We start from the raw sequence: 144179 nt of genomic DNA, 5'->3' as shown, positions 1-144179 counted from the left end.
ATTTGAACATGGTGGCCCCACATCTCCTCCTCCAATATCCCAAACAAACACACCGACGGGGTCAAGGGGACAGGAATATGTACAAGGGAAGTCAACAACGAGGCCACCTCATTCCAATATGACATAATAATCGGACACTCCCATATCATGTGTATAAAATCCGCCCCCTCCATATGACATCTATTGCATTCTGAAGACCGGGACAACCCAATTTTAAATAGTCGCAATGGGGTTAGATATGATTGATGCAAAATATATAACTGTATCATTTTATTGTTAGCCGAGGGTGACACCTTGGTTGGGGACTCAAGGGCCATCTCCCAATCCTCACCCTGTAAGTCAGGTATCAGGACCCTCCATTTTTCCCTTATCGGCAACAAAGTAGCATCGGCACCCACGGACAACATATAAGTATACAATGCAGAGATAAGACCACGGGGTCCCTGTGACTTGAAAATCCCTATCAGTGGGAAAGAGGATATTACTTGTACCACCTCCACACTTCGAAGATGTGACTGAATCGCTGATCTGAGTTGAAGATATCGAAAGAACTGAGGTCTCGGTATATCATACTTATGCTGAATTTGTTCAAAGGACATTAGGGTTCCCTGTTCATAAAGATCATTAAGCAACAAAACACCATGTGACGTCCAGAATTGAGCAGAAGGGTGATTCAACAGGCTCGGGAAATATTCACTATCCCACAATGGCATTTCAGCTACAATACCATCAAAACGAATTACCTTTTTCACTTGCCGCCAAATTAACCTTGCCAACCGAAGCAACGGCAATAATCTAGGGACAGAGGGTTTGTTTATTTCCAAGAAACCCAACGGGCAGCTGATCTTGGCAGCATGAGCCAGGTGGTTTTCCGAATTCGGCAAATCTCCCCCAGGCATCCATTTTCCCAGAGCTCTAAGCTGTCCAGCTAAATAATATAAAAAGAAATCTGGTAACGCCGCCCCTCCCATTTGCTTAGATCTATGTAAGGTGGATAATTTGAGTTTGGGTCTAGCCCTTCCCCAAATAAAGGATGTAGTTAATGAGTTCAAGTTGGCAAAAAAGGATTTAGGAACCGGTACTGCACTATGTTGGAGGGAATAATTAAGCTTCGGGAGAAGTATCATTTTTATCAAATTTATGCGGCCCGAGACAGATAAAGGCAGTTTACTCCATATAGCAAACTTATGTTTAACAAACTCCAGCAGCGGGAGAATATTGAGTTGTAAATCAAGTCTACTGTCTTTTGGTATAATTATTCCTAAATATTTAAAGCTAGTGACAACCGGCAATAGGGATAAAGTATTAAGATGTGTTGCCGAGCCATGAAAGAGAGGCATCAAAGCCGATTTATCCCAGTTGATATATAGTCCCGAACGTCTACTGAATCCTTCTATAGTAGTGATCACATGTGGTAGGGTCTCCTCCACCTCATCAAGAAATACAACCATATCGTCCGCATATAGACCGATAGTGTCCACGCGGTCTGTTATCGTAATGCCCTTAATCAATGAGGAGGACCTTATACGAATCGCCAACGCCTCTATTGCAAGGGCGAACAAGGCCGGAGATAGAGGACATCCCTGGCGAGTTCCTCTCGCCCCTTCCCGACATTTGACGTACTATCCCGTCGAGGTGGGGTGGGCCCGTATGACTGCCGACGGGATAGTACGTCATAGCCGATCGGCCGCGCTCACGGGGGGAGCGCGGCCGATCGCGGCCGGGTGTCGGCTGCATATCGCAGCTGACATCCGGCACTATGTGCCAGGAGCGGTCACGGACCGCCCCCGGCACATTAACCCCCGGCACACCGCGATCAAACATGATCGCGATGTGCCGGCGATGCAGGGAAGCATCGCGCAGGGAGAGGGCTCCCTGCGGGCTTCCCTGAGCCCCCCGCAGCAACGCGATGTGATCGCGTTGCTGCGAGGGTCTTACCTCCCTCCCTGCCTGCTCCAGACCCGGATCCAAGATGGCCGCGGATCCGGGTCCTGCAGGGAGGGAGGTGGCTTCACAGACGCCTGCTCAGAGCAGGCACTGTGAAGCAGCCTGCACTTCAATCAGATCGGTGATCTGTCAGAGTGCTATGCAAACTGACAGATCACCGATCTGTATTGTCCCCCCCTGGGGCAAAGTAAAAAAGTAAAAAAAAAAAATTCCAAATGTGTAAAAAAAAATAAAAAAAAATATTCCAAAATAATGAAAAAAAAAAAAAAATATTATTCCCATAAATACATTTCTTTATCTAAATAAAAAAAAAAAAACAATAAAAGTACACATATTTAGTATCGCCACGTCCGTAACGACCCAACCTATAAAACTGCCACACTAGTTAACCCCTTCAGTAAACACCGTAAGAAAAAAAAAAAAAAAACGAGGCAAAAAACAACGCTTTATTACCATACCGCCGAACAAAAACACGCGATCAAAAAGACTGATATAAATATCCATGGTACCGCTGAAAACGTCATCTTGTCCCGCAAAAAACAAGCCGCCATACAGCATCATCAGCAAAAAAATAAAAAAGTTATAGTCCTGAGAATAAAGCGATACCAAAATAATTATTTTTTCTATAAAATAGTTTTTATCGTATAAAAGCGCCAAAACATAAAAAAAATGATATAAATGAGATATCGCTGTAATCGTACTGACCCGACGAATAAAACTGCTTTATCAATTTTACCAAACCCGGAACGGTATAAACGCCTCTCCCAAAAGAAATTCATGAATAGCAGGTTTTTGGTCATTCTGCCTCACAAAAATCGGAATAAAAAGCGATCAAAAACGGTCACGTGTCCGAAAATGTTACCAATAAAAACGTCAACTCGTCCCGCAAAAAACAAGACCTCACATGACTCTGTGGAGCAAATGTGGAAAAATTATAGCTCTCAAAATGTGGAGACGCAAAAACTTTTTTGCTATAAAAAGCGTCGCTGGTTTCACACTTCCGTTTTTGTCTGCAGCGTTTTTTGCACAAAAAAACGCATGCGTTTTTTCCCTATATTTAACATTGAAAACACATGCGGTTTTTTTGTACGCGTTTGGTCGCGTTTTCAAACGCATGCGGTTTTTTTCTGCATGCGTTCATTTTCAGAAATACAACCTGCAGTATTTTCTTGCGTTTTTAAGCACATGCGTTTGTTTCCGTTAAAAACGCATGCATTTTTATCGAAAAAAAACAGAAAACACACTGAAAAGCCACCCACCACCATCAAGGTGATAAAGGGATCCAAACCCTAACCCTAACTCTACCCCTAACCTCACCCCTAACCGTTTAATGAACATTTTCTGACAGTCATAGTGCCACGTATTTCAGTGCCACGTATTTCAGTGCCACGTATTTCAGTGCCACGTATTTCAGTGCCACGTATTTCAGTGCCATGTATTTCAGTGCCACGTATCACGTATTTCAGTGGCACGTGTTTCAGTGCCACGTATTTCAGTGCCACGTATCACGTATTTCAGTGCCACATATTTTAGTACCACGTATTTCAGTTGCACGTATTTCAGTGCCACGTATTTCAGTGCCACGTATTTCAGTGCCACGTATCACGTATTTCAGTGCCACGTGTTTCAGTGCCACGTATTTAAGTGCCACGTATCACATATTTCAGTGCCACGTATTTCAGTGCCACGTATTTCAGTGCCACGTATTTAAGTGCCACATATCACATATTTCAGTGCCACGTATTTCAGTGCCACGTATTTCAGTGCCACGTATTTCAGTGCCACGTGTTTCAGTGCCACGTATTTAAGTGCCACGTATCACGTATTTCAGTGCCACGTATTTCAGTGCCACGTATTTCAGTGCCACGTATTTCAGTGCCACGTATTTCAGTGCCACGTATTTCAGTGCCACGTATTTCAGTCACGTTTAGGGTTAGGGTTAGGGGTAGGGTTAGGGTTAGGGCTAGGGTTGGAGGTAAAGTTAGGGTTGGGGCTAAAGTTAGGGTTGGGGCTAAAGTTAGGGTTAGGGTTTGGATTACATTTACGTTTGGATTAGGGTTGGGATTAGAATTATGGGTGTGTCAGGGCTAGGGGTGTGGTTAGGGTTACCGTTGGGATTAGGGTTAGGGGTGTGTTTGGGTTAGGGTTTCAGGTAGAATTGGGGGGTTTCCACTGTCCAGGCACATCAGGGGCTCTCCAAGCGCGACATGGCGTCCAATCTCAATTCCAGCCAATTCTGCGTTGAAAAAGTAAAACAGTGCTCCTTCCCTTCCGAGCTCTCCCGTGCGCCCAAAAAGGGGTTTACCCCAACATATGTGTTATCAGCGTACTCGGGACAAATTGAACAACAACTTCTGGGGTCCAAGTTCTCTTGTTATCCTTAGGAAAATAAAAATTTGGGGGGCTAAAAATCATTTTTGTGGGAAAAAAAAGATGTTTTATTTTCACGGCTCTGCATTATAAACTGTAGTGAAACACTTGGGGGTTCAAAGTTCTCACAACACATCTAGATAAGTTCCTTGGGAGGTCTAGTTTCCAATATGGGGTCACTTGTGGGGGGTTTGTACTGTTTGGGTACATCAGGGGCTCTGCAAATGCAACGTGACGCCTGCAGACCAATCCATTTAAGGCTGCATTCCAAATGGCGCTCCTTCCCTTCCGAGCTCTGTCATGCGCCCAAACAGTGGTTCCCCCCGACATATGGGGTATCAGCGTACTCAGGACAAATTGGACAACAACTTTTGGGGTCTAATTTATCCTGTTACCCTTGTGAAAATACAAAACTGGGGGCTAAAAAATCATTTTTGTGAAAAAAAAAAAAGAATTTTTATTTTCACGGCTTTGCGCTATAAACTTTAGTGAAACACTTGGGGGTTCAAAGTTCTCAAAACACATCTAGATAAGTTCCTTGGGAGGTCTAGTTTCCAATATGGGGTCACTTGTGGGGGGTTTGTACTGTTTGGGTACATCAGGGGCTCTGCAAATGCAACGTGACGCCTGCAGACCAATCCATTTAAGGCTGCATTCCAAATGGCGCTCCTTCCCTTCCGAGCTCTGTCATGCGCCCAAACAGTGGTTCCCCCCGACATATGGGGTATCAGCGTACTCAGGACAAATTGGACAACAACTTTTGGGGTCTAATTTATCCTGTTACCCTTGTGAAAATACAAAACTGGGGGCTAAAAAATCATTTTTGTGAAAAAAAAAAAAGAATTTTTATTTTCACGGCTTTGCGCTATAAACTTTAGTGAAACACTTGGGGGTTCAAAGTTCTCAAAACACATCTAGATAAGTTCCTTGGGAGGTCTAGTTTCCAATATGGGGTCACTTGTGGGGGGTTTGTACTGTTTGGGTACATCAGGGGCTCTGCAAATGCAACGTGACGGCTGCTGACCAATCCATTTAAGTCTGCATTCCAAATGGCGCTCCTTCCCTTCCGAGCTCTGTCATGCGCCCAAACAGTGGTTCCCCCCCACATATGGGGTATCAGCGTACTCAGGACAAATTGGAAAACAAATTTTGGGGTCCAATTTATTCTGTTACCCTTGTAAAAATACAAAGCTGGGGGCTAAAAAATCATTTTTGAGAAAAAAAAAATAAATTATTTTCACGGCTCTGCGTTATAATCTGTAGTGAAACACTTGGGGGTTCAAAGCTCTCAAAACACATCTAGATAAGTTCCTTAGGGGGTCTACTTTCCAAAATGGTGTCACTTGTAGGGAGTTTCAATGTTTAGGCACATCAGGGGCTCTCCAAACGCAACATGGCGTCCCATCTCAATTCCAGTCAATTTTGCATTGAAAAGTCAAATGGCGCTCCTTCCCTTCCAAGCTCTGCCATGCGCCCAAACAATGGTTTACACCCACATATGGGGTATCAGCGTACTCAGGACAAATTGCACAACATTTTTTGGGGTCCAATTTCTTCTCTTACCCTTGGGAAAATAAAAAATTGGGGGCAAAAATATCATTTTTGTGAAAAAAATATGATTTTTTATTTTTACGGCTCTGCATTATAAACTTCTGTGAAGCACTTGGTGGGTCAAAGTGCTCACCACACATCTAGATAAGTTCCTTAGGGGGTCTACTTTCCAAAATGGTGTCACTTATAGGGAGTTTCAATGTTTAGGCACATCAGGGGCTCTCCAAACGCAACATGGCGTCCCATCTCAATTCCAGTCAATTTTGCATTGAAAAGTCAAATGGCGCTCCTTCCCTTCCAAGCTCTGCCATGCGCCCAAACAATGGTTTACACCCACATATGGGGTATCAGCGTACTCAGGACAAATTGCACAACATTTTTTGGGGTCCAATTTCTTCTCTTACCCTTGGGAAAATAAAAAATTGGGGGCGAAAAGATCATTTTTGTGAAAAAATATGATTTTTTATTTTTACGGCTCTGCATTATAAACTTCTGTGAAGCACTTGGTGGGTCAAAGTGCTCACCACACATCTAGATAAGTTCCTTAGGGGGTCTACTTTCCAAAATGGTGTCACTTGTAGGGAGTTTCAATGTTTAGGCACATCAGGGGCTCTCCAAACGCAACATGGCGTCCCATCTCAATTCCAGTCAATTTTGCATTGAAAAGTCAAATGGCGCTCCTTCCCTTCCAAGCTCTGCCATGCGCCCAAACAATGGTTTACACCCACATATGGGGTATCAGCGTACTCAGGACAAATTGCACAACATTTTTTGGGGTCCAATTTCTTCTCTTACCCTTGGGAAAATAAAAAATTGGGGGCAAAAATATCATTTTTGTGAAAAAAATATGATTTTTTATTTTTACGGCTCTGCATTATAAACTTCTGTGAAGCACTTGGTGGGTCAAAGTGCTCACCACACATCTAGATAAGTTCCTTAGGGGGTCTACTTTCCAAAATGGTGTCACTTGTAGGGAGTTTCAATGTTTAGGCACATCAGGGGCTCTCCAAACGCAACATGGCGTCCCATCTCAATTCCAGTCAATTTTGCATTGAAAAGTCAAATGGCGCTCCTTCCCTTCCAAGCTCTGCCATGCGCCCAAACAATGGTTTACACCCACATATGGGGTATCAGCGTACTCAGGACAAATTGCACAACATTTTTTGGGGTCCAATTTCTTCTCTTACCCTTGGGAAAATAAAAAATTGGGGGCGAAAAGATCATTTTTGTGAAAAAATATGATTTTTTATTTTTACGGCTCTGCATTATAAACTTCTGTGAAGCACTTGGTGGGTCAAAGTGCTCACCACACATCTAGATAAGTTCCTTAGGGGGTCTACTTTCCAAAATGGTGTCACTTGTAGGGAGTTTCAATGTTTAGGCACATCAGGGGCTCTCCAAACGCAACATGGCGTCCCATCTCAATTCCAGTCAATTTTGCATTGAAAAGTCAAATGGCGCTCCTTCCCTTCCAAGCTCTGCCATGCGCCTAAACAATGGTTTACACCCACATATGGGGTATCATCGTACTCAGGACAAATTGTACAACAACTTTGGGGGTCCATTTTCTCCTGTTACCCTTGGTAAAATAAAACAAATTGGAGCTGAAATAAATTTTGTGTGAAAAAAAGTTAAATGTTCATTTTTATTTAAACATTCCAAAAATTCCTGTGAAACACCTGAAGGGTTAATAAACTTCTTGAATGTGGTTTTGAGCACCTTGAGGGGTGCAGTTTTTAGAATGGTGTCACACTTGAGTATTTTCTATCATATAGACCCCTCAAAATGACTTCAAATGAGATGTGGTCCCTAAAAAAAAATGGTGTTGTAAAAATGAGAAATTGCTGGTCAACTTTTAACCCTTATAACTCCGTCACAAAAAAAATTTTGGTTCCAAAATTGTACTGATGTAAAGTAGACATGTGGGAAATGTTACTTATTAAGTATTTTGCGTGACATATGTCTGTGATTTAAGGGCACAAAAATTCAAAGTTGGAAAATTGCAAAATTTTCAAAATTTTCGCCAAATTTCCATTTTTTTCACAAATAAACGCAAGTTATATCGAATAAATTTTACCTTTAACATGAAGTACAATATGTCACGAGAAAACAATGTCAGAATCGCCAAGATCCGTCAAAGCGTTCCAGAGTTATAGCCTCATAAAGGGACAGTGGTCAGAATTGTAAAAATTGGCCCGGTCATTAACGTGCAAACCACCCTTGGGGGTGAAGGGGTTAAGTAAACACTGGCCTGTCTTAATGACTGAGCCATCACTAGCCTCTGCTTTGGGTGATTTCCCCTCAATGACCGCCAGAAGATCTCCTAATTTGGGCAACCTACTAGTTTGTAGCCATTACGTTCCACCAGTTGTTAATCCATTCAGCACTGTTGTGAACTCTATTTTTGGGCTCCCTCTAGTGGTCACAAGCGGTACTGTGTAGTGTTGTCTTTCTGCAGGTTGGCAGCATCAGCTGGTTCGTTATCCTTGGTTGGTTTCCTATTTAGCTCACCGGATACTCAGTTCCTTGCCTGCTCTCAATGTATTCAGTGCTCTTCAGATTCCTTGTGACTACCTTGCTCCCAGTCTCTCCAAGACAAGCTAAGTTTTTGTTTGTTTATTTTTTGATTATCAGCATTCATCATGTTTCTTGTCCAGCTTGCTAAAATGTGATTTTCTCGCTTGCTGGTTGCTCTAGGGGACTGAGTTTCTCCCCCCACACCGTTAGTTGGTGCGGGGGTTCTTGAAATCTCAGTGTGGATATTTTGTAAGGGTTTTTTACTGACCGCACAGACCCCTTTTCTATTTTCTGCTATCTAGTATTAGTGGGCCTCATTTGCTGAATCTGCTTTCACCCCTGTGTATGTGCCTTCCTCTTACCTCACCGTTATTATTTGTTGGGGGCTTCTATATCTTTGGGGATTATTTCTCTGGAGGCAAGTGAGGTCTTTCTTTCTCTCTAGGGGTAGTTAATTCCTCAGGCTGGCTCGAGACGTCTAGGATTTTAGACACGTTCACCGGCTACCTTTAGTGTGTTGGATAGGTTCAGATTTGCGGTCAGTCCAGTTTACCACCTCTCTAGAGCTTGTCCTATGTTTTGTTACTTAGCTGGAGTATTTTGTGATCCTCAGCCACTAAGGATCATAACAGTAGAGCAGGCCAAAAAGTGTTTAATGCATCGCAGAAGTGGGATAAAGAGAAGACCTGAGTACATTTTTTTTTTTTTTTTCCTCCCGCTTTTCCTTTGCTGCAGTCTGTTTAGCTTCTTTCATCCCCTTGAACTCTGGGTGGTTTTGAGCTCAGCTGCAGACATGAATGTTCAGACTCTGGCTTCTAGTGTGGATCATCTTGTTGCACGGGTGCAAAGTATTCAGGATTTTGTTATTCATAGCCCTATGTCTGAACCAAAAATACCCATCCCTGAGTTGTTTTCTGGAGATAGATCTAGGTTTCTAAATTTTAAGAATAATTGTAAGTTATTTCTATCTCTGAGACCTCGTTCCTCTGGTGATTCCGCTCAGCAAGTTAAAATTGTTATCTCCTTGTTACGTGGCGACCCTCAAGATTGGGCTTTCTCTCTGGCGCCAGGAGATCCTGCATTGCTTAATGTAGATGCATTTTTTCTGGCTCTTGGACTGCTTTATGAGGAGCCTAATCTTGAGAATCAGGCAGAAAAAGCGTTGCTGGCTATCTCTCAAGGTCAGGATGAAGCAGAGGTGTATTGTCAAAAATTTCGGAAATGGTCGGTGCTTACTCAATGGAATGAGTGTGCCCTGGCTGCAAATTTCAGAGAAGGTCTTTCTGAGGCCGTTAAGAATGTTATGGTGGGGTTTCCCACCCCTACAAGTCTGAGTGATTCTATGGCTTTAGCCATTCAGGTTGATCGGCGTTTGCGGGAGCGCAAATCTGCTCATCCTTTGGCGGTATTTTCTGAACAGAGACCTGAGTCTATGCAATGTGACCGAACTCTGACCAGAATTGAGCGACAAACTCATAGATGTCAAAATGGGTTGTGCTTTTACTGTGGTGATTCTACTCATGTTATCTCAGCATGCTCTAAACGCTTAAAAAAAATCGCTAAACCTGTCACCATTGGTACTATGCAGCCTAAATTTATTTTGTCGGTTACTTTGATTTGTTCTTTGTCGTCCTACCCGGTTATGGCTTTTGTGGATTCGGGTGCTGCCCTGAATCTGATGGATTTGTCGTTTGCCAGGCGCTGTGGTTTTGTCCTGGAGCCTTTGGAATTTCCCATTCCTCTGAGGGGAATTGATGCTACGCCATTGGCTGAGAATAAGCCTCAGTATTGGACGCAAATGACCATGTGCATGACTCCCGTACATCAGGAGGTGATTTGCTTTCTTGTTCTGCATAATTTGCATGATGTTGTCGTTTTGGGTCTGCCATGGCTGCAGGCTCATAATCCAGTTTTAGATTGGAAAGCCATGTCTGTGTCAAGTTGGGGTTGTCAGGGAATTCATGGCGATGCTCCGTTGGTGTCTATTGCTTCTTCCACTCCTTCTGAGGTCCCTGAGTTTTTGTCTGACTACCAGGATGTATTTGATGAGCCCAGGTCCAGTGCCCTGCCCCCTCATAGGGATTGTGACTGTGCTATAAATTTAATTCCTGGTAGTAAATTCCCTAAGGGATGACTTTTTAATCTGTCTATACCAGAGCATGCCGCGATGCAGAGTTATATAAAGGAGTCTTTGGAGAAGGGACATATTCGCCCATCCTCTTCCCCTCTTGGTGCAGGATTTTTTTTTGTGGCCAAGAAGGACGGTTCTTTGAGACCTTGTATAGATTATCGTCTTCTGAATAAAATCACAGTCAAATTTCAGTATCCTTTACCACTATTGTCTGATTTGTTTGCTCGGATTAAGGGTGCCAGTTGGTTCACCAAGATAGATCTCCGTGGTGCGTATAACCTTGTGCGCATTAAGCAGGGAGATGAATGGAAAACAGCATTTAATACGCCTGAAGGCCATTTTGAGTACTTGGTGATGCCTTTTGGACTCTCTAATGCTCCTTCTGTGTTTCAGTCCTTCATGCATGACATCTTCCGAGAATATCTGGATAAATTTATGATTGTTTATCTGGATGACATTTTGGTCTTTTCTGATGATTGGGAGTCCCATGTGAAGCAGGTCAGGATGGTGTTTCAGGTCCTGCGTGCTAATGCTTTATTTGTAAAGGGCTCAAAATGCCTCTTCGGAGTACAGAAGGTCTCCTTTTTGGGTTTTATTTTTTTCTCCTTCTACTGTGGAGATGGACCCAGTCAAGGTCCAGGCTATTCATGACTGGACTCAGCCCACGTCTGTTAAGAGTCTTCAGAAGTTCTTGGGTTTTGCTAATTTTTACCGTCGTTTCATCGCTAATTTTTCTAGCGTGGTTAAATCTTTGACGGATTTGACCAAGAAGGGTTCTGATGTTACTAATTGGTCTCCTGCGGCCGTGGAGGCCTTTCGGGAGCTGAAGCACCGGTTTTCTTCAGCTCCAGTCTTATGTCAGCCAGATGTCTCTCTCCCCTTCCAGGTCGAGGTTGATGCTTCTGAGATTGGAGCAGGGGCTGTTTTGTCGCAGAGAAGCTCTGATGGCTCTGTGATGAAGCCATGTGCTTTCTTTTCAAGAAAGTTTTCGCCTGCCGAGCGGAATTATGATGTTGGTAATCGGGAGTTGTTGGCTATGAAGTGGGCATTTGAGGAGTGGCGACATTGGCTTGAAGGAGCTAAACATCGCGTGGTGGTCTTGACTGATCACAAAAATCTGATTTACCTTGAATCTGCCAAGCGCCTGAATCCTAGACAGGCTCGTTGGTCGTTGTTTTTCTCCCGTTTCAACTTCGTGGTCTCATACCTGCCTGGTTCGAAGAACGTGAAAGCTGATGCACTTTCTAGGAGTTTTGTGCCTGACTCTCCGGGAGTTTCTGAGCCGGCTGGTATTCTCAGAGAGGGAGTGATTTTGTCTGCCATTTCCCCAGGTTTGCGACGAGTGCTGCAGAAATTTCAGGCGGATAGACCTGACCGTTGTCCACCAGAGAGACTGTTTGTCCCGGAGAGATGGACCAGCAGAGTTATTTCCGAGGTTCATTCTTCGGTGTTGGCGGGTCATCCTGGGATTTTTGGTACCAGAGATTTGGTGGCTAGGTCCTTCTGGTGGCCTTCCTTGTCGCGGGATGTGCGTTCCTTTGTGCAGTCTTGTGGGATTTGTGCTCGGGCTAAGCCTTGCTGTTCTCGTGCCAGCGGTTTGCTTTTGCCTTTGCCTATTCCGAAAAGGCCTTGGACGCACATTTCCATGGATTTTATTTCGGATCTTCCAGTATCTCAGAAAATGTCTGTCATCTGGGTGGTGTGTGATCGTTTTTCCAAGATGGTCCATTTGGTGCCCTTGCCTAAGTTGCCTTCTTCCTCCGATTTGGTTCCTCTATTTTTTCAGAATGTGGTTCGCTTGCACGGCATTCCTGAAAATATTGTGTCTGATAGAGGATCCCAGTTTGTGTCCAGGTTTTGGCGGACTTTTTATGCTAAGATGGGCATTGATTTGTCTTTTTCGTCCATCCTCAGACTAATGGCCAAACCGAGCTAACTAATCAGACGTTGGAAACTTATTTGAGATGTTTTGTTTCTGCTGATCAGGATGATTGGGTGACTTTTTTGCCATTGGCCGAGTTTGCCCTTAATAATCGGGCTAGTTCTGCTACTTTGGTTTCGCCTTTTTTCTGCAATTCTGGTTTCCATCCTCGTTTTTCCTCGGGTCAGGTTGAGCCTTCTGACTGTCCTGGGGTGGATTCTGTGGTGGATAGGTTGCAGCAGATTTGGAACCATGTGGTGGACAATTTGAGGTTGTCACAGGAGAAGGCTCAGCGCTTTGCCAACCGCCGCCGCGGTGTGGGTCCCCGACTTCGTGTTGGGGATTTGGTGTGGCTGTCTTCTCGGTATGTTCCTATGAAGGTCTCCTCTCCTAAATTCAAGCCTCGCTTCATCGGTCCTTATAAGATCTTGGAAATCCTTAACCCGGTGTCTTTTCGTTTGGATCTCCCAGCATCGTTTGCCATTCATAATGTGTTCCATAGGTCTTTGTTGCGGAGGTATGTGGTACCTGTGGTTCCTTCTGTTGAGCCTCCTGCTCCGGTGCTGGTCGAGGGCGAATTGGAGTACGTGGTGGAGAAGATTTTGGATTCTCATATCTCTAGACGGAGGCTTCAGTATTTGGTTAAGTGGAAGGGCTATGGTCAGGAGGATAATTCCTGGGTTGTCGCCTCTGATGTTCATGCGGCCGATTTGGTTCATGCCTTCCACGCGGCTCATCCTGATCGCCCTGGGGGTCTTGATGAGCGTTCGGTGACCCCTCCTCAAGGGGGGGGTACTGTTGTGAACTCTATTTTTGGGCTCCCTCTAGTGGTCACAAGCGGTACTGTGTAGTGTTGTCTCTCTGCAGGTTGGCAGCATCAGCTGGTTCGTTATCCTTGGTTGGTTTCCTATTTAGCTCACCTGGATACTCAGTTCCTTGCCTGCTCTCAATGTATTCAGTGCTCTTCAGATTCCTTGTGACTACCTTGCTCCCAGTCTCTCCAAGACAAGCTAAGTTTTTGTTTGTTTATTTTTTGATTATCAGCATTCATCATGTTTCTTGTCCAGCTTGCTAAAATGTGATTTTCTCGCTTGCTGGTTGCTCTAGGGGACTGAGTTTCTCCCCCCACACCGTTAGTTGGTGCGGGGGTTCTTGAAATCTCAGTGTGGATATTTTGTAAGGGTTTTTTACTGACCGCACAGACCCCTTTTCTATTTTCTGCTATCTAGTATTAGTGGGCCTCATTTGCTGAATCTGCTTTCACCCCTGTGTATGTGCCTTCCTCTTACCTCACCGTTATTATTTGTTGAGGGCTTCTATATCTTTGGGGATTATTTCTCTGGAAAATATATATGGTTGGAGAAACGACAAAATGGCACTTTTAAGTGTGGCAAATGTAAGTTCTGCAAGTATGTCTCTAGGAGCAGCACCTTTGTTAGCTCTGCCACAAAAAAGGTGTATGAAATTAGACATTTTGCCTGTTGTAAAACTGGGGGTTGTCTATCTTTTCCAATGTAGTTGCCCCATGGATTATGTGGGAAAAACTAAACGAGAGTTGCGTAGGAGAATGGGGGAACACATTGGGGATATTCTTAATGAAAGAGACACCCCAATCTCGAACCATGTAAGGAGGGTGCATGGGGGGGATTTGAGTTGTTGTAGTTTCTCTGTGATTGAGGTTATTAAACCATCAGTGAGAGGAGGTGACTGGGATAGGTGTATTCTTCAGAAGGAAGCAAAATGGATTTATAGAATGAAGAGCAGTAAACCAAGGGGTCTTAATGACCAGTTGCAGTTTGGTTGTTTTGTTTAATAGCCTTTTTCTCTACATAAAAATTCTGGATAGAACTAAAAAAAACCGTTGACCCATTGGTCCAAAATAGGAGGTGGTCATAATTTAATTAATTTATTATATCTTATTAAATAATTCTTAGTTATCAACACGACTTACTTTAGGATGTGATAACATATATTGTAGTAAGTGGCTAATTATTTTTAGTGAGGTACCATGCATAAAATTTGTATATATATCGATCCATAGTTCACATAAAATGAGCCTTAATGTTATCATTTATATATATTTTTTATACGTATGAACGTATAAATCGCTATGGTTTGGAGCGCATTTGCGTTCTTCTTCTGAATCCCACGCAGGTGCATAGATCAACAGATGGTGAATCTCACGCATGCGCATAGTATAATGTTCCACGCAGGCGCATAGTACAACAGATAATCTTAAGTGCGCACGCGCTGAATAATTTCTACTGCGCATGCGATAATTGGAACGCATATGCGTTCCACTCGAGTGATTGGTGCACATTAGTTTACCCGGAAGTTCTTTTGAACAGCGTGGGTCAATGGCCACATGGAGATATAAAGAGTATGGTAAGCGCACTTACTACAAGGCTGATACAGTCCTGCAGACTTTGGATGGACATTGTTCCCCACTGCACCTGAGGGAGGATTGCTCTAACAGATCATCCCCTGATAGCATACAGATAAGTTTTTAGACCATAATATAACATGAGTATGTCTCCTGATGAACATATATGGGGGAAACGCGTCGAGCTAAACATACTTATGGGCTGAACATGCTTGTTAATGTGAATTATCTACATATGAGAATTGTTACTGGGCATTTTTGTGTATTTATATAGCACTATTTTCTGCACTTTATCCTGCTGTATTGCTGCACTTTACTTTGTTGTATTATTGAGCTGATTATTTAGCTTTGTACCTTGATATATGGTAGAGGTTGGTTTAGGGACAGTCGACTGGAGCGGGGGCGCCATCTGCGCAGGTATTTAGGGCGCCAACCCCCGCAGATAGGCTGTTCATTTCTAGGTACAGTGCAGGGGTATAGGTTATTTAGCTGCAGAACGGGCCGGATTTAATGTGCAATTTTTTGAAGTGTTGAAATTTGGACACGATCAGCACAGGTCCCTGTTTTTTTGTATGGTGTACATATATATAAAAGTGGCATTTGATCTATTGATTGTACTATTCATAGGTACACCATACTACACCCTTTTTTTGCTCAGTTTCATTTGTTTTGCTGTCTTAAGTGTATGGACTGCTGTATGTTGTTGTTACTATCTTCTGCACGATAGGGCCTATTAGGGACAGATAGGGCAGCCTACGTTGAGCAGGGGCGCCATTGCGAAGGATTATTAGGGTGCCAACCTCTGCTGTGAGGTAGGGACTAGATAGTTAAGCCCTCTAGGGAGATTGAGCACCCTGTATCTTTGTTTGCAGCCATACATGTTTTTAGGTCGTGATTGGTGTTGGAATTTTATCTATATTAATTAAAGGTTAAGTTTTATTATTGGTTATTGATTATCTGAAAATATAGTGTCTCTTTTCGGTGAATAATTATTTATCTGGAGGCAAGTGAGGTCTTTCTTTCTTTCTCTCTAGGGGTAGTTAGTTCTTCAGGCTGGCTCGAGACGTCTAGGATTTGAGACACGTTCATCGGCTACCTTTAGTGTGTTGGATAGGTTCAGATTTGCGGTCAGTCCAGTTTACCACCTCTCTAGAGCTTGTCCTATGTTTTGTTACTTAGCTGGAGTATTTTGTGATCCTCAACCACTAAGGATGATAACACAGCACTAGGGGTCCGCTTCTGGGCTCCTTTAAATGTGGCCATTGCCTTGCGTGCACTAACATGTTACGGACCTCGTCATTTGTCATCAGATGGATCTAGGGAATATGACATTAGACAGCATATTTCATGCAATACCTCTAATGTCATATATTATGCTACGTGCGGCTGTTCTCTGATATACGTGGGACTCACATCCAGAGAACTTCGGGTGCGCGTCCGTGAACACGTCAGGGACATCCGCGCAGCATGTAATGTGATTGATGACTCTGACCTGAAGACACTTCCCCGACACTTTAAACAATACCACAGTTGCAATGTTAGGACTCTTCAGGTCAGGGGCATAGAATGTATCCATTTGGGAGTCAGGGGCGGCAACTATAAAAAAAAGTTTTGGAGCAACGCGAGGCCACCTGGATTGTGCGCCTCGATACTATGACTCCAAAAGGGCTCAATGAGTCCCTCAGCTTCTCCTTTTTATGAGTCTACCATTTATACATTCTTTCTTTAGACCTTGTAAACTATTTGTCCTATATATGGACAAAATATCTAATAACTCTGGTACCTGTTGCATCTCCAATTTGCTTGTTCCTGGCTTGTGAGTTCCTCATCCGGATTCTTTCTTGTTTTTAATTTGTTTTGTATTAATTATTAATTTTTCTTTATTGTTATTTTAGTTTTTTCATTCCCTTCCCCACCCTACTCTGGCGTTCTGGACATCATATGGGAGCGGATCATACTTTCAAATTTTCATATATATTGCATCTTCTTCAAGCAACCCCTTCACCAGCATATTATATATGGACTCTTATATTTCATCGTATAATGTATGGATATGTACGATGTATCTATGGAATTACATGCTGCAACCTGGGTGGCTATTGGATATTTGTATTTTCCAAGAATTAATTAATAGGTGCCATTTGCAGGTTGCAGACCCTGTATATCCCAAGTTTATTTATGTGTTTATCCATTCGTTTGTACCTCTCCATATGTTTGTGCCTTGCAATCTTGAAATAACCCCCGGTACAGCTGTGGTGCGCATGCGCTGCGTGTGGTTCTCTCTTGCTCCCCGTTGGAGTGGCGTCATTTCAGCCTTGCGCATGCGCTGTGGGTTGTTTTACCCATAGCGGCTGTGCGACGCTTGACGCCGTATCTGATGCGGAGCTAGGTGCCCCATGCGCGCATGCGCCGGTTACACGGCTCTTACTAGCTGGGATTTACCATGTGACACGTCACATGGTACACAATCCACCCTATTTGAAGGTCCTTGTTCAGCTCAGAGTCACTTCCCCTTGATAAAGCTGATCCTCGCGGTAGGCGAAACGCGCGTCGGGGATCTTTGGTTGGATCCGGTCCGGTGCACACTGCCTGGTTACAAGTTTATTGGTAAGCGCCGCATTGATTAGGATTTTATGTTGTGGGATATATTTAGCTCACAAGTTGACCTTTATTGTGCACTTATGGCTGCTTTCCCTTCTCTGACACTGTGTATGAGACGTATTTAGTGGCAGTTTGCACTGGTGGAGACTCATTTTCCCTTTTAACCATCCTGCATTTATTATGTACGATACGATACGATACACTTTATTGATCCCGTGGGAAATTATGGTATCGCAGCAGCACAACTTAAATCATAAAAATCATACATGAATTACTTAATTGACATGACAGTGGAGTTGACAGAAGAACATTATACATTAGAATAGGACATACACAACGAGTGAACTGAAATGTAGAGAAATAAAGTAGACATTCACCTTGATGATTTAACCCTAATGTTATTGTTGTACATTCCCATGGCAGTTGGCACAAACGATTTCCTATATTTTTCCTTCTTACACCTCAGAAGTATTAGCCGGATACTGAAGGTGCTCTTCTGTCTCATGAATAGCTCATATAATGGATGTGCATTATTGTTCATAATTGCCATACACTTTTTCAGAGTTCTTCTCTCCACTACCTCCTCAAAAGAGTCCAGATTGCAGCCCACAGCAGAACTTGCCTTCTTGATAATCTTATTCAGCTTATTAGCATCAGAGGCCCGCACACTACTACCCCAGCATATGATTGCGAAAAAGATGGCACTTGCCACTACAGACTGGTAGAACATTTCTAACATTTTGCTACACACATTAAAAGACCTCAGTTTCCTTAGGAAATACAATCTGCTCATCCCCTTCTTGTAGACAAACTCTGAGTGGCATCTCCATGTATTGACTTACTATGCACTTTATGCCTGTTAAATTAATAAAATTTGTCATTTTTTGCATTACCTTTATGCTCCGTTGGTACTCCTTTCTTTCAACCCTCAACCTATTGTCTCCGTCCCCATAATCCTGTAGAATATAAGCCCGCAAGGGCAGAGTCCTCTCCCCTCTGTATCAGTCTGTCATTGTTAGTTTACTGTAAGTGATATCTGTAATTTGTAAGTAACCCATTCTCATGTACAGCACCCTGGAATCAATGGTGCTATATAAATAAATAATAATATTCATACATATTTTTATTTAAAAATTCTTACCATACAGTCTGTTGTTCCTTGTCCCCTGCTACACATTTCATAAATGCTAATAGTTGATTTTAATTGTCATTATTTTTATTAATTTTAATAAATTATTTTGTATCATCAATTGTTTCCTGTATGTGTATATTATTATAAAAAAAAATATATTTTTTATTTTTCTGTGTAACTTTATTTTACTAATAAAAGTGAATTTATTATCTATTTTGTTTTTTTAATACTTTTTTTCGGGTAATATACTTAACATTAGATGGCTGATAGCCAAGCTATTTTTTTTCTGTTCCACAAATTCGGATTACGCTTCATAGGACAGCGATCTCCCCTGAGCCCCCCGTACACAGAGCACTCGCTCGGCTCTGACACGTTTGGATGTTCGCCCGCACGCGCTCCCTGCATAGTTCTGCAATTGTACAGTGGATTTATAGCTTTATTACGTTATTGCTTGGGCGCACTCCCTAGAATCGCTGGCTGCAGATGGAGCTGCGCACATTTATGAGCCGGGGCTGATAAAGCCCTGAGCTGCTTGTCTGTCAGTGATTGCAGGTGATTATGGCCCCTGTCTTTTTAGATGGAGGTGGCTGTTTTTGCTGCATTTGGGAGACATTTGTGCCTCCGATACAGGGAACGTTTATCACAGGATTGCGCTCTTAACTGTCTGGAGTTTTTAGACTTTGTGCACATGAAGGTTTTCTTTAAAGGGAACCTGTCACCCCCCCCCCCTCCCCCAGGCGTTTGAAACTAAAAGAGCCACCTTGTGCAGCAGTAATGCTGCATTCTGATAAGGTGGCTCTTTTAGTTATTGGTGCTGTAACTGCAGAAATAATCCGTTTTGTAATTTGTCCTAAATACCTTTCTTCAGTCCTGGAGGCAGGCCTTTCCCCCCCTGCTGCAGACGCCACACAGCTGTCAGTCAAATCTTTTTGGCGCCGGGTGCCGCCTCCTCATCGCTGTTTTGCCTGCGCTCTTTTCCCTTGCCTTGGGCAGGCGCAGTGAGCGCTGCCCGTCCTCATATGCAGTCTAGCTGACTGCGCCTGTGCGGCCGCCCTGCCTGTGAATCCCAGTCCCGCAGTGAGAATAAATCAGAAGACACTACGGGGCTGGGATTCACAGGCAGGGCGGCCGCACAGGCGCAGTCAGCTAGACTGCATATGAGGACAGACGGGCAGCGCTCACTGCGCCTGCTGTTGTGATCCGCTTTTTGGCTCCCCTGGTGGTGGCTGGTGGTACTGGAGACTTGTGTGTGCTTTTCTGCCTCAGCTCACCTGCTTCCATCAGTTTTGGGAGTTCCCTATTTAGCCTTGCTCTCCAGTCACTTCCTTGCCGGTCATCATTGTAACCTGAGAACCTGAGTCATTCAGTTGCATGTTCCTGCTACTAGTCTGCTGATCAGCTAAGTGGACTCTTGTCCTTATTGTTTTGTTTTTCTTGTCCAGTTTACAGTTTTGTCATTTCCTGTTACTGGAAGCTCTTGTGGACTGAAATTGCCACTCCTGTGTCATGAGTTGACACAGGAGTCTTAAAGTAATTTCAGGATGGGTTTTTGAAAGGGTTTTTCAGCTGACCGTGAAGTCCTCTTTTGTATCCTTCCTCTATCTAGTAAGTGGACCTCGCTTTGCTAAATCTACCTTCATTCTGTGTATGTCTTTTCCTCTGAACTCACCGTTAATATACGTGGGGGCTACTATCATCTTTGGGGAATTTCTCTAGAGGTAAGCCAGGTCTGTTCCTTCCTCTTCCAGGCGTAGTTAGTTCTCCGGCTGGCGCATGGCATCTAGGCAGCCGTAGGAATGCTTCCTGGCTACTGTTAGTTGTGTGGTAGATTTAGGTCACGGTCAGCTTGAGTTTCCATCACCCGAGAGCTAGTCTGTTATTTTTGTGTTTCTGATGTTCCCATGCCATTGGGGAATCATGACAGTATGACCGGCCACTGTTAAAGTAATTGGCAGACGAAAGGAGAGTAAAAGAAGTCTGTAGATTTTTTTTATTTTTTTTTCCCTCTCATGTTTGCTACTTAGTTGGCTCAGTTGTATTTCTGCTCTATTTACAGCCTTGCCTTTCTCTCCTTCTAATCCTTGAATGGCTCTGATCTCTCCGGTTTAAGGATGGACCCTCAGAGTTTGGCTGCAGGTTTAAATAATCTTGCTACGAAGGTTCAGAATTTACAAGATTATGTTATACGTACTCCTATTTCTGAACCTAAGATTCCTACACCAGAGGTATTTTCCGGAGATAGATCTCGGTTTCTGAATTTCAAATGTAATTGTAAATTATTCCTTTCTCTCAGACCTTACTCCTCTGGAGATCCTGTTCAGCAGGTTAAGATTGTGATTTCTTTGCTGCGAGGTGACCCTCAAAATTGGGCATTTTCATTGACACAAGGGGATCCTGCGTTGCTCAATGTGGATGCGTTTTTTCTGGCTTTAGGGTTGCTGTATGAGGAACCTAATTTGGAGATTCAAGCTGAAAAAGCCTTAATAGCCCTGTCTCAAGGGCAAGATGAAGCTGAGATATACTGCCAAAAATTTCGTAAATGGTCTGTGCTTACTCAGTGGAATGAGTGTGCCCTAGCGGCAAATTTCAGAGAGGGCCTTTCTGATGCCGTTAAGGATGTCATGGTGGGGTTTCCTACGCCCACAGGTCTGAATGAGTCCATGACAATGGCGATTCAGATTGATCGGCGTTTGCGGGAGCGCAAACCCGTGCACCATTTGGCGGTATCTTCTGAAGGGACGCCAGAGAAAATGCAATGTGACAGAATTCTGTCAAGAAGCGAGCGGCAGAATTATAGGCGCAAAAATGGCTTGTGCTTCTACTGTGGTGATTCCGTGCATGTTATATCAGCATGCTCTAAACGTACTAGGAAGGTTGACAAGTCTGTTTCTATTGGCACTTTACAGTCTAAATTTCTTCTGTCGGTAACTCTGATTTGTTCATTATCAGTTATTACCGTGGATGCCTATGTGGACTCTGGCGCCGCTCTGAGTCTCATGGATTGGTCCTTCGCCAGGCGCTGTGGGTTTGATTTGGAGCCTCTGGAAGTTCCTATACCTCTGAAGGGTATTGATTCTACACCTCTGGCTTGTAATAGACCACAGTTCTGGACGCAAGTGACTATGCGTATGACTCCAGACCATCAGGAGATGATTCGCTTCCTCGTGTTGTATAATTTACATGATGTTTTAGTGCTTGGATTACCATGGTTACAATCTCATAACCCAGTACTGGACTGGAAAACTATGTCTGTGTTAAGCTGGGGATGTCGGGGGGCTCATGGGGACATACCTTTGGTTCCTATCTCGTCATCTATTCCCTCTGAGATTCCTGCATTTTTGTCGGATTTTGGGGATATTTTTGAAGAGCCTAAAATTGGTTCTCTCCCTCCCCACAGAGAGTGTGATTGCGCCATAGATCTGATTTCAGGCAGTAAATTTCCAAAGGGTCGTTTGTTTAACCTATCTGTACCTGAGCATGCTGCCATGCGAGAATATGTTAAGGAGTCCCTGGAAAAGGGACATATTCGTCCTTCTTCATCACCTTTAGGAGCTGGGTTTTTCTTTGTCTCTAAAAAGGATGGCTCGCTGAGGCCTTGTATTGATTATCGACTCCTGAATAAAATTACTGTGAAATATCAGTATCCGTTGCCGCTGCTTACTGATTTGTTTGCTCGCATAAGGGGGGCTAAGTGGTTCTCCAAAATTGGTGCGAATTAAGCAAGGGGATGAGTGGAAAACCGCATTTAATACGCCTGAGGGCCACTTTGAGTATTTAGTAATGCCTTTCGGCCTTCAGTTTTTCAGTCCTTTATGCATGATATTTTCCGTGAATATCTGGATAAATTTATGATTGTGTATTTGGACGATATTTTGATTTTTTCTGAGGACTGGGAGTCTCATGTTCAGCAGGTCAGGAGGGTTTTTCAGGTCTTGCGGGAGAATTCTCTGTGTGTAAAGGGTTCTAAGTGTGTTTTTGGGGTTCAAAAGATTTCCTTATTGGGGTACATTTTTTCCCCTTCTTCTGTTGAGATGGACCCTGTCAAGGTTCGGGCTATTTGTGACTGGACGCAGCCTACTTCTCTAAAGGGTCTTCAGAAGTTCTTGGGCTTTGCTAATTTTTATCGTCGATTTATAACTGGTTTTTCTGGTGTTGCTAAGCCTCTTACGGATTTGACTAAGAAGGGTGCTGATGTTGCCAATTGGTCCTCTGCCGCTGTGGAGGCCTTTCGGGAACTTAAGCGCCGCTTTTCGTCTGCCCCTGTGTTGCGCCAGCCCGATGTCTCTCTCCCCTTTCAGGTTGAGGTCGATGCTTCCGAGATCGGAGCGGGGGCGGTTTTGTCGCAGAAAAGTTCCGATTGCTCAGTGATGAGACCTTGTGCGTTCTTTTCTCGAAAATTTTCTGCCGCCGAAAGAAATTATGATGTCGGTAATCGGGAGCTTTTGGCCATGAAGTGGGCATTTGAGGAGTGGCGTCATTGGCTTGAGGGTGCTAGACATCAGGTGGTGGTTTTGACTGATCACAAGAATCTGATTTATCTTGAGTCTGCCAGGCGCCTGAATCCTAGACAGGCGCGCTGGTCGTTGTTTTTCTCTCGGTTTAATTTTGTGGTCTCATATCTACCAGGTTCTAAGAATGTGAAGGCGGATGCCCTTTCTAGGAGTTTTGAGCCTGATTCCCCTGGTGATTCGGAACCTACAGGTATCCTTAAGGATGGGGTGATATTATCCGCTATTTCCCCAGATCTGCGACGTGCTTTGCAAGAGTTTCAGGCGGATAGACCTGATCGCTGTCCACCTGGTAGACTGTTTGTTCCTGATGATTGGACCAGTAGAGTCATCTCGGAGGTTCATTCTTCTACGCTGGCGGGTCATCCTGGAATTTTTGGTACCAGGGATTTGGTGGCTAGATCCTTCTGGTGGCCATCTCTGTCTCGTGATGTGCGTGTTTTTGTGCAGTCTTGTGATGTGTGTGCTCGGGCCAAGCCTTGTTGTTCTAGGGCTAGCGGGTTGTTGTTGCCCTTGCCTATTCCGAAGAGGCCTTGGACGCACATCTCGATGGACTTTATTTCTGATCTTCCTGTCTCTCAGAGGATGTCTGTTATCTGGGTGGTGTGTGACCGTTTTTCTAAGATGGTTCATTTGGTGCCATTGCCGAAGTTGCCTTCCTCGTCTGAGTTGGTTCCTTTGTTTTTTCAAAATGTGGTTCGCTTGCATGGTATTCCTGAAAATATCGTTTCTGATAGGGGTACCCAGTTCGTTTCTAGATTTTGGCGGGCATTCTGTGCCAGGTTGGGCATTGATTTGTCTTTTTCGTCTGCCTTCCATCCTCAGACTAATGGCCAGACGGAGCGAACTAATCAAACTTTGGAGACGTATTTGAGGTGTTTTGTGTCTGTGGATCAGGATGATTGGGTTGCCTTTTTGCCGTTGGCGGAGTTTGCTCTTAATAATCGGGCCAGTTCTGCCACTTTGGTTTCCCCTTTCTTTTGCAATTCGGGGTTTCATCCCCGTTTTTCTTCTGGTCAGGTGGAGTCTTCGGATTGTCCTGGAGTAGATGCTGTGGTGGATCGGTTGTATCGGATTTGGGAACAAGTGGTGGACAATTTGAATTTGTCCCAGGAGAGGACTCCGCGGTTTGCTAACCGCCAGCGTCGGGTTGGTCCTCGCCTTCGTGTTGGGGACTTGGTGTGGTTGTCTTCCCGTTTTGTCCCAATGAGGGTTTCTTCTCCTAAATTTAAGCCTCGGTTCATCGGTCCCTATAGGATTTTGGAGATTATTAACCCTGTTTCCTTTCGTTTGGACCTTCCGGCATCTTTCGCTATCCATAATGTGTTCCATCGGTCGTTGTTGCGGAGATACGAGGTGCCGGTGGTTCCTTCTGCTGGGCCTCCTGCTCCTGTGCTGGTTGAGGGTGAATTGGAGTACGTTATAGAGAAGATCTTGGACTCCCGTATTTCCAGGCGGAGACTCCAGTACCTGGTTAAATGGAAGGGCTATGGTCAGGAAGATAATTCTTGGGTAACTGCCTCTGATGTTCATGCCTCGGATTTGGTTCGTGCCTTTCATAAGGCTCATCCAGGTCGCCCTGGCGGTTCTTGTGAGGGTTCGGTGCCCCCTCCTTAAGGGGGGGTGTTATGACCCCAATGGCGAGGGTCTCAGAGATATCAGCAAGTCTGCGAAGTACAAAAATCCAGCTCATAGGACAGTGGTAACTGGATTGACCATATATCTACTCCTAACGCCAACACTAGAAGTAGCCGGGGAACATGCCTACGTTGGTCGCTAGATGTCTCGCGCCAGCCGGAGGACTAACTACCCCTAGAAGAGGAAAACAAAGACCTCTCTTGCCTCCAGAGAATAGACCCCAAAAGTTGGATACAAGCCCCCCACAAATAATAACGGTGAGGTAAGAGGAAATGACAAACACAGAGATGAACTAGGTTTAGCAAAGAGAGGCCCACTCACTAATAGCAGAATGTAGTAAGATAACTTATATGGTCAATAAAAACCCTAACAAAAATCCACACTGGAGATTCAAGAACCCCCGAACCGTCTAACGGCCCGGGGGGAGAACTCCAGCCTCCCTAGAGCTTCCAGCAAGGATAGGATACAGATTATGTACAAGCTGGACAAAAATGCAAAACAAAAACAATAGCAAAAAGCAAGAAAGCAGACTTAGCTAAATCAAGCAGGAACCAGGATCAGTAGACAAGAGCACTACAGATTAGCTCTGATATCAACGTTGCCAGGCATAGAACTGAAGGTCCAGGGAGCTAATATAGCAACACCCCTGACCTAACGACCCAGGTGAGCATACAAGGGATGATAGACATACCCAGAGTAAAAACACTAGTAGCCACTAGAGGGAGCCAAAAGGTAAATTCACAACAGGGGGGGTACTGTTGTGATCCGCTTTTTGGCTCCCCTGGTGGTGGCTGGTGGTACTGGAGACTTGTGTGTGCTTTTCTGCCTCAGCTCACCTGCTTCCATCAGTTTTGGGAGTTCCCTATTTAGCCTTGCTCTCCAGTCACTTCCTTGCCGGTCATCATTGTAACCTGAGTCATTCAGTTGCATGTTCCTGCTACTAGTCTGCTGATCAGCTAAGTGGACTCTTGTCCTTATTGTTTTGTTTTTCTTGTCCAGTTTACAGTTTTGTCATTTCCTGTTACTGGAAGCTCTTGTGGACTGAAATTGCCACTCCTGTGTCATGAGTTGACACAGGAGTCTTAAAGTAATTTCAGGATGGGTTTTTGAAAGGGTTTTTCAGCTGACCGTGAAGTCCTCTTTTGTATCCTTCCTCTATCTAGTAAGTGGACCTCGCTTTGCTAAATCTACCTTCATTCTGTGTATGTCTTTTCCTCTGAACTCACCGTTAATATACGTGGGGGCTACTATCATCTTTGGGGAATTTCTCTAGAGGTAAGCCAGGTCTGTTCCTTTCTCTTCCAGGCGTAGTTAGTTCTCCGGCTGGCGCATGGCATCTAGGCAGCCGTAGGAATGCTTCCTGGCTACTGTTAGTTGTGTGGTAGATTTAGGTCACGGTCAGCTTGAGTTTCCATCACCCGAGAGCTAGTCTGTTATTTTTGTGTTTCTGATGTTCCCATGCCATTGGGGAATCATGACAGCCTGCCCAAGGCAGGAGAAAAGAGCGCAGGCGCCGGCTCATTTCAAAATAGCGATGAGGAGGCGGCGCTCGGCGCCAACAAGACATGACTGACGGCTGTGTGGCGTCTGCAGCAGGGGGGGAAAGGCCTGCCTCCAAGACTGAAGAAAAGGTATTTTCTGACAAATTACAAAATGGATTATTTCTGCAGTTACAGCACCCAGAACTAAAAGTGCCACCTTGTCAGAGTGCAGCATTACTGCTGCACAAGGTGGCTCTTTTAGTTTCAAACGCCTGGGGGGGGGGGGGGGGGGGTTTGACAGGTTCCCTTTAAGCAGTCGCAAGTTACATGTTTCCTAGTGGAAAATTGAGATTCTTTGCTCGCCCTGTTGGCCTCGTTTTTTTACGTCCATTTTGCACAGAGTCCTTTCTGTGGTTTTCATGGATGACACTCGTACCTGTGATTGTCTGTGGGGCCGTTCATGTCCGTCACTTCTCACAGACTTATCAGTTCATGCAAAATCGCACAGACACATTCAATTGTGATCCAAGTGTCAGATCAGAATCTGCAGTGCAACTCTATGGGTCTGCGAAAAAGTCTGAGCACACTCGGAGAACATTTGAATACGGTCTGATTTTCACAGACTCAGATCAGAGAACACGAAGAAACTTTTTTTTTTGTCCACATATGAGAAAAATTGCTGATGCTCGGACCCCACTGATAAACTGATTGGCCCGTTTTTTTCTTATCTGTGAGATAATCTGACATCTAACTAAGGATTCAGGGAGTTTTGTAAGTTTTCCATTTCCTGAAGTGATGTTACAGCCTTCTGATTGGACATCCATGGAGGGGGTCACTCACAATGTGCGGAGGCTTCTGATCCATGGAGGGGGTCACTCACAATGTGTGGAGGCTTCTCATCCATGGAGGGGGTCACTCACAATGTGCGGGTGCTTCTCATCCATAGAGGGGATCACTCACAATGTATGGGGGCTTCTCATCCATGGAGGGGGTCACTCACAGTGTGCGGAGGCTTCTGATCCATGGAGGGGGTCACTCACAATGTGTGGAGGCTTCTCATCCATGGAGGGGGTCACTCAATATGCGGGGGCTTCTCATCATGGAGGGGATCGCTCACAATGTGTTGGGCCTTCTCATCCATGGAGGGGATCACTCACCATGTGTGGGGGGCTTCTCATCCAAAATTCAATATTAGTAAGTTTGATGAGGACATTCACTCCTTGATAAAACGTAAACAGAAACGTATCAGAATGAAGCTGCTGACCGAACATCATATAATGGACAATTTGGGACAAGTGCAATAACTGAGTGACATGCACATCAGGGGTGGGCATACAGCACGGACAGGGGTCCGTACCGTAGGAAAAGGAGTCACTGCCACCACTGCCGGCTCCCATCTGCGATGGTGTGATATGCTATGTGGGTATCATTTTTGTGTATATTTATATTTTACTTATTTTCATGGTGTTCTCTTGTAGGATGAGTTATTTGCCATCTGATATTCTCCCCACAGTTCTGTATTGTTATCTCTCCACAGGGTCAGTGAATAATGTTGTTTGCTAATATGCTAATGACATGTTGACCTGTCTTGTTGAAACAATAAGCCCCTGAGACCTTCCCCCTCCTGACCTGTGAATGAGGAGGGAGACTTGTAATTATCAGGGAGGTGAGGCACAGATCAGTCTGGTGTGGAATGATGTGAAGAGGATATCAGAGAGAAAGAAGAGTATATGGACTATGCTATCCTCTGCTGGATTGTTGGACTTTTATCCTGTTACTGAACTGCATTCGTGTTCTGGACTATTTTATTCTTTGTGTGGTAGATCGTATATGGACCTTTCGTGTTTTTGCCTAAATAAAGGTTCTGGAATTGTTCACTATTCTCTTGCTCTGTTGATTGTGTGGTACCGAAGTAGGACCCTGTGACACCATCCATTAGACTCAGCTAATACGATGACCAAAAATTACTAATTGATGGATGAAGAGTAGACACATAAGGGGGTTCTCTGCACTGAGTTGTGGGGCCCCCTTCTAATGATCAGACACATTTGTACAGACCACATGTGTGAAGAGACAGCAGTACAGAAAGTGACACATTGCATGACTGGAATAATGGCTACACGCTACATAATTGTTATGGTCCAGGAGCGGATACATTGTGGCATTTTCTGAGGGAGGACATGATATTCTGCAGCTCTATAAATGACTCCAGGCTGGTGCAGGAGAAGGGTGCGGCCAGTGCTTGTGGCGGCCATCACACTCCACCTCTGTCCTGCTGGCTCTTCCAAACATGATGCAGAAAAGCCAAGTTCACAAGTCACATATTGTGCTGTAAATCTAAGGGTATGTGCACACGGTGCAGATTTGCCTGTGCAATTTTCTACGCAGATTCTGCATCTCTTGGCAGAAAACGCAGGTAAAAATCCACGTGTTTTTGATGATTTTCATGCGGTTTTTTTCATGCAGATTTGTATGCGTTTTTGCAAGCTAAATAAAGATCTATTATTTAACAAAAAAAAAGAATTGTGGTGTCATTTCTTGTCAACCTCTTCATTTACATACTCCATTGAAAAATAATATTTACACACACGGATGGATAGATAGATGGATAGATAGAGGATAGATAGATGATAGATCTATCTATAGATCTATCTATCATCTATCTATCCCATATCTGTCTATATTTCTATATATCTAACATTAAGAAAAAGGAACAGCACAACTACTTATCTTTGGGTGCAAGGACCCCAGGCAAATTGTCCAATCATTGCCCCAAATACATACAAATTCAAAAATGAAGGCAGCACTCCATATCCACAGTGAAAAATGTGCAGGATTTATTGAACCCACATGTCTGGGAAACATTTTGGCGCTGTGAATGAGCCTTTCTCAAGCCTATATATATACACTCAAAAATGGTGAAAAATGCAGCCTGCCCTGCTAAAAACTGCAATAAGAAAAGAGAAAAATCAAGGGGTAGAGATGAAAGTCAAAACTTTAAAACACCAGTAATTTCAAGTGACTGTTCAGTATAAGGCCCCTTTCACACATCAGTTTTTTGCCATCAGTCGCAATCCGTCGAATTTTGAAAAAAAAAAAAACGATCCAGTGACTGATGCTGCCAGATCCGTTTTTTTTTCTCATAGACTTGTATTAGCGACGGATAACCTCATGTTTCATCCATCGAAAATTGATTGTCCAGCAGCCAGAGAAGCTCATTTCAGTAGAACAACATTTCAGATTTTACAATTTTTCAAGCTCATTTGATGGATCCGTCGTCGTCCGTCGTTTGCTAGAATGGAAGCCTATGGGCGCCGGATCCGTCAAATGAGCTTGAAAAATTTTAAAATCTGAAATGTCCTACTGAAATGTATGTTCAGTAAATGCACTCAGTACTTGGTCGCGGCTCCTTTTGCATCAATTACTGCATTAATGCGGCGGGGCATGGAGGTGATCAGCCTGTGGCACTGCTGAGGGGTTATGGAAGCCCAGGATGCTTTGATAGCAGCCTTCAGGTCGTCTGTATTGTTGGGTCTGGTGTCGCTCATCTTCCTCTTGACAATACTCCATAGATTCCTATGGGGTTAAGGTCAGGCGAGTTTGCTGTCAATCAAGTCCAGTGATACTGTTGTTTTTACACCAGGTATTGGTACTTTTGGCAGTGTGGACAGGGGCCAAGTCCTGCTGGAGAATGACATTTCCATCTCCAAAAAGCTTCTCAGCAGAGGAAGGCTTGAAGTGCTCTAAAATGTCCTGGTAGACGGCTGCGCTGACTTTGGTCTTGATAAAACACAGTGGACCTACACCAGCAGATGACATGGCTCCCCAAACGATCACTGATTGTGGAGACTTCACACTAGACCTCCAGCAGCTTGGATTGTGGCCTCTCCACTCTTCCTCCAGACTCTGGACCTTGGTTTCCAAATGAAATGCAAAATTTACTTTCATCTGAAAACAACACCTTGGACCACTGAGTAACAGTCCAGTTCTTTTTCTCCTTGGCCCAGGTAAGACGCTTCTGGCGTTGCCTATTGGTCATGAGTAGCCTGATACAAGGAATGTGTGACACTTGTAGCCCATGTCCTGGAGATGTCTGTGTGTGGTGGCTCTTGAAGCAATGACTCGAGCAGCAGTCCACTCCTTGTGAATCTCCCCCACATTTTTTAATGACCTTTTCATAACAATCCTTTCAAGGCTGCGGTTGCTTGTGGAGCGCCCCCAGACGCAGGGCCGCGGGGTACTCGGTACCGGGCCTCTCTGTCTCGGTCCTGGGGTTGTCACGGTGGCTAGACCCGGTCCATGACCCTGCTAAGGGGCATCCAATGAAAGGTGTGATGATGGTGCGTGGTGCAAGGTGCAATGAATAACGAGGACACAGGGTTGCAGTCTCTTTACTGAAGGCTTCAGGATCCGCAATCCAGAGCACTGCTAACAGGGCTGGCTGAGACCAACCGGTCCAAAGGCACATCCAGAGTTTCCTTTGCAGGTGGAAATCAGTGCCTACCTTCTAGCGCCTGTGTGTTGTAGTACCTCCCTGCTGAGCACCACGGGATAGTCCTCACAACTGTTGTGTCTGTTTCTGATGTTCTTTCTCACAACTCTCGTTTCTGTTCTGATGTTCTTCTCCGTCCCCCAGATGATTTGGCTAGGACGCACCCGTATGACGGGTAGGCCTGGAGTTCTTCCAGGACCCTAGAGTCGCCCCTCTCCCACAATTGCCTCCTATGTCTGCTTAGGTGATTTAGGTGAGACAGCCAACCTAAAGTCTACTGCCCTGCCGCTGTTTGAAGTAATGTTTGGAGCCCAATACTTCCTTGGCGTTCCAGCCACCGGCTACGCGCCTCAGTAGGATGATGCCACGATCTTAAGGCACGACTCCTACTGGTTCTATTCTCCTTTGTGCTGTGATCTCGTTTCTCACTTCTCCACAATAAACCTCGCTTCTTATCCTTTCTTAAGATACCGCCGCAATCAGGTGCAGGCGCGGTTCCGTAACGATCTGTCCTTTTCGCTAGGCCTCTGTCAGGATCCCACCCCTGACAGGGACCCCCCTGAATCCTCCCAAGCAACCCCTTCTCTCACTAGGTGTTGCCTGGGCAAAACCCAGTCAGCTTTCTCTCTAACTTCCTATCCAACCCCCAGTTTTACCAGATTGTGAGGAGTGGCCTAATACATAGAACCCTTTGCTCCCCCTGGAGGCCAGAGTGTGAAGTGTAATGTGTGACTGTGATACCTGGTCAGGTGAACTCCTTAAGTGCCATCAGAAGTACCATCACTCCCCTTAGCGGCGGAGCAACAGTACTGCAACGACCAGGACTCTGGGGCGCTGCACTCCCCCCCGGTTAAATCCAGTACTCCCGGACTGGGAAGAAGAACAACAATACATGTCAGTAAAAGACATACAAAATTTTGAAATGCAATGAACAAGTAAATTTAACAGTGCTTCCCTTTATGGGAGGTGAGGACACTTGAACGTTACAAACAGAAACATATTTAAAGTTTTTAAATAACACTTATTAAATGACTGACTATAAATAACCATCTTTACCCAGCCGGGTATTCTATCTACTAAGTGCAAATTCTGGAACAATAATTTAACTTTTCCTTTAAGGGCGTATAGGCTAAACCCACTAAAGGCTTACTATAAAACTCGAAAATATAAATTAACTTTGTCTTTATTTTTCTTTTCTAAATGCAATATTTTCTCTTAACTCTCTGATTTTGGAACATGCAGGACCGCCTGGCTACTCGTCCGGGCCTACTGCCCAGGGGCGGATTATAAGAGGGTCAATCTGGGCGGTAGCCCAGGGCCCAGTGGCGTGGGGGGGCCCTGGGCTACCGCACAGATTGCCCGCCGCCATCAGGGCATTACTGCCCGTGCCCTGACTGGCGTATCATTTATGGGCCCGGTGGGCAGAGAGAGGGGGCCCACATCGGGCCCGTCTCATCTGCTCACCGGGCCCATACCGGCGCTGCCTGCGGCGGTTTCCTATTGACGTGCGGGCGCGCGCCTGCACGTCAATAGTTAACAACAACCGCCAGCCAATTGGAGGCTGGCAGCTGAAGTCGGCCGCAGGCGCAGCTCACACGTCCCCGGCATCTGACGTCATTGTCAGTCGCCGGTGAGTGTGCGCTGCTGGAGGGAGCTCGCCGCTGGAGCGCACAGGTCAGGTGAGGAGAACTCTTTTTTTTTTGTTTGTTTGTTTGTTTTTTTGCGAACGGCAATATGCTGGACACACTGGGGCAATGCTGGACACACTGGGACACACTGGGAGCAATGCTGGAGGACACACTGGGGCAGATGATTGTTGGACACACTGGGGGCAATGCTGGACACACTGGGGGCAATGCTGGAGACACTGGGGCAGATGATTGCTGGAGACACTGGGGGAAATGCTGGAGGACACACTGGGGTAGATGATTGCTGGACACACTGGGGCAATGCTGGAGACACTGGGGCAGATTGCTGGACACACTGGGGCAATGCTGGAGACACTGGGGCAGATTGCTGGACACACTGGGGCAATGCTGGAGACACTGGGGCAGATTGCTGGACACACTGAGGCAAGATGATTGTTGGACACACTGGGGGCAATGCTGGACACACTGGGGGCAATGCTGGAGACACTGGGGGCAATGCTGGACACACTGGGGGCAATGCTGGACACACTGGGGGCAATGCTGGACACACTGGGGCAGATGATTGCTGGAGACACTGGGGGAAATGCTGGAGGACACACTGGGGTAGATGATTGCTGGACACACTGGGGCAATGCTGGAGACACTGGGGCAGATTGCTGGACACACTGGGGCAATGCTGGAGACACTGGGGCAGATTGCTGGACACACTGGGGCAATGCTGGACACTGGGGCAATGCTGGACACACTGGGGCAATGCTGGAGACACTGGGGGCAGATTGCTGGAGACACTGGGGCAATGCTGGAGACACTGGGGGCAATGCTGGAGACACTGGGGCAGATTGCTGGAGACACTGGGGGCAATGCTGGAGACACTGGGGGCAATGCTGGAGACACTGAGGGCAATGCTGGAGAAACTGGGGGCAATGCTGGAGAAACTGGGGGCAATGCTGGAGACACTGGGGCAGATTGCTGGAGACACTGGGGCAGATTGCTGGACACTGGGGGCAATGCTGGAGACACTGGGGAAGATTGCTGGAGACACTGGGGCAATGCTGGAGACACTGGGGGCAATGCTGGAGACACTGGGGGCAATGCTGGAGACACTGGGGCAGATTGCTGGAGATACTGGGGGCAATGCTGGAGACACTGGGGGCAATGCTGGAGACACTGGGGGCAATGCTGGAGACACTGGGGCAATGCTGGAGAAACTGGGGCAGATTGCTGGACACTGGGGGCAATGCTGGAGACACTGGGGCAGATTTCTGGACACTGGGGGCAATGCTGGAGACACTGGGGCAGATTGCTGGAGACACTGGGGCAGATTGCTGGAGACACTGGGGGCAATGCTGAAGACACTGGGGGCAATGCTGGAGACACTGGGGCAGATTGCTGGAGACACTGGGGGCAATGCTGGAGGACACACTGGGGCAGATGATTGCTGGAGACACTGGGGCAATGCTGGAGACACTGGGGGCAATGCTGGAGGACACACTGGGGCAGATGATTGCTGGAGACACTGGGGCAATGCTGGAGACACTGGGGCAATGCTGGAGACACTGGGGGCAATGCTGGAGACACTGGGGCAGATTGCTGGAGACACTGGGGGCAATGCTGGAGACACTGGGGGCAATGCTGGAGACACTGAGGGCAATGCTGGAGAAACTGGGGGCAATGCTGGAGAAACTGGGGGCAATGCTGGAGAAACTGGGGGCAATGCTGGAGACACTGGGGCAGATTGCTGGAGACACTGGGGCAGATTGCTGGACACTGGGGGCAATGCTGGAGACACTGGGGCAGATTGCTGGAGACACTGGGGCAATGCTGGAGACACTGGGGGCAATGCTGGAGACACTGGGGCAGATTGCTGGAGATACTGGGGGCAATGCTGGAGACACTGGGGGCAATGCTGGAGACACTGGGGGCAATGCTGGAGACACTGGGGCAGATTGCTGGAGATACTGGGGGCAATGCTGGAGACACTGGGGCAATGCTGGAGAAACTGGGGCAGATTGCTGGACACTGGGGGCAATGCTGGAGACACTGGGGCAGATTGCTGGACACTGGGGGCAATGCTGGAGACACTGGGGCAGATTGCTGGAGACACTGGGGAAGATTGCTGGAGACACTGGGGGCAATGCTGAAGACACTGGGGGCAATACTGGAGACACTGGGGCAGATTGCTGGAGACACTGGGGGCAATGCTGGAGGACACACTGGGGCAGATGATTGCTGGAGACACTGGGGCAATGCTGGAGACACTGGGGCAATGCTGGAGACACTGGGGCAATGCTGGACACACTGGGGGCAATGCTGGAGGACACACTGGGGCAGATGATTGCTGGACACACTGGGGCAATGCTGGAGATACTGGGGCAATGCTGGAGACACTGGGGCAGATTGCTGGACACACTGGGGGCAATGCTGGAGGACACACTGGGGCAGATGATTGCTGGAGACACTGGGGCAATGCTGGACATACTGGGGCAGATTGCTGGACACACTGGGGGCAATGCTGGAGGACACACTGGGGCAGATGATTGCTGGAGACACTGGGGCAATGTTGGAGACACTGGGGCAATGATGGACATACTGGGGCAGATTGCTGGACACACTGGGGGTAATATGCTGGACAAACTGGGGGTAATATGCTGGACACACTGGGGGTAATATGCTGGACACACTGGGGCAATGCTGGACACACTGGGGCAGATTGCTGGACACACTAGGACACACTGGGAGCAATGCTGGAGGACACACTGGGGCAGATGATTGTTGGACACACTGGGGGCAATGCTGGAGACACTGGGGCAATGCTGGAGACACTGGGGGCAATGCTGGAGACACTGGGGCAGATTGCTGGAGACACTGGGGGCAATGCTGGAGACACTGGGGGCAATGCTGGAGACACTGAGGGCAATGCTGGAGAAACTGGGGGCAATGCTGGAGAAACTGGGGGCAATGCTGGAGACACTGGGGCAGATTGCTGGAGACACTGGGGCAGATTGCTGGACACTGGGGGCAATGCTGGAGACACTGGGGCAGATTGCTGGAGACACTGGGGCAATGCTGGAGACACTGGGGGCAATGCTGGAGACACTGGGGCAGATTGCTGGAGATACTGGGGGCAATGCTGGAGACACTGGGGGCAATGCTGGAGACACTGGGGCAGATTGCTGGAGATACTGGGGGCAATGCTGGAGACACTGGGGGCAATGCTGGAGACACTGGGGCAATGCTGGAGAAACTGGGGCAGATTGCTGGACACTGGGGGCAATGCTGGAGAAACTGGGGCAGATTGCTGGACACTGGGGGCAATGCTGGAGACACTGGGGCAGATTGCTGGAGACACTGGGGCAGATTGCTGGAGACACTGGGGGCAATGCTGAAGACACTGGGGGCAATGCTGGAGACACTGGGGCAGATTGCTGGAGACACTGGGGGCAATGCTGGAGGACACACTGGGGCAGATGATTGCTGGAGACACTGGGGCAATGCTGGAGACACTGGGGCAATGCTGGAGACACTGGGGCAATGCTGGACACACTGGGGGCAATGCTGGAGGACACACTTGGGCAGATGATTGCTGGACACACTGGGGCAATGCTGGAGATACTGGGGCAATGCTGGAGACACTGGGGCAGATTGCTGGACACACTGGGGGCAATGCTGGAGGACACACTGGGGCAGATGATTGCTGGAGACACTGGGGCAATGCTGGACATACTGGGGCAGATTGCTGGACACACTGGGGGCAATGCTGGAGGACACACTGGGGCAGATGATTGCTGGAGACACTGGGGCAATGCTGGAGACACTGGGGCAATGCTGGACATACTGGGGCAGATTGCTGGACACACTGGGGGTAATATGCTGGACACACTGGGGGTAATATGCTGGACACACTGGGGGTAATATGCTGGACACACTGGGGCAATGCTGGACACACTGGGGCAGATTGCTGGACACACTAGGACACACTGGGAGCAATGCTGGAGGACACACTGGGGCAGATGATTGTTGGACACACTGGGGGCAATGCTGGAGACACTGGGGCAATGATGGAGACACTGGGGGCAGATTGCTGGAGACACTGGGGCAATGCTGGAGACACTGGGGCAGATTGCTGGAGACACTGGGACACACTGGGAGCAATGCTGGAGGACACACTGGGGCAGATGATTGTTGGACACACTGGGGGCAATGCTGGACACACTGGGGGCAATGCTGGAGACACTGGGGGCAATGCTGGACACACTGGGGGCAATGCTGGACACACTGGGGGCAATGCTGGACACACTGGGGCAGATGATTGCTGGAGACACTGGGGGCAATGCTGGAGACACTGGGGGAAATGCTGGAGGACACACTGGGGTAGATGATTGCTGGACACACTGGGGCAATGCTGGAGACACTGGGGCAGATTGCTGGACACACTGGGGCAATGCTGGAGACACTGGGGCAGATTGCTGGACACACTGGGGCAATGCTGGAGACACTGGGGCAGATTGCTGGACACACTGGGGCAATGCTGGACACTGGGGCAATGCTGGACACACTGGGGCAATGCTGGAGACACTGGGGGCAGATTGCTGGAGACACTGGGGCAATGCTGGAGACACTGGGGGCAATGCTGGAGACACTGGGGCAGATTGCTGGAGACACTGGGGGCAATGCTGGAGACACTGGGGGCAATGCTGGAGACACTGAGGGCAATGCTGGAGAAACTGGGGGCAATGCTGGAGAAACTGGGGGCAATGCTGGAGACACTGGGGCAGATTGCTGGAGACACTGGGGCAGATTTCTGGACACTGGGGGCAATGCTGGAGACACTGGGGCAATGCTGGAGACACTGGGGGCAATGCTGGAGACACTGGGGCAGATTGCTGGAGATTCTGGAGATTCTGCTACAGCTGCTTCAGCGGCAAGCTCCTCCCTCTCGGTTCTGGATACCGCCAGGACGGCTGTACAGCACTGCATATCCCGGGCCCACCAGCTTCTTCCCTTTAGATGCCGGCGGTACATCACCACATCTCCCGGCCTCAGGAGGGACTTGGCGCCGTCTCCACACAGGCAGGGTTCCACCTCGTCCCGGGTGATGCGGACTCTCACGGCCGCTCCGATTTCCTGGATGAAGCCTTTCCCTGTTGTGAATTCCGTCTGGGCTCCCTCTGGTGGCCTTTAGCGATACTGCGGGTCTGGAGATGGGCTCAGCTGCCTCATTTCCTGCTTTGCTGGTTCCTATTTAACTCCACCTGCACCTTTGTTTGTTGCCTGCTGTCGTATTCAGTACTGGTTCTGATCTCTCTGGACTTCCTTGTGACCTGTCTCCATCCGGAGAAGCTAAATCTTGCTAGTTCATGTTTGCTCATTTTTCTCTTGAAAATATGTTTCATTATATGATGAGTTCAGTCCAGCTTGCTTATATGTGATTTTTTGCTTGCTGGAAGTTCTGGGGTGCAGAGTGCGCCCCTCACATCGTGAGTCGGTGTGGGGGTTCTTGTATTTTCTGCGTGGATAGTTTTTGATAGTTTTTGTACTGACCGCACAGATCCCTTGCTATCTTCAGTCTATTTAGCTTTAGCGGGCCTCATTTGCTTAAACCTGTTTTTCATTACTACGTTTGTATTTTCCTCTTAACTCACCGTTATTATTTGTGGGGGCTGTCTAAACTTTGGGGTCATTTCTCTGAGGCAAGTGAGGCTTGGCTTTCTCTCTAGGGGTAGTTAGTTCCTCAGGCTGTGACGAGGCGTCTAGGTTTTTAGGTAACGCTCCACGGCTGCCTTTAGTGTGTATTGGATAGGTTCAGTGTTGCGGTCAGTATAGTTTCCACATCCCCAGAGCTCGTCCTAATATACTCGTTTACCTATCAGGTCAGTTTGGTGATCCTACCACCGGATCATAACAGTACAGCAGGCCAGTAAAGAGTTAATGCATCGCAAAAGAGGGATAAGAGAAATCCTGAGTTCATTTTTTTTTTTTTTTTTTTCTGCAGTGTGTCTTGCCTCTCTTCTTTCCTTAATCTCTGGGTGGTTCAGAATTCAGCTGCAGCTATGGACCTTCAGAGTCTGTCTTCTAGTGTGGATCATCTCACTGCTAGAGTACAAGACATTCAGGATTATGTAGTTCGCAGTCCTATGTCAGAGCCTAAGATACCTATTCCTGAGTTGTTCTCCGGAGACAGATCTAGGTTTTTGAACTTTAAAAATAATTGCAAATTATTTCTTTCTCTGAGACCTCGTTCCTCTGGTGATCCGGTTCAGCAAGTTAAAATTATTATTTCTTTGTTGCGTGGCGACCCTCAAGACTGGGCATTCGCCCTGGCGCCAGGAGATCCTGCATTGCGTAATGTAGATGCGTTTTTTCTGGCGCTGGGTTTGCTTTATGATGAACCTAATTCTGTGGATCAGGCAGAGAAAATCTTGCTGGCTTTGTGTCAGGGTCAGGATGAAGCAGAGGTTTACTGTCAGAAGTTTAGGAAATGGTCTGTGCTCACTCAATGGAATGAGTGTGCCCTGGCAGCGATTTTCAGAAAGGGTCTTTCTGAAGCCATTAAGGATGTTATGGTGGGGTTCCCCACGCCTGCGGGTCTGAGTGAGTCAATGTCTTTGGCCATTCAGATTGATCGGCGTTTGCGGGAGCGCAAACCAGTGCACCATCTGGCGGTATTTTCTGAGCAGAAGCCTGAGTCTATGCAATGTGACAGGATTCTGACCAGAATTGAATGGCTAAATCACAGACGTCAGAATGGGTTGTGCTTTTACTGTGGTGATTCTGCTCATGTTATCTCAGATTGTTCTAAGCGCACAAAAAACTTCGCTAGGTCTGTCACCATTGGTACTGTACAACCTAAATTCATTTTGTCTGTTACTTTAATTTGCTCTCTGTCATCCTACTCAGTTATGGCTTTTGTGGATTCAGGTGCCGCCCTGAATTTGATGGATTTGTCTTTTGTCAGGCGCTGTGGTCTTGTCTTGGAGCCTTTGCAATTCCCTATTCCACTAAAGGGAATTGATGCCACGCCATTGGCCAAAAATAAACCTCAGTACTGGGCTCAAGTGACTATGTGCATGACTCCTGCACATCAGGAGGTGATTCGCTTTCTTGTGTTACATAATTTGCATGATGTGGTCGTGTTGGGTCTGCCATGGCTGCAGGCTCATAATCCAGTCCTGGATTGGAAAGCAATGTCTGTGTCAAGTTGGGGTTGCCAGGGGATTCATGGCGATGCTCCTTTGGTGTCAATTGCTTCTTCTACTCCTTCTGAAGTCCCTGAATTTTTGTCGGACTACCAGGATGTATTTGATGAGCCCAAGTCCAGTGCCCTACCTCCTCATAGGGATTGTGATTGCGCCATAAATTTGATTCCTGGTAGTAAGTTCCCTAAGGGACGACTTTTTAATTTGTCTGTACCAGAACATGCCGCTATGCGGAGTTATATCAAGGAGTCTTTGGAGAAGGGGCATATTCGCCCGTCCTCGTCCCCTTTGGGTGCGGGGTTCTTTTTTGTGGCCAAGAAGGATGGTTCTCTAAGACCATGTATAGATTATCGCCTTCTAAATAACATCACGGTCAAATTTCAGTATCCTTTGCCACTGTTGTCCGATCTGTTTGCTCGGATTAGGGGGGCCAGTTGGTTCACCAAGATAGATCTTCGTGGAGCGTATAATCTTGTGCGTATAAAGCAGGGCGATGAATGGAAGACAGCATTTAATACGCCCGAAGGCCATTTTGAGTACTTGGTGATGCCTTTTGGGCTTTCTAATGCCCCTTCTGTGTTCCAGTCCTTCATGCACGACATCTTCCGAGAGTATCTGGATAGGTTTATGATTGTGTACCTGGATGATATTTTGGTCTTTTCTGATGATTGGGAATCTCATGTGAAGCAGGTCCGGATGGTATTTCGGGTCCTGCGAGCCAATGCCTTGTTTGTGAAGGGCTCTAAATGTCTCTTCGGAGTCCAGAAGGTTTCCTTTTTGGGCTTTATTTTTTCTCCTTCTACCATTGAGATGGATCCAGTCAAGGTCCAGGCTATTCATGACTGGACTCAACCTACATCGGTAAAAAGTCTTCAGAAGTTCTTGGGTTTTGCTAATTTTTACCGTCGCTTCATCACTAATTTTTCCAGTGTGGTTAAGCCTTTGATGGATTTGACTAAGAAGGGTTCTGATGTGACGAATTGGTCTCCTGCGGCCGTGGAGGCCTTTCAGGAGCTTAAACGTCGGTTCTCTTTAGCTCCTGTCTTGCGTCAGCCGGATGTCTCTCTACCATTCCAGGTCGAGGTTGATGCTTCTGTGATTGGAGCAGGGGCTGTCTTGTCACAGAGAAACTCTGATGGCTCTGTGATGAGGCCATGTGCTTTATTTTCACTAAATTTTTCGCCTGCCGAGCGGAATTATGATGTTGGTAATCGGGAGTTGTTGGCAATGAAGTGGGCATTTGAGGAGTGGCGACATTGGCTTGAGGGAGCCAAACATCGTGTGGTGGTCTTGACTGATCACAAGAATTTGACTTATCTCGAGTCCGCTAAATGGCTAAATCCTAGACAGGCTCGATGGTCGTTGTTTTTCTCCCGTTTCAATTTCGTGGTTTCATACCTTCCGGGTTCGAAGAACGTGAAGGCTGATGCTCTTTCTAGAAGCTTTGTGCCTGACTCTCCGGGAGTTTCTGAACCGGCTGGTGTCCTCAGAGAAGGGGTGATTTTGTCTGCCATCTCCCCTGATTTACGAAGGGTACTGCAGGAATTTCAGGCCAATAGACCTGATCGTTGTCCACCGGAGAGACTGTTTGTCCCGGATAGATGGACCAGTAGAGTCATTTCCGAGGTTCATTCTTCGGTGTTGGCAGGTCACCCTGGGATTTTTGGTACCAGGGATTTGGTGGCTAGGTCCTTTTGGTGGCCTTCCTTGTCGCGGGATGTGCGTTCCTTTGTGCAGTCCTGTGGGATTTGTGCTCGGGCCAAGCCTTGCTGTTCTCGTGCCAGTGGTTGGCTTTTGCCTTTGCCTGTCCCGAAGAGGCCCTGGACGCATATTTCCATGGATTTTATTTCGGATCTTCCAGTCTCTCAGAAGATGTCTGTTATCTGGGTGGTTTGTGATCGTTTTTCTAAAATGGTCCATTTGGTGCCCTTGCCTAAGCTGCCTTCCTCCTCTGATTTGGTTCCACTGTTTTTTCAGAATGTGGTTCGTTTGCATGGTATTCCTGAGAATATTGTGTCTGATAGAGGATCCCAGTTTGTGTCCAGATTTTGGCGGTCCTTTTGTGCTAAGATGGGCATTGAATTGTCTTTTTCATCGGCCTTCCATCCTCAGACAAATGGCCAAACCGAACGTACTAATCAGACCTTGGAGACTTATCTGAGATGTTTTGTTTCTGCTGATCAGGATGACTGGGTGACCTTTTTGCCATTGGCTGAGTTCGCCCTCAATAATCGGGCTAGTTCTGCTACTTTGGTTTCGCCTTTTTTTTGCAATTCTGGTTTTCATCCTCGTTTTTCCTCAGGTCAGGTTGAGCCTTCTGACTGTCCTGGGGTGGATTCTGTGGTGGATAGGTTGCAGCAGATTTGGAACCATGTGGTGGACAATTTGACGTTGTCACAAGAGAAGGCTCAGCGCTTTGCTAACCGCCGTCGCTGTGTGGGTCCCCGACTTCGTGTGGGGGATTTGGTGTGGTTGTCTTCTCGTTATGTTCCGATGAAGGTTTCCTCTCCTAAGTTCAAGCCTCGTTTCATCGGTCCTTATAAGATTTTGGAAATCCTCAACCCTGTGTCATTTCGTTTGGACCTCCCAACATCGTTTGCCATTCATAATGTGTTCCATAGGTCATTGTTGCGGAGATATGTGGTGCCTGTGGTTCCTTCTGTTGATCCTCCTGCTCCGGTCTTGGTCGAGGGAGAATTGGAGTATGTGGTGGAGAAGATCTTGGATTCTCGTGTTTCGAAACGAAGGCTTCAGTACTTAGTTAAATGGAAGGGCTATGGTCAGGAGGATAATTCCTGGGTTGTCACCACTGATGTCCATGCGGCCGATTTGGTTCGTGCCTTTCATTCGGCTCGTCCTGATCGGCCTGGGGGCTCTGGTGAGGGTTCGGTGACCCCTCCTCAAGGGGGGGTACTGTTGTGAATTCCGTCTGGGCTCCCTCTGGTGGCCTTTAGCGATACTGCGGGTCTGGAGATGGGCTCAGCTGCCTCATTTCCTGCTTTGCTGGTTCCTATTTAACTCCACCTGCACCTTTGTTTGTTGCCTGCTGTCGTAGTATTCAGTACTGGTTCTGATCTCTCTGGACTTCCTTGTGACCTGTCTCCATCCGGAGAAGCTAAGTCTTGCTAGTTCATGTTTGCTCATTTTTCTCTTGAAAATATGTTTCATTATATGATGAGTTCAGTCCAGCTTGCTTATATGTGATTTTTTGCTTGCTGGAAGTTCTGGGGTGCAGAGTGCGCCCCTCACATCGTGAGTCGGTGTGGGGGTTCTTGTATTTTCTGCGTGGATAGTTTTTGATAGTTTTTGTACTGACCGCACAGATCCCTTGCTATCTTCAGTCTATTTAGCTTTAGCGGGCCTCATTTGCTTAAACCTGTTTTTCATTACTACGTTTGTATTTTCCCCTTAACTCACCGTTATTATTTGTGGGGGCTGTCTAAACTTTGGGGTCATTTCTCTGAGGCAAGTGAGGCTTGGCTTTCTCTCTAGGGGTAGTTAGTTCCTCAGGCTGTGACGAGGCGTCTAGGTTTTTAGGTAACGCTCCATGGCTGCCTTTAGTGTGTATTGGATAGGTTCAGTGTTGCGGTCAGTATAGTTTCCACATCCCCAGAGCTCGTCCTAATATTCTCGTTTACCTATCAGGTCAGTTTGGTGATCCTACCACCGGATCATAACATTTCCCTTCCTGAGGCTGGTAAACAATCACAATGCCCCATTTCGGCAAGGAGCTGTCCAACAGCTCACCTCGCGCTTCCCATTCCACTTCTCGCTGGAACTCTGCGATTAGGTGGTTCCGATATTCTCCCCAAGGGAAGGGCCCGAGGTCGTGCCCCCCCAAGTAATTTGGGGACAGGCAGCGGGGCCACCGGGGCACCAGTGGTAACTGGGTCAGGTGCGGAGGTGAGGCGTCCTCCCCGGGAGTCGCGGCACTGAGTACCTTCGCTTGAGGTAACTCCTCCGGCGCCACTCCACTCTCCTGAGGGAGGCATACGGAATGGGGACCGTTCAGGCATGGGATGCCCCATCGGCAGCTCCCATGGGTCGAAATCCTCCAACGAGGGCATGTCGGAGTAATCCTCCGGTGACGGGGGTCGGTGCGGGGCCATTCTTTTCCACCGGCCTTCTCTGGTCTCCAGTCCCACCTCATCTGAGTCATAGTTTTGTTTCTTCGGTCTCCGCCCGCCACAGAAGATCAGGAGGCGGGTCTCAGCTGCTGACGGACACGTCCTCAGGACACAGAAATATTTAGACTGGGCGGCCATTGATCTTCGCGCTCTTCAGCTTGTTTACGCCCACTTTACGCCCTCCTTCTTCTTCTGCGCTCCTCTTAGCACTGTAATGGCGGCAGTTTTGGCGGGAATCGGCAATACACAGTCTTTGCAATAAATCACAGTTCAAGCACAATTCAGACACAGTTCCAAGGCACACATGACCTGATTCTTCAGGCTTAAGTAGATCCTGTTCGTGACGCCAAGTTGGAGCACCCCCAGACGCAGGGCCGCGGGGTACTCGGTACCGGGCCTCTCTGTCTCGGTCCTGGGGTTGTCACGGTGGCTAGACCCAGTCCGTGACCCTGCTAAGGGGCGTCCAATGAAAGGTGTGATGATGGTGCGTGGTGCAAGGTGCGATGAATAACGAGGACACAGGGTTGCAGTCTCTTTACCTCCCGCACAATTTTCCCTGCCAGAGTGGTAAAGCCAGTGACTGACGGCAGATATTAATAGCCAGGAGAGGGTCCATGGTTATTGGCCCCCCCCCCGTGGCTAAAAACATCTGCCCCCAGCCACCCCAGAAAAGGCACATCTGGAAGATGCACCTATTCTGGCACTTGGCCACTCTCTTCCCACTCCCGTGTAGCGGTGGGATATGGGGGTAATGAAGGGTTAATGCCACCTTGCTATTGTAAGGTGACATTAAGCCAGATTATTAATGGAGAGGCGTCAATTATGACACCTATCCATTATTAATCCAATTGTTTGAAAGGGTTAAAAAACACACACACACATGATTTAAAAGTATTTTAATTAAATAAACACAGCGGTTGTTTTAATATTTTATTGCTCTCTCAATCCATTTGCAAACCCTTGCTTGGCAAAACAATAAACCCACAATATACATACCTTCTGCTGACCCGTCACGTCCCACGAGGTAATCCATCTGAAGGGGTTAAAATAATTTACAAGCAGGAGCCCTGCAAATGCAGCTGTGCTCGTGCTTGTAATTCCCCGGCGAATGAAGGAAATGTAGGTCATTGACCTACATTTCCTTCAGTCGCGGTGATGCGCCCCCTGGTGGATGTCCTCATATGACCTGGAGCGTGGGAAAAAGTTCCCAGGCTGCAGTTCATGAGAACATCCAGCAGGGGCGCATCACCGCGACTGAAGGAAATGTATTTCCGTAAAATACGGACCGTATTGTCTTACGCCGAGTGTGACGCCGGCCTTACAGTGCGGTATAATCGGGCTAATATTACAGCAAGAAGGAAACTGATGGAGACTCTGATGCCGTGTGGGGCCCAAAGGGGCAGCATTACTGTACATTTGGCTTTGAGGGAGCAGCCGGGTGGGAACTTTTGTCTGGCGGCCATTTGTGGCTGGACGAAGTCATCATGGTGGACAAGCGGAAGATGTCACCATCCTGTCCTTGCATTAGTAGACGGCATGTCACACAGTGTCCTACCATGATGTATCCGATCTGTTAGGATGCCAGCAATGCCAGGACAGTATCCGGGCAGGAATGGCGCCATTCACCGTAGGAGCAGATAATGCAGCTGTGCGGGGTGGAGCTGCTATAGTCGGGTGTCATATTGCTGCAGACTGATAGCTCAGGTTCTGTGCCTTTAATACTGTATTAATCACCTGTCATAAAATACTTAAATGCGGTGAGATCAGGTTGCAGAGCGTCTCCTTGTACACGTCTGCACACTGCGGCCTTTGAGGTTTTATCTTGTTGATAGTTAAAAAGTAACGAAACTTTTATTTTTTTTATTTATTCATTTATCAAGTTGAAATGTCATTTGGATCCATTTTTATTACGGTTAATTACCCTGTTTTGCTGCCTTCGTGCAAAAAATAGATATAGGTGGAGTGTGAGAGCGGACACGTCACAGTGCACTCGCTCTTTCCATATAGCAGCCACAGTGAGGAGCGGAGTACAGGAGAAAACTCGCTACATTTAAACTTCTCACCAAGGACACATATTGTCTGTTCTCCAACCCTGCAGGACCCCGCTGCTACATGGCGCTCTCAAAAATCGCCCTAATATCCAAAACACGGAGGACCGTGAGGCAAACAGAAAACTATGTAGAGAGACAAAGGTCCTCCAAGAATTAATGGCAAAGCAACATGATTTTTGTTAAATCAAACAATTAAAAAAAAAAATCCATTGAAGGACAGTTGGAGATTAGAGCAGACCATGCAGAAATTGGAAACCGCAAAACACTGAACAAGATAAATTGATTACATAAATGTCCGAAAAATAAATGCAGAATAAATGACATCCAACATTGCACATATCTCTAAAGTAATTATACTATTAGAAGTATATAAAAAATAGACAGCACTAATTCTGCTAGATTAAGTGCAAAAACTATGCTATACAGGAGGATGCAGGACACATGGGTAAGGCCGGAGTCACACTAGAACGTAATACGCATAGCACTTGGACCAGAGGCATAGCTAGGGGTTTGGGTTGGGGAGGGGGGGGCGAAAATTCTGAGTGGGCCCTTAACCAGGTAACCTTGATTACAACTCGGGGACGCCCCCTAATACTGGAAGAGAATCTCAGCAGATGACCACGCTGTTACTGAAGATAATTTCTATATAAAGACCAATATGGATATTACCGCCATATGATCAGTGGTAGATACCAGTCCTACAGAACATATAACAGATCAAAGCACAGTTACAGATAATGTATTACCGCTGACGATCTTTCTGATGGAATCGTTCATTTTTCCTATCATTTCCATCTGGCCCAGACCGACATGACAACTTCTTCCAGCTACAACTCGTCTGCAGAGAAAACAACAAAGACACATTTCACTTCTCATATTCCAGCCCATCACCATCTATTCCCACTCTGCACAAAGTCCTCATTCTGCTGATACCCCAATACTGAGCCGCTGCTGCCGTATGTGACCCTATTACTGCCCCTGATACCCCAATACTGAGCCGCTGCTGCCGTATGTGTCCCTATTACTGCACCTGATACCCCAATATTGAGATGCTGCTGCCGTATGTGTCCCTATTACTGCCCCTGATACCCCAATACTGAGACGCTGCTGCCCTATGTGACCCTATTACTGCCTCTGATACCCCAATACTGAGACGCTGCTGCCCTATGTGACCCTATTACTGCCCCTGATACCCCAATACTGAGACGCTGCTGCCCTATGTGACCCTATTACTGAACCTGATACCCCAATACTGAGATGCTGCTGCTCTATGTGACTCTATTACTGCCCCTGATACCCCAATACTGAGACGCTGCTACCCTATGTGACCCTATTACTGCCCGATACCCCAATACTGAGACGCTGCTGCCCTATGTGACCCTATTACTACCCGATACCCCAATACTGAGACGATGCTGCCCTGTGTGACCCTATTACTGCCCCTGATACCCCAATACTGAGCCGCTGCTACCGTATGTGTCCCTATTACTGCTCCTGATATCCCAATACTGAGCCGCTGCTGCCGTATGTGTCCCTATTACTGCCCCTGATACCCCAATACTGAGCCGCTGCTGCCGTTTGTGTCCCTATTACTGCACCTGATGCCCCAATACTGAGCCTCTGCTGCTGTATGTGTCCCTATTACTGCTCCTGATTCCCGAATACTGAGCCACTGCTGCCGTATGTGTCCCTATTACTGCCCCTGATACCCCAGTACTGAGCCGCTGCTGCCGTTTGTGTCCCTATTACTGCACCTGATACCCCAATACTGAGCCACTGCTGCCGTATGTGACCCTATTACTGCACCTGATACCTCAATACTGAGCCGCTGCTGACGTATGTGTCCCTATTACTGCCCCTGATACCCCAATACTGAGCCGCTGCTACCGTATGTGTCCCTATTACTGTACCTGATACCCCAATACTGAGCCTCTGCTGCCGTATGTGTCCCTGTTACTGCACCTGATATCCCCAATACTGAGCCGCTGCCGTATGTGTCCCTATTACTGCACCTGATATCCCCAATACTGAGCCGCTGCTGCCGTATGTGTCCCTATTACTGCCCCTGATACCCCAATACTGAGCCACTGCTGCCGTATGTGTCTGTATTACTGCCCCTGATAGCCCAATACTAAGCCACTGCTGCCGTATGTGTCCCTATTACTGCACCTGATACCCCAATACTGAGCAGCTGCCGTATGTGTCCCTATGTAATAATTATAGGGGATAACTCAGGAGACTCTTTGCGTGGAACAAGACAACTACAGGACACAGTTTTATAAGTGGTAAAGTCTATATTATCACACGGTGATTCAAACAGGTGCAGAGGGAAACTCAAGTCCACAACATTTGGTGCAAATATCAAATGCAGCCCAGCAGTCTATAGGAAACTTCAGAGGAAAATGCAATCACGCAGAAAGTCTATGAAGCACAATAATTCTTGAGGATACTTGACACGAATAAGTCCTTGCTTAGTCCAAAACACAGATAGATATGCTTATAAGGCAGTTCAAATAATATCTTAGCTCAATCAGGGAGGTCTGGGTAATAGTCTCAGGTTCTTGCAGATCAGCAACAGCTTACATGTCCAGCAAATGCAGATGGAAGTAAACACGATGTAAGGAATCTCTGATAAAATAGGTGGACCCTCTGGAACGTGACGACGATCCCCTCACGGACGAGCTGACCAGGTAGACCGCCCCCTATACAGGGAGCGTTAGGGGCAGGAAGGTGAGGGACTATCGCCACGGAAGCAGGAGGACCAAAGAGCAAGAGAGAGAAAGAGGACTAGGGACCGGAGAAGCGTAAGAGAGCCTGAACTTGGCGGAAGAGGCAAGGACACAGGAAACACGGAATGCCACAGGGAACCAGAACGAAAGAGAACTATAGAGACACAGGGAAAAAACAGGAACACTAGGACTGCGACTTGCAGAGACACGGTACCAGAAGAGACACAAGGACAGCTGGAACACGGGGACTGCAGTAGAACTGGGACGGCAGGGACACGAAACCAGTAGAGACACAAGGACAGCTGGAACAAGAGGACTGCAGTGGAACAGGGATGGCAGGGACAGAGGGCGGAACTGACGCTGGCACTGCGGAGAAAAACAACAAAGAACCAGATCAGGGAACAAGAAGATATGCAAGGTATACGGGCGACCAGAAGCACTTGGAAAATACAAGTGATCATCAGGCACAGGAAGAGGAAACAGAGAGGAAGATATAGCAGTGCTACGACTTACTTCCGGGTGGAGAGAGTCCTCCAAGACCATAGAGAGGACAGTGCAGGAAGCGCTAGTAGGACCTAGAGGTGCGCACGCGCAGAACGAAACCCGGCGTGCGCGTGCACCCGACGATCAGCTGAGGCCGGGAGCGAGCGCTGGAGGGAAGACGTTGCAGCAGCAGAGCTGCGCCGGGACGCCGAGGACACGTAAGTATAGCAGGGTAAAGCGGGTGGCAGCAGCAGCGTGACACGAGCAGCAGATGAAGGAGGATTACTGGAACTGGTGTATGCAGCAGGAACTCAGAGCAGAGTAGCAGGATAACCCCACAGGTTCACAGGAGCAGGTATATAGCCAGGGAGTCACCAGAGGTCAGGAGCTGGATGCAAGGCAGAATACTCTAGCACAGACTGAAGGCTGGGGTGGAGTTTTATAGCAGCTTCCTGCACAGTGCACATGAGACCAAAGACGCCATCTTGGAAAAGGGCAGTAATGCACAAAAGGTAAAAAATGTTCAGAGTCCTGACATTACTCCCTCCTTAGAAGCGGCCTCAGGACGATCCTGGACCTGGTTTCTCAGGGAATCTCTGATGAAAACGAGAAATCTTCTGTTGGGCATTGATGTTTTCCACAGGTTCCCAAGAGTCTTCCTCAGGGGGATATCCCTGCCATCTTATCAGATATTGGAGCCGATTCCTGCGAATCCTGGAATCAACAATTTCCTCCACCACAAATTGTTCTTGCCCATCAATCACCACAGGCTGCGGAGGTGGCACAACACGTCCCTGGAAGGTATTAGGAGATACAGGCTTTAGTAAAGATACATGAAAAACTGGGTGTACCTTCATAGTCCTAGGCAGCTTCAGCCGGCAGGCCACAGAGCTCACAATACCGTTGATCTTGAAAGGGCCAATTAATTTCTGTCCAAGTTTTTGTGAAGGAACGTTTAACTTCAGATTCTTAGTTGCTAACCACACGGAATCTCCTACCTTGAACATGGGTGCAGGTTTACGGAATCTATCAGCCGATCTCTTATAACGTTCTTGAGCTGTGGTCAGGGATTCCTTCAGAACCTCCAGATTTTACCTCATCGCATTCAGCCTTTCCTCCACTGCCAGAACCGGAGAATTAATTGGAGACCTAGGTAAGATACACGGATGATAACCCAGATTGGCAAAGAAAGGTGTAAATTTAGTGGAGGCGCTCTGAGAATTGTTATATGAAAATTCGGCTAACGGCAGCAACTCCAACCAATCATCCTGGAGATGGCTGACATAACATCTTAGATATTGTTCCAGCGTCTGGTTGGTACGCTCAGTCTGACCATTTGTCTGGGGATGGTAAGCGGAAGAGAGACAGACATTAATATTGAGTGCAGAGCAAAACCCCTTCCAGAATCTTTAAGTGAACTGCACTCCACGGACAGAGATGATCTCATCCGGAACCCCATGCAACCGAAAGACATTCTGTATAACCAAGTTCACTGTATCTTTAGCTGAGGGGAGGCCGGTGCACGGAACAAAATGAGCAGCTTTAGTCAGGCGATCAACTACCACCATGATTGCATTCATGCCCCCCGATGTAGGCAGCTCCACAATAAAGTCCATTGATATAGACCCCCAAGGGCAGGACGGAACAGGTAATGGTTGTAGAAGACCCATAGGTGCCACATGAGGAGTCTTGTAATGAGCACATACCTGGCAAGAGAGAACATAGTCCTTGGTATCCTTCAGGCAAGTTGGCCACCAGAAGAATCGGCTCAGGAACTCTTGTGTCTTCTGTACCCCCCTGTGACCAGCCAATTTGGAGTCATGTACCAACTTGAGGATCTGCAGACGGACAACCTCAGGGACGTAGATACGTCGATCTCTGAACCACATGCCACCCTTAAAGACAAGATTAATATCCACAGGTGGGTTGGCCAGAAATACATCACCGTCATAGGCCTCCCTGCACTCCTTCCACAAGTCCTGATCGTTTACAGCTCTGATGAAATTGACATCAGATAGAATGGTCTTGGACGGGGCTCCAGGTACGGAATCCGCAGCATGGATTCGGGATAAAGCATCAGCCTTCCCAGTACAAGAACCTGGACAGTACGAGATAACAAAGTTAAATTGATTTAAAAATAAGTTCCAACGAGCCTGATGAGGAGAAAGACATCTAGCGGATCTAAGGAACTCTAAATTGCGATGGTCAGTTAGCACTATGATCTGTTGTGCAGCTCCTTGCAGATGATGCCTCCATTCTTTGAAAGCCGCAATAATAGCCAGCAATTCCTTGTCTCCCACGTCGTAATTCTTCTCTCCTGAGGTTAGTCTATGGGAAAGGAAAGCACAAGGATGTAGCAAACCCTTCTCTCCAGTTCTTTGGGAGAGAATAGCCCCCAAAGCATTATCAGAAGCGTCCACCTCCACAATGAAAGAAAGTGTTGGATCTGGGTGTATCAACAGCGGTGCTGATGTGAAACAGGTCTTAAGCCGATCAAAAGCTTCTTGAGCCTGTGATAACCACTTAAAGGGCTTTTCCTTCTTTGTCAAGGAAGTAATGGGACGGACAATATCAGAAAAATTTCGAATGAAGCGTCTGTAGAAATTTGCAAAACCAATAAAACGTTGGACCTCCTTAACGTTCTTGGGTACCGGCCAGTAAAGGATAGCCTGAATCTTACCAGATTCCATGTTCAGCCCCTGGGGAGAGATGATATAACCTAAGAACTGTATCTCAGAAAGATGGAACTCGCATTTCTCCGGCTTAATATACAGATGGTTCTCTTTCAGATGTCTTAAAACAGTTTTGACATGTTCTTCATGTTCCTGTAGAGAGTCAGAAAAGATTAGTATATCGTCCAAATAGATCACTACAAACTGGTCCAACAAATCTCTGAAAATGTCATTAGCAAGGTGTTGAAACGTTACAGGGGCGTTACAAAGCCCGAAGGGCATCACAAGAGATTCAAAGTGTCTATACCGGCATCTGAATGCTGTCTTCCACTCATCCCCTGGACGAATACGCACCAAATTATAAGCCCCACGAAGATCCAGTTTAGAGAACACCTTAGCATGGCGGACTCTTTCCAGTAATTCGGGAATCAGAGGCAAAGGGTAACGGTTTCGTACGGTTACCTTATTGAGTTCCCAATAGTCAACACAGGGTCTCAGGGTCCCATCCTTTTTCTTTACAAAAAAGATAGGTGCCCCTGCTGGTGAGGAAGAAGGACGTATGAAGCCTTTGGCCAGATTTTCATCAATATACTCCTTTACGGCTTGAAGCTCAGGTGCCGCCAAGGGGTATACGTTACCAAAAGGAATAGCTGCCCCAGGAAGCAACTCAATGGGACAGTCATAATGCCTGTGTGGAGGAAGCTGATCTGCATTCTTCTTGTCACAGATGTCAGAGAACTCTTTATATGCTGGAGGTAAAGAAAATACCTGTACATGTGGTTCCGTAGCCGTGGACTCAGGGACAGCTTCTGTTAACGCTGAGTTGCTCCTTGTTGGAAAGATAATCTCTTTGGTCTCCCAGTTGATAATTGGGTTCTGAGAACGCAACCAAGGAATGCCTAAAATCACAGGAAAATGAGAAGAAATTAGCAAGAAAGAAAGTTGCTCCTGATGATTAGGCTCCAACAAAATTTCAAGGGGTACAGTCTCCTGATCCACAGGCCCAGAGATTAAAGGTGACCCATCCACTGTTTCCATGGTAATTGGAGAGGCTGTTTGCTGAATTTCAATACCATGTTCCTTGGCAAATGCGATATCCATGAAATTGCCACCTGCACCAGAGTCAATCATAGCTGCACTGGAAATCCACTGTCCTGAACACAGGATCTTAATAGGGAGAGAACAGTGAGAGTTCTTTTCCTTAAGCTCCTTGGGGGGTGAAATCATAGAAAGTGAATGGAATACAGCGTTTAAAGGCAGGCTACATTCAGAGATGTCAGATTCATTATCACAGTTGTCATACTCCCCTACTGCTGCTAGCACCTTGTTAGGCCGTCTAGGACACTTAGGACAATTGATCAAGAAGTGGTCAGACTGGCCGCAGTAGAAACAGACTTTCACGAAGGCGATGCTCCCGGCGCTCATTGATCTCGCGCCTCTGAACGGAATCAATTTGAATGGGCCCCTCCTCCACCTCCCGAGATGTTTTACCTGCAGGCTCTTTGGAAGGAAGGGAAAAGTTAGAAATATGGTTATATGCAGCAAACTTCTCCTGCCTACGCTCAGTAAGGCGAATGTCAATGCGCACACAATGCTGTATAAATGTCTCTAGCTCTTGTGGTGACTCAGAGCGAGCTAGTACATATTTTACAATACTAGACAGACCCCTTTTAAAAATAGGTAATTGTGCATAACTGTCCCAATTGGTATCTACCGCTAATCTCCTGAATTCAGTAGCATACTCAATAACAGAATGTTTTGCCTGGCGTAAAGACAATAAAGCAGATTCAGCGGTTGCACAGCGATTAGGATCATCAAACATTAAGAAATCATCCAAGTTATTTAACCGTGGGTCACGAGACTCAATCATCGGATTCGCCCAGGCGAGCGCTCGTGCGGTCAGCAGCATTATTACACACAATACTTTGGATCTATCATTAGGAAAACGGTCAGCATGCACATCAAAATATAGCATACATTGATTCACAAAGCCACGAAATTTGTCGCGATCACCAGGGGTGTCAAACTGCATTCCTCGAGGGCCTCAAACCATGCGTGTTTTCAAGATTTCCTTCTCATTGCACAAGGTGCTGGAATCATTCTGTGCAGGTGATTAAATGATCACCTGTGCAATACAAGGAAATCCTGAAAACATGACTTGTTTGCAGCCCTTGAGGAATGCAGTTTGACACCCCTGGCGATCACCATTAAATCTGAATGAGGGCAACTTAGGTGGGCTAGCTGGTGGCGGTTGCCCAGAGGGAAAAGTCGCTTGTGCAGCTATTTGCGTGCTTATGTCCTGAAAAGCCTGTCCATACTGGGCCTCTATGCCAACAAGTTTGTTTTCCTGGGCTGCCATGCGGGTGCTTAAGTCCTGAAAAGTCTGTCCAAACACTTGTTGATTGTGTTCAAAGCTTCCAAACTTCTTTTGCAGACCTTCCATATCTTCCTGCAGTGATCTAATTATGGAAAACACCTGCTCTAGTCTGCTTTCTGCAGTCATTGTTCCAGCAGTCTCCTTTTTTTTTTTAGGCTAGAGTATCCTGTAATAATTATAGGGGATAACTCAGGAGACTCTTTGCGTGGAACAAGACAACTACAGGACACAGTTTTATAAGTGGTAAAGTCTATATTATCACACGGTGATTCAAACAGGTGCAGAGGGAAACTCAAGTCCACAACATTTGGTGCAAATATCAAATGCAGCCCAGCAGTCTATAGGAAACTTCAGAGGAAAATGCAATCACGCAGAAAGTCTATGAAGCACAATAATTCTTGAGGATACTTGACACGAATAAGTCCTTGCTTAGTCCAAAACACAGATAGATATGCTTATAAGGCAGTTCAAATAATATCTTAGCTCAACCAGGGAGGTCTGGGTAATAGTCTCAGGTTCTTGCAGATCAGCAACAGCTTACATGTCCAGCAATTGCAGATGGCAGTAAACACGAGCAGCAGATGAAGGAGGATTACTGGAACTGGTGTATGCAGCAGGAACTCAGAGCAGAGTAGCAGGATAACCCCACAGGTTCACAGGAGCAGGTATATAGCCAGGGAGTCACCAGAGGTCAGGAGCTGGATGCAAGGCAGAATACTCTAGCACAGACTGAAGGCCGGGGTGGAGTTTTATAGCAGGAAGACAGTGCACATGAGACCAAAGACGCCATCTTGGAAAAGGGCAGTAATGCACAAAAGGTAAAAAATGTTCAGAGTCCTGACACCCTATTACTGCACCTGATATCCCCAATACTGAGCCGCTGCTGCCGTATGTGTCCCTATTACTGCCCCTGATACCCCAATACTGAGCCACTGCTCCCGAATGTGTCCGTATTACTGCCCCTGATAGCCCAATACTGAGCCGCTGCTGCCATATGTGTCCCTATTACTGCACCTGATATCCCCAATACTAAGCCGCTGCCGTATGTGTCCCTATTACTGCACCTGATATCCCCAATACTGAGCCTCTGCTGCCGTATGTGTCCCTATTACTGCACCTGATATCCCCAATACTGAGCCTCTGCTGCCGTATGTGTCCCTATTACTGCACCTGATATCCCCAATACTGAGCCTCTGCTGCCGTATGTGTCCCTATTACTGCACCTGATATCCCAATACTAAGCCACTGCTGCCGTATGTGTCCCTATTACTGCCTCTGGTACCCCAATACTGAGCCACTGCTGCCGTATGTGTCCCTATTACTGCCCCTGATACCCTAATACTGAGCTGCTACTGCCGTATGTGTCCCTATTACTGCACCTCATATCCCAATACTAAGCCACTGCTGCCGTATGTGTCCCTATTACTGCCTCTGGTACCCCAATACTGAGCCACTGCTGCCGTATGTGTCCCTATTACTGCCCCTGATACCCTAATACTGAGCCGCTACTGCCGTATGTGTCCCTATTACTGCACCTGCTGTGTGGTTCTCTGTGCCCTCTAAATTTTAAAGCACCCTCCTATAATATAGTAATGCCGGGTGCAAGTGCCCATATTTTGCCCCTAGAAAGTAATAATGCCCTGTGTGCCCCTTGGACAGTCACAGTAACCTGAGTTCCCCTATAACAATAATTGCCCACTTTACATTTAATAAAGTCCTGAGTCTCCCCCTGTACACCTCCCTTTTACACAGCATGATGCTCTCTTATACACAGTATAATGCACCCACACAATATACTGACTCCTTAGTAGCCCCCAAACTGTTTGATGGCTCCAACAATGTATAATGACCCCCACACTGTAATCTCCATAATGTATGATGGCCCCCTAGATAACCTCCATATACAGTAGCATAATGCACCAAATAGTCCACAATATAGTATAATGCACTCCCCATAGGCAGACTCTATAGCATACGGCAGCCCCCATAGGCAGACACTGTAATAAGGCAGCACCCCCATATAGGCAGACCCTGTAATAAGGCAGTACCCCCATAGGCAGACTCTGTAGTATAAGGCAGCACCCCCATAGGGAGACTCTGTAGTATAAGGCGTTAAAGCAGTAACCCAAGGCGCACCACAAAAGTATAAAAAATGATATACAAACTATATATGATATCATATGGGGTGCAGAAGAGTGATAACCAACTATATGATTCAAGGAAAGAACAGGTATCACTCCAATTGTGCACAGCACATAAAGAAATAACAATGTAATATTGAAAAAAATAGAAACACAAGATTTTATTAACACGCAACATTAAAACATAATTAAAAACAACAACCAAAAAGCCCTGTCCATAGCAGTCAATCAATACTCAATACAGTAATATGTACAGCATATAACAAATGATATGACCCAAAATGCTACATGCCTGCCTGAAAACCTCCAAAAAACTGGATGTAGGCTATATGCAGCCAGCTAGAGAAAGAACACAAGCCGGACAAAAAGGATAAGCTCTATATGATCATGTAACTAGCAATGGGTACAAAACCCCAGAGGCTAGCTAGACGCAAAAATAATGCGATAACCTATATGGCTCATGGGACACTGGTGTACGCATAACCTGAACCAACTAAATAAAGAAAGATCTGAAGGTCACTATGTAAATAACAGAATAAAGCCCAGAAGCAGCCAAAGGGAATCCCAGCAATTGCTGCGATAATTATTACCCAGAGCAAAGTGGTAGCCACAACCGAGTCCGTAGGCAGGCAGGCAGGCAAGCAAACAGGACAAGGGCCAGTGCAGCCCCACGCGTATCGCCCTTGCTGATAGAGCTTCGTCAGGGGAAGTGATGGCGCGTATCCAAAAACTCGTATAAGTACATACCTAATGATTAAAGAAAGACGGCACACCTGTGGCTCAGTGGGAGAGCCGCTGACCGCGCAAGCGCAGAGGGTACAGGGAGTCAGTGAATGCACCGGGCAGAATGCAGCCGGAGCTGGGACAGCAAGAGAGGCAATGAGAGGCGCAAACAGGGCGGAGACAAGGAGGAGCCACCGTCGGTGTCAGCGAACGAGGTAAGACAGCATAACAACAAGGATCCAAGTGCGCAGGTGCAAAAAATGCCGGAGAAACCGGCCGTAAAATGCCCACTCCAAGAGAGATGTCTAAACCTAGAAATTACATCTGTATGGAGGCAGCAATAAACATATACACTCACCGGCCACTTTATTAGGTACACCTGTCCAACTTCTTGTTAACACTTAATTTCTAATCAGCCAATCACATGGCGGCAACTCAGTGCATTTAGGCATGTAGACATGGTCAAGACAATCTCCTGCAGTTCAAACCGAGCATCAGTATGGGGAAGAAAGGTGATTTGAGTGCCTTTGAACGTGGCATGGTTGTTGGTGCCAGAAGGGCTGGTCTGAGTATTTCAGAAACTGCTGATCTACTGGGATTTTCACGCACAACCATCTCTAGGGTTTACAGAGAATGGTCCGAAAAAGAAAAACAATCCAGTGAGCGGCAGTTCTGTGGGCGGAAATGCCTTGTTGATGCCAGAGGTCAGAGGAGAATGGGCAGACTGGTTCGAGCTGATAGAAAGGCAACAGTGACTCAAATCGCCACCCGTTACAACCAAGGTAGGCCTAAGAGCATCTCTGAACGCACAGTGCGTCGAACTTTGAGGCAGATGGGCTACAGCAGCAGAAGACCACACCGGGTACCACTCCTTTCAGCTAAGAACAGGAAACTGAGGCTACAATTTGTACAAGCTCATCGAAATTGGACAGTAGAAGATTGGAAAAACGTTGCTTGGTCTGATGAGTCTCGATTTCTGCTGCGACATTCGGATGGTAGGGTCAGAATTTGGCGTAAACAACATGAAAGCATGGATCCATCCTGCCTTGTATGGAGCATCTTTGGGATGTGCAGCCGACAAATCTGCGGCAACTGTGTGATGCCATCATGTCAATATGGACCAAAATCTCTGAGGAATGCTTCCAGCACCTTGTTGAATCTATGCCACGAAGAATTGAGGCAGTTCTGAAGGCAAAAGGGGGTCCAACCCGTTACTAGCATGGTGTACCTAATAAAGTGGCCGGTGAGTGTATAAGCGTGGAAATGTGGCCAATAGTCATAATAATAATAATAAAGCGGGGTAAAAAGAGGGCCCTCAGATGCCTGTAATAAGGCATCCCTCATAGTCAGACGCTGTAAAAAGGCAGTCCCCATAGGCAGCCCCTGTAATAAGGCAGCACCCCCATAGTCAAACCCTGTAATAAGGCAGCACCCCCATAGTCAGACCCTGTAATAAGGCAGCCCCCATAATCAGACCCTGTAATGAGGCAGCACCCCTATAGTCAGACCCTGTAATAAGGCAGCCCCCATAATCAGACCCTATAATAAGGCAGCCCCCATAGTCAGACCCTGTAATGAGGCAGCACCCCTATAGTCAGACCCTGTAATGAGGCAGCCCCCCATAGTCAGACCCTGTAATAAGGCAGCCCCCATAGTCAGACCCTGTAATAAGGTAGCACCCCCATAGTCAGACCCTGTAAAAAGACAGCCCCCATAGGCAGCCCCTGTAATAAGGCAGCACCCCTATAAGCAGACCCTGTAATAAGGCAGCAGCACCCATTAAAATAAATACTCACCTCTCTTCTTCCTAGTTCCTGCGCTGCTCCCGCTGATCTCCTGACAGCGGGCGCCGGTCAGTGACACTGACAGGGGGATGATGGGAGAAGGAGCGCAGCTCTCCTTCTCCCATCAATATGATCAGCTGTATTGGCTAAATGCCGGTACAGCTGATCTTCCGATGATGGCGGGGGGGGGGGCACTGCTGGCACCGGGCCCCCCTACCTGCTCAGGGGCCCCATAGCGGCCGGGCAGCAGAGCAGGGAGAACGATCCTCCCTGCTCTGCAGCAGAATGTAACTGTATCGGCGCGCTGCATGCGCCGATACAGTAGCGTAGCTCTGGGTGGGCCCCCTCAGAGCACCGGGCCGGGGCACCCTCTGCCCCCCGGTAGCTACGCTACTGACTTGGACCAATGTTAATCTATGGGGCAGCTCCTATCATCTGTTGCTTTCTCGGCCGTATTATACGTGTGAGGGAAATCACAGCATGCTGCGATTGTCCGCGTATCTCGGCCGAGAAACGCCAATGAAAGTCTATGGGGCCGAGAAAAAAAACGCACAACACACGGACCATCAGTGAGACTTGCGAGAAATACACACCTGTGTCTTATAGAAAAGCTGGCAATTCAGTGCGGTGTACAGTAAAATCACACTAACAGGTTAGAATAGAATAGATTAAATAAATGTCTACACATAGAATAGGTATATATATATGTCAGTGAGACCCATATATATTTATATTTAATGCAGAGCTAGGTAGCAGGTGCTTTCTCCTTACCAAACCCGACAGGATAGGAGACATGGTTTACATACAGTAAACCTTTGCATATCCCTTATTTTTTTACATATCCCTCACTAATAATGTTAGTAGTGAGTGTGTGTAAAATTTGGGAGCTGTGTTAAATTAAAGGGTTAATTAACGGAAAAAAACTGGCGTGGACTCCCGTTCAATTTTCTCCGCCAGAGAGGGAAAGCCAGTGACTGAGGGCAGATATTAGTAGCCTAGAGAGGGACCATGGTTATTGCCCCCCCCCCTCCCGGGCTAAAAACATCCACCCCCAGCCACCTCAGAAAAGGCACATCTGTAAGATGCCCCTATTCCGGCACTTAGCCTCTCTTCCCACTGCTCTGTGGCATTGGCATATGGGGTAATAAGGGGTTAATGTCACCTTGCTATTATAAGGTGACATTAAGCCTGGTTAATAATGGAGAAGTGTCAATAAGACACCTATCCATTATTAATCCAATAGTAGGAAACCAGTACGTCATGATCTCGCGAGACCGCAATGCACTCTTGGGACCGGAGCGTCACGAGGAGCATCGGTAAACGCCTCGGCTGGATCCGAGGGGCCGACGGAGGGTGAGTATATAGCTATTTTTTATTTTAATTTTTTTTTCAACAGGGATATGTTGCCCACATTGCTATATACTACGTGGGCTGTGTTAGATACTGCGTGGGCTGTGTTATATACTACATCTCTGTGCTATATACTATGTGGGTTGTGCTATATGCTACCTGGCTGTGGTATATATTACGTGGCTGGGCAATATACTATATCGCTGTGCTATATACTACGTGGCCTGTGTTATATATTGCATGGGCTGTGTTATATACTACGTCTCTGTGCTATATACTACGTGGCTGTGCTATATATTACGTGGCTGGGCAATATATTACGTGGCTGTCTGTGTCACGTGGGCTGTGCTATATACTATGTGGCTGCTATATACATACATACATACATATTCTAGAATACCCGATGCGTTAGAATCGGGCCACCATCTAGTGTGTGTGTATATATGTATATATATATATATATATACAGTGCCTACAAGTAGTATTCAACCCCCTGCAGATTTAGCAGGTTTACACATTTGGAATTAACTTGGCATTGTGACATTTGGACTGTAGATCAGCCTGGAAGTGTGAAATGCACTGCAGCAAAAAAGAATGTTATTTCTTTGTTTATTTTTTTTTTTAAATTGTGAAAAGTCTTTTCAGAGGGTCATTTATTATTCAACCCCTCAACCCACCAGAATTCTGTTTGGTTCCCCTAAAGTATTAAGAAGTAGTTCAGGCACAAAGAACAATGAGCTTCACATATTTGGATTAATTATCTCTTTTTCCAGCCTTTTCTGACTATTTAAGACCCTCCCCAAACTTGTGAACAGCACTCATACATGGTCAACATGGGAAAGACAAAGGAGCATTCCAAGGCCATCAGAGACAAGATCGTGGAGGGTCACAAGGCTGGCAAGGGGTACAAAACCCTTTCCAAGGAGTTGGGCCTACCTGTCTCCACTGTTGGGAGCATCATCCGGAAGTGGAAGGCTTATGGAACTACTGTTAGCCTTCCACGGCCTGGACAGCCTTTGAAAGTTTCCTCCCGTGCCGAGGCCAGGCTTGTCCGAAGAGTCAAGGCTAACCCAAGGACAACAAGGAAGGAGCTCTGGGAAGATCTCATGGCAGTGGGGACATTGGTTTCAGTCAATACCATAAGTAACGTACTCCACCGCAATGGTCTCCGTTCCAGACGAGCCCGTAAGGTACCTTTACTTTCAAAGCGTCATGTCAAGGCTTGTCTACAGTTTGCTCATGATCACTTGGAGGACTCTGAGACTGACTGGTTCAAGGTTCTCTGGTCTGATGAGACCAAGATCGAGATCTTTGGTGCCAACCACACACATGACGTTTGGAGACTGGATGGCACTGCATACGACCCCAAGAATACCATCCCTACAGTCAAGCATGGTGGTGGCAGCATCATGCTGTGGGGCTGTTTCTCAGCCAAGGGGCCTGGCCATCTGGTCCGCATCCATGGGAAGATGGATAGCACGGCCTACCTGGAGATTTTGGCCAAGAACCTCCGCTCCTCCATCAAGGATCTTAAGATGGGTCGTCATTTCATCTTCCAACAAGACAACGACCCAAAGCACACAGCCAAGAAAACCAAAGCCTGGTTCAAGAGGCAAAACATCAAGGTGTTGCAGTGGCCTAGTCAGTCTCCTGACCTTAACCCAATTGAAAACTTGTGGAAGGAGCTCAAGATTAAAGTCCACATGAGACACCCAAATAACCTAGATAACTTGGAGAAGATCTGCATGGAGGAGTGGGCCAAGATAACTCCAGAGACCTGTGCCGGCCTGATCAGGTCTTATAAAAGACGATTATTAGCTGTAATTGCAAACAAAGGTTATTCCACAAAATATTAAACCTAGGGGTTGAATAATAATTGACCCACACTTTTATGTTTAAAATTTATAAAAATTTAACTGAGCAACAAAACTTTTTGGTTTGTAAGATTTATGCATCTGTTAATAAATCCTGCTCTTGTTTGAAGTTTGAAGGCTCTAACTTATTTGCATCTTATTAAACCTGCTAAATCTGCAGGGGGTTGAATACTACTTGTAGGCACTGTATATATATATATATATAAGGAAAACAGCACACAAAAAAAATAGAAAAAAGTGGGCTTTTAATGCCTGAACGGCATATATACACTATATATATGTTTTCACAAATATTTCAGCCCATGAATCCATTATATGTCCATTTTGTAAGCCGGCGAGAAAATCTTGCAATACGGATGACACACGGATATTTTTTGGAGAAAAAAAAATCACATCTGCACACGGAACACTGTTCATGAAACATTTGTGTGATTCTCGTCCGTGAAAAACGGACCAATTTTTTTATACGTTGTGTGTGACTCCAGCCTAAATCATAGGACCGGACACTGCTGGGGTTTGTCTCTGATCGCCTCTACTGAAACAAGTAATCATAAATAAGATTTAAGTAGATTTATGTAAGCATAACTCAGAAGGGGGGATCAGAAACAAATAGTGCACACCACAGCTCAAGGTATATTTAAGCTCTATACAGAGAAATCACTGCAAAATGTATTGGTAGTGGGTATAATGACTAAACAACATTTGAGCTTCCACAATGTGGCCTTATGGCCAAAAAATGTTCATAAAATGCATAAGAGCATGTCAGCTTTACATAGTAATTCACAATGTGTTAGCTTGGCAGACCATAAGCATCATATAAAATAGACCTTAAACATCATGAAAGAAGGAAAATATGGGAAAGTTTAGTTACCAGATGCAAGTACCCAGTGACTACACCTGTGAGAGGTGGTTTCCAAAATGGGGTCACGTGTGTGGGGGTTTCCACTGTTTAGGCACATCAGGGGCTCTCCAAACGCAACATGGTGTCTGCTCTTGATTCCAGCAATTTTTGCGTTCAAAAAGTCAAACTGTGCTGGAGCTAAAGTAAAATATTTTTGAAAAAAAAAAAAAGAAAAAATTATTTTTTTTCCTTCCACATTCCATTAATTCCAGTGAAGCACCTGAAGGGGACACACGAGCCGGAAGGAGACACACGAGCTGGAAGGGGACACACGAGCCGGAAGGGGACACACAAGAAACTTTCAGCTTCTTATTGGCCACAAATATAATATTTTGCTTGACATTTCAGATTTGGCAGCTCGTTCTTTGGTGGTTTCTTATAATCTTGCAGGGTATTGTCAGGGAGAGACTAGGTGAGCGAGAGCTAATAACCCGGGCCCCTGCAGTTTCCCTCAGACTAGGGAAATCCTGACTGACCCTCTACCTGGAGTTTACACTGAAGGTGTGCATGTCCAGGCCTCGAACCTCACCCTGTCTCCTGAGCTCAGCCCTAGGCTGAAACCTCCGCCCACCACCCAGTGAAGATGTTGTTCCCCAAAACCCACAGTTAGCACAGACAAGGATAAAGGAAAATATACACCACACCGCAGTCACTCAGGAATACACTATAAATGTGCAGGGCAAAATAAATACAAATATAGGAAGGAGTAAATAAGACAAAGGAAAATACACCACCAGCAACGAATCTCCAACCACCAGCTCTCCTCACCAGACCGAGATAACAACGCACAAGACAGAAGCTATAATCGGCGACGCCCAAAGATCCGGAGAACTATTTAAAGGCAGTGGGCATGGCCCAGCTTCCAATCCAAGGATTAGGTAAATTAACCCCGGAACAGCTAGATAAAATCTAGCAGACGCCAATGAGCAAATAGTGGTCAAAAGCGGAATTACCGCTGTCTGTCGGACGACCTGGTCTGAACAGTGTCCGACATGACAGGTATTTCTTGAGTTTAGCCTTGGCTTCTGTGATGGTGGGATATGTTATGTGGGTATCATTTTGTGTATATTTATATTTTACTGATTATCATGGTGTTCTCTTGTAGGATGAGTTATTTGCCAATTGATGAATTGCTGTTATTTGCCATCTGATATCAGCCCCCACAGTCCTGTACTGTTATCTCTCCACAGGGTCAGTGAATAATGTTGTTTGCTAATATGCTAATGACATATTGAATTAGCTTGTTGAAACAAAGAGCCCCTGCGACCAACCCCCCTAACCTGTGAATGAGGAGAGGGACTTGTAAATATCAGGGAGGTGAGACACAAATCAGTCCTGTGTGGAATGATGTGTTCATAGCACCTCAGAGAGAAAGAAGCGTATATGGACTATGTTATCCTCTGTCTGCTGGATTGTTGGACTTTTATCCTGTTACTGAACTGCATTCGTGTTCTGGACTATTTTATCCTTTGTGTGGTGGATCGTATATGGACATTTCATATTTTTTTGCATAAATAAAGGTCTTGGGATTGTTCACTCTTCGCTGGCTCTGTTGATTGTGTGGTACCAGAGAAGGACCCTGTGACAGCCTCATTGACGACCATACCGCTTTGCCAATGGAGCCCACTAAATATCGGAGGACGGATCATGGTTCTTTGCAGGTTTCTTGAGGCTCCTTATAGGTGACGCTTACCTGTCGCCTACATTCTGTATGATTCTAACTACAAAAGTGTTGTCTGATGTCACCTGAGTGTGGGTTATGTGTACTTGGCCGGGGTTCACCTACTTCATGTTCCACATGAACAATTTCTGAATGTTTTTTCTTTTTTGAATTGCTCATGTGTTTTCGAGCTTTCCTTCTTCTGAAGATGAGACCTTAGATATGAAGTGTCTCATCATTCAATGTAAGGTTCTTTATAACAATGATAAATGTAAGGTTATACACATGGGAAGAAGGAATCAATATCACCATTACACACTGAACGGGAAACCACTGGGTAAATCTGACATCGAGAAGGACTTGGGGATCCTAGTTAATGATAAACTTACCTGGAGCAGCCAGTGCCAGGCAGCGGCTGCCAAGGCAAACAGGATCATGGGGTGCATTAAAAGAGGTCTGGATACACATGATGAGAGTATTATATTGCCTCTGTACAAATCCCTGGTTAGACCGCACATGGAGTACTGTGTACAGTTTTGGGCACCTGTGCTCAGGAAGCATATAATGGAACTAGAGCGAGTACAAAGGAGGGCAGCAAAATTAATAAAGGGGATGGGGGAACTGCAGTACCCAGAGAGCTTAGCAAAATTAGGATTATTTAGTCTAGAAAAAAGACGACTGAGGGGCGATCTAATAACCATGTATAAGTATATAAGGGTACAATATAAATATCTCTCCGAGGATCTGTGTATACCAAGGAAGGTGACGGTCACAGGGGGCATTCTCTGCGTCTGGAGGAGAGAAGGATTTTTCACGAACATAAAAGAGGATTCTTTACTGTTAGGGCAGTGAGAATCTCTAATTCCTTGCTTGAAAAGGTCGTGATGGCGAACTCAGTCGAGGGGTTCAAGAGAGGCCTGGATGTCTTCGTGGAGCATAACAATATTGTATCTTACATTTATTAGGTTCTTTAGAAGGACGTAGATCTGGGTATTTATTCTGATGGAATATAGGCTGAACTGGATGGACAAATGGCTTTTTTCAGCCTTGCTATCTATGTTACTATGTTCTTTATATTGGGAGCATCAATGTAGAAGAGGAATGTGTCCTGTCCTGCACCATAGCCACGAATACCAGGGACTACATGACTAATCTATGTACTGTATACATCGGTGTTACCTATGAAATATGCATACATTGTACTACAGCACAGCTCATCATCTATCACTACTATAATACTGCTCCTATGTACAAGAATATAACTACTATAATACTGCTCCTATGTACAAGAATATAACTAATACTGCTCCTATGTACAAGAATATAACTACTATGATGGGCTACGGCCGTTTCACGTGTTACACGCTTCAACGGGTCCACATGAAGCGTGTAACACACGAAACGGCCGTAGTCCATTAACCTATCCAGCTTGTTCCACAACTATCCTCCCCTCTGTACCCATGTCAACAGCACGTTGTTGAAATAAAGAACAAAGTTTTTTTTTATCGGAAGATTTGTGTGGTGCTACTTTCTCTCCTATTTGGATTTCCACATGTTTCTTCAAGCAAGCACGCCATATTCCGAGGATTACCGATTGGTGGGGTTGTTGACTCAGCTAAACCTACTGGACTCTGCTAAATCTGCTCAAACAGTGAGTACTCACCTGTTTCTTAGTGCCATTCAGCTTTTTTCTTGATTTCTATGGACTATAACTACTATAATACTGCTCCTATATAAAAGAATATAACTACTATAATACTGCTCCTATGTACAAGAATATAACTACTATAATACTGCTCCTATATACAAGAATATAACTACTATAATACTGCTCATATGTACAAGAATATAACTACTATAATACTGCCCTTATGTACAAGAATATAACTACTATAATACTGCTCTCTATGTACAAGAATATAACTACTATAATACTGCCCTCTATGTACAGGAATATAACTACTATAATATTGCTCCTATCTACAAGAATATAACTACTATAATACCTATAATACTGTTCCTATGTCCAAGAATATAACTACTATTATACTGCCTCTATGTACAAGAATATAACTACTATAATACTGCCCCTATGTACAGGAATATAACTACTATAATACTGCCCCTATGTACAAGAATATAACTACTATAATACTGCTCCTATGTACAAGAATATAACTACTATAATACTGCCCCTATCTACAAGAATATAACTACTATAATACTGCTCCTATGTACAAGAATATAACTACTATAATACTGCCCCTATCTACAAGAATATAACTACTATAATACTGCTCCTATGTACAAGAATATAACTACTATAATACTGCCCCTATGTACAAGAATATAACTACTATAATACTGCCCCTATGTACAAGAATATAACTACTATAATACTGCTCCTATGTACAAGAATATAACTGCTATAATACAGCCCCTATATACAAGAATATAATTACTATAATACTGCTCCTATGTACAAGAATATAACTACTATAATACTGCCTCTATGTACAAGAATATAACTACTATAATACTCCTCCTATGTACAAGAATATAACTACTATAATACTGCCCCTATGCACAAGAATATAACTACTATAATACTGCTCCTATGTACAAGAATATAACTACTATAATACTGCCCCTATCTACAAGAATATAACTACTATAATACTGCTCCTATGTACAAGAATATAACTACTATAATACTGTCCCTATGTACAAGAATATAACTACTATAATACTGCCCCTATGTACAAGAATATAACTACTATAATACTGCACCTATGTACAAGAATATAACTGCTATAATACTGCCCCTATATACAAGAATATAATTACTATAATACTGCTCCTATGTACAAGAATATAACTACTATAATACTGCCTCTATGTACAAGAATATAACTACTATAATACTGCCTCTATGTACAAGAATATAACTACTATAATACTGCTCCTATGTACAAGAATATAACTACTATAATACTGCCCCTATATACAATAATATAATTACTATAATACTGCCTCTATGTACAAGAATATAACTACTATAATACTGCCCCTATGTACAAGAATATAACTACTATAATACTGCCCAGTATATACAAGAATATAATTACTATAATACTGCCTCTATGTACAAGAATATAACTACTATAATACTGCTCCTATGTACAAGAATATAACTACTATAATACTGCCCCTATGTACAAGAATATAACTACTATAATACTGCTCCTATGTACAAGAATATAACTACTATAATACTGCTCCTATGTACAAGAGTATAACTACTATAATACTGCTTCCTATGTACATCTATAATATGCAATAATACTTCACTACAAATTACATATTTTGTGCAGGTCTCATTTACCACCTTTAACTTTGTATGACTCTCCTGTATTGCAATGATCATTCTGTGTCTCAGCTTTGCTTCTAGGTTGTAGTATAGTTATGGGAGGAGCAGAGTAGTCAGACAATAGAAACGCGCGTTAATGAGCAGAGAACTTGCTGTGTGGTTGGTGTTTCTGGAGACAAGAGGCAGCTTGTGACCGGAGGTAATTCCTGACATTATTGTTAGGGTGATAAGTAATCACTAATAATTATTGATATTGGCACAATATTGATTGACTGGGGTAGAGACCGATAATATCACAGGTGGTTACAATGTTTCTTCTTTCTATTCTTCTGGATTGCAGCAGATGGATAATGCAGGATCATCTTTTCACAATTAAGTTCTACATTGCTTCAGAAATTCTACAAATGGATCTTTCTGGGGATGGAGCTTGGGAGTTGTGCTGTTCTGAATCTTTGATAAGAGTTTACTAATAATAATCTAATCGATTGACTAGAAATGTAGTGAATGTGACTTTTATCAGAAGACGTTATTCTATAATGAAACATTGATGCACATGTTCCTGTTCCTCTATGGCTGGAGTGATTTTGCTGAGAAGTTTAAGCTCCTCAATCCATTTCGGTGGATATCACAGGGACTTCTTTATTTCATTGACTGATGAAGTCCAGTTGCTCCTGACACTGCGTGGAGCGAGAGATTCTTTTTGAATTGTTCAAATTTTTATTTGTTTTAATGTTTATTGGTTTATTTTAATATAAATACAAAGGATGCAAATATTCTCAGGTAACAAAGAACATTATAGTCAACAGACGTCACTGATACATTACTGTATAATGACATAACTCAGGAGAAAAGACACGCAAGACACGTGTCCAACAAGTTCATCCAGGACAATGTGGATCAAGAGGTCTGGGCAAATTTTAGAATGAACTTTGTGGCTGGTGTTGACATGTTGTCCATGATGGTGTCATAAAACCTGTTTGTCAAGTGGAAACTCCCAAGCAAATGTTACCTTGCAGTCCTATGTAACGCCATATATAACACAGTGATAACTGTCTAAGTACAGATAATGTAGTAGACAGTACTTGCCCCCTATGTACAATAATATAACTACTATAATACTGCTCCTATGTACAAGAATATAACTACTATAATACTGCCCCTATATACAAGAATATAACTACTATAATACTGCTCCCTATGTACAAGAATATAACTACTATAATACTGCCCCTATATACAAGAATATAACTACTATAATACTGCTCCCTATGTACAAGAATATAACTACTATAATACTGGTCCTATGTACAATAATATAACTACTATAATACTGCTCCTATGTACAAGAATATAACTACTATAACACTGCTCCTATGTGCAAGAATATAACTACTATAATACTGCTCCTATGTACAAGAATATAACTACTATAATACTGCTCCTATGTGCAAGAATATAACTATTATAATACTCCTCCTATGTACAAGAATATAGCTACTATAATACTTCCCCTATTTATTTACAAGAATATAACTACTATAATACTGCTCCTATGTACAAGAATATAACTACTATAATACTGCTCCTATGCACAAGAATATAACTACTATAACACTGCTCCTATGTACAAGAATATAGCTACTATAATACTTCCCCTATTTACAAGAATATAACTACTATAATACTGCTCCTATGTACAAGAATATAACTACTATAATACTGCTCCCTATGTTCAGGAATATAACTACTATAAGGTGCACACGCTGCGGATTTTGCTGCGCATCCGCAGCATTTCCGCAGCTGCGGATCCGCAGCGTTTTCCCATGCATTTACAGTACCATGTAATGCTATGGGAAATGAAATCCGCAGTGCACATGCTGCGGAAAAAAATGCGCGGAAATGCAGCGGTTTATTTTCCGCAGTATGTCAATTCTTTGTGCGGAATCCGCAGCGGTTTTTCACCTGCTCCAATAGGAAACTGCAGGTGAAAAACCACAGAGGAAACCGCAATAAAAACCGTGATAAATCCGCAGAAAAAAAACGCAGCGGTTTTGCACTGCGGATTTATCAAAACCGCTGCGGAAAATTCCGCAATGGAATCCGCAGCGTGTGCACATGGCCTTATACTGCTCCTATGTACAAGAATATAACTACTATAATACTGCTCCTATGTACAAGAATATAACTATTATAATACTGTCCCCTATGTACAAGAATATAACTACTATAATACTGTCCCCTATGTACAAGAATATAACTACTATAATACTGCCCCTATGTACAAGAATATAACTAGTCTAATATAGCCCCCTATGTACAAGAATATAACTACTATAATACTGCTCCTATATACAAGAATATAACTACTATAATACTGCCCCTATGTACAAGAATATAACTACTATAATACTGCCCCATGTACAAGAATATAACTACTATAATACTGCCCCTATGTACAAGAATATAACTACTATAATACTGCCCCTATATACAAGAATATAACTACTATAATACTGCCCCTATGTACAAGAATATAACTACTATAATACTGCTCCTATGTACAAGAATATAACTACTATAATACTGCCCCTATGTACAAGAATATAACTGCTATAATACTGCCCCTATGTACAAGAATATAACTACTATGAGGGTATGTGCACACGCTGCGGATTCCATTGCGGAATTTTCCGCAGCGGATTTGATAAATCCGCAGTGCAAACCCGCTGCGGTTTTTACTGCGAATTTATCGCGGTTTCCTCTGCGGGTTTTCACCTGCAGATTTCTATTGGAGCAGGTGTAAACCCGCAGCAGAATCCGCACAAAGAATTGACATGCTGCGGAATATAAACCGCTGCGTTACCGCACGTTTTTTTCCGCAGCATGTGCACTGCGGATTTCGTTTTCCATAGGTTTATATTGTACTGTAAACTCATGGGAAACCGCTGCGGACCCGCAGCTGCGGAAACACTGCGGTTCCGCAGCAAAATACGCAGCGTGTGCACATACCCTAATACTGCCCCCTATACACTGTGTTCCAAATTATTATGCAAATAATATTTCCTCATATTTTCTCTAAATTACCTATCCGAATTGCAGTCATTGTTATATTCCAGTCATCTACTATTCTAGTATAATTGCAATGTTTTGGAAAAAACTGCCTATGAAAACAGTATCTTTTAAAAAAAAAATAAACACTCAAAATGCATGTTCCAAATTATTATGCACAGCAGAGTTTTCAACCTTTTTTTTTTATTTTGAACAAAAAAATGGTCAATTGTGGTTATAAGCATTATCAGCTTATTACAAAATGAAATCAAACAGTTTTCAAGTGAAAACTTTATTCTAGGTGATGTTACATTTGCACATAGGACCCCTTGTTTGAAAGAAGCTTCTGAACTCTCTTGTCCATTGAATTTGTCAGTTTTTGGATGGCTTCTGCTTCAATTGTTTTGCATGTGGACAGAATACCCTCCCAGAGCTGTTGCTTAGATGTGAACTGCCTCCCGCCATCATAGACACTCCTTTTGATGATGCTCCAGAGGTTCTCAATGGGGTTGAGGTCAGGGGAAGATGGTGGCCACACCATAAGTTTGTCCTCTTTTATGCCCATAGCAGCCAGAGATGCAGATGTGTTTTTTGCAGCATGAGACGGTGCATTATCATGCATGAAAATTATCTTGCTGCGGAATGCACGGTTCTTCCTCTTGAACCATGGCAGGAAGTGTTGTTTTAGAAACTCCACATAGATTATGGAGTTCATCTTTGCCCCTTCAGGGATCATAAAGGGGCCGACAATCTCTCTCCCCATGATTCCAGCCCAAAACATTACTCCACCTCCTCCTTGTTGGCGCCTTAGCCGTGTTTTCATGGGGTGTCCATCAACCAGCCATCCTCCACTCCATCCATCTGGACCATTGAGCGTTGCACGGCACTCATCGGTGAACAAAACAGTTTGGAAGTCGGTCTTCATGTATCGTTTGGCCCACTGGAGCTGTTTCTCCTTGTTGCAGTGGATAGAGGTGGTCGACAGGATGGCTTACGCACAGCTGCAAACCTCTGAAGGACCCTGCATCTTGTTTTTCTGGGGACCTTGGAGGCACCAGCAGCTTCAAAAACTTGTCTGCTGCTATGACAAGGCATTTTTGTAGCTGCTCTTTTAACCTTACGCAATTGCCTGTTGGAAAGAGTCCTCAATTTTTCTTTATCAGCACACACACCTGTGTGCTGGGAATCAGCTACATACTTCTTGATTGTGCGATGATTATGATGAAGTGTCTTGGCAATGTTGATTGTAGTCATGCCTTGACCTAAATACTCCACCATTTGTTGCTTCTCAGCAGCCGACACATCCTTTTTCTTTCCCATTTTGGCAAAAAATGTAGGCTGCTTAATAATGTGGAACAGCCTTCTTAAGTAGTCTTGCCTTTATTTGGACACACCTGCCAAACTAATTTGCACAGGTATCTGCAATTGCTTTCAGTGATATAAAGAGCCCTGACACACATCAACATCAATGAGTTTAAATGACAAACAAAAAAATTCTAACCTTATCACTCCTAAACACTATGTGCATAATAATTTGGAACACAGTGTATACAAGAATATAACTACTATAATACTGCCCCTATGTACAAGAATATAACTACTATAATACTGCTCCTATGTACAAGAATATAACTACTATAATACTGCTCCTACGTACAAGAATATAACTACTATAATACTACCCCTATGTGCAAGAATATAACTACTATAATACTGCTCCTATGTACAAGAATATAACTACTATTATTATTATTATTATTTATTGTTATAGCGCCATTTATTCCATGGCGCTTTACATGTAAGGAGGGGTATACATAATAAAAACAAGTACAATAATCTTAAACAATACAAGTCATAACTGGTACAGGAGGAGAGAGGACCCTGCCCACGAGGGCTCACAATCTACAAGGGATGGGTGAGAATACAGTAGGCGAGGATAGAGCTGGTCATGCAGCGGTTTGGTCGATCGGTGGTTACTGCAGGTTGTAGGCTTGTCGGAAGAGGTGGGTCTTCAGGTTCTTTTTTAAAGGTTTCGATGGTAGGTGAGAGTCTGATGTGTTGTGGTAGAGGGTTCCAGAGTAGGGGTGATACGCGAGAGAAATCTAGTATGTGATTGTGGGAAGAGGAGATAAGAGGGAGTAGAGAAGGAGATCTTGTGAGGATCGGAGGTTGCGTGTAGGAAAGTACCGGGAGACGAGGTCACAGATGTAAGGAGAAGACAGGTTGTGGATGGCTTTGTATGTCATGGTTAGGGTTTTGTACTGGAGTCTCTGGGCAATGGGGAGCCAGTGAAGGGATTGACAGAGGGGAGAGGCCGGGGAATAGCGGGGAGACAGGTGGATTAGTCGGGCAGCAGAGTTTAGAATAGATTGGGTGCGAGAGTGCTAGAGGGGAGGCCACAGAGCAGGAGGTTGCAGTAGTCAAGGCGAGAGATGATGAGGGCATGGACTAGGGTTTTTGCAGATTCTTGGTTGAGGAATGTACGGATTCGTGAAATATTTTTGAGTTGAAGTCGGCAGGAAGTGGAAAGGGCTTGGATATGTGGTTTGAAGGAGAGATCAGCGTCAAGGATAACTCCGAGGCAGCGAGTTTGTGGGACTGGGGAGAGTGGGCAGCCAATTTCTGTAATGGATAGGTTCGTTGGGGGGGTCGCGTGAGATGGGGGAAAGATGATGAATTCTGTATTGTCCATGTTAAGTTTCAGAAATCTAGCGGAGAAGGATGAAATAGTGGACAGACATTGAGGGATTCTGGTTAGTAGGGAGGTGATATCTGGTCCAGAGATGTAGATCTGTGTGTCATCAGCATAGAGGTGATACTGAAAGCCATGAGATTCTATGAGCTGTCCCAGGCCAAAGGTGTAAATGGAGAAGAGCAGGGACCCTAGGACTGAACCTTGTGGGACTCTGACAGATAGGGGGCGAGGTGAGGAGGTGGTGTGTGTGTTGCTCTTAGCGGTTAAGAGGTCATTGGTGACCTTAGTTAGGGCAGTTTCAGTGGAATGTTGTGACCGGAAGCCAGATTGTAAGCTGTCAAAGAGGGAGCAAGAAGAGAGATGGGAGGACAGTTCAAGGCAGACGTGTTGTTCCAGTAGTTTGGAGGCATAGGGGAGAAGTGATATAGGGCGATAGCTAGATACAGAGGATGGGTCAAGAGAAGGCTTTTTGAGGATAGGTGTGATGGAGGCATGTTTAAAGCTTGAGGGGAAAACACCAGTTGTTAGTGATAGGTTGAAGAGATGGGTTAGGGTTGGGATGAAGACTGTGGTGAGGTTTGGGATGAAGTGGGATGGGAGCGGGTCAAGTGCACAGGTGGTGAGATGCGATCTTGACAGTAGAGTGGAGAGTTGATCTTCTGTAATGGTGGAGAAGTTGGTTTTTGAGGTGGAGGGCTGGGAAGTCGGGAGGAAGGGCTCTGGGGGTTGTTGACCAAAACTGTCTCTGATGTTATCAATCTTCTGCTTGAAAAATGAGGCAAAGTCTTCAGCTGAGATAAGTGGGGAGGGAGGAGGTGCTGGGGGACGAAGGAGAGAATTGAAGGTGTTGAATAACTGTTTAGGGTTGTATACTATAATACTGCTCCCTATGTACAAGAATATAACTACTATAATACTGCCCCCTATATACAAGAATATAACTAGTATAATACTGCTCCTATGTACAAGAATATAACTACTATAATACTGCCCCCTATATACAAGAATATAACTAGTATAATACTGCTCCTATGTACAAGAATATAACTACTATAATACAGCACTTATGTACAAGAATATAACTACTATAATACTGCCCCTATGTACAAGAATATAACTACTATAATACTGCACTTATGTACAAGAATATAACTACTATAATACTGCTCCTATGTACAAGAATATAACTACTATAATGCTGCTCCTATGTACAAGAATATAACTACTATAATACTGCCCCTATGTACAAGAATATAACTACTATAATACTGCTCCCTATGTACAGGAATATAACTACTATAATACTGCTCCCTTTATACAAGAATATAACTACTATAATACTGCCCCTATGTACAGGAATATAACTACTATAATACTGCTCCTATGTACAAGAATATAACTACTACAATACTGCTCCTATGTCCAAGAATATAACTACTATAATACTGCTCCTATGTACAAGAATATAACTACTATAATACTGTCCCCTATGTACAAGAATATAACTACTATAATACTGTCCCCTATGTACAAGAATATAACTACTATAATACTGCCTCCTAGCTGTGAGGTTGTGTGTTGGTAGCTCTCCTGATGTCTGGAGCAAGCCCAGGGAGGGGCCACCTTGGGCGGGGAAGCTCCCCAGGCAAGGCCCTGGCTTCCCGGCCTACACTGGGACAAGGCTCCCAGCCTTCTCTGAATGGGAATGCTAATCCCAAAGCCACTGTGAGACCAGTGAATGCAGTGAGCCAAAGCTGCAGCAGTTCTGTGAAGGAAGAAAAATCTGCAAGTAAAGTCTTGGGAGGAAAATCTCCTCCAAGTCCAGCAAAGAAGCCAGAAGGAAAAGTGTTGGTGAGTGATGTTACACAGCACAGTATGAAGTCCTGTAACTCCCCAGTCAGTAAGCAGCCCCTGCCTGGAGCACAGGTGAAAGCAGCCTCAGGTGTGCAGATCACCTCTCCTGCTCCCAGGCAGAGACGGACGTCTCTGGAAAGACAAACAATCCAGGAGAACTTACAGCAACATGGCAGTGTGGCGCTGTCAGGACGCACCCGGTCACAATCAGGTGGCAGCGATAAACCTGCTGCGGAGCCTGCATCCAGCCGAGGAGCCACAAAGCCATCTGTGGTGGAACCGCACAAGTCTGTGTTCAAAACCCCTGCACCAGTGGTGAAGCCTAAACCTGTGCAGCCGACACGTGCACCCGAGCTGCAGCTAGCGGACGAGATACCGGGACTGGTCAGAAAACTGGGTGAGTTACAGCAGCAAAAAAAAGCGCTGCAAATGGAGGTAGACTTCATCTATAGCATGAAGGTCACTAATCCTGCCTGTGATGATGCGTATGACCTGAGACTGAACACACTGGGGGTGCAGCTGGCAAGTGTTGTGCAGGACATTGAGTCTGTGCTGGAGGGCATGGGGCCCCTGGCAGAGACCTGCAGGAACCGGGAGTGGTTCGCCTCCTATAAGCAGGACTGTGCTGTAGAGACCGGGACCCCCCAGCAGCGGACACGGCCAGTGTTACAGGCTGCCCGCTTCTGCTTCCAGGAAGGAAAAAAACTGCAGCAGCAAGCAGCCGAGTGTGAACAGGAGCATACACTTCAGACTCCAGCAGAGGCACCACAGGTCCCAAAATGCCCCACGCAGGAGCAGGACAGTATTTGTGAGACTGTGCTGAGGCAGCTGAGTGTGAACAAGATCATACACTTCAGACTCCAGCAGAGGCACCACAGGTCCCAGAATGCCCCACGCAGGAGCAGGACTGTATTTGTGAGACTGTTTGTGCTGCTGAGGCAGTTGAGTATAAATAAGATCATACACTTCAGACTCCAGCAGAGGCACCACAGGTCCCAGAATGCCCCACGCAGGAGCAGGACATTATATGTGAGACTGTGCTGATGATGCCGAGGCTGAGGCACAGACTGGGGCTGGTGATGTTGTGCCCATGGGGTCGGGGGCTGGAGGGGTCTCACATTCTGTCATGGACGTTGCACTGTCTGATGATAATGATGCTGATGATAATGTTCATGATATGTGTGACTATCCCCCTTTACCATCTAGTCCCCAAGGTGTGGCAGTTTCCCCCTGCTGCAGGCCCTCTCCCTGTCAGTCGGCCCAGTGTGACCCGGCAGGTGCCCCCCAGGAATGCCTGGAGCCGCGGCGCCCCTTCCTTCACTTCTAGCGACAGGTATACCGGACAGACATTTAAACGTATTAATGTGGTGCGGTTTAAATACATAGGTGCCAAGGAGGATCTGCCACAGCGCAGGTATGTGGTGAGAGAGCTGCTATGCGGCCAGATGGGGTTTGTGGCAACTGAGATACTGGCGGTGTCTAACCTTCAGGACAGGCAGGGCTACGAGGTCAGTTTCAAGCTGCAGTGTGACCTGGACAGGTTCTGGGCCAATTACCCCAGGTTCAGAGACTCTGAAGGCTGGAATAAGTTTATATTGGTTCCTATTTCCAGGCCGGACACTGTCACGGTAAATATCACCTTCTGGAATGAGGCCGTTCCCCCACAGGACATCGAGGTGTGGCTCCGGAGACACTGTGACCTCGCCTCTGGACTCTCCAAGGTCAGAGATGAGGATGGTATCTGGACAATGGGGTGGAAAGCTGTGGTGAAACTGCGGCAATTTAATAACATTACTGCCCATTTACCCAACTACTTCTTAATTGGGAGGGAGAAGGAAAGATGTTATTACCCCGGGCAGCCCAGAAAATGCTTCAAATGTGGTGGGAAAGGTCATCTGGCTAACGCCTGTACTATGGTGAAGTGCAGCCTGTGTGGTGAAATCGGCCACGTCGCTGTGGATTGCCGGGATGTTAGGTGCAACCTCTGCGGTAAGATGGGCCACCCTCACAGGGACTGTCCAGACGCCTGGCATAATATCTGCAGAGTCTTCCATGATGAGGCTGTACTGGCAGGGGCAGAGGCTCAGGAGGATGAGGATGCAGTGGCAAGGGCACATGAGGAGGAGGATTTAATGTCAGGAGAGATGGTGACCAGCCCAGATGTCCAACAGGAGTCCACTCATGTAACACCAGAGAAGCAGGGTATAGAGGGTGCAGAGGGGAACATGGAGGTCGTTCCTCAGGTCTAGCAGCCTCAGGTAGCCCCCCCTTCAGCATCACTGTCTGTATCTGATGACTGGAGCGTTAATCATCATAAAAGGAAGAAAAAGAGCACGTCCTCCCGTAAACCTGAGGCAGAATATGACACCGGTCAGAGTGCTACTAGGAAGGTTCAGAATTCTGCAGAAGTGATGGTTGTGTCCAACAAGTATGGAGTTTTATCTGAGTCTAATGATGACGATTATGAAAAAGAGTTGAGGAAAGTTGATGCAGAGTGTGATAGGGACGTAGAGGACCACCCTCCGTCAAAGCGGAAGCCTTTATCTGTAGACTCTCAGGTAGAGTCTGACATGGACACTGGTGGTGGGCAGAACATCCCTGACTCATGATGATGGCAGTTACTTTGCTCCTTCTCTATTGTGTTGTGATGGCGGGGTTCTCATTAACACTAACTTCAAGTAATGTCAATAGTATTAAGGCAAGGAGGACGAGACATGTGGTGTATGAACATCTCACACATCTGGACACCGATGTCATTTTCCTGCAGGAGACACGACTGACATCTCTGGGGCTTATGAGAGAGGCTGAGAGGGAATGGCGGTGCGGTCCTTCTTTCTGGTCACTGGCTGTGGAGCCATACGCCGGAGTCGCTGTCCTGTTTAACACCAATGATGTGACTGTGCATAGGATGATGGAGGTGGTCATGGGAAGATGTTTGGTCCTGGAAGTCACTATTCATGGGAGGCGACTCCGGCTTATTAACATCTATGGGCCACAGACAGTGACTGACTGGATTCAGCTATTTAATAACGTTAAACCTTACCTCTTCACTTCTCTTCCGGTGGTGATGGCAGAGGACTTTAACGCCATACTGACGTCAGGTGACAGTTCCTCGGGCAGGACAGTGACCAGGGACGGTAAGGTCCTACATAGCATTATAATGCAGGCTGGACTGATTGACATTTTCGCACAGGGAGGTCGACAGCCAAAATTCACGTATTCATGTTCCAACAGGAGCAGTAGATAGGGTTGACTTCTATGACAACATGACCGACTAGTGGGAGGACGTCAAGGAGGATATCAGATCCCTCTTAAAGAGACTGTCAGTAAATAAAGGGAGGAATAAGTACAGCCAGTACCTAAAGCTGCGTAAAGAATTGGAGTCACTATATTCGGCGGGCGGGGATGACAAAGTGAAGATCGACTAACTGAAATCTGAGATAAGGCAGTATCAGTATAGTAGGTATACCTCCCTGGTTCTTGAACGGGATTATTGGTCCTTAGGGAGCCCCTGATCCCTTTGAGAATTGCAGGGAGAGGGTAGTCAAAAAAATGGTCACGGGTCTCACTGACTTCCAGGGTGTATTGCAGGATTCACGGAAGGGTATCCTGGAGGTGGTGGGATCTTACTATGCTGACTTGTTTCAGAGAAAAGTTTTGGATAAAGATAAGATGGATCAATTCTTGGAGGCAACTCCTGCGCCTGATACTAATGATCTGGACTTTTCTCCTTTGACAGCAGAGTTAACGGTGGAGGAAGTTAAGGAGGCTATTGATAAATTACATCTGAAGAAGGCACCAGGTCCAGATGGCATAACAGCAGAATTTTATAGGAAATTCAGAGACCTCCTGGCTCCAATCCTCATGGATGTGTATAAAAGTTGTCTAGAAAATCACCTGATGCCTCCATCCATGAGTGTCCTCGTTGATTCTGCTGTCTAAAGGTAAAGAGCCGAGCGACATCAAGAACTGGAGGCCGATTGCCCTCTTGAATGTGGACAGGAAGATTCTAGCAAGGATCCTGTTTTCTAGATTAGTCTGGTTGTCCCCAGCACTGTTGGCAGGCTCTCAGTTTGGCACAGTAAAAGGGCGGAACATCTCTGGAGCAGTCATCTCGATACGGGAGATGTTTGAGAGATGTAAAGCTCTGCAGTGTGGGAAATATATTGTTAGTCTGGACCAGGCTAAAGCCTTTGACAGGGTTGATCATGACTATCTGTGGGCCACTTTGTCAAAGTACGGTATTGCGGGACATTTTGTGGATTGGCTGAAGACATTGTACAGAGAGGCGGTGAGCTTTCCTCTGATTAATGGTTGGCAGGGTGACACTTTTGAAGTTGGGGCAGGGGTGAGACAGGGTTGCCCACTGAGTTTGCTCCTGTATGTTTTTGCCCTAGACCCGTTTCTGAGGTCACTACAGGAGTGCGATTTTCAGGGGGTGCCGGTCCCCCATTGCCTGCCTCTGAATGTTGTTGCCTATGCAGATGATGTGACGTTGATGATCTCTAATCCTCGAGAGGTGCAGATGTTATCTGCGTCTATCAGAAGTTAATATAAACTGTGCAGGAGGTGTGGGTTAAATCCGCGCTGCCTTAATGATGAAGTTCCAAGGATAATAAATTCAAAAGGTGGTTTATTCAACGCGTTTCAAGGTCAGTGCGACCTCTTCTTCAGGAAATTCCACATACAACATCAATGTTGTATGTGGAATTTCCTGAAGAAGAGGTCGCACTGACCTTGAAACGCGTTGAATAAACCACCTTTTAAATTTATTATCCTTGGAACTTCATCATTAAGGCAGCGCGGATTTAACCCACACCTCCTGCACAGTTTATATTGTCATACGGCCGTTGATCGGCTTGTGGATCTGCAGCAGCCGAAATCGTTACATGCTCTTCATTCAACAAAATCAGGTGAGCAATTCTAAGAAAGCTCTCTTGGTTATCTAAAGGATAAGACCCTATTTTGCGCTTTGTGTCTCCATTTTTTTTTTTTCTATCAGAAGTTACTCAGAGGCCTCCGGATCTCTGGTCATCCTTGAGAAGAGTCAAGCTCTGTGGACATTAGATACTGATCTGTTGTGAATTCTGCTCTTGGGCTCCCTCCGGTGGTTGTAAGTGGTAGCGCTGCTGTCTCTGAATCGCAGCATTTATCAGGTGTGTTCACGTTTTGCAAATCTGACTGGGCTATTTAGTCTTGCTTCACCCTTTAGTCAGTGCCAGTTGTCCATTGTTCCTGGAGGATTCACATCTCTACCTGGTCTCTCCTGCTTTGCAGTTCTTTTCAACAAAGATAAGTTCTGGCCTTGATTTTTTGCTTTCCACATTCTGTGGCCTTATTGTTCAGTTCTTTTCCATGTTTTTTGTCTTGTCCAGCTTGGTCTGTATAAGGATTTGTTTAGCCAAGCTGGTATCTCTGGAGATGCAGATATACCCTCCATGTCTTTAGTTAGCTGTGGAGTTTTTGTATTTTCTGTGGTGGATATTTTCTAGTGTTTTAATACTGACCGCATAGTGCTCTGTCCTATCCTTTCTATTTAGCTAGAAGTGGCTTCCTTTGCTAAATTCTGATTTCAGTCTGTGTATGTTTTTTCCCTCTCCTCTCACAGTCAATATTTGTGGGGGTCTGCCTATCCTTTGGGAATTTTCTCTGAGGCAAGATAGTTTTCCCTTTTCTATCTTTAGGGGTAATTAGTCCTCCGGCTGTGTCGAGATGTCCAGGGAGTGCTAGGTACATTCCATGGCTACTTCTAGTTGCGGTGTTAAGTTCAGGGTCTGCGGTCAGTACAGGTACCACCTTCTCCAGAGTACGTCTCATGCTGCTCTTAGGCCACCAGATCACAACACTGATCCCAGCTTTGATCTGCGGCAGTTTGCCAAAGCCTCCACCCATATTAAGATCCTAGGGGTTAAATTTGGGAGGGATGATAATGCCACGCTAAATTGGGAGGAGAAATTGGAAACCGGAAATGCAAAGGTTCAGCGATGGAAGAACTGGAGGCTGACCTACAGAGAAAGGGTCGCAATGTTGAAGACTTACCTGGTCCCTGTTTTCTTTTATGTCTCTGTCATTTTCCCTTTGCCAGAATCTTTCTCAGTGAGGCTCTTCAGCCTGTGCTTCCAGCTCTTATGGGGGAATAGGTTGAACCTAATAAAGAGGGGAATAATGTACCTACGGCGGAGAGAGGGTGGGCTGGATATGTTGAATCCAAGGGTTTTCTTTGACTTCTTGTTTCTAAAGGTACATTTTGGGAACATGGACTCAAACAGTAGCTCCCTGTGGGTAAATAGTATCAGGTACTGGATATTGCCTTTTGCAGAATCTTGGGTGCGAGGCGGCAGTCTCAAGAGTAGGAGATGGACAGGTGACCACCTCCCCCAGTATCTGGACTACGGTCTGAAGTGTGTTAGGAGGTGGGGACTGGATAAGTCTTACATTGAGAGCAGTATGAGAAGAGACCTATATGCTCATGTATGTAGGACTTTCTTCTACTCTCAACTGGCCCTGAGAGATTGTGTCACCACCACCCTGCAGGAAAGCCTTAGATTCCTAAATGGGAAACGACTTCCTCCTAAACTGTTTGTGATGTCACTTGGCTTTCACTGCATAGTCGGCTCTTTGTCAGGGGGAACCTGAAACATCTGAGTGTCTCTGATCGGAATTGTCCCCTTGGTTGTCAGCAGGAGGAGACTATGGAGCACTTTATATGTGATTGCTGGGGAGGGAGGAAGATCTGGGAGGAAGTGTCAGATAATCTAAGAATCCCCAGACTGCGGACTCTAAAGTATTCTGACAATCTATGGTGTCCCCTCCACTGTAAGGGTACTGTCACACAGTGCAATTTCGATCGCTACGACGGCACGATTCGTGACGTTGCAGCGTCGTATGATTATCGCTCCAGCGTCGTAGACTGCGGTCACACGTTGCAATCACGGCGCTGGAGCGATGCCGAAGTCCCCGGGTAACCAGGGTAAACATCGGGTTACTAAGCACAGGGCCGCGCTTAGTAACCCGATGTTTACCGTGGTTACCAGCGTACAAATAAAAAAAACCAAACCGTACATACTCACCATCTGATGTCCGTCAGGTCCCTTGCCGTCCGCTTCCTGCTCTGACTGAGATCCGGCCGTACAGTGAGAGCAGAGCGCAGCGGCGACGTCACCGCTGTGATCTGCTCTCACTTTCCGGCCGGCAGTCAGTCAGAGCGGGAAGCAGACGGCAAGGGACCTGACGGACATCAGATGGTGAGTATGTACGTTTTTTTTTTTTTTAACTTTTACGCTGGTAACCACGGTAAACATCGGGTTACTAAGCGCGGCCCTGCGCTTAGTAACCCGATGTTTACCCTGGTTACCAGCGAACGCATCGCTGGATCGCTGTCACACACAACGATCCAGCGATGACAGCGGGAGATCCAGCGACGAAAGAAAGTTTCAAACGATCTGCTACGACGTACGATTCTCAGCAGGGTCCCTGATCGCAGTAGCGTGTCAGACACTGCGAGATCGTAACGATATCGCTAGAACGTCACGAATCGTGCCGTCGTAGCGATCAAAATTGCACTGTGTGACAGTACCCTTAGTAACATCGACAGACAATATACATTATCATAAGTCTTATCAAATACTATCATTGGCACATGAGAACCCGGGTGTCTCTGCACAATGAGCTGTTCGATCACACCGCAGCGGCTGGTCAGGTTATGTCAGAACTCCGGTGGATAAAATCACTAGAAGTTGGAAGGAGTCCGAGAAATATTAAGTTATGGAGGAATGTAAAATTCAGTTAGGAAATATGATTTTATTTTTGCTTAATTTTCTTCTACCTCCAGGTGTGGACACTTTAATGTATGTATGAATATGATCTGATTATTTAGTACTTGTGTATATATAACCAAAGTGAATTGTGTTTTGCAATTCTGGGTGATTTTTGTTTTTATTATAATTGTATTTATGTTTGGTTTTTAGAATAAAAATTGCCCCCTATGTACAAGAATATAACTACTATAATACTGCCCCCTATGTACAATAATATAACTAGTCTAATACAGCCCCCTATGTACAGGAATATAACTACTATAATACTGCTCCCTATGTACAGGAATATAACTACTATAATACTGTAATAAGTCTTATGTAACACCAGCTATAATACAGTGATAACTGACTAAGTACAGATAATGTAGCTGGTACTTGCATTTCCAGGTCCAATTCCAGGTGAAAATGTAAATGGTGTCCCTCCCCCAGTGCAATTTAAATGTGCATTGAAGAAGTGCGATTCCATTATTGTTTTCTTGGTTTTGCTTTTATGGTCTTCTTCCATAATTATTTAGTCCTCTTAGGACTGATTGCTTGTACTATATATTAATACAACAGTATTGTGTAATATAGAACAAATCACTGTCTCTTAAGAATCTTAAGGAATTCAGCATCAGAACCACCATTAATACAGGAATACAGCACTTCAGCACCAGAACCACCATCAGTACACAGGGCTGCCACTAGGAATTTCAGGGCCTCATACTAGCAACATTTTCAGCCCCCTTGTGACTCCACCCAGACTCCATCCCTGCTGTGCCTCCATCCCTTGAACCTTCCACAGTCCCACTGCCCACTCTGGGAAAAACTCCTCTTCTGCAGCATGTGCAATCACTCATTAACCCCTTTTTGACATCAGACATAATAATCAGTCCATGTGACCTGGGCCAATTTGACCTACGTGCAACAACCTCAATTTTCTTTCCTTACTTTCGTTTACATTGCACTTCATCTCTTTATTTAACCCCTTAACAACCACCGATATTAAGGGTACTTAAACCACAGCCGCGCTGCGGAATAAGGGTAAAGTGCCCTCCAGATTTGAAATTTCTCCAGGATCTCAGCTACCGGGGGTAGCCGAGACCCAAGAGAAAATGATTCAGTTCGGTTTTTACTGACCCCAGTGTTGCGATCAACAACTTAAAAAAAGTTAAAAGTATAAAAGATTAAAAGATTAAGATTAAAAGTATAACGGTGACTGCAAAAAAAAAGTCTGATTTCTCATTTAATTTATCTCAACCCCCGCCCCCGGGCCGCTGGCATCTGCTTCCGGGAAGAAAATGGTGTGTGCATGCACAGTGCGTCTGCGGAGATCTGCCGTCTTGCACCCGGCAACAATAATAAATTTTTCCTATTGGTTCATTTTGATCACTGTGATAGACCTTATCACAGTGATCAAGATATAAAAAAAAAGTTAATAAAACCCCCCTTTATCACTGCCATTAGTTAGGGAAAAATAATCAAATAAAAAATATATATTTATTTCCATTAATGTTAGAGTTGGGCTAAAGCGAGTTGGGCTAAAGCTAGGGTTGGGCTAGGGTTAGTGATATGGTTGGGATTAGGGTTAGGGGTGTGTTAGGGTTGTGGTTAGGGTTGGGATTAGGGTTAGGGGTGTGTTAGGGTTGTGGTTAGGGTTGGGATTAGGGTTAGGGGTGTGTTGGCGCCCGCCATTGATTCCAGCCATTTTTACATTCAAAAAGTCAAACGGTGCTCCCTCCCTTCTGAGCCCTGCCATGCACCCAAACAGTGGTTTTTCCCAACATACGGGGTATCGGCGTACTCAGGAGAAATTGCACAACAAATTTTGTCGTCCATTTTCTCCTGATACCGTTGTGAAAATGGAAACAATTGGTTCCAAATATTTGTGAAAAAAGTATAATGTTAGTTTTTTCCTTCCACATTGCTTTAGTTCTCGTGATGCACCTGAAGGGTTAATAAACTTCTTGAATGTGATTTTGAGCACCTTGAGTGGTGCAGCTTTTAGAATGGTGTCACTTTTGGGTATTTTCTGTTATATTGACCCCCCCAAAACTCTCTTCAAATGTGAGGTGATCCCTAAAACAAATGTTTTTGTAAATTTTGTTGTAAAAATGAGAAATCGCTGGTCAACTTTTAACCCTTCTAACTTCCTAACCAAAAAAATTATGTTAACAAATGCAGATTTTTCTGCGGTTTCTTCCATTTTTATGCCTGTGATAGATTGTTCCGATGCCAAACCCCACCTGGCAATGTGTACAAGGAAATAGCGGTGAGCACACAAAGGCAAAGTCAGCGAGCTGCCCCGAGCCAAGATCAATATATTCCCAGGCGGATCGTTATATGACAGGTGTCATCGCCCACTGCTGATCACACATGATGGCGACATATATACAAGAATGGGGTCAGCACCCAGCAGCAGTGCGGGGTCACCAATCTTGATTTTTGCCCCAGAGAAGGGATTACCCAGTTTACCACTCCATAAATAAGGCCTGTTCCAGGTACCAAGAAGGCCTGAGCGTGTGGGTCTCCTGGGTTGGGGTACAGCACCGGTCCCCAGCCACAAATGGCAAATTAGCGCCAGAGTAATAAAACCCGGTGACACAGGGGATTGTGCGGAGCAAAATATTTCACCGTCATCGTCATCCTGGTGCAATGGCAGAAAGCGATGTCTACCTGGGGTCCTTCCACCCTGGGGTCCTGTCTTCCTGGGGTCCTGCCAACCAGATGTCCTGTATCCTTGGGGTCCTGCCTCCCCGGGGTCCTGCCTCCCCGGGGTTCTGTGTCCCCGGGGTCCTGCCACCCTGGGGTCCTTCCTCCTTGGGGTCCTGCCTCCATGGGGTCCTGTCTCCCAGGGGTCCTGCCTCCCTGGGGTCCTGCCTGCCTGGTGTCCTGCCTCCCTGGGGTCCTGCCTCCCTGGGGTCCTGTCTCCCTGGGGTCCTGCCTCCCTAGGGTCTTGCCTCGTCTTCTCCCTGGCAGTCTGATGCAATAGACATAACCACACTAGATGCTTCCACCACAAGCTCAGCAAAGTTGTCAGTTCCCTGCCCCTCCACCCCTCCTTACATGAGTGTGTGCACTGGCCCTTTAATGGATCTGCTCCAGAAGTCTGATGATATCACACATAAATGATGATTTATATTGTTTCCTTCAGATGTCGCAGATGATTGCGCCATTTCCTTCTCAATGAGAAAATTCAATCAGTGATCGACACCATGATCGACTCTGCAGCAAACCGCGGCTGAAAGAAAGGAAATTACACGGACTGCAAATATGCTAAGAGCCAAACTGCTCCCTCACTGTGAGCTACTGTACTCCGCTATCAGCCAGTACATCATATCTAGTTACAGCAGCCATTATTATCTGCTACAGAGCAATCAGAAAGTCACAGAGGCGGAAATACAGTCCCTGCTCTCCTCCATCTCTGCACTACAACCCCCATCATGTGTGATACTGTCTGCTGAGCTGTGTATCTCATCCTATCCTGTGTGATACTGACTGCTGAGCCGTGTATCTCATCCTATCCTGTGTGATACTGACTGCTGAGCCGTGTATCTCATCCTATCCTGTGATACTGTCTGCTAAACTATATCTAATCCTATCCTGTGTGATACTGACTGCTGAGCTGTGTATCTAATCCTATCCTGTGTGATACTGTCTGCTCAGCCGTGTACCTAATTCTATCCTGTGTGATACTGACTGCTCAGTCGTGTATCTAATCCTCTCCTGTGTGATACTGCCTGCTGAGCAGTGTATATAATCCTATCCTGTGATGCTGACTGCAGAACCGTGTATCTAATCCTCTCGTGTGTGATACTGTCTGCTGAGCCGTGCATACCCATCTGGTGGGCACTGTGGTATAACCCCTTCTTGCTGTTGCAGGTCGGGTGGTCTTGGTGTGGTATAACCCCTTCTCGCTGTTGCAGGTTGGGTGGTCTTGGTGTGGTATAACCCGTTCTCGCTGTTGCAGGTCGGGTGGTCTTGGTGTGGTATAACCCCTTCTCGCTGTTGCAGGTCGGGTGGTCTTGGTGTGGTATAACCTTCTCGCTGTTGCAAGTCGGGTGGTCTTGGTGTGGTATAACCCCTTCTCGCTGTTGCAGGTTGGGTGGTCTTGGTGTGGTATAACCCGTTCTCGCTGTTGCAGGTCGGGTGGTCTTGGTGTGGTATAACCCCTTCTCGCTGTTGCAGGTCGGGTGGTCTTGGTGTGGTATAACCTTCTCGCTGTTGCAAGTCGGGTGGTCTTGGTGTGGTATAACCCCTTCTCGCTGTTGCAGGTTGGGTGGTCTTGGTGTGGTATAACCCGTTCTCGCTGTTGCAGGTCGGGTGGTCTTGGTGTGGTATAACCCCTTCTCGCTGTTGCAGGTCGGGTGGTCTTGGTGTGGTATAACCTTCTCGCTGTTGCAAGTCGGGTGGTCTTGGTGTGGTATAACCCCTTCTCGCTGTTGCAGGTCAGGTGGTCTTGGTGTGGTATAACTCGTTCTCACTGTTGCAGGTCGGGTGGTCTTGGTGTGGTATAACTCGTTCTCACTGTTGCAGGTCGGGTGGTCTTGGTGTGGTATAACTCGTTCTCGCTGTTGCAGGTCGGGTGGTCTTGGTGTGGTATAACCTCTTCTCGCTGTTGCAGGTTGGGTGGTCTTGGTGTTGTATAACCTCTTCTCGCTGTTGCAAGTCGGGTGGTCTTGGTGTGGTATAACCTGTTCCCACTGTTGCAGGTTGGGTGGTCTTGGTGTGGTATAACCCCTTCTCGCTGTTGCAGGTCGGGTGGTCTTGGTGTGGTATAACCCGTTCTCGCTGTTGCAGGTTGGGTGGTCTTGGTGTGGTATAACCCCTTCTCGCTGTTGCGGGTTGGGTGGTCTTGGTGTGGTATAACCCCTTCTCGCTGTTGCAGGTCGGGTGGTCTTGGTGTGGTATAACCTTCCCGCTGTTGCAGGTCGGGTGGTCTTGGTGTGGTATAACCCCTTCTCGCTGTTGCAGGTCGGGTGGTCTTGGTGTGGTATAACCCCTTCTCGCTGTTGCAGGTTGGGTGGTCTTGGTGTGGTATAACCCCTTCTCGCTGTTGCAGGTTGGGTGGTCTTGGTGTGGTATAACCCCTTCTCGCTGTTGCAGGTTGGGTGGTCTTGGTGTGGTATAACCCCTTCTCGCTGTTGCGGGTTGGGTGGTCTTGGTGTGGTATAACCCCTTCTCGCTGTTGCAGGTCGGGTGGTCTTGGTGTGGTATAACCTTCTCGCTGTTGCAGGTCGGGTGGTCTTGGTGTGGTATAACTCGTTCTCGCTGTTGCAGGTCGGGTGGTCTTGGTGTCGTATAACCCATTCTCACTGTTGCAGGTCGGGTGGTCTTGGTGTGGTATAACCTCTTCTCGCTGTTGCAGGTCGGGTGGTCTTGGTGTGGTATAACCTCTTCTCGCTGTTGCAAGTCGGGTGGTCTTGGTGTGGTATAACCTGTTCCCACTGTTGCAGTTTGGGTGGTCTTGGTGTGGTATAACCCCTTCTCACTGTTGCAGGTTGGGTGGTCTTAGTGTGGTATAACCTTCTCGTTGTTGCAGGTCGGGTGGTCTTGGTGTGGTATAACCCCTTCTCGCTGTTGCAGGTCGGGTGTTGTCTTGGTGTGGTATAACCCATTCTCGCTGTTGCAGGTTGGGTGGTCTTGGTGTGGTATAACCCCTTTTCGCTGTTGCAGGTTGGGTGGTCCTGGAGGTCGCCACTTCTGCCGTCCTCTTCTTCGGCCTCCTGTCATTTATCAGGTGAGGTGACTCTCCGGCAGTGCTGCTCGTTGTCCTGCAGGGGGCAGCACGCAGTCACGTCAGGCGGTAATATATTTGGTTGTTTCCTTCCCTTCAGGCCGTTGGACGTAAATCCTGTCAGACGTTCGTCGTGCACCGCGGGGGAAGTTGCAGCCAGGGCAGCCGCCATCATTCCCAAGTGAGTGTCCGCAGTGACCGTCACCCGCCGGGGCCATCACTCTGGACCGAGCACACTGGGCCCCGCACTGTTGGAGGGTGGGCTTCCCTGCAGACCCTGAAGCGATGGCCGGGGGACCACCACGGTGCAGGAAGACAAGATGAGGTGCAAACAACAAAGGGTAGATTTATTGGGAGGCAAGGAATGAAGTGGGTGAGGAAGATGCAAACAGGGGTATGCAATGGCAAGAGACACTTTACAAGACTTATACACTTTATCTTGTCCGTAAAATAGCACGGTGCTCCAACTATTACAGCCTCAAAATATGTCTCACAAGCAAATTTAAACAATAAACAAATAACGATGCTACTCTACATATAACCTCCCTGGCCTTTACTAAGCAGGCCCCACGGCTGCCGTGTACTGACTACTGAAGCCTACACTAGGCCCTAACAGGTGCACCAAACAGGAACAGACTCACGGTGATGTTGGGGACTCAGGTCCAGTCCCAGGGGGGCCCCCAGAAGTCTAATATGATGGTGCGCACGGCTTTCTGTCAGCTCTGTGAAACGTGGTCTTCTCCTTGCTTCTGAGTCCTAGGGATGCTCCTGGAAACTATAAGTCCCTTTCTCAGTATCTTCGTGGCTTCACAAACTAGCACAGAACAGCCACCTTTGCTGTACCCAGAAAAGTCTTGCAAATTTCACAAGTACACTGCGTCCCAGGCTGTGGGACTTTTCTTGTAACAAACAGCACACAGTTCTCTCTGTAGCAGCTTCAGCTCACACACGCAGTTCAGGCTCAACTCCTCCCCTTATTCTAGGGCAGTTCATCTTCACAATCTATAGCAGGGAGAAGCAGAACATTCCATCACACCAGACAAGGGGGTGCTGTCTCTTAAAGTGGCAGCGTGTTACTGTCCATAACAGCACCACCCTCTTACATGCCTCCCTTCTTAATGATGGTCGTCCTCGGCCATCACAGCATCAAGGTTGAAGCATAATGAAGGAACGTGCAATGCGGAAGCAGCACCTATAGAGGAGGCAACAAAGTTGGAAAAACAGACAGAGCACACTGTTCTACATAGCGGACTGGTGGAACCCCTGCATTAGACCTCTGGGATCTCCGGAGCTCTTGGCTGTCAGGCAAGGCTTGACTATCTTCCAGAGGAACACTTGCTGCAGGAGTCATCGTGGGCTCTTGTCTGGTCTCGATCTCACGTGGCGGTACTGGTACATCCATGGGATTACCGTCTCTGTGCGGCTGAGGACCCCCTACATCAGGGATGGTCCACCACTCGTCATCGATTTCACCATCAGGCATGACAGATTCAGGAAGTGGAGTAGCGCCTTCAGGCGACAATGGCGTAGAACAGATCTCAGACCAGCAGGGCCTCAGCATATTTCTGTGAAGTACTCTAGGGGCGGACGCCCCACTCTCAATTTGCACCTTGTAGACAGGGCCGTTAGCATACACTCGCTCGATTTCTCTATAAGGCTGTACTTCCCATCTCTCACTTAGTTTTCCCTTGGGGCGCTTCTCTCTGACTAATACTCGGTCTCCGGGTTGGAGTGGTAACTCTTGAATCGGTTTACGACCTGTATGCTCTTTTTCTTGCAGCTGCTGACCCGCCAACCACCGTATCATTTGTAGTCGTTGCCAATGCTCTTTCACCCATGAGGTGACCGTTCGCTCCATCATCTCCTCTGGCTGTTCCAAATTCAGCTCAATGATCTCCCGCCCAGCTCTTCCAAACAGCAGTAGATAGGGGGTATAACCCGTGGTGGAGTGGACCCAATTGTTGTAGGTCCAGACCAACTCTGGCAGGTAGTCTGGCCAACACGCCTTCTTATCCTCCTCCAACGTTCTCAGCATTTGAAGTAAGGTTCGGTTGAAGCGTTCACATGCTCCGTTGCCTTGAGGATGGTAAGGGGTGGTACCGGACTGCTCGATGCCATACATACGATACAGTTCTTCCATCACCTTGCCTTGGAAACAAGCGCCTTGGTCGGAGTGGATGCGCTTTGGGCACCCATACACCCGGATGAAGTCTTGACAGATGGCTCGCGCCGCCGACTCTGCAGTCTGATCTCTAGTCGGGGTAACTACTGCGAACTTGGAGAAATGATCAGTCATGACCAAACAGTACTGTAGCCCCCGGGCCGAGTGTCCCACGAGAAGATAGTCGATCATCAAGACTTCTAGCGGTTCCTTAGTTTGTATGGTCTGGATGGGTGCTCTCTGTTCGGTACTCTTAATGAGGTCGCATACTCGACATTGTCGGCAAACCTCTTCCACCACAGACTCCAACCGGGGGCAATACACATATCGCTGTAACCATTGGTAGGTCTTTGTGGGCCCGAAGTGAGCTCCAAATTCGTGGGCTTCTCTAGCTACTTCTTGAGCCATTCTTCCTGGGATGACCACCTGCCACCTTACTTCCACATCTTTTGGCTGTTGTCTCTTGCGATATAACACTGATTCTTGCACTTCCAGTCTATCCCACTGGTGCAAGATACTCTTCATTTCAGCGTCCAGATCATTTCTCTCTTGTTTGCCAGGCTTCCGCTTCTGAGTTACCCACCATTTCATCTGTCTCAGCCCTTCGTCTTCATCCTGAACATGTCCCCATTCCTCATTGGTTCTCCCCAGGGACCGGGGTAGTGCACAGGCCTCCCTTCTTGACTGGGCCGCAACCACTGGGGGCTTGAACTTACGAAAATCTGGGGTCTCCTCCTCTTCGAGTTGTTCATCGAGATCCCTCGCTGGAGTCTACACAGTCACTCTTGATAGCCCGTCAGCATTTGCCTTTTCGGTAGCAGAGCGATAACGGATGGTAAAGTCAAACTTGGCTAGGTGAGCCACCCATAGTTGTTCCAAGGCCCCCAATTTAGCATTCTCAAGGTGGGCCAGGGGATTATTGTCTGTTCGAACTTGAATCTTGGTCCCTGCCAGGAAGCCCGCAAACATCTCTGTCATGGCCCACACCAGGGCCAGGAGCTCTAACCGGAAGGAGCTGTAATTGTGGGTGTTTCTTTCGCTGTCTCGCAGGGACCTGCTGGCATACCCGATGACTCTCTCATGTCCATCCTGTATCTGAGAAAGTACGGCACCGAGTCCATGAAGGCTACCGTCTGTGTACAACAATAATGGTTGATCGAAATCTGCATAGGCCAAAATCGGGGCTGAAGTAAGGGCATTCTTTATAGCCTGGAAGGCCTCATCTTGTCTCTGGGCCCAAGGGATGTACTGGGTCTTCGGCACTCCGGCGGTCCCCCTCAGCAGCTCATTCAGGGGACCCGCCACCTTCGCAAAGTCTTTGACAAACCGGCGGTAGTACCCGGCAAGCCCCAGAAAGGCCTGAAGTTCTCTCACCGTGCGAGGGACTGGCCACATCTGGATAGCAGCCACTTTTTCTGGTGAGGGTAGAACTCCATCTTGTGACACTATGTGGCCCAGGTACTCGATCTCTCTCTTGAAGAGGTGGCACTTCTTTGGCTTCACCTTCAGGTTATGAGCCCGCAGTCTTCCGAGTACCTGTCCAAGCCGGGCAAGATGTTCTTCGAATGAAGCCGAAAACACAATGATGTCATCCAGATAGATCAAGGTAGCCTCAAAATTTAAGTCTCCCAAACACTTTTCCATCAGCCTTTGGAACGTGCCCGGAGCATTGGAGAGCCCGAAGGGCATCCGGTTAAACTCGAACAGCCCCATAGGGAGGATGAAGGCGTTTTTTTCTCTGTCTTTCTCTGCCACGGCTACTTGCCAGTATCCGCTTGCTAGGTCCAGGGTGGAGAAGTACTTGGCTTTCCCCAATGCTGTCAAGGATTCCTCGATGCGGGGCAACGGATACGAGTCTCGAACAGTGCAGGAATTGAGTTTCCTGTAGAATACACAGAACCAGATGGTCCCATCCTTTTTCTTGACGAGCACCACCGGGGCTGCCCAAGGGCTTTGACTACTCTGCACCACTCCTGAATCCAGCATCTTCCTCAGTAATGTTTTCACCTCTTGATACATCTTGGGCGGGATCTGCCGGTATCGTTCTCGAATTGGACGAGCTTCTCCGGTCGGTATCTCGTGCGTGATTGCTTCAGTACAGCCGAAATCCTCGGCGTGACGGGCGAATGCGGCCTGATGTTCCCACAGCATAGCTTCTATTGCTTGCACACGCTCAGGGCCCAGAGCCTTCACATCCACTTCCATTTGATTAAGGATGACCCGTCCACTCCGGGGATGGCGTCTCTTTGGCTCCCACAGCAACTTCTAGGGTCCACCCCGCACCTTCCTTCGGTGATAAAGACATCTCCTTCTGACTCACCACTTCGCCCTTATGTAGGTACACCAGGGCCAGATCTGTCCCTCGTGGCAAGGTGACCTCCCCGGGCCCACATTCAAAGCTCTTATGGGGACGTGTTCTCGCTGGACCACAGCTACTGTACGAGCTATCATGACTTCTTGGTCCACTCCTCCGCCTACCACAGGCTGAACAATCACTTCCAACCCATCAAGGTTGCGATGTGTCCCCACTGGAAGGTATACTATAGTTTCTCGCTCAGGAGGCAGGATTACAGGTTCTTTACCAGGAGCCCTGATGACCCCTAAGGTCTGATAGGATGGCACACTCTTCGGCGTCCCACAGACGCGGATCAGTCGTTGAAGAGCTTCTTGAGTAGGCTTATGTGTAGTAGCCTTCCAATATCCAGGTCCCCGTTTGGTAAACATAATCTGATCGAATTCACGTAGGATATTCATCCCCAGTACGACAGGCACATCTTCTTTGATAGGCTCAGGGACTAGCAGGATCCCTTTTCTCCCCACTTCTTGCCCACAAATTCGAATATTCATCCACACGACCCCTGTGACCGGGATCGGTTGTTGGTTGGCAGCAAACAACCGGATCAATGTCTCTTTTTCTGGCTTGGCCAGGGCCTGGAAATGCTGCTTGAAATACGTTTCTGGCATTGTCGTCACTTGTGACCCGGTATCTACCAGGCAATCCACTAGAACTCCCTCAAATTCAGCATGTCGAATGGGACTCCCAGCAATCAATTGTTCGTTATGATATGGAGCGGCCTCTCTCCTCGCCTCCCCCGCAGAGTGCCGCACTACTGAGGGGGTTGGTATTTTAACGGCGGCTTCCGCTGGCCTTGAGTATAGTTCCGACAGTCTCTAGCAAGGTGCCCCCGTCCTCCACATTCCCAGCATTGGATGCATCCTCCTCGCCGGGGGGCACCTCGAGCCTGTCCTCGTGCCTCCGATGCCTGACGGGAGGGGGCTTGTTCCCACTGATCCCTTGTCGGTCCGGCTGAAGAATGGTTGCATGAGTATGGTGGGTCAGGCTCTTGTAGTTCCCCCACTCTTCGCTCCATCTGGGTCAGTTTCTCTTGCATGTTAACAAGGGACCGCTGCAAGTCTTGCACTACCTGGACCAGCACCTCTTGATGGTTTGGGTCCCCTCTGGAATTGGCGCCCTGGACACGCATCACCTCAGACGCATAGCTCTCTTCTTTACTTCGGGCCACTGTTTCCGCCAGCTAAGGCCCAGAGCCTTCACATCCACTTCCATTTGATTAAGGATGACCCGTCCACTCCGGGGATGGCGTTTCTTTGGCTCCCACAGCAACTGCTAGGGTCCACCCCGCACCTTCCTTCGGTGATAAAGACATCTCCTTCTGACTCACCACTTCGCCCTTATGTAGGTACACCAGGGCCAGATCTGTCCCTCGTGGCAAGGTGACCTCCCCGGGCCCACATTCAAAGCTCTTATGGGGACGTGTTCTCGCTGGACCACAGCTACTGTACGAGCTATCATGACTTCTTGGTCCACTCCTCCGCCTACCACAGGCTGAACAATCACTTCCAACCCATCAAGGTTGCGATGTGTCCCCACTGGAAGGTATACTATAGTTTCTCGCTCGGGAGGCAGGATTACAGGTTCTTTACCAGGAGCCCTGATGACCCCTACCGTCTGATAGGATGGCACACTCTTCGGCGTCCCACAGACGCGGATCAGTCGTTGAAGAGCTTCTTGAGTAGGCTTATGTGTAGTAGCCTTCCAATATCCAGGTCCCCGTTTGGTAAACATAATCTGATCGAATTCACGTAGGATATTCATCCCCAGTACGACAGGCACATCTTCTTTGATAGGCTCAGGGACTAGCAGGATCCCTTTTCTCCCCACTTCTTGCCCACAAATTCGAATATTCATCCACACGACCCCTGTGACCGGGATCGGTTGTTGGTTGGCAGCAAACAACCGGATCAATGTCTCTTTTTCTGGCTTGGCCAGGGCCTGGAAATGCTGCTTGAAATACGTTTCTGGCATTGTCATCACTTGTGACCCGGTATCTACCAGGCAATCCACTAGAACTCCCTCAAATTCAGCATGTCGAATGGGACTCCCAGCAATCAATTGTTCGTTATGATATGGAGCGGCCTCTCTCCTCGCCTCCCCCGCAGAGTGCCGCACTACTGAGGGGGTTGGTATTTTAACGGCGGCTTCCGCTGGCCTTGAGTATAGTTCCGACAGTCTCTAGCAAGGTGCCCCCGTCCTCCACATTCCCAGCATTGGATGCATCCTCCTCGCCGGGGGGCACCTCGAGCCTGTCCTCGTGCCTCCGATGCCTGACGGGAGGGGGCTTGTTCCCACTGATCCCTTGTCGGTCCGGCTGAAGAATGGTTGCATGAGTATGGTGGGTCAGGCTCTTGTAGTTCCCCCACTCTTCGCTCCATCTGGGTCAGTTTCTCTTGCATGTTAACAAGGGACCGCTGCAAGTCTTGCACTACCTGGACCAGCACCTCTTGATGGTTTGGGTCCCCTCTGGAATTGGCGCCCTGGACACGCATCACCTCAGACGCATAGCTCTCTTCTTTACTTCGGGCCACTGTTTCCGCCAGGATTTGACAAAACGTAAGGGCCGGATTTGCCGGACCCGTTCTGACAGTGCTCGCCTCAAGGATGTGTTGTGCAGTCCCAGAATGAATTGCTCCCGGAGTATCCGGTCTTTAGAGCCCATGCTGGCAAATCCATCCGCCTCCTTTCTCTGCACCTCTGCTAACACTTCTTGCAGTGCTGTTGCATACTGAGAAATTCCTTCTTCTTCCCGCTGCAGCCTAGAGAAAAATTTGGCGTGAAGGTGTCCCACGCTAGCAGTCTCGCCGTAGATCTCTTCCAGGAACTTCACTAGCTCCTTCAGGGTACTACGGATGAGTTCTGGTTGTAGGCAGATGTTTCTGCGGGCTTCTCCCTCTAGGGCAGTTAAAGCGATGTCCGCTTCAAGGTCTGGGCTGATGTTATAAATCTTCAGGGTGCTTTGCAGCCGGGACACCCAGTCTGACAGTGGCATATTCTCGCCGTCAAACTTTGGTAGCACACTAAATATGGTGCCCATAGGGAGTGTCCTTGCAGGGGTTCCACCAATGCCCACAGCATCCCCATTAATGTTAACATTCCCGCCATTGCTGTCTGCTGCCTCCATCTTAGTGACAGTACCCTGCTCACAGCGCCACTTGAAGCGATGGCCGGGGGACCACCACGGTGCAGGAAGACTACTGTACACAAGATGAGGTGCAAACAACAAAGGGTAGATTTATTGGGAGGCAAGGAATGAAGTGGGTGAGGAAGATGCAAACAGGGGTATGCAATGGCAAGAGACACTTTACAAGACTTATACACTTTATCTTGTCCGTAAAATAGCACGGTGCTCCAACTATTACAGCTTGAAAATATGTCTCACAAGCAAATTTAAACAATAAACAAATAACGATGCTACTCTACATATAACCTCCCTGGCCTTTACTAAGCAGGCCCCACGGCTCCCGTGTACTGACTACTGAAGCCTACACTAGGCCCTAACAGGTGCACCAAACAGGAATAGACTCACGGTGATGTTGGGGACTCGGGTCCAGTCCCAGGGGGGCCCCCAGAAGTCTAATATGATGGTGCGCACGGCTTTCTGTCAGCTCTGTGAAACGTGGTCTTCTCCTTGCTTCTGGGTCCTAGGGATGCTCCTGGAAACTATAAGTCCCTTTCTCAGTATCTTCGTGGCTTCACAAACTAGCACAGAACAGCCACCTTTGCTGTACCTGGAAAAGTCTTGCAAATTTCACAAGTACACTGCGTCCCAGCCTGGGACCTTTCTTGTAGCAAACAGCACACAGTTCTCTCTGTAGCAGCTTCAGCTCACACACGCAGTTCAGGCTCAACTCCTCCCCTTATTCTAGGGCAGTTCATCTTCACAATCTATAGCAGGAAGAAGCAGAACATTCCATCACACCAAACAAGGGGGTGCTGTCTCTTAAAGTGGCAGCGTGTTACTGTCCATAACAGCACCACCCTCTTACAACCCCGCCATATGTGCCTGCTCTACCCTTCTCCCTAGTGGCTGCTGAGGGCCCCAGACTCTGGCTAGCGGTATATTGGGGTCCTCTGTAGCACTGCTGTACTGCACCATTATCATGTAGTGCTGGGGCCCCACTCCGCCTTGCCCCAGGGCCCCCACTGATGTCACCAGGATTCTATCACTTTTCTCCTGATTTATTTCAGTTTCTCCAGAAATCACAGAATCTTTCTGCAGACCAGTGATTATTTCTGGGCCGAGAATCGCTCCGCGTACAGTCTGCCATATGGCACCAAAGGAAACGGTGAGACACCGGGGTTCGCGCCCCTCACTGCGCCGGAGCAGGAGGCGCTGCCATAAATATATATACCATGTGGCCCCTGTATGATGGCAGTACTATGTTACATATGTACACTGTATGGCACTATTATGTGGCCCCTGTATGGCGGCAGTACTATGTTACATATGTACACTGTATGGCACTATTATGTGGCCCCTGTATGATGGCAGTATGTTACATATGTACAACGTATGGCACTATTATGTGGCCCCTGTATGATGGCAGTACTATGTTACATATGTACACTGTATGGCACTATTATGTGGCCCCTGTGTGATGGCAGTACTATGTTACATATGTACACTGTATGGCACTATTATGTGGCCCCTGTATGATGGCAGTACTATGTTACATATGTATACTGTATGGCACTATTATGTGGCCCCTGTATGGCAGCAGTACTATGTTATATATGTACAACGTATGGCACTATTATGTGGCCCCTGTATGAATGCAGTACTGTGTTACATATGTACACTGTATGGCACTATTATGTGGCCCCTGTATGATGGCAGTACTATGTTACATATGTACACTGTATGGCACTATTATGTGGCCCCTGTATGAATGCAGTACTATGTTACATATGTACACTGTATGGCTCTATTATGTGGCCCCGTGTATGATGACATTACTATGTTACATATGTACACTGTATGGAACTATTATGTGGCCCCTGTATGATGGCAGTACTATGTTACACATGTACACTGTATGGCACTATTATGTTGCCCCTGTATGATGACATTACTATGTTACATATGTATACTGTATGGCACTATTATGTGGCCCCTGTATGATGGCAGTATGTTACATATGTACAACGTATGGCACTATTATGTGGCCCGCGTATGAATGCAGTACTGTTACATATGTACACTGTATGGCACTATTATGTGGCCCCTGTATGAATGCAGTACTATGTTACATATGTACACTGTATGGCTCTATTATGTAGCCCCGTGTATGATGGCAGTACTATGTTACATATGTACACTGTATGGCACTATTATGTGGCCCCTGTATGATGGCAGTACTATGTTACATATGTACACTGTATGGCACTATTATGTGGCCCCTGTATGAATGCAGTACTATGTTATATATGTACACTGTATCGCACTATTATGTGGCCCATGTATGGAGGCAGTACTATGTTACATATGTACAACGTATGGCACTATTATGTGGCCCCTGTATGTTGACCTTGTGATTCCTTTATCTAGAGCTGCTGCTGATGCAGACGCTGGCGCTCACTGAACATTTCCATGTACCGCAGACGATCGACAGGTAAAGAGTGATCACTCATGTTTCCTGCACTGCAAAATATGTTGGTGTGATATAAGGGAATAAATCCATCATAAACCTGAGTGTGAGCCTATGGCTACTTTCACACTAGCGTCGTACGAGGCACGTCGCAATGCGACGTGACGACGTACCGACGCATACTGTGCAAGAAAAACACAACGGGGGCAGCGGATGCAGTTTTTCAACGCATCCGCTGCCCCATTGTGATGTCTGGGGAGGCGGAAGCGGAGTTCCGGCCGCGCATGCGCGGTCGGAAAAGGAGGACACGACGCACCAAAAAACGTTACATGTAACATTTTTTTGTGCCGACGGTCCGACGCAACACGACGCATCTGTCCGACGCAACACGACGCATCCGTCGCACGATGGATGCAACGTGTGGCAATCCGTCGCAATGCGTCGTTAATGCAAGTCTATGGAGAAAAAACGCATCCTGCAAGCAATTTTGCAGGATGTGTTTTTTTTCCAAAACGACACATTGCAACGTGCGTCGTACCACGCTAGTGTGAAAGAGGCCTATCTCAGCCTGGTGCCCATGTGCTGCGCATTCTCCAGTCTTTGTCGCCCCCTAGTGGTTGCTCTGAGAACTGATCCCAAGCGCCTCAGCGGGAGAGTCAGCGTATTATGTGATATTCTGCTCTGCTGCAGATAAGTGTATACACAGTCAGGCTCGGACCAGCCCACAGCAGAGCCGTGAATCCCCCGGTGGGCCCTCGCCCCTATATGAGCAGTGGATGGCAAAATGCGCATGATTCTCTAGGTACAGAAGCCGTGTAAAGTGCGCAGAGGGTCTTTGGTCCCCCAATCCAACACTGTATACACTTCTGTATATCAAGGGTGTATATTCATGTTTCCTTCCGTATTCAGTCTGCAGTGTCGTCGCTGTGTGGTGGTCGGGAACGGATATCAATTAAAGAACAGTTCTCTGGGTGACGTCATCGACCAGTATGACGTGGTCATCAGGTGAGCTGCGGCTTCCTTGCTTCGGTGTTTTGTGCTTCTTTTTTTTTGTGATTTCTTATGTTGTCTATAATGTTACATTGTTTGTCGCTCGTGTTCATTAAACCTTTATAGACTCGGAAGCCTTCATTATACAGACGGCACCTGCCGAACCCCAGGATCGAATCTGTGTCCCGGGGTTATATAACACGCACCCACTGTTCCACTCCTATATGCCTCACGCACCCACTGCGCCACTCCTATATTCCTCACACACCCACTGTGCCACTCCTATATTCCTCGCGCATCCACTGCCACTCCTATATCCCTCACGCACCCACTTCGCCACTGCTGTATCCTTCACGTACCCACTACGCCACTCCTATATTCCTCACACACCCACTGCACCAGTCTTATATTCCTCACGCACCCACTGTTCCACTCCTTTATCCCTCATGCACCCACTACGCCACTGCTATATCCTTCACGTACCCACTGCGCCACTGCTATATCCCTCACGCACCCACTGCTCCACTTCTATATCCCTCACGCACCCACTGCTCCACTCCTATATCCCTCACGCACCCACTGCTCCACTCCTATATCCCTCACGCACCCACTCCTCCACTCCTTTATCCCTCACGCACCCACTGCTCCACTCCTATATCCTTCACGCACCCACTGCTCCACTGCTATATCCTTCACGCACCCACTGCTCCACTGCTATATCTCTCACGCACCCACTGCTCCACTCCTATATCCCTCACGCACCCACTGCTCCACTCCTATATCCCTCACGCACCCACTGCTCCACCCCTATATCCCTCACGCACCCACTGCTCCACTCCTATATCCCTCACGCACCCACTGCTCCACTCCTATATTCCTCACGTACCCACTGCACCACCCCTATATCTCTCACATACCCACTGCACCACCCCTATATCTCTCACACACCCACTGCGCAACTGGTATATCCCTCACACACACACTGCCGCACTCCTGTAACCCTCATTCACCCACTGTGCCCCTGCTATATCCCTCACGCACCCACCCCACCACTCCTATATCCCTGACGCACCCACTGTGCCAATCCTATATCTCTCACTGAGTTACAACATTAAATGAGGAGACGACTGAGAAGAGAGCAGGTTCCGGGAGGTATGAGGGGCAGCGAGGGTCTTACTGAATTAAAGGGATGTCACGTGGACTCCCATCTCATTAGTATATGGCAGCCCCATAGCAGCTGATCACAGACGAGCTCGCTGCTTCTGGGGCAGCTGTGATCTAGAGCAATTACATTGTACAAGTGAGTGTGGCGCTGTTGCCTTGATGTCTATGGCTATGGGACATGTCACGGGGTCCTTCTCCGATATCACACAATCAACAGATCTAAAGTATAGTAAACAATTCCAAGACCTTTATTTAGGCAAAAATACGAAAGGTCCATATACGATCCACCACACAAAGGATAAAATAGTCCAGAACACGAATGCAGTTCAGTAACAGGATAAAAGTCCAACAATCCTGCAGACAGAGGATAGCATAGTCCATATACTCTTCTTTCTCTCTGAGATGCTGTGAACACATCATCATTCCACACAGGACTGATCTGTGTCTCACCTCTCTGATATTTGCAAGTCCCTCTTCTCATTCACAGGTCAGAAGGGGGAAGGTCTAAGGGGCTCATTGTTTCAACAAGCTAATTCAGTATGTCATTAGCATATTAGCAAACAACATTATTCACTGACCCTGTGGAGAGATAACAGTACTGGACTGTGGGGGCTGATATCAGATGGCAAATAACAGCAATTCATCAATTGGCAAATAACTCATCCTACAAGAGAACACCATGATAATCAGTAAAATATAAATATACACAAAATGATACCCACATAACATATCCCACCATCACAGAGGCCAAGGCTAAACCCAAGAAATACCCTGCAAGATTATATGAAACCACCAAAGAACGAGCTGCCAAATCTGAAATGTCAAGCAAAATATTATAATTGTGGCAAAAAAGAAGCAGAAAGTTTCTTGTGTGTCCCTTTCCGACTCGCGTGTCCCCTTCCGGCTCGGGGCAGGGGCTCATTGTTTCAACAAGCTAGGTCAACATGTCATTAGCATACAGTACTGTGGGGGCTGATATCAGATGGGAGCTACAGCCATTCATCAATTAGCAAATAACTCCTTGTGCAAGAGAACAGTATGAAAACAAGCAAAACAGAAATATACACAAAAATTATACCCACATAACATATCACACTATCACAACCTCTCCCCCCTCATAATGAGCATTGTTATGGACCTGGTGGTTAGGTGCCCCAGGAATGACCTGATAGTTAAACACGGAATCGGGACGAGCTCTGGGGAAATGGGAACTCTGCTGACCGCAAACCCTACTCCTATCAACACAACTAAAAATAGCCGTGGAGCGTGCCTGACTCTGCCTAGACGCCTCTTCACAGCCTAAGAGCTAACTACCCCTAAAGGAAGGAAACAAAGCCTCACTTGCCTCAGAGAAATTTCCCCAAAGGTAAAAGCAGCCCCCCCACAAGTATTGACTGTGAGATAAGAGGAAATCACAAACATAGGATGAAATAGGTTTTAGCAAAGAGAGGCCAGTCTAACTAAACAGATTGAGGATAGAAAAGGGATCTTTGCGGTCAACACAAAAAGCTACAAAAACCACGCAGAGTGTGCAAAAAATACCCCCGCACCGACTCACGATGCGGTGGTGCCACTCTGCACCCCCAGAGCTTCCAGCTAGCCAGGTAGTTTCATAATAGCAAGCTGGACTAGAACTTAGCAAGAAAAACCATATGTAACAAATGAACAAGCAAGAACTTAGCTTGTGCTGGAGTAGACAGGTCCTCAGAAAGATCCAGGAGAGATCTGAACCAGTACTAGAACATTGACAGCTGGCATAGAGTAACGATCTGAGTGGAGTTAAATAGAGAATCCAGCCTAGCCCTAAACGAGGGCAGCTGGAGAAGGAATCTCAGAACCAGCAGCTCCACTCACAGCCACCAGAGGGAGTCCACGGACAGAACTCACCGAAGTACCACTCATGACCACAGGAGGGAGCCCGAGAACGGAATTCACAACAGTACCCCCCCCTTGAGGAGGGGTCACCGAACCCTCACCAGAGCCCCCAGGCCGATCAGGACGAGCCAAATGAAAGGCACAAACTAAATCGGCAGCATGGACATCAGAGGCAACAACCCAGGAATTATCCTCCTGACCATAGCCCTTCCATTTGACCAAGTACTGAAGTTTTCGTCTCGAAATACGAGAATCCAAAATCTTCTCCACCACATACTCCAACTCCCCCTCGACCAACACCGGAGCAGGAGGATCAACGGAGGGAACCATAGGCGCCACATATCTCTGCAGCAACGACCTATGGAACACATTATGGATGGCAAAAGAAGCAGGAAGGGCCAAACGAAATGATACAGGATTAAGAATTTCAGAAATCTTATAAGGACCAATGAAACGAGGCTTAAACTTAGGAGAAGAAACCTTCATAGGAACATAACGAGATGATAACCAAACCAAATCCCCAACACGAAGTCGGGGACCAACACGGCGACGGCGGTTAGCGAAACGTTGAGCCTTCTCTTGGGACAAGGTCAAATTGTCCACTACATGAGTCCAAATTTGTTGCAACCTGTCCACCACAGAATCCACACCAGGACAGTCCGAAGGCTCAACCTGCCCTGAAGAAAAACGAGGATGAAAACCAGAATTACAAAAAAAAGGCGAAACCAAAGTAGCTGAACTGGCCCGATTATTAAGGGCGAACTCAGCCAATGGCAAGAAGGTCACCCAATCATCCTGATCCACAGAAACAAAGCATCTCAGATAAGTTTCCAAAGTCTGATTGGTTCGTTCGGTTTGGCCATTTGACTGAGGATGGAAAGCCGAAGAAAAAGACAAATCAATGCCCATCTTAGCACAAAAGGACCGCCAAAACCTTGAAACAAACTGGGAACCTCTGTCAGACACGATGTTCTCCGGAATGCCATGCAAACGAACCACATGTTGGAAAAATAATGGAAACAAATCAGAAGAAGAAGGCAATTTAGGCAAGGGTACCAAATGGACCATTTTAGAGAAGCGATCGCAAACCACCCAGATGACCGACATCCTTTGAGAAACAGGAAGATCTGAAATAAAACCCATGGAAACATGCGTCCAAGGCCTTTTCGGGACCGGCAAGGGCAAAAGTAACCCACTGGCACGAGAACAGCAGGGCTTAGCCCGAGCACAAGTCCCACAAGACTGCACAAAAGAACGCACATCCCGCGACAAGGAAGGCCACCAAAAGGACCTAGCCACCAAATCTCTGGTACCAAAAATCACAGGATGACCAGCCAACACCGAACAATGAACCTCAGAGATAACTCTATTAGTCCATCTATCAGGGACAAACAGTTTCTCCGCTGGACAACGGTCAGGTCTATCAGCCTGGAACTCCTGCAGCACCCGCCGCAAATCAGGGGAGATGGCAGACAGAACTACCCCCTCTCTGAGAATACCAGCCGGCTCAGGAACCCCAGGAGAATCAGGCACAAAACTCCTTGAAAGGGCATCAGCCTTCACATTCTTAGAACCCGGAAGGTACGAAACCACAAAATTGAAACGGGAGAAAAACAGCGACCAACGAGCCTGTCTAGGATTCAACCGCTTGGCAGACTCGAGATAAGTCAGATTCTTGTGATCTGTCAAGACCACCACGCGATGCTTGGCTCCTTCAAGCCAATGTCGCCACTCCTCGAATTCCCACTTCATAGCCAACAACTCCCGATTGCCAACATCATAATTACGCTCAGCAGGCGAAAACTTTCTCGAAAAGAAAGCGCATGGCTTCATTACAGAGCAATCAGAACTTCTCTGAGACAAAACAGCCCCTGCTCCAATTTCAGAAGCATCAACCTCGACCTGAAAAGGCAGCGAAACATCTGGCTGACACAACACAGGAGCCGAAGAGAAACGACGTTTCAACTCCTGAAAAGCCTCAACGGCCGCAGAGGACCAATTCACCACATCAGCACCCTTCTTGGTCAAAACAGTCAACGGTTTAACAACACTAGAAAAATTAGCGATGAAGCGACGGTAAAAATTGGCAAAGCCCAAAAATTTCTGAAGGCTCTTCACAGATGTAGGCCGAGTCCAATCATAAATAGCTTGGACCTTAACAGGATCCATCTCGATAGTAGAAGGGGAAAAAATGAAGCCCAAAAAGGAAACCTTCTGAACTCCAAAGAGACACTTAGATCCCTTCACAAACAAGGAATTAGCACGAAGGACCTGGAACACCATTCTGACCTGCTTCACATGGGACTCCCAATCATCCGAAAAGACCAAAATATCATCCAAATATACGATCATGAATCTATCCAGATACTTTCGAAAGATGTCATGCATAAAGGACTGAAACACAGAGGGAGCATTAGAAAGGCCGAATGGCATCACCAGGTACTCAAAATGGCCCTCGGGCGTAGTAAATGCTGTTTTCCATTCATCGCCCTGTTTAATACGCACGAGATTATACGCCCCTCGAAGGTCTATCTTGGTGAACCAACTAGCCCCCTTAATCCGAGCAAATAAATCAGACAGTAGAGGCATTAACACTTTGTGGGCCAGCTGTACTGTTATGGACCTGGTGGTTAGGTGCACCAGGAATGACCTGATAGTTAAACACGGAATCGGGACGAGCTCTGGGGAAATGGGAACTCTGCTGACCGCAAACCCTACTCCTTATCAACACAACTAAAAATAGCCGTGGAGCATGCCTGACTCTGCCTAGACGCCTCTTCACAGCCTAAGAGCTAACTACCCCTAAAGGAAGGAAACAAAGCCTCACTTGCCTCAGAGAAATTTCCCCAAAGGTAAAAGCAGCCCCCCACAAGTATTGACTGTGAGATAAGAGGAAATCACAAACATAGGATGAAATAGGTTTTAGCAAAGAGAGGCCAGTCTAACTAAACAGATTGAGGATAGAAAAGGGATCTTTGCGGTCAACACAAAAAGCTACAAAAACCACGCAGAGTGTGCAAAAAATACCCCCGCACCGACTCACGATGCGGTGGTGCCACTCTGCACCCCCAGAGCTTCCAGCTAGCCAGGTAGTTTCATAATAGCAAGCTGGACTAGAACTTAGCAAGAAAAACCATATGTAACAAATGAACAAGCAAGAACTTAGCTTGTGCTGGAGTAGACAGGTCCTCAGAAAGATCCAGGAGAGATCTGAACCAGTACTAGAACATTGACAGCTGGCATGGAGTAACGATCTGAGTGGAGTTAAATAGAGAATCCAGCCTAGCCCTAAACGAGGGCAGCTGGAGAAGGAATCTCAGAACCAGCAGCTCCACTCACAGCCACCAGAGGGAGTCCACGGACAGAACTCACCGAAGTACCACTCATGACCACAGGAAGGAGCCCGAGAACGGAATTCACACCAGAGCATGCTATGAGGCCTACACAGACCTCCGGCCTGCTCACTTTATTCCACATTGTTCAATCGTTTATAGTTCCTTGTACGGTGGCAGGGGTTGCAATAATCATGAGCACTGGTCCATAAATTCCCGGGTTCTGGCTTTATGGTCATACCAGGCTTTTTGACTGGACTGGGCCGTTCGCTGATGTTCATTAGCCAAGGTTGCTAGCTGGGCGAGACAGTCTCTGAACTCTAGAACGTAGGGAATGATGGGCGTTCTGGTATCTGCGATATCTTCCTCCAATTGTTCTTTCAGAAGAGTGAGAGGCCCACGGACCTCCTGCTCCCACAAAATGACTTTGTAACTCCCCAATGTCATTTCCAAGGAGGATATCTGCAGGAAGTCCTCCCATAACTCCAGTCCAACACAGTTTTTCTCCAAACCCATAATTCAAACGTACCAAAGCTCGCTGTATATATTTGTGGACACCCCCCCACCAGGACAATGGCAATTCCCAGGCCCTGGTGAATTGCCTCGGGTCGAACCACACGGGGTCAGCGATAGTCAGGAATGCCCCCGTGTTTCTGAATCCCGACACTTTGTATCCATAAATGAAGACATCCTGCAGGTGGCAATGCCGTTGCGCTATATTTCTGATGGACAAAGGCCAGAGTCCGTACACTCCAGAAGGGGTATCTATGGTGCCGTGGTCGGTGGTCCACTCTGGTGGTGGTAGCTCTTCCTCAGGCTGGATGGAGTGCACAAGATGTACTGGACGAGGTGGGGCTGTATGGTGCTCCCTCTGAATCCTTGAGTGACAGCCAGACTGCAAATGTCCAGGTTGCCCACACCCATAACATCTCCTCTCTGTGATACCCCCAGGTCGTGGTCGGAACTGTTGGGGCCCAGGATTGTGAGGTGTGATTGTCATTGGCTTGCGACTAGGTGGAAGGGCAGATATAATTGGAGGGGGGCGGGGTGCAGGAGAAGGCCGTGGTTCATTGTCCAGAAGCCTCCTCCATTGCGGTCAGATAGTAAGGGCTTCATCTGCCAGGGCTGCAGCTCTATCCACGGTACACGGCTTGCGCTCCCGGACCCATTCCTGTACCTCTGCGGGGACTTGGCAAGAAATTGTTCTATAAGGAACGCCTGTATAACATCTTACACAGTAAAGGCGTTTTCTGCTTCCAGCCATCTCCGACATGCCTGGGACATCTTATGTGCATACATCGTAAACGATCCCCCCGTAGTGCATGGGAGGTCTCGGAACTTGGCCCTATATGAGTCTGGGGTGATAGCATGGTAATCCAGGATAGTCCGCTTTACAATGTTATAATCCCGGTTCTGCTGGGAGTCAATGGTTTGGTAAGCCTCCGCCAGGCTACCGTTCAAAAGTCCCACTAACAAACGCATCCTGTTATGATCTGGTGGCCTAAGAGCAGCATGAGACGTACTCTGGAGAAGGTGGTACCTGTACTGACCGCAGACCCTGAACCTAACACCGCAACTAGAAGTAGCCGTGGAATGTACCTAGCGCTCCCTAGACATCTCGACACAGCCGGAGGACTAATTACCCCTAGAGATAGAAAAGGGAAAACTATCTTGCCTCAGAGAAAATCCCCAAAGGATAGGCAGACCCCCACAAATATTGACTGTGAGAGGAGAGGGAAAAAACATACACAGACTGAAATGAGAATTTAGCAAAGGAGGCCACTTCTAGCTAAATAGAAAGGATAGGACAGAGTACTATGCGGTCAGTAAAAAAACACTAGAAAATATCCACCACAGAAAATACCAAAAACTCCACAGCTAACTAAAGATATGGAGGGTATATCTCCATCTCCAGAGAAACCAGCTTGGCTAAAAAAATCCTTACACTGACCAAGCTGGACAAGACAAAACATAGAAAAGAACTGAACAATAAGGCCACAGTATGTGGACAGCAAAATCAAGGCCAGAACTTATCTTTGTTGAAAAGAACTGCAAAGCAGAAGAGACCAGGCAGGGATGTGAATCCTCCAGGAACAATGGACAACTGGCATTGACTAAAGGGTGAAGCAAGACTAAATAGCCCAGTCCAAATTGCAAGAAGTGAACACACCTGATAAATGCTGTGATTCAGAGACAGCAGCGCTACCACTTACAACCACCGGAGGGAGCCCAAGAGCAGAATTCACAACAGTACCCCCCCCTTGAGAAGGGGTCAACGAACCCTCACCAGAGCCCCCAGGCCGATCCGGACGAGCCAAATGAAAGGCACAAACCAAATCATCAGCATGAACATCGGAGGCAACAACCCAAGAATTATCCTCCTGGCCATAACCCTTCCATTTGACAAGATACTGAAGCCTCCGCCTCGAAAAACGAGAATCCAAAATCTTCTCAACCACATACTCCAACTCCCCATCAATCAACACCGGGGCAGGAGGATCAACAGAGGGAACAACGGGCACCACATATTTCCGCAACAAAGATCTATGAAAAACATTATGGATGGAAAAAGAGGCTGGAAGGGCCAAACGAAAAGACACTGGATTGATAATCTCAGAAATCCTATAAGGGCCAATAAACCGAGGCTTAAACTTAGGGGAAGAAACCTTCATTGGGACATGACGGGAAGACAACCAGACCAAATCCCCAACCCGAAGCCGGGAACCAACACAGCGACGACGGTTAGCAAAACGCTGAGCCCCCTCCTGAGACAACACCAAATTGTCAACAAGATGAGCCCAAATTTGCTGCAACTTGTCAACCACAGAGTCCACCCCAGGACAATCAGAAGGCTCAACCTGCCCTGAAGAAAAACGAGGATGAAAACCAGAGTTACAAAAGAAAGGTGAAACCAAGGTAGCAGAACTAGCCCGATTATTAAGGGCAAACTCGGCCAATGGCAAGAAAGCCACCCAATCATCCTGATCAGCAGACACAAAGCATCTCAAATAAGTTTCCAAAGTCTGATTAGTTCGCTCGGTTTGGCTATTTGTCTGAGGATGAAATGCGGAAGAAAAAGACAAATCAATGACCAGCCTAGCACAAAAGGCCCGCCAAAACCTAGAAACAAACTGGGAACCTCTATCGGACACAATGTTCTCCGGAATGCCATGCAAACGAACCACATGCTGAAAAAACAATGGAACCAAATCAGAAGAGGAAGGCAACTTAGGCAAAGGTACCAAATGAACCATCTTAGAAAACCGGTCACAAACCACCCAGATAACTGACATCCTCTGGGAAACCGGAAGATCCGAAATAAAATCCATAGAAATATGCGTCCAAGGCCTCTCAGGGACCGGCAAAGGCAAAAGCAACCCACTAGCGCGGGAACAGCAAGGCTTGGCCCGCGCACAAGTCCCACAGGACTGCACAAAAGAACGCACATCCCGTGACAAAGAAGGCCACCAAAAGGACTTACCAACCAAATCTCTGGTACCAAAAATCCCAGGATGACCGGCCAACACAGAACAATGAACCTCCGAAATCACTTTACTAGTCCATCTGTCAGGAACAAACAATTTCCCCACTGGACAGCGGTCAGGTTTATCAGCCTGAAATTTCTGAAGAACCCGTCGTAAATCAGGGGAGATGGCAGAAAGAATCACCCCTTCCTTCAGAATACCGACCGGCTCAAGGACCCCAGGAGAATCAGGCAAAAAGCTCGTAGAGAGGGCATCAGCCTTAACATTCTTAGAACCCGGAAGATACGAGACCACAAAATCAAAACGGGAGAAAAACAGGGACCATCGGGCCTGTCTAGGATCCAGCCATTTGGCAGACTCGAGATAAATCAGATTCTTATGATCGGTCAAGACCACAATACGGTGCTTGGCCCCCTCAAGCCAATGACGCCACTCCTCAAATGCCCACTTCATAGCCAACAACTCACGATTGCCGACATCATAATTGCGTTCCGCAGGCGAAAACTTTCGAGAAAAGAAGGCACACGGTTTCATCAAGGAACCATCAGAATTCCTCTGAGACAAAACGACCCCTGCCCCAATCTCAGAAGCGTCAACCTCAACCTGAAAAGGAAGAGAAACATCCGGCTGACGCAACACAGGGGCAGAAGTAAATCGGCGTTTAAGCTCCTGAAAGGCAGAAACCGCCGCAGAGGACCAATTCGTAACATCAGCGCCTTTCTTCGTCAAATCGGTCAGGGGTTTAACCACACTGGAGAAGTTGGCAACGAAACGGCGATAAAAATTAGCAAAGCCCAAAAATTTCTGAAGGCTCTTCACGGATGTGGGCTGGATCCAATCATGAATGGCCTGAACCTTAACCGGATCCATTTCTATAGATGAGGGAGAAAAAATGAAGCCCAAAAAAGAAATCTTCTGTACTCCAAAGAGGCACTTAGACCCCTTCACAAACAAGGCATTATCACGAAGGATCTGAAATACCATCCTGACTTGTTTCACATGAGACTCCCAATCATCTGAAAAAATCAAAATATCATCCAAATATACAATCATGAATTTGTCAAGATAATTCTGAAACATATCATGCATTAAGGACTGAAACACAGATGGAGCATTAGAGAGTCTGAATGGCATCACAAGGTATTCAAAATGGCCTTCGGGCGTATTAAACACAGTTTTCCATTCGTCACCCTGCTTAATACGAACCAGATTATATGCCCCTCGAAGGTCAATCTTAGTAAACCAACTAGCCCCCTTAATCCTAGCAAACAGATCAGAAAGCAAAGGCAAAGGGTATTGGAATTTGACCGTGATCTTATTCAAGAGGCGATAATCAATACAGGGTCTCAAGGAGCCATCTTTTTTGGCAACAAAAAAAACCCTGCTCCCAATGGTGAAGAAGATGGCCGAATATGCCCCTTCTCCAAGGACTCCTTAACATAGCTCCGCATGGCGGTATGTTCTGGCACAGACAAGTTGAAAAGTCGGCCCTTAGGGAACTTACAGCCTGGAATCAAGTCAATAGCACAATCACAGTCCCTATGCGGTGGAAGGGAACTGGACTTGGGCTCATTGAATACATCCTGGAAATCTGACAAAAACTCAGGAATTTCAGAAGAGGGGGAGGAGGCAATTGACATCACAGGAATGTCACCATGAACCCCATGACAACCCCAACTAGTCACAGACATAGATTTCCAATCTAATACCGGATTATGCACCTGTAACCATGGGAAACCCAGCACAATAGCATCATGCAAATTATGCAACACCAGAAAACGACAATCTTCCTGATGGGCTGGCGCCATGCACATGGTCAGCTGTGTCCAAAACTGAGGTTTATTTTTAGCCAACGGTGTAGCATCAATGCCCCTCAAAGGAATAGGACTCTGCAAAGGCTGCAAGGGGAAACCACAATGTCTGGCAAATTCTAAGTCCATTAAATTTAGAGCGGTGCCTGAATCCACAAATGCCATGACAGAAAATGACGATAATGAGCAGATCAGGGTCACAGATAACAGAAATTTAGGTTGTACAGTACTGATGGTAACAGAACTAGCGATTCTCTTGGTACGCTTAGGGCAATCAGAAATAACATGAGCAGAATCGCCGCAGTAAAAACACAACCTATTCTGACGTCTGAATCCTTGTCGTTCAGCTCTAGACACAATCCTATCACACTGCATAGGCTCAGGACTCCGCTCGGAAGACAATGCCATAGTGTGCACAACTCTGCGCTCACGCAAGCGCCGATCAATCTGAATGGCCAGAGACATAGAATCACTCAGACCAGCAGGCGTGGGGAACCCCACCATAACATCTTTAACGGATTCAGAAAGACACTTTCTGAAGATTGCCGCCAAGGCATCCTCATTCCATTTAGTTAGTACAGACCATTTTCTAAACTTCTGGCAATATGATTCTGCCGCTTCTTGACCCTGACACAGGGCCAACAAGGTCTTCTCAGCATGATCCACTGAATTAGGTTCGTCATACAATAACCCAAGCGCCTGAAAAAAGGTGTCTACATTAAGCAACGCCGGATTCCCAGGTTCCAGGGCAAATGCCCAATCCTGGGGGTCACCACGCAGCAGAGATATAATAATTTTAACCTGCTGGATGGAATCACCAGAGGAACGGGGTTTCAGAGCAAAAAACAGTTTACAGTTACTTTTAAAGCTCAGAAATTTGGACCTATCCCCAAAAAATAAATCAGGAGTTGGAATTCTAGGCTCTAAAACTGGAGTCTGAACGATATAATCGGAAATACCCTGTACTCTAGCAGCAAGTTGATCCACACGAGAAGCCAATCCCTGAACATCCATACCAGCGCCGAACTCCTGAGCCACCCAGAGGCAAAGAGGGAAGAGAAAAAAAAAAAACACAACAGACTACAGAAAAAAAAATGGCTCAGCACTTTCCTTCCCTTCTTCTGAGATGCGGTTAACTCATTGTTGGCCATTTGTACTGTTATGATCTGGTGGCCTAAGAGCAGCATGAGACATACTCTGGAGAAGGTGGTACCTGTACTGACCGCAGACCCTGAACCTAACACCGCAACTAGAAGTAGCCGTGGAATGTACCTAGCGCTCCCTAGACATCTCAACACAGCCGGAGGACTAATTACCCCTAGAGATAGAAAAGGGAAAACTATCTTGCCTCAGAGAAAATCCCCAAAGGATAGGCAGACCCCCACAAATATTGACTGTGAGAGGAGAGGGAAAAAACATACACAGACTGAAATGAGAATTTAGCAAAGGAGGCCACTTCTAGCTAAATAGAAAGGATAGGACAGAGTACTATGCGGTCAGTAAAAAAACACTAGAAAATATCCACCACAGAAAATACCAAAAACTCCACAGCTAACTAAAGATATGGAGGGTATATCTCCATCTCCAGAGAAACCAGCTTGGCTAAAAAAAATCCTTATACTGACCAAGCTGGACAAGACAAAACATAGAAAAGAACTGAACAATAAGGCCACAGTATGTGGACAGCAAAATCAAGGCCAGAACTTATCTTTGTTGAAAAGAACTGCAAAGCAGAAGAGACTAGGCAGGGATGTGAATCCTCCAGGAACAATGGACAACTGGCATTGACTAAAGGGTGAAGCAAGACTAAATAGCCCAGTCCAAACTGCAAGAAGTGAACACACCTGATAAATGCTGTGATTCAGAGACAGCAGCGCTACTACTTACAACCACCGGAGGGAGCCCAAGAGCAGAATTCACAACAGCATCCAGCCAGAATGGGGCACCTCCATCACAGCACACTGCTGCTCAAAGTCCTTGGAGAACCCCTCCATATCTCCGGAAGCCTCATCAAATGGCTTAAACTCTGTCCGGGTGATCCATACAGGCTCCCGGATCGTTGGGTTTACATTCCACATTGCGTTACTCCCTCTTTCAAGCGCCATTGCTTCTTGTCTCTGCTGTGCCCAGCGGGCAGCCTCCTTTTACTCCTGAGAGATGCCTGGGCCCAGAACCGCCATCACTTCTTCGTACCACACCACCCACTGGCTTTTTGGGGTGGGGATCCTCGTCTCCAGTGCTCGTCCTTCAGACATATGGGAGGAGGTGGCTGGGCTGGCACCCACCAGTAGGTCAATTAAGGCCTCTTTAGTCAGTTCCTGGTAGTTCAGGCCCAGGTCTCTGGCTCTCTCCTGTAAAATGGATACAGTCCAATTTCTGTACTCACTCTGTGAGTGGTTCTGCATTGGGTTACACTCTGTTCATCCCGCTGCTTGCCACCAGTTGTCACGGGGTCCTTCTCCGATATCACACAATCAACAGAGCAAGAGAATAGTAAACAATTCCAAGACCTTTTTTAAGGCAAAAATATGAAAGGTCCATATATGATCCACCACACAAAGGATAAAATAGTCCAGAACACGAATGCAGTTCAGTAACAGGATAAAAGTCCAACAATCCAGCAGACAGAGGATAGCATAGTCCATATGCTCTTCTTTCTCTCTGAGATGCTGTGAACACATCATCATTCCACACAGGACTGATCTGTGTCTCACCTCCCTGATCCTTACAAGTCCCCCTCCTCCTTCACAGGTTAGGAGGGGGAAGGTTGCAGGGGCTCATTTTTTTCAACAATCTAGGTCAATATGTCATTAGCATACAGTACTGTGGGGGCTAATATCAGATGGCGGCAACAGCCATTCATCAATTAGCAAATAACTCCTTGTGCAAGAGAACAGTATGAAAACAAGCAAAACAGGAATATACACAAAAATGATACCCACATAGCTAGCATATAACACCATCACAGGACAGTTGTAGGAACAGGTACTGCAAGTGACAGAAACAAATACAAAACTTTAGAATCATTTTTTTTTTCATATGAGGAGTTAACCTTTTAGGCTGGAGACACAAGTGATTTAAAATCGGTCCGATTTTGATGCAGGAGAGTCGGATGAGTGTAATGCCAGTTCATTTTCCCACGCTCCAGAGTTCAATGCAGGTCAGGCTGTGAGGCCGCACAGCTTCAGTGACGGCATCGCTAGTCACTGAAGCTGCTGTGGCAGCATCTCTTCGTTCACCAGTGGTTTTCAGCCGGGGCGGTCGCATCTTGGCACTGTCCTGGTTGAAAACTGTATATTATTATTTATTTATATAGCACCATTAATTCCATGGTGCTGTACATGAGAAAGGGGTTATGCAGCGCCCCAGAGACCTGGTCGTTGCAGTAACGTCGCTCTGCCGCTAAGGGGAGTGATGATACGTCTGATGGCACTAAAAGAGTTCACTTGACCAGGTATCACAGTCACACATTACACTTCACACTCTGGCCACCAGGGGGAGCAAAAGGTTCTATGTATTAGGCCACTCCTCACACTCTGGTAAAACTGGGGGTTGGATAGGAAGTTAGGGAGAAGCTGACTGGGTTTTGCCCAGGTAACATCTAGTGAGAGGAGAGCGTTACTTGGGAAGATTCAGGGGGGTCCCTGTCAGGGGTGGGATCCTGGCAGAGGCCTAGCAAAGGACAGATCGTTACGGAGCCGTGCCTGCACCTCATTGCGGCGGCAGCTTAAGAAAGGACACGAAGCGAAGTATATTGTGGAGAAGTGAGAAACGAGATCACAGCACAAAGGCGATAGAACCAGAAGGAGTCGTGCCCCAAGATCGGCAACATCCTTCTGAGGCGCGTAGCCGGCGGCCGGAACGCCGAGGAAGTAATAGACTCTACGCATTACTTTGAACTACGGCAGGGCAGTTAACTCTAGGTTGGCTGTCTCACCTTTTACACCTAATGAAGACAACAGAGGCAATTGTGGGAGAGGGGCGTCTCTAGGGTCCCTATAAAATAACTCCAGGCCTACACCGTCATACGGGTGCGTCCTATCCATATCATCTGGGGGACGGAGAGAAAGTGTAAGAGGGTGGTGCTGTTATGGATAATAAGAAACACGCTGTCACTTTAAGAGGCTGCATCCCCTTGTCTTATGTGATGGTATGTTCTGCTGTTCTCCCCCACTCTTGTTGTTGCTATTGACTGGTCGGGGCTGTGTGGAGGAGGTGGAGCTGAGCAACGAGGAAGAAGTTTCGAGAGGGAACTGAGTGAACTGTGAGCTGTTCTGTCTGCAAGGAAGAGTCGTTGGTTGCAAGAAAGATTACACAGCTTGAGACAAACTGCGATTGTTAAATAGACTTTCCCGGTTGCAGCGAAGGGTGGCTGCTCTGTGCTGGTTTGTGGAGCCACGAAGATACGGAGAAGGGGACTTACGGTTTCCAGGAGCAAAGAGAAGGCCACGCTTTACAGAGCCGACAGGAATCCGTGCGCACCACCGTTCTGGACTTTGGGGGCCCCCTGGGACTGGACCTGTGTCCCCAACATCACCGTGAGTCTGTTCCTGTCTGGTGCACCAGTTAGGGCCTAGTGCAGGCTTCAGTAGTTATAACACGGTAGCCGTGTGGCCTGTGTAGTAAAGGCCAGGGAGATTATATGCAGAGTAGCAACGATATATGTTTTTATTGTGTAAAGTTGCTTGTGAGATAGATTCTGAGTTTTGCAATTGCTTAAGCACTGTGCTATTTTACAGACAAATTGACTCATGTGCATTACCTTTTGTTATTGTAAACCCCTGTTTGCACCTTCCTTGTCCTTTCCATTTTCTGTCTCCCAATAAATCTATCCCTTGTGGTTTGCACCTCATCTTGTGTACAGTAGTCTTCGTGCACCGTGGTGGTCCCCCGGCCATCGCTTCAAGTGGCGCTGCGAGCAGGGTACTGTCATCAAGATGGAGGCAGCAGACAACAATGGCGGGAATGTTAACATTATTGGGGATGCTGTGGGCATTGGTGGAACCCCTGCAAGGACACTCCCTATGGGCACCATATTTAGTGTGCTCCCAAAGTTTGACGGCAAGAATATGCCACTGTCCGACTGGGTGTCCCGGCTGCAATGCACCCTGAAGATTTATAACATAAGCCCAGACCTTGAAGTGGACATTGCTTTAACTGCCCTAGACGGGGAAGCCCGCAGAAACGTCTACCTACAACCAGAACTCACCCGCAGTACCCTGAAGGAGCTAGTGAAGTTCCTGGAAGAGATCTACGGCGAGACGGCTAGCGCGGGACATCTTCGCGCCAAATTTTTCTCTAGGCGGCAGCGGGAAGAAGAAGGAATCTCTCAGTATGCAACAGCACTGCAAGAAGTGTTCGAAGAGGTGCAGAGAAAGGAGGCAGATGGATTTGGCAGCATGGGCTCTAAAGACCGGATACTCCGGGAGCAATTCATTTTGGGACTACCCAGCACATCCTTGAGGCAAGCACTGTCAGAACGAGTCCGGGCAGATCCAGCCCTTACGTTTCGTCAAGTCCTGGCGGAAACAGTGGCCCGAAGTAAAGAAGAAAGCTATGCGTCTGGAGTGATGCGTGTCCAGGGCACCAATTCCAGAGGGGACTCAAACCATCAAGAAGTGCTGGTTCAGGTAGTACAAGACTTGCAGCGGTCCCTTGTTAACGTGCAAGAGAAACTGACCCAGATGGAGCGGAGAGTGGGGGAACTACAAGAGACTGGCCCACCATACTCATGCAACCATCCTTCGGCCCGATCGACAAGGGATCAGTGGACAGACTCGAAGTACTCCTCGGCGAGGAGGAGGCATTCAATGCTGGGAGTGTGGAGGACGGGGGCACCTTGCCAGAGATTGTCGGAACTATACTCAAGGCCAGTGGAAGCCGCCGTTAAACTACCAACCCCCGCGGTAGTGCGGCACTCTGCGGGGGAGGCGAGAAGAGAGGCCGCTCCATATCATAACGAACACTTGATTGCTGGGAGCCCCATCCTACGTGCTGAATTTGAAGGAGTTCTGGTGGATTACCTGGTAGATACCGGGTCACAAGTGACAACGATGTCAGAAGCGTACTTCAAGCAGCATTTCCAGAACCTGGCTAACCCAGAGAAAGAGACATTGATTCGCTTGTTTGCTGCCAACCAACAACCGATTCCGGTCACAGGGGTCGTGTGGATGAATATTCGAATTTGTGGACAAGCAGTTGGAAGAAAAGGGATCCTACTAGTCCCTGAACCTGTCAAGAAAGATGTGCCTGTAGTACTGGGAATGAATATCCTACGTGAGCTCGATCAGATTATGTTTACCAAGCGGGGACCTGGATATTGGAAGAAGGCTGCCCCACATAAACCTACTCAAGAAGCCCTTCAACGACTGATCCGCGTCTGTGGGACGCAGAAGAGTGTGCCATCTTATCAGACGGTAGGGGTCATCCGGGCTCCTGGGAAAGAACCTGTAATCCTACCTCCCGAGCAAGAAACTATAGTGTACCTTCCAGTGGGGACTCACCGCAACCTTGATGGGTTGGAAGTGGTTGTTCAGCCTGTGGTATGCGGAGGAGTGGATCAAGAAGTCATGATAGCTCGTACGATAGCTGTGGTCCAGTGAGGACATGTCCCCATCAGAGCTTTGAATGTGAGCCCCAGGGAGGTCGCCTTGCCACGAGGGACAGATCTGGCCCTGGTGTACCTACATAAGGGTGAAGTGGTGAGCCAGAAGGAGATGTCTTTATCACCGAAAGAAGGCGTGGGGTGGACCCTAGCAGTTGCTGCGGGAGACGAAGAGACACCATCCCCGGAGTGGAGTGGACGGGTCATCCTTGAGCAAATGGAAGTGGATGTGAAGGCTATGGGCCCTGAGCGTGCGCAAGCAATAGAAACTATGCTGTGGAAAAATCAGGCTGCATTCGCCCGTCACGCCGAAGATTTCGGCTGTACTGAAGCCATCACGCATGAGATCCCGACTGGGGAAGCTCGTCCAATTCGAGAACGATATCGGCAGATTCCGCCCAAAATGTACCAAGAGGTGAAAACATTACTGAGGCAGATGCTGGATTCAGGAGTGGTACAGAGTAGTCAGAGCCCCTGGGCAGCCCCGGTGGTGCTCGTCAAGAAAAAGGACGGGACCATCCGGTTCTGTGTAGATTACAGGAAACTCAATGCCTGCACTGTTCGAGACTCGTATCCGTTGCCCCGCATCGAGGAATCCTTGACAGCGTTGGGGAAAGCCAAGTACTTCTCCACCCTGGACCTAGCAAGCGGATATTGGCAAGTAGCCGTGGCAGAGAAAGACAGAGAAAAAACTGCCTTCATCCTCCCTATGGGACTGTTCGAGTTTAACCGGATGCCCTTCGGGCTCTCCAATGCTCCAGGCACCTTTCAACGGCTGATGGAAAAGTGTTTGGGAGATTTAAATTTCGAGGCTACCCTGATCTATCTGGATGACATCATTGTGTTCTCATCCTCTTTCAAAGACCACCTTGCCCGGCTTGGACAGGTACTCGGAAGATTGCGTGCTCATAACCTGAAGTTGAAGCCAAAGAAATGCCACCTCTTCAAGAGGGAGATCGAGTACCTAGGACACATAGTGTCACAAGATGGAGTTCTATCCTCGCCAGAAAAAGTGGCTGCTATCCAGAAGTGGCCAGTCCCTCAAACAGTGAGAGAACTCCAGGCCTTCCTGGGACTCGCGGGGTACTACCGTCGATTCGTTAAAGACTTCGCGAAGATGGCCGGTCCTCTCAACGAGTTGCTGAGGGGGACCGCTGGAGTGCCGAAGACCCAGCGCATCCCCTGGGCACAGGGACAACACGAGGCCTTCCAGGCTATTAAGGATGCCCTTACTTCGGCCCCGATTTTGGCCTACGCAGACTTCGATCAACCGTTCCTGTTGTACACCGATGGTAGCCTACATGGACTCGGTGCAGTACTTTCTCAGATACAGGATGGACATGAGAGAGTTATTGGGTATGCTAGCAGGTCCCTGCGAGACAGCGAAAGAAACCCTCACAATTACAGCTCCTTCCGGTTAGAGCTCCTGGCTCTGGTGTGGGCAATGACAGAAAAATTTGCAGGCTTCCTGACAGGTACAAAAATTCAAGTTCGAACAGACAATAATCCCCTGGCCCACCTTGAGAATGCTAAACTGGGGGCCTTAGAACAACGGTGGATGGCTCGCCTGGCCAAGTTCGACTTTACTATTCGCTATCGCTCTGCTACCGAAAACGCAAATGCGGATGGGCTGTCCAGAGTGCCTGTGGAGACTCCAGTGGGGGATCTTGATGAGCAACTCGAAGAGGAGGAAACCCCAGACTTTAATAAGTTCAAGCTCCCGATGGTCGTGGCCCAGTCAAGAAGGGAGGCCTGCACATTACCTCGGTCCCTGGGAAGAACCAATGAAGAATGGGGACACGTTCAGGATGAAGACGAAGGGCTGAGGCAGATGAAAAGGTGGGTAACGCAAAAGCGGAAGCCTGGCAAACAAGAGAGAGATGATTTGGACTCTGAAACGAGGAGTGTGTTGCACCAGTGGGATAGACTGGAAGTGCGAGAGTCAGTACTATATCGTAAGAAGCAACAGCCAAAAGATATGGAAGTAAGGTGGCAAGTGGTCATCCCAGGAAGAATGGCTCAAGAAATAGCTAAAGAAGCCCATGAATTCGGAGCGCACTTCGGCTCCACAAAAACCTACCAATGGTTGCAGCGGCATGTCTATTGTCCTCGGTTGGAGCTTGTGGTGGAAGAGGTTTGCTGGCAGTGTCGAGTATGTGACCTCATTAAGAGTACTGAAGAGAGAGCACCCATCCAGACCATACAAACTAAGGAGCCGTTGGAAGTCTTGATGATCGACTATCTCCTCGTGGGACACTCGGCCCGGGGGCTGCAATATTGTTTGGTGATGACCGATCATTTTTCTAAATTTGCAGTGGTAACTCCGACTAGAGACCAAACTGCAGAATCGGCGGCACGAGGCATCTGTCAAGACTTCATGCGGGTGTATGGGTGCCCAAAGCGCATCCACTCCGACCAAGGCGCGTGTTTTCAAGGCAAGGTGATGTAAGAATTGTATCGCATGTATGGCATCGAGCGGTCCCGGACCACCCCTTATCATCCTCAAGGCAATGGAGCTTGCGAACGCTTTAACAGAACCTTGCTTCAGATGCTGAGAACATTGGAGGACAAGAAGGTGTGTTGGCCAGACTATCTGCCAGAATTGGTCTGGACCTACAACAATCGGGTCCACCCCACCACGGGTTATACCCCCTATCTACTGTTGTTTGGAAGAGCTGGACGAGAGATCATTGAGCTGAACCTGGAACAGCCAGAGGAGCTGATGGAGCGGAATGTCACCTCATGGGTGAAAGAGCATCGGCAACGTTTGCAAACGATACGGCGGTTGGCGGGTCAGCAACTGCAAGGAAAAGAACATACGGCCCGCAAACCGACTCAAGAGTTACCGCTTCAACCTGGAGACCGGGTATTGGTCCGAGAGAGACGCCCTAAGGGAAAACTAAGTGAGGGATGGGAAGTACAGCCGTACAAAGTTATCGAGCGAGTGTATGTTAACGGCCCTGTCTACAAGGTACAGATTGAAGATGGGACATCCACCCTTAGAGTACTTCACAGAAATATGCTGCGGCCTTGCCGGTCTGAGGTCTGTTCTATGCCATTGTTGCCTGGAGGTGCCACTCCACTTCCTGAATCTGTCATGCCTGATGTCCAAATCGATGACGAGTGGTGGACCGTCCCTGACACAGTAGGGGGTCCTCAGCCGCCCCGAGGCGGTAATCTCATGGATGTACCAGTACCGCCATGTGAGGATGAGACCAGACAAGAGCGCACAATGTCCCCTGCAACAAGTGTTACTCTGGAAGATAGTCCAGCCTTGCCTGACAGCCAAGAGCTTCGGAGATCCCAGAGGTCTAATGCAGGGGTTCCACCAGTCCGATATGTAGAACAGTGTGCTCTGTCTGTTTGTACACCTTTGTTGCCTCCTCCATTACACTTTTACCCTGAAGCTGTGATGGCCGAGGACGACCATCATTAAGAAGGGAGGCATGTAAGAGGGTGGTGCTGTTATGGATAATAAGAAACACGCTGTCACTTTAAGAGGCTGCATCCCCTTGTCTTATGTGATGGTATGTTCTGCTGTTCTCCCCTACTCTTGTTGTTGCTATGGACTGGTCGGGGCTGTGTGGAGGAGGTGGAGCTGAGCAACGAGGAAGAAGAAGTTTCGAGAGGGAACTGAGTGAACTGTGAGCTGTTCTGTCTGCAAGGAAGAGTCGTTGGTTGCAAGAAAGATTACACAGCTTGAGACAAACTGCGATTGTTAAATAGACTTTCCCGGTTGCAGCGAAGGGTGGCTGCTCTGTGCTGGTTTGTGGAGCCACGAAGATACGGAGAAGGGGACTTACGGTTTCCAGGAGCAAAGAGAAGGCCACGCTTTACAGAGCCGACAGGAATCCGTGCACACCACCGTTCTGGACTTTGGGGGCCCCCTGGGACTGGACCTGTGTCCCCAACATCACCGTGAGTCTGTTCCTGTCTGGTGCACCAGTTAGGGCCTACTGCAGGCTTCAGTAGTTATAACACGGTACCCGTGTGGCCTGTGTAGTAAAGGCCAGGGAGATTATATGCAGAGTAGCAACGATATATGTTTTTATTGTGTAAAGTTGCTTGTGAGATAGATTCTGAGTTTTGCAATTGCTTAAGCACTGTGCTATTTTACAGACAAATTGACTCATGTGCATTACCTTTTGTTATTGTAAACCCCTGTTTGCACCTTCCTTGTCCTTTCCATTTTCTGTCTCCCAATAAATCTATCCTTTGTGGTTTGCACCTCATCTTGTGTACAGTAGTCTTCCTGCACCGTGGTGGTCCCCCGGCCATCGCTTCAAAAGAACAGAAATATACACGACAGTTGCGAGGACTATCCCGTGGTGCTCAGCAGGGAAGTACTACAACACCCAGGCGCTAGTAGGTAGGCTACTGATTTCCACCTGCAAAGGGAACTCTGGATGTGCCTTCGGACTCAGCCAGCCCTGTTAGCAGTGCTCTGGATTGCGGGTGCCGAAGCCTTCAGTAAAGAGGTTAAGAGACTGCAACCCTGTGTCCTCGTCATTTACTGCGATCTACACCGTCACCTACATCTTTAATTGGGCGCCCCTTAGCAGGGCCACGGACCGGGTCAGGCCACTGTGACATCCCCAAAACCGAGAGACCCGGTACCGAGTACCCCGCTGCCCTGCGCTTGGGGGCCGCTCCAACTACGTACAGAGTTATAGATATCGTTTACAGTAAGCAAATTTACAATGACAGACTGGTACAGAGGGGAGAGGACCCTGTCCTTGCGGACTTACATTCTATGGGATAATGGGGAAGAGACAGAAGGTCGGGGGTGCAGCAGCTCGGGTGGTGGTGAGGCGGCAACACGGGTGGTGGTGCTATATACCCCAGATGTGGATTATGACGTGGTACACAATGACAGACAAGTGTGGTATATTGTTGGTTTGTTATTTTTATTTTAGGAGATCGAGGGCATCGCATGGATTAGGAGTACAGTAAAGATGGGAAAACTGCGTTGTGTTTTATTTCATTAAAAGACTTTAGTCTGGCTTTGTCTTTATTTAACATGTAACAACTATAGGATTAGTAATGACTAAGGGTACCGTCACACAGTACCATTTACATCGCTACGACGGCACGATTCGTGACGTCGTAGCATCGTATGATTATCGCTCCAGCGTCGTAGACTGCGGTCACACGTTGCAATCACGGCGCTGGAGCGATGCCGAAGTCCCCGGGTAACCAGGGTAAACATCGGGTTACTAAGCGCAGGGCCGCGCTTAGTAACCCGATGTTTACCCTGGTTACCAGCGTAAACGTAAAAAAAACAAACAGTACATACTCACATTCCGGTGTCTGTCCCCCGGCGTCTCAGCTTCTCTGCACTGTGTAAGCACAGCGGCCAGAAAGCAGAGCGGTGACGTCAGACGTCACCGCTGTGCTCGCTTTCTGGCTGGCCGGCGCTCACAGTGCAGAGAAGCTGAGACGCCGGAGGACAGACACCGGAATGTAAGTATGTACTGTTTGTTTTTTTTACGTTTACGCTGGTAACCACGGTAAACATCGGGTTACTAAGCGCGGCCCTGCGCTTAGTTACCCGATGTTTACCCTGGTTACAAGCGAACACATCGCTGGATCGCTGTCACACACAACGATCCAGCGATGACAGCGGGTGATCAAGCGACGAAAGAAAGTTCCAAACGATCTGCTACGACGTACGATTCTCAGCAGGGTCCCTGATCGATGCTGCGTGTCAGACACAGCGATATTGTATGGATATCGCTGGAACGTCACGAATCGTACCGTCGTAGCGATCAAAATGGCACTGTGTGACAGTACCCTTAGTCTCTTTGACACCTCTCCAGTACTAAGCTGTGGGCTTGATGTCACCTTACAATAAAACTATTCTGCATGTATTTAGTGTATTTAAACGATATCTTATATCCTTTCGGCTCCTGCAGTGATTTTACAGAAGCCGACAAATGAATTACCGACTATTCTTCTATCTATCTCTCTATGAAATATAAAGACATATACCGTATATATATTGCACCTATTCTATTCTAATCTGTCGCGCTGTGATTTTACTCTACCCATATGTGAATTGTCGGCTTTTCAAAGGACACCGGTGCATAAAAATCGGACAGTATGCCTATGGTGTGAGTGCTGTGCGATTTCTTTTTTTTTTTTTTGTTCCCATTGACTTCTACTGCAGGGTGCAATCCGATTTCTAAATACTATCGCAGCATGCTGCAATTTTTTTTCCAGTATGATCGTGATTCGTTCCGAGCTGGAAAAAAAAAAAAAACGCAGATGAAGACACAATCATAGAATAACATTGGTCCTAATTCGATCCAATTTTTTTATCGGATTGCATTCGTCCAATTTCATCGCAAGTGAGAATGAGCCGTTATTGACCCTGTTCTCTGTTCTGTTCTCCAGGCATGAACTGTGCATCATCTGGTTTATCCCATTTCTTTATGTCTTCTACAGGTTGAACAATGGTCCAGTCTATAATTATGAGAGTGATGTTGGCAGTAAGACCACCATCCGCTTGTTTTACCCAGAATCTGCAAACTTCGACCTGACGTTGGATAATAATCCAGAGACGCTGATGGTCCTGGTTCCATTCAAGAGTCTGGACCTAAAATGGTTGTTAACAATGCTGAATGATGAGAAGCCGGTGCGTTATGTAGGGTGAAGTATAGAGCTGCAACCATACAAGGCCCCAACACACACCTGATACATGGACTACAGGGATCGCATCAAAGCAGCGAACTATACAGGGGCACCATACGGTGTCTTAATATGGTGTCTTAATACAGTAGTACCACCATACTGTGCCTGCAAATAGCAATAACACCATACTGTGCCCGCATATAGTAATACCACCATACTGTGCCTGCAAATAATAACACCACCATACTGTGCCTGCATATAGTAATACCACCATACTGTGCCCGCATATAGTAATACCACCATACTGTGTCTGCAAATAGCAATACCACCATACTGTGCCTGCATATAGTAATACCACCATACTGTGCCTTCAAATAATAACACCACCATACTGTGCCTGCATATAGTAATACCACCATACTGTGCCTGCATATAGTAATACCACCATACTGTATCTTTATATAGTAATACCACCATACTGTGCCTGCATATAGTAATACCACCATACTGTGCCAGCATATAGTAATACTACGATACTGTATCTGCATATAGTAATACCACCATACTGTGTCTGCATACAGTAATACCACCATACTCTCCCTGCATATAGTAATACCACCATACTCTCCCTGCATATAGTAATACCACCATACTGTGCCACCATATAGTAATACTACCATGCTGTATCTGCATATAGTAATACCACCATACTGTGTCTGCATACAGTAATACCACCATACTGTACCTGCATATAGTAACACCATCATACTCTCCCTGCATATAGTAATACCACCATACTCTCCCTGAATACAGTAATACCACCATACTGTACCTGCATATAGTAATACCACCATACTCTCCCTGAATACAGTAATACCACCATACTGTACCTGCATATAGTAATACCACCATACTCTCCCTGCATATAGTACTACCATACTGTATCTGCATATGGTAATACCACCATACTGTGTCTGCATACAGTAATACCACCATACTGTACCTGCATATAGTAATACCACCACACTGTACCTGAATATAGTAATACCACTATACTCTCCCTGCATATAGTAATACCACCACACTCTCCCTGCATATAGTAATGCCACCATACTGTGTCTGCATACAGTAATACAACCATACTGTGCCAGCATATAGTAATACCACCATACTGTCTGCATACAGTAATACCACCATACTGTGTCTGCATACAGTAATACCACCATACTGTACCTGCATATAGTAACACCATCATACTCTCCCTGCATATAGTAATACCACCATACTCTCCCTGAATACAGTAATACCACCATACTGTACCTGCATATAGTAATACCACCATACTCTCCCTGCATATAGTAATACCACCATACTGTACCTGCATATAGTAATACCACCATACTGTGTCTGCATACAGTAATACCACCATACTGTGCCAGCATATAGTAATACCACCATACTGTGTCTGCATACAGTAATACCACCATACTGTGTCTGCATACAGTAATACCAACATACTCTCCCTGCATATAGTAATACCACCATACTGTGTCTGCATACAGTAATACCACCATACTGTGTCTGCATACAGTAATACCACCATACTGTGTCTGCATACAGTAATACCAACATACTCTCCCTGCATATAGTAATACCACCATACTGTGTCTGCATACAGTAATACCACCATACTGTGCCAGCATATAGTAATACCACCATACTGTGTCTGCATACAGTAATACCACCATACTGTGTCTGCATACAGTAATACCAACATACTCTCCCTGCATATAGTAATACCACCATACTGTGTCTGCATACAGTAATACCACCATACTGTGTCTGCATACAGTAATACCACCATACTGTGTCTGCATACAGTAATACCAACATACTCTCCCTGCATATAGTAATACCCCCATACTGTGTCTGCATACAGTAATACCACCATACTGTGTCTGCATACAGTAATACCAACATACTCTCCCTGCATATAGTAATACCACCATACTGTACCTGCATACAGTAATACCACCATACTGTGTCTGCATACAGTAATACCACCATACTGTGTCTGCATACAGTAATACCACCATACTGTGTCTGCATACAGTAATACCACCATACTGTGTCTGCATACAGTAATACCACCATACTGTGTCTGCATATCATATCCTGGAATACTGGTCACTCACTGATTCCAGGATTGTAGACACCTGTGATGCTAGTTAGTGGACACACCGCGATGTAACATGTCCCTTTTGTCACACTATTTTCAGGGGTGCCATCATTTCTGTCCAGGCCGATTTCATTAGTTTTTTTTTTTAATTCTGTAGAAGCATGGTTCTAAAGCAATGTCTGACTTTCATTTGTTCATTTTCATAGATCTTTTAGTTATTATTACTTTTGTCAGATTCAAGTTATTTCTGTGACCATGGGTTTTTATGTCATTAAATGTGGGGTACCAACAATTTTGACCACGTGTGCATACAGTGAATATAAAAAAAATACACACCCTTGTTAAAATGCCAGGATTTTGTAATGTAAAAAAAACCAATCCTACCAAAAAAGAATAATTTCACTACTTTTTCCCTTTAATGTTGCCACAATCTGCACAAATCCATTGTGAAACAAACTGAAATCATTTTAAGGGAGAAAATAAAAATAGTAAAATTAAAATAATGTGGTTGCATAAGTCTTATAATAGGAGATGAGATTATGTCCAGAATCAGCCGATCACATCCCCCTCATGTTATGTTGTCAGTGCTCAGCCGCCATCATTACAGCGCTGCTCATTAACCCTAGAGAAAGTGTTGCTGCTCGCAGAGGATTTTCCTGACATTTTCTGGTCTGTGAACAGCTGACAACACAGCAAAGGATTTCAGTGTGGAAAGTTGTCAGGAGAAGGTACAAACAAAGATTTCCTCAGCATTAGATCCATCATGGACACTGAAGACGTCATCAAGAAGGGGCATAAATGTGGCAGAACAGTGACATAACTGGGAAGTGGACGTCCATCAAAATTGATGAAAAGACCAGAAGAAAACTGGTCCCTTAGGCAGCAAGAGGCGACAGCAACATTAATGGGAACCTGTCCCCAGAAATAACGCTGCTAACTTGCAGATATGAGGTTAATCTGCAGGATAACAGCGTTATGATGTTGCCTGGCGCCCGCACACAGCCGAATGCAGCGGGGGGAAAATTAAGTTTATTGTCCCCGGCAGTATTCGGTCTCTGTCATGGAGGCGGGGACGTTGACATGCCCATTGTTTCGTGACTTCATATCTTAATTTTTTTCAGATTAAAAAGGGTTTCTGGAGATCGCCACCAATAATCTGGAAAGTGAAGCCTGAGAACCTGCGAATCTTGAACCCGTACTTCATGCAAGTTGCTGCTATTGAACTCCTAAAATACAATCTTGCAACCAAGAAAATCAAACCAGTAAGTGACTGACAGGAGGATGTGAAGGACTCATGACAGCAGTGCGCTCACTACTTCTCTCCTCTTAATCTAGATACCCACCACCGGCATCATGGCCATATCCTTTGCCATTCACTTCTGTGACCAGGTTGACATTGCAGGATTCGGATATCCAAGTGTTAAAACTCAATATCTCCACTACTATGATAAACTGACCTTGAAAAACATGGAGGTAAAGGGACAACTCTATCCTACTATAGATCTGGTCTCATGGGTGACCCATATTCTGGCAAAAATGGGCAGTATTATAGTAGTTATATTCTTGTACATAGGGTCAGTATTATAGTAGTTATATTCTTGTACATACGGGGCAGTATTATAGTAGTTATATTCTTGTATATAGGAGCAGAATTATAGTAATATTCTTGTATATAGGAACAGTATTATAATAGTTATATTCTTGTACATGGGGCAGTATTATAGTAGTTATATTTTTGTACATAGGGTCAGTATTATAGTAGTTATATTCTTGTACATAGGGGGCAGTATTATAGTAGTTATATTCTTGTATATAGGAGCAGAATTATAGTAATATTCTTGTATATAGGAACAGTATTATAGTAGTTATATTCTTGTACATAGGGGCAGTATTATTGTAGTTATATTCTTGTACATAGTAGAAGTAGTAAAGTAGTTATATTCTTGTACATAGGGGCAGTATTATAGTAGGTCAGGTTTATAGGTTCTCCAATCTAGTCTAATCTCGATATACTTATACATAGTAGAAGTATTATAGTGGTTATATTCTTGTACATAGGGGCAGTATTATAGTAGGTCAGGTTTATAGGTTCTCTAATGTAATCTCTGTATTCTTATACATAGTAGAAGTATTATAGTAGTTATATTCTTGTATATAGGAGCAGCATTATAGTAGTTATATTCTTGTACATTGGGGCAGTGTTATTGTAGTTATATTCTTGTACATAGTTGAAGTATTATAGTAGTTATATTCTTGTACATAGGGGCAGTATTATAGTAGTTATATTCCTGTACATAGGAGCAGTATTATAGTAGTTATATTCTTGTACATAGGGGCAGTATTACAGTAGTTATATTCTTGTACATAGGGGCAGTATTATAGTAGGTCAGGTTTATAGGTTCTCTAATCTAATCTCTATATTCTTATACATAGTAGAAGTATTATAATTATATTCTTGTACATTGGAGCAGTATTATAGTAGTTATATTTTTGTACATAGGGGCAGTATTATAGTTGTTGTATTCTTGTACATAGGGGCCATATTATAGTCCTTATATTCTTGTACATAGGGGCCTTATTATTGTAGTTATGCTCTTGTACATAGGAGCAGTATTATAGTAGTTATATTCTTGTACATAGGAGCAGTATTATAATAGTTATATCCTTGTACAGAGGGGTAGTATTATAGTAGTTATATTTGTCACGGATCCCAGGGAGGATACCTTTATCATCCCCACCGCTCACACCAATTTATCATGAACCGGGCTTGTTTGGTTGCCCCTGGTTCCTTTCTGAAAAAGATTTATCTATATCCCACTTCCCAGTTCCGGTTTGGAACTTGCAGCTCTCTGGCGCCCCCTTACCCTCAGGTCAGACAGGGTACTGCACCTAGGATTAGTCGCCAGAAAGGCTGCCTTACTTTGTACTGGCTAAGGGGCACACTGCAGCGAGGGTGATATAACTACTCCCACTCAGGCGGGAAAAATAATTATCAACGCCGTCTTCCAAACGCACAGCACACATCCGCTGCCACCAGCTCCGATTTCTTAATTAATAACGGGTCTGGAACCCACCCAAATTAGTAGCGTAATTCACTTCAGAGGACGTGACAGTACGTTATAGAGCAAGGAGAAACAAAGCTAGCAATTATATATATTTTACTCCAAAAAGGTAGGCATTGTTTACAGAATGGTAAAAGGATATTATAAACGAAAACAAGTATCGTAAGTACAGTACAATTGCAAATAAAACTGGTCTCACAGCTATACCCTAGACAAAAGACTAGTGAAGACTGATGTCTCACTCACTTATCTCCGTGCCCAAAACCAAGGCACTCCCCCTGTGGTGACCTCACTCAGAGGCTGAATACTCCCTTTTTTTAGAGTTATGGCAAGCCATTTCTATACATAACTCACTGTATGAACCTTGTAGAAGAGCGACACAATGATCATGATGCTCACCACATCATGGGGGTTCCTTTAAGTATAAACATGGAGTAGATACATGACCCGATTACGGAGAAATCCGTTCCTTGCATTTCGTTGGGTTTAGATCCTAGCGATTTTCAGTGAGCGATAGACCTCTCGGTGGACATCTGGAATATGTGACCTTCCTATCTCTATCCCTGATCGGTGCCATTATACATAACTTTTCAAGAACAAAGGCGTCCCATGCGTTTTGAAAGTTGCTGTACCAGTTAAAGCTGGTATCAGGCGGGAGGGGTGATGAGGGGTTTAGACAGAAGAATGGCTTTCCCACCTCAAAGCCATAAAAATTCCTCAGTGAATATTGCTGGCACGTTGGTCTCACATTACAGCTATATAGCAGGGGGGAGGGAGGAAGAGTGGCTTAGAATTCCAGGCTGTGCTGGCAGGCAGAGAAAACTGCAGCTGAGATCTGTATGTGTAATTTAAGTAATAAGAACTTCTTCCTATTTCCTGACAATATTCTTGTACATAGGAGCAGTATTATAGTAGTTATATTCCGTACATAGGGGAAGTATTATAGTAGTTATATTCTTGTACATAGGGGGGGGCAATATTATAGTAGTTATATTCTTGTACATAGGGGCAGTATTATAGTAGTTATATTCTTGTACATAGGAGCAGTATTATAGTATTGATATTCTTGTACATAGGAGCAGTATTATAATAGTTATATATTCTTGTACATAGGGGCAGTATTATAGTAATATTCTTGTACATAGGGGCAGTATTATAGTAGTTATATTCATGTATATAGGGGCAGTAATATAGTAATATTCTTGTACATAGGGAGCAGTATTATAGTAGTTATATTTTTGTATAGAGGGAGCAGTATTATAGTAGTAATATTCTTGTACATAGGGAGCAGTATTCTAGTAGGTATATTATTGTATATATGAGCAGTATTAGGGTATGTGCACACGATGCAGATTTAGTGCAGAATTGGTGCAGAACTGCAGCAGATTTTTCTGCTGCAGAAACGCTGCAGAACTGCACTGTGATTTACAGTACAATGTAAATCAATGGGGAAAAAAAAAAGCTGTGCACATGGTGCAGAAAAATCTGCGCTGAAACGCTGCAGATTTCAAAGAAGTGCACGTCGCTTCTTTTGTGCAGTTCTGCAGCGTTTCTGCTGCAGATTTTTCTGCACCATGTGCACAGCTTTTTTTTTCCCATTGATTTACATTGTACTGCACAGAAACTGCACAGAAACTGCATAGAATCTGCATAGAATCTGTGCAGAAACTGCATAGAATCTGCATAGAATCTGCATAGAAACTGCACAGAAACTGCATAGAATCTGCGCAGAAACTGCATAGAAACTGCATAAAAACTGCATAGAAACTGCACAGAAACTGCATCAAATCTGCAGATGCAGATTTAGTGCAGAAAATTCTGCACCACATTTCCTACGTGTGCACATAGCCTTATAGTAGTTATATTCTTGTACGTAGGAGCAGTATTATAGTAGTTATATTCAGGAACTTAGGTGCAGTATTACAATATTTATATTTTGTACATAAAAAGCAGTATTTAGAAGTCTTTTAATTGACTATGTGAATGAATGTGCTGCTTTGTAATTTGTTTCTGTCTATGTTTATTTTTCCAGGTATCACAACATAAGATTCCCCTTGAAGCCATTGCAATAAAGAAACTTCTCCAACAAAACATCATTCACAATCTGACTTACTTCTAAGGTTGTAAATACTAAAATAATCATTTTTAATTAGAAGTTTACAGTAAATTTGAATAAGGACTTCATGAACCGCTTTGTGATTGATGACCATATCATGGTCTGGAGCATAAACGATCCACAGCTTCAGTCTACATGTGATATACATGAATTACTTCCCATAGTGGATGCAGTTCATCCATTCATAAGTCTGGGAACCAGGTGATCATCAATATCAGCCTTACTGACATCATTCAGCTTTCTCCGGTTCCAATATTCAAGTTGACAACATTTTTATAGACTTGACACAAAGTAGAATGACTGGCGGACTTTTGTTAATGTATTATTTAGAAAAAGCTGCACTTTAATACCCACTGGATGAAAATCTTTTGGGTTATGTCTCTTTCTGTTTATGGTGTATTCTTATTTGTATATTATTTCTCTTCCTTGTGTGTTGAAAGATATCAATACCTTCAGGGGTGTTTTTTTTTTTTACTAACCTGCGTGTGTTAAAATAGTTTTTTTTTAATTGTGCAAATGCTGTATCAACTGACATCTCCATGTTTTTGTTTCCCCTTATATTGCTGGGTACAGAATGAGAGAATCTGATAGAGAGCTTAGTCTGCAAGAATAGTTTGTAACTCTTTCATTAAACTTTTTTCTACGCTCCCATGATTTTATTTTTAATTGCAGACAACATTATTTTTAGGGCTAAACGTTGATGTGATTTGAAATCAACTAAGAGAAGCATAAAAAGAAAAATAACACTATATAACATGATTTTTGTTTTGAGGGAATAAACATATTTCTTAATTGGTTATTGCCTAAAAACATGGAAAAAATGTTAGCCAGTTTGCTGTGACACCTGCAAAACCTTTGATTTTTCAGTCAAGAAAACTTGAAATTGGAATACTTTCTATAAGGAAAATTATAAATGTTTTGTTTTTATTATGAACTTCAACCCAAATAATAATATGTTTCAAACCAATAGTATATTTTAATCAAAATGCTACAAATTGATGCAAGGAAGATAGAAATGTTTACTTTTGTGAGACTTATTTTGATGGGTTTAGCAATCTCTTCACATTTTCCGTATTCTTTAAGCTTTTCTGGATGAGCAAGGAGGAGAGAAGGATCCTTGTTGCCATTATGGAGTAATACTGCATTATGACTCTTTAATGAACTGTCAATGAAGTGGGGCCACTCACAGGGTCAACAGGAATTCTAATATTCTGAATATTCTGACCAGACCAGTTATATTGTGACAAAAGCGGAGTTTATCTTCACGGGTAAGAAAAAGCTGGAAAAAGTGTGTTCTGACACTTGCATGGTTCCATTGCTTGAGTCTGAATGTTAAAGAGTATCTGTCAGATCCCCGGCACCTTCCAACCCAGCCGCATTCACCTATGTATGAGCAGATTCCCTGCCTACCCAGCCCTGTATGACATTATTGAGAGAAAACAAGGTGTAAAAAAGCATTTACATTGGGTACAGAAAGTATTCAGAACTCTTTAATAAATTTTTCACTCTTTGTTTCATTGCAGCCATTTGGTAAATTCTAAAAAGTTCATTTTTTTCACATTAATGTACACTCTGCACACCATCTTGACTGAAAAAAAAGAAATGTAGACATTTTTGCAAAATTATTAAAAAAGAAAAACTGAATTATCACATGGTCATAAGTGTTCAGACCCTTTGCTCAGACACTCATATTTAAGTCACATGCTGTCCATTTTCTTGTGATCCTCCTTGAGATGGTTTCACTCCTTCATTGAAGTCCAGCTGTGTGTAATTAAACTGATAGGACTTGATTTGGAAAGGCACACACCTGTCTACATAAGACCTCACAGGTCACAGTGCATGTCAGACCAAAGGAGAATCATGAGGTCAAAGGAACGGGCCAAGGAGCTCAGAGACAGAATTGTGGCAAGACACAGATCTGGCTAAGGTTACAACAGAATTTCTGCAGTACTCAAGGTTCCTAAGAGCACAGCGGCCTTCATAACCCTTAAATGGAAGAAGTTTGGGTTGGGACCTCCAGAAATCTACCTTGACCTGGCCGTCCAGCCAAACTGAGCAATCGTGGGAGAAGAGCCTTGGTGAGAGAGTTAAAGAAGAACCCCAAGATCACTGTTGCTGATCTCCACAGATGCAGTAGGGAGATGGGAGAAAGTTCCACAAAGTCAACTATCACTGCAGCCCTCCACCAGTCGGGCCTTTGTGGCAGAGTGGCCCATCGGAAGCCTCTCCTCAGTGGCAGACATATGAAAGTCCGCATATAGATTGCAAAACAAAACATATGAAGGACTCCCAGACTATGAGAAGTAAGATTCTCTGGTCTGATGAGACGAAGATAGACCTTTTTGGTGATAATTCTAAGTAGTGTGTGTGGAGAAAACCAGGCACTGCTCATCACCTGTCCAATACAATCCCAACAGTAAAACATGGTGGTGGCAGCATCATGCTATGGGGTGTTTTTCAGCTGCAGGGACTGGACAACTGGTTGTCATTAAAGGAAACATGAATGAGGCAAAGTACAGAGATATCCTGGATGAAAACCTCTTCCAGAGTGCTCTGGACCTTAGACTTGGCTGAAGGTTCACCTTCCAACAAGACAATGACCCTAAGCACACAGCTAAAATAACAAAGGAGCGGCTTCAGAACAACTCTGTGACCATTCTTTTTTTTTTTTTAAACTCTTTTTATTTAAAGATTCCACAAAATAATATAACAGGCATGTGACATTGCAGTGTAAAATCAGAGTAATCCATCAAATCATCATCCACAATATCAATAATAAAATCATACTTTCAATGACAAAAAAACAAATAAAATAAGTAAAATAAAACATTAAACATAACGTATTCTCAGCAGCATTGCACCATCAACCAAGAAGTTCTGTATTAAGGTTCTGATTATGTAATATTTCAGGTTATAATAAGCAAATATTCCTGAGTCCACATAGAGCATCACGTTCATGCACTAAAAAGGCGAAACCTTAGGGATTATATCTCGCAGTTGAAGAAATCACAGCACCAGGGGCTAGGTGCGTCAGCGGTGAATCGCACCACCTTTCCCAAATTCTATGAAATTTCTGGGGACAGCCTCTGTTCCTGTACAATATGTTCTCATATGGAATTACCATATATACTCGAGTATAAGCCGACCCGAGTATAAGCCGACCCTCCTAATTTTGCCACAAAAAACTGGGAAAACTTAATGACCCTAGTATAAGCCTAGGGTGGAAAATGCAGCAGCTACCAGTAAATAAATACACATATATACAAAATAAGATATATAGCGTGCATTTACACAATTAGATTAAACCTACAACATAATGCAACAACTCAAAAAATAATAAGAAAATATCTTTATTAACAGTCATAGAATACCATAAGACATATATAAAAGGGGAAACAAAAACAGGTGGAAAAAAGTGCAAAGCTGTACAGAGGCCAATGATAGGCGTTTTATAACCAGTCCAGACAATTTATATCCAATTATAGCGCATAGATAACAATTATATCATGTTTTTTTGTATATACATAAAGTAGACTGGTTGAATGAATAGTTCACTCTGTATATGACGGTTAAGAGTCAGATTTCACATAAGATTGTCACCCAGTATATTTATACAAATGTACTAGCAAGGTATGATTCATTTATATAACACCAAAATGTCTAATGGATTATAGTCACAGCACAACATAATTACCCATGTATCAGCATAATGCAATTGACATATAACATGCTGCGATTCAATGACATTCTCCAGTGATTATGGACATAGAGGCCCATAAAATGGGTTTGTAAGGTGAAAAATGAAAAATGAGAGACTAAATCAAGAAATAAGATACTTAACCGTGTAGAAGGTCCTATAACAGCCAGCACCCGCCCGACGCGCGTTTCGCCTGAGCTTTGACGAGGGAATTTTTGGAAAAAAGTGCAAAGCTGTTCCCTCGTCAAAGCTCAGGCGAAACGCGCGTCGGGCGGGTGCTGGCTGTTATAGGACCTTCTACACGGTTAAGTATCTTATTTCTTGATTTAGTCTCTCATTTTTCATTTTTCACCTTACAAACCCATTTTATGGGCCTCTATGTCCATAATCACTGGAGAATGTCATTGAATCGCAGCATGTTATATGTCAATTGCATTATGCTGATACATGGGTAATTATGTTGTGCTGTGACTATAATCCATTAGACATTTTGGTGTTATATAAATGAATCATACCTTGCTAGTACATTTGTATAAATATACTGGGTGACAATCTTATGTGAAATCTGACTCTTAACCGTCATATACAGAGTGAACTATTCATTCAACCAGTCTACTTTATGTATATACAAAAAAACATGATATAATTGTTATCTATGCGCTATAATTGGATATAAATTGTCTGGACTGGTTATAAAACGCCTATCATTGGCCTCTGTACAGCTTTGCACTTTTTTCCACCTGTTTTTGTTTCCCCTTTTATATATGTCTTATGGTATTCTATGACTGTTAATAAAGATATTTTCTTATTATTTTTTGAGTTGTTGCATTATGTTGTAGGTTTAAGCTACCAGTAAATGTCAAAAGTAAAAATAGATACCAATAAAAGTAAAATTAATTGAGACATCAGTAGGTTAAATGTTTTTGAATATCCATATTGAATCAGGAGCCCCATATAATGCTCCATAAAGTTTATGATGGCCCCATAAGATGCTCTATATTAAAATATGCCCCATATAATCCTGCATAAAGGTTAATAATGGCCCCATAAGATGCTCCATAGACACATTTGCCCAATATAATGCTGCACAAATGTTGATTATGGCCCCATAAGTTGCTCCATAAAGATATTTACCCCATATAGTGCTGCACAAACCTTGATTATGCCCCCATAAGATGCTCCATACAGACACTTGCCCCATATAATGCTCCACAAAGTTAATTATGGCCCCATAAGATGCTCCATAACGATATTTGCGCCATATAGTGCTGCACAAACGTTCATTATGGCCCCATAAGATGCTCCATAAAGATGTTTGCGCCATATAGTGCTGCACAAACGTTGATTATGGCTCCATACAGACACTTGCCCCATTTGCTGTTGCTGCGATAAGTAAAAAAATCACATACTCACCTCTTGTCGATCAGGCCCCCGGCACTTTCAATATTCACCTGACTTCGTTCCGGCCCCGCTCCATCATTAGCGTCTTCTGCACTGACGTTCAGGCAGAGGGCGCGCACTAACCACGTCATCGCGCCCTCTGACCTGAGCGTCACTGCAGAAGACGCTGAAGACAGAGCAGCGCCTGGAACGAGGAACTGGTGAATATCGCGCAGCGCTCCCCTCCCTGTTATACTCACCTGCTCCTGGCGTGGTGCAGTCCCTGATTCCCTGGCGCTGCAGCTTCTTCCTGTATTGAGCGGTCACCGTTACCGCTCATTACAGTAATGAATATGCGGCTCCACCCCCATGGGAGGTGGAGCCGCATATTCATTACTGTAATGAGCGGTACCATGTGACCGCTCAGTACAGGAAGAAGCTGCGGCGTCGGGGAACCAGAGACCTGCAGGGACCACACCAGGAGTAGGTGAGTATAATTAGACAGCCCCCGCTCCCCTGCCGACCCCTGGGTATGACTCAAGTATAAGCCGAGAGGGGGACTTTGGCTTATACTCAAGTATATACGGTATATCGTTCACTAATTTTTTACACTGATTGATTGAAGGAGACTTCCCCCCCCATCCACCTCAGCGCTATCGCTTTCCTAGCCATAAACAGAGCCTCTCTGAGAAATATTCTGTCATAATGAGTCCACATTTCTTCAACCACAACACCCAACACACACAGCTCTGGATTACATTCAACCGGTATCCCAAGAATCCTTTCTAGTGTAAAAATCACATCCTTCCAATATTCTGTGACCATTCTTGACCAGCCTAGCCAGAGCCCTGACCTAAACCAAATTGAAAAAAACAAACAAACAAAAAACCACCATAGGAGTTAAAAAAATATATATAGTAAATATATAAAACATTATACACAAAATAGGTATAATAAAACATGCCTTTATTATATATTATGGCAAACAATGGGACAGACAATGTGCAAGTACTTGGAAGTGATAAATACCACAAAAATTTATATATATATATATATATATATATATATATATATATATATATATATAACATGATATAGATAAAAATAGTAACAAAAAAACGGACAAAAGGTAGAAAAGGGTTCAAAAATCATATAAGGTATTATGCAACCATCTGAAAAAAACGAACAATGGTGATGATTTTTGAACCTTTTTCTACCTTTTGTCCGTTTTTTTGTTACTATTTTTATCTATATCTTGTAAAATATATATATTATTCTTTGTTATTTATCACTTCCGAGTACGTGCACACTGTCTGTGCCATTGTTTGCCATAATATATAATAAAGGCATATTTTATTATACCTATTTTGTGTCAGGGTCCCTGATGGAGAAAGAGCAGCCGTCATGTGATAGATACTCCTGTCCCTGATAAAGAAGAACCAGCTGTTTTTGATAGACACTCCGGTGAAAATCCAAGCAGTTTGACAAAAAGGGTCTTGATAAACAAAAAAAAACAAAAGAAGAACTAGGAGCCCTAAAAAATACCTTTTAATATTAATGATTAAAAGTACACAAAACCAAAAAATACTTTCCTAAAAATAGGGAAAGTTGAGGGTCTATGCTGTAAATTTCAATGATATACAGACTGATGGGTCGATTAGTCAACCACAAATTGTTAAATGCACAAGGAACTGACAAGGGAAGATAGAATGTGCCTTACCCTATAGACGTCCCTTCCTGACAGCAGAGGTTGGCACCCTGGGAATGATATAGCACCTCCGCTCACCGTCGGCTGACCCTCAGGACCCTCAACAGGAATCCCTATCCAAAAGCCATCACCAAACACCAAACACCTTAAAGTGCTGTTAGTGCAGTATAACTTGATCCTATTCGAATCTAAATATTTGTGGTTCCAGAGGCAGAGCTATATAACTCTTAGTAAAGCTCAGTAGGCTATTATCAGGTGATAATCAAAGAGTATCATAAACTTCAAAATCTTAAGATAGTACATACATATCAAGGAAAATATGATTATCCTGTCTTCTGCACTGGTGGCTAAGAGTAACATTCCAAAGCATATAAAATAAGTGTACACATATCCAATGTCAATGCTTAATATCAGAGCTAGAATAGGATATCTTATTATGTGTGTTGTCCCTGTACGCCTCATCTATATCCACAATTCTTGTATTAATGTAAAAATCTGAATTGGATCAACACCAGCCCAAAGGGGCAAGAGATGTCTGATAAAGGATAGATACTCAGTTACAATAATAAGTAGATGAATCAAAAAATTGTTGGCAATCTAGACCGCTAACAAGTGAGACCCAATATTTGCCATAAACGTCCTCTTAGGCAAGGTCACCATAGACACTCCGGTCCCTGATGGAGAAGGAGCCACTGTCATGTGATAGACACTCCGGTCCCTGATAGAGAAGGACCACCCGTCATGTGATAGACGCTCCGGTCCCTGGTGGAGAAGAACCAGCCGTCATGTGATAGACGTTCCGTTCCCTGATAGAGAAGAACCAGCTGTCATGTGATAGACACTCCGATCCCTGATGGAGAAGGAGCCACTGTCATGTGATAGACACTCCGGTCCCTGATAGAGAAGGACCACCCGTCATGTGATAGACGCTCCGGTCCCTGGTGGAGAAGAACCAGCCGTCATGTGATAGACGTTCCGTTCCCTGATAGAGAAGAACCAGCTGTCATGTGATAGACACTCCGGTCCCTGATGGAGAAGGAGCCACTGTCATGTGATAGACACTCCGGTCCCTGATAGAGAAGGACCACCCGTCATGTGATAGACGCTCCGGTCCCTGGTGGAGAAGAACCAGCCGTCATGTGATAGACACTCCGATCCCTGATGGAGAAAGAGCAGCCGTCATGTGATAGACGTTCCGTTCCCTGATAGAGAAGAACCAGCTGTCATGTGATAGACACTCCGGTCCCTGATGGAGAAAGCAGCTGTCATGTGATAGACGCTCCGGTCCCTGATAGAGAAGAACCAGCCGTCATGTGATAGACACTCCGATCCCTGATGGAGAAAGAGCAGCCGTCATGTGATAGACGTTCCGTTCCCTGATAGAGAAGAACCAGCGGTCATGTGATAGATGCTCCGGTCCCTGATGGAGAAAGAGCAGCTGTCATGTGATAGACACTCCGATCCCTGATGGAGAAAGAGCAGCCGTCATGTGATAGACGTTCCGTTCCCTGATAGAGAAGAACCAGCGGTAATGTGATAGACACTCCGATCCCTGATGGAGAAAGAGCAGCCGTCATGTGATAGACGTTCCGTTCCCTGATAGAGAAGAACCAGCTGTCATGTGATAGACGCTCCGGTCCCTGGTGGAGAAGAACCAGCCGTCATGTGATAGATGTTCCGGTGGAGAAGGATCGGCCGAAATGTGATTGTAGGACATTTCATTTCCATGAGAGCATGTGGGTGAGTTTCTGTATTGCCCCGAGCTCTGCTCGGATCTCTGTATGTCAGTCCTTCCCCTCTGACGTTCGTCCTCAGAGCGTTTATGATTTCTCTTCTATTTGACCTGAAATGAGGAAGAAGGAGTCCCTGTGTTCTTACAGCTTGCGCACATATATTATTTGCTGGTTAGCCAATAAAGGTATCACTCCGAGAACTTTTGTCATCATTAGGCAGTAAAGTATTCACATCGACCTGAAATGTGGAAATTTTGATAGTCTGCAATACTCTCTCCTGACATACGATCTCCATCACTAGAACTTGGATGCTTCCTTCACGTGGATACAATGTATGAATTGTAGATCTGGAAACATTCCCTGATGATGGACGGCAGCGGAGCTGGCGCGCACTCTAATTACCGGTTTTATTTGAGGTTTTAATTGGGTAACTTCAGCTGCCGGGCTCTGGCGCTGTCCATCACATTTGTCACAGTCGAGGGAGCCCCAGACTCTGCCTTATGATACTTTATTACTTGTGGAATATGTTGTAGCCATTTAATAGCCCAATGAGAACTTTTCCTCACGTTGCAGCCTCCATTATTCAGTACATAATACAGTGAGTGGCAGCACGATAAAGTTCACAGCGGCCATTCGCTGCCGATAAACAGCCTATAAACAAGCCTCTGATTTCCTATCTCGCTCCTTTACCGCACGTATAGGACGCACATGAATCAATGGCGTGCAGCCTCAGTCACGGCTTCAGAGCTGAACATCAGACGGATGTCACCGGCAGCTTCACCTTCATCTTCATTTGTTATCTCCCAAAATAAAACAATGCGACCTCCGGAGCGCACTTTGGTCGGACACGATGAAAGCGCCATTCTCCTATCGAGCGCTGTAACCCGCCGCTCTCCAGAGATTTCCACCAGTATTTTTAGATGTTGATTTATTTCCTGGAATGTTTCGCTGTGGGGTAAAATAATGAGGTCATGTGACACTGAAAATCCTTCAATTGAATCTCCCCACTTAGAAGCAAACTCAAAAGACCATTCCGGAATGTTCTGTGAGCGAAGGTTAAACGGGTGCAACAATTTCATGTTCTAATGTCGCCAGGCAGGAATCCGCATCGTATAATAATCCAGAGCCATCAATGGACCCTTCGTTTTATTATTCCCCTCTTTCCCTCTCTGAACTCTGACATTATCTTAATTATGGGGTAAAAATGCAAAAATAACATAAGTTGGGCAGATACACTGAAAGTGGAAGAATAGGGAAGTTCTGGAGCCCTGGAACGATTAAGACCCAAACCTGAGAACCAATTTATTATATGATCACCAGAAGTGAAATGTGCAAATATAAAAACATTAATAGGAGCAGTATTATAGTAGTTATATTCTTGTACATAGGGGGCAGTATTATAGTAGTTATATTCTTGTACATAGGGGCAGTATTATAGTAGTTATATTCATGTACATAGGGGCAGTATTATAGTAGTTATATTCTTGTACATAGGGGTCAGCATTATAGTAGTTATATTCTTGTACATAGGAGCAGTATTATAGTAGTTATATTCTTGTACATAGGGGGAGTATTATAGTAGTTATATTCTTGTAGAGGAGGCAGTATAATAGTAGTTATATTCTTGTACATAGGGGCAGTATTATAGTAGTTATATTCTTGTACATAGGGGCAGTATTATAATAATAATAATAATTTTTATTTATATAGCGCCAACATATTCCGCAGCACTTTACAATTAAGCGGGGACATGTACAGACAATTATAGTAGTTATAGTACATAGGGGTAGTATTATAGTAGTTATATTCTTGTACATAGGGGGCAGTATTATAGTAGTTATATTCTTGTACGTAGGAGCAGTATTATAGTAGTTATATTCTTGTACATAGGGGGGCAGTATTATAGTAGTTATATTCTTGTACATAGGAGCAGTATTATAGTAGATATATTCTTGTACATAGGAGCAGTATTATAGTAGTTACACTACGGTTCCAAAGTTTAGGGTCACCCAGACATTGACAAGGTTCGAAAAAAAAAGATTTTTATTTGAAATAATAATTTTCTCCGGCAAACTTTGCTTTCGTCAAAGAATGCTCCCTTTGCAGCAATTCCAGCATTGCAGACCTCTGGCATTCCAGCAGATGATTTGCTGAGGTAATCTGGAGAAATTTCACCCCAAGCTTCCAGAAGCCCCTCCCACAAGTTGGTTTGGCTTGATGGGCACTTTTTGCGTACCATACTGTCAAGCAGCTCCCACAACAGCTCAATGGGGTTGAGATCTGGTGACTGCGCTGGCTCCTTTATTACAGATAGAATACCTGCTGTCTGCTTCTTCCCTACATAGTTCTTGCATAATTTGGAGGTGTGCTTTGGGTCATTGTCCTGTTGTAGGATGAATTTGGCTCCAGTCAAGCGCTGTCCACAGGATATGGCATGGCATTGCAAAATGGAGTGATAGCCTTCCTTATTCAAAATCCGTTTTACCTTGTACAAATCTCCCACTTTACCAGCACCAAAGCAACCCCAGACCATCACATTACCTCCACCATGCTTGACAGATGGCGTGCGGCACTCTTCCAGCATCTTTTCAGTTGTTCTGCATCTCACAAATGTTCTTCTGTGTGATCCAAACACCTCCAACTTGAAATCATCCGTCCATAACACTTTTTTTTCCCAATCTTCTTTTGCCCATATTAATCTTTTCCTTTTATTAGCCAGTCTCAGATATGGCTTTTTCTTTGCCTCTCTGCCCTAAAGGCCAGCATCTCGGAGTCGCCTCTTCACTGTAGATGTTGACACTGGTGTTTTGCGTGTACTATTTAATGAAGCTGCCAGTTGAGGACCTGTGAGGCGTCGATTTCTCAAACTGCAGACTCTAATGTACTTGTCTTGTTGCTCAGTTGTGCAGTGGGGCCTCCAACTTCTCTTTCTACTCTGGTTAGAGCCTGTTTGTGCTCTCCTCTGAAGCGAGTAGTACACACCGTTGTAGGAAATCTTCAGTTTCTTGGCAACTTCTCGCATGGAATAGCCTTAATTTCTAAGAACAAGAATAGACTATTGAGTTTCACATTAAAGTTCTTTTTTTTCTGGCCATTTTGAGAGTTTAATGGAACCAACAAATGTAATGCTTCATACTCTCAACTAGCTCAAACGAAGGTCAGGTTTACAAGTTCTCTAATCAGCCAAACTGTTTTCAGCTGTGCTAACATACTTGCACAAGGGTTTTCAAGGGTATTCTAACCATTCATTAGCCTTCTTATACAGTTAGCAAACACAAAGTACCATAAGAACACTGGAGTGATGGTTGTTGGAAATGTGCCTGTCACAGGGTCCTTCTCCAATACCACACAATCAACAGAGTGAGGGAAGTGTGAACAATCCCAAGACCTTTATTATAGGCAAAACTAAAAGG

The 144179-nt window shown here is 46.0% G+C and overlaps 1 protein-coding gene across 1 annotated transcript; it reads left to right on the top strand.

Moving 5' to 3' along the window:
• The first annotated feature begins 65941 nt into the window (after nucleotides 1-65941).
• On the top strand, nucleotides 65942-133837 carry LOC143767821 (CMP-N-acetylneuraminate-beta-galactosamide-alpha-2,3-sialyltransferase 4-like). Its single transcript, XM_077256343.1, has 11 exons — nucleotides 65942-66040; nucleotides 67904-67958; nucleotides 88829-88892; nucleotides 88990-89070; nucleotides 97598-97695; nucleotides 98958-99021; nucleotides 99907-100002; nucleotides 124706-124895; nucleotides 128192-128332; nucleotides 128406-128543; nucleotides 132165-133837. The coding sequence occupies exons 1-11, from the start codon at nucleotides 65942-65944 to the stop codon at nucleotides 132249-132251; spliced, it is 1113 nt and encodes a 370-aa protein (XP_077112458.1). The 3' UTR covers nucleotides 132252-133837.
• The last annotated feature ends 10342 nt before the right edge of the window (nucleotides 133838-144179 follow it).

Source organism: Ranitomeya variabilis, chromosome 4, assembly GCF_051348905.1.
Source record: "Ranitomeya variabilis isolate aRanVar5 chromosome 4, aRanVar5.hap1, whole genome shotgun sequence".
NCBI classification, from domain to species: Eukaryota; Metazoa; Chordata; class Amphibia; order Anura; family Dendrobatidae; genus Ranitomeya; species Ranitomeya variabilis.
This window is presented reverse-complemented; position numbering and strand designations above follow the sequence as displayed.

Coding starts and splice junctions, on each gene's coding strand:
- LOC143767821 (XM_077256343.1), top strand. CDS start 65,942: ATGTTTCTTCAAGCAAGCACGCCATATTCCGAGGATTACCGATTGGTG. Junction 67,959..88,828: donor GAGGCAGCTTGTGACCGGAG/GTAATTCCTGAC, acceptor TCGCTGTTGCAG/GTTGGGTGGTCCTGGAGGTC. Junction 89,071..97,597: donor GCAGCCGCCATCATTCCCAA/GTGAGTGTCCGC, acceptor GATTTATTTCAG/TTTCTCCAGAAATCACAGAA.